This window comes from Oppia nitens, unplaced genomic scaffold (genome assembly GCF_028296485.1).
Source record: "Oppia nitens isolate AA-2021 unplaced genomic scaffold, nextdenovo-longstitch-racon4-pilon3 scaffold4_pilon_pilon_pilon, whole genome shotgun sequence".
NCBI classification, from domain to species: Eukaryota; Metazoa; Arthropoda; class Arachnida; order Sarcoptiformes; family Oppiidae; genus Oppia; species Oppia nitens.
The window spans coordinates 5463115-5585010 of NW_026533232.1; the positions used below are offsets into that span (position 1 = coordinate 5463115).

Sequence of the window (121896 nt, forward strand, 5' to 3'; positions counted from 1 at the left end):
AAAACCTGTGGACACGAGAGCGCGTGAAATGCAAATTGAAAAGAAAATGCGGGAAAATAACCGATCGGCCGGAAAGAAATCTTACAATAGACGGCCTAATAGTGATTCAACACATCTTAGGACCGATTCATCACCCGATCGACAGAGACATGACTCTGGATTTATGTCACCTATTTCTCAATCTTCACATTTTGACGACAATATTGTCAAATAAAATGAACATTAGATTCCAACAAATGCTAAAAAAATAGCAATTCTTCAATTGAATTGCAAGTTTCAAGTGATTAATGTTAAAGATAATGACATTTATTATTATAATTTTAATATTTTTTCGGCAAAACTTGGTTATCCTGCATTCCATCGGTTTTCACGCGCGTTTTGAAACATGCATTACATGTGTGGGGGTGTGTGGTGTGGGAAAAGGTTATACCGTAAGATAGTTTTTAATTACCGGTAATTGTATTGTTTTAATATCGCTTAAACTATGAAAAACCCGATCAAACTATAAAAACAGATAACTGTATAAGAGTTGCATTTTTCTTAATAGCCATTTTGTAATAATTTGTATAGATTTGCTTAAACGATATCATTATTATGAATTTGAATTAATTAGACTATAATATACTGGTAATACTTTAAGTGATTTCAATCAAAGATAATTTGTTATTTATTTTTAAAATATTACAGTTAGTAGATCTCAATTTGATTAATTTTTTATAATAATAATGTTTTCAAAAAAAATAATATTCTAAACTAATATAAATATTTAACATACTTAAAAAATAATAATAATAGTTTAAATATAAGTTACATTTTATATTTTGATTATCGTATAATATTACACTAATGTACTGTACATTGGATTTGTTTAAATATGCCTTTTAATGTCATTTATTATAGAGTATTGCATTTATTTAGTGTTTATTTATATTTAATGGATTTCATTGATTGACAACTTTTCCATTTGGAAAGTAAAGTAGTCTTTCATTTTTTTAAGAGAAATCTTGTATTTGTGATAACTGTTGAAATACAAAGAATGCATTGATATGTCATAAATCACACAACAGTTGATGGCTTGAAGTTATTTCTGCCATCCATTGAGTGGCAATCCATCAAATAATTGCTTTTATGTGTAACTCTATTGTTAATAACCCCTTCTTTAAGACAAATCTTGTTATCGAAACATTGTTTAATATATCAATAATTGTATCGCTCTTTAACCCAAATAAAAGTTCTTACATTAACTTTTGCAATACTTTAATATGTTTGTTGTTTAGTGTAATACAATAGTTAATTATAAAAATTTAATTACTTTGTTTAAAAAAATGTAACATAAAATTATTGAAACTATGTTTTATATTTGATGTAATTTGCTTTTCATGTTATTAATTTTGAATAAACTTTTTCAAGTTATTACGAATAAAATTATTTTAAATCTCAATGATATATAATGTACTTAATGTGAATTTTGAACAGGTTTTACAATTCATGTTTAGTAATATATTTTGTTGAAAATTGAAGAAAATGTTGACTAAAATTGCCAAAAATATAGTGATCTATAGTTTGATACATTATTTTAGTTATTTCAGTCAATTAGATTTTATATTTTCAGTTTTCATTTGTAATTTTTGGAAATGTTATACATTTTGACATACAGTGTATTATACTTATATAACGAGAGTAGGCATTCACTCAAATATACAGCAATCGCTTATTGACTGTTATTTCCACTATTTTTTTAGTCTTTCATAAAATACATAAACTTCTAAAATCAGTATTTTATATTTCTTGAGATTCAAACTGTTAAGTCATAGCGATATGTATTTCAAAATAAATTTATTTTTTATTTATTTTTTGGACCAAAATCATAAAAACTTTGATCACTTTTAGTGAAAAACATGTAAGACATTGAAATACTAGTGTATTACAAATCAAAAGTCGAAATATATATATATATATATATATATATAAAGATGTGTTATATTAAACCAAATCTGAAACCAATTCAATTGCATTGACTTTGCTATCATTGAGATTCCAGTTCAGCGCTCAGACATCTCTCGACATATTTTTCCACAATTTTTATGTTTACTTTGTCTCCAACGACATGACTTTTTTTGCTGTTTTTAAAGAATTTTTTGTTATTATGTTTTTAATATCAAGTTTTTTTACCGATACTAATATTTTTTGGTACAGAATATATGATATATAATACATTTCAACAATAACAACAACAAACCATTATCAGCAACACATTTACAGTACAAGAAAAATATAAGCAAATAATTTTTACTTAAAATTTTTATAAAAGTTGTTTTGTCAAGAATTTATTTTTTATTGCAAATTCTTTAAGGAATTCATATATATTTTATCCATAGGTATAAACTTTTAAAATGTTATTTTTTAAGAGCAAAGAAAACACTTAAACATTGAATTTTATAAATATTTATTCAATTATAGTTAATATTTTTTAAACTGAACTTTGAAGTTTTTTTCATAACTTTTTTTTTAAAAAAGCTAAATATCAAAATCAACAACAAATCTGTTACAAAAATAATAGTTTTGTATTTTAAATACAATAACAAAATACTTATTAAATTTACAAAATTTTAGGAAAAAACAAAGTATTTTAAAATCTTAGGCAAAGTTTTAGTTTAAAAATAAAAAATACAACTTTTATTACTAATTTATTAAACTTTAGGATATTTATAATATTTTAAAGATTTAACATTATTTTTGTTGTCAGTGTTTTCAAACTAAGAAATTAATTATCAGTTGAAAAGATTTTTGCAATTAATATTTTGCTGAGTATTAAAAAAATACTATATTTATATTAATAGCAATAATTATTAATATTTTACATTTTAAGAGTTAATATTAAATGATTTTTTGTTGAAAAAACAATACGTAAAATTAGATTAAAATCTATACTTAATATAACATATTTTGCAATTATTTTATTACTAAAGAATTAATAAAAAACATTTTTCAATTACATGAATAATTGTTCAAAATAACAAAATTATAAAATATAAATATATGATTGTTAATAAAAGTGATATAATTAATATTACAAATTAATCATTAAATAATGTCAAAATTGTTTAGTGAAAGCGTTATTAATAATAACTATTTGTTTGAAAGTTGTATTTCTTGGCTAACAAAGTGTCAATAATAGCCGATTTATGTACGACTCGTTTGAATCTTCATATGAGGCGATCATTGGTATTGATTTGTTGTCTAAAGTGATAACCACTGCCAATAGGACAACAATACTTAAATTGTTGGATACAACCGGTCAGTAAAGGTTTAGTTGTCTCATTCATATCACTGATTTATTGTAACAATTTATATAATAAAAATAGTTTAAAACATTTAGAAATAATATTTAAAGATTTAATATTGTTTTTCCTAAAGAATGTTTCACTCGTATAAAACCAATAGTTTTTTTTGTTATAAATTTTTTAATAGGATTGAATTGATTTGAGATATTTTAGTGAGATTTTGATAATAAAATTTAAATCATTTCTAAATCTATAATAAATAATAATAAATATATATATAAATATATATATAAATAATAAATAATAAATAATGTAATTTAATGTACGTATAACCAATTAAAACTATATTTTTATAAATAAAAAATACTATAATTTATAAAATGTTATAAATATCTTTTAGTTACAAATATGTATTTAAGAAAATATCATAGTTTTCATCGTCCGATCGTTCAAATTGAAAACTGGTTTACGACCGCAGATCTCGTACCGCAGTTTACCATTGCTGACCACAGTTAAGGCATTACCGAAGAATATATAGAAGATATGAGATACTGATTGTAATGATTGTCAATAAGACTTACCTCAATGACAAACCTCAAGTCTATACCAACGATGGTCTGAAAAACTCAACAATTATTGTATTATATATACCTTTTGCTTAGTTATGATATAATATTAAAAGTTATAACTTATATGTAATTATAATTAAGATTATAAACTCATTTACATTATATTTAATCATTACATCGTATTATTAGTTATTTGGTTAATATTATTCTCTATAATTATAATATTAAATATTAATTATGATTGTGTTTAATATGTTAATTAATTAATTGTATTAAATATTATTAAATACTATTAAATACTTTATGTTAACAATACTTATGTATTATATTCAATAAAATTGAGCTATTAATGAGTCTAAACATAAACACATGAATAATATCTACATTAATAGCGTAACATATAATAAGTGCATTGATTTTGAGCTATAATTGCATTCATACGGATGTCTCTCTGAGATCCGGTAAATATGTTGCCATAAACTTAATACCCAGTGGTAAGTGAACCCCGAGAGGGTCACACAGAAATTAAGTGACACCCGGAATGTGTCCTATTAAGCAAACCTTTCATAAATTGCACGTTAAACTGGCTTAAGTGGTATCCATTAAATTGACGTCACCTTATTATCGGATTGTGTTAACGGGACACCACTAGTCTATTAATCCCATTTCAATTTTTTCAATTTTTTCAATTTTTTCAATAATCAATATATTAATTTCTATATAAATTTATTAATATATAAAAAATATTATTTCGTTTAAATATTATTAAATAATTAAACGATAAATATTTTTTTTAATATTAACGTTAACCAGTTGAGAATGCTAGAAAGCATTACCATTCGAACTCCCAATCATAATTAAAAATTAAATTCAGTATGATAAAATAAAATCAACTATAGTCATGTGGGGTATCAAATGATTCATTATTACAAAATAAACTACTATTTTCTACATTTTCCTGAAAAATGAACTTAAAAAAGAAAAAAATTTTAAAAAATAAAAAAAAATCAAATTTTTTATTACTTTTTAGACACCATTTTCTTCAATTTCCTAAAAAATAAACTTTAAAAAATAACAAAAAAATGTGTTGCTGAGCGTGGATTCGAACCTATGTCCTCGTGGGACAGACAGACCGACTTATAGAATGCATATACATATTTCCTTTCAGGTGTGCGTTGCACAAAACATCGTACGCACACTTTCGTACGCTGCGATAAAATATGCATTTCACAACAAGTCGTAAATGCATTTCGCAACTTACGGTTACGACAACCGTAAGTAATGTTATTGTTATAAATGCGCATGTGTACGACTTTTTCACGTCAAACACATTTCACGTACAATAACATTACATATCGTACGCTTAAAATTTACACCTTATAGATGATAGGCGTAAGTATTATTATTAAAATTATTATTAAAATTATTATTAAAATTATTACGACAGAACCAAACATATGACATGTCTTGGTACATAACACTACAAGACCAATCCTCACCATCAAGAAGACATATCCAAGACCGAAGTAATCCATTAGAAGGCTTAAACACCATTGAATGTGTTCAGCGCTTGCGATTGGATCACTCCGGCATTTTGGATATCTGTCGCCTCATCGATGAAGATATAAGGCGCCCGACAAAAAGAAGTAATGCGGTATCAACACTTTTACAAGTTTGTGCCGCATTACGATTTTTTGCACAAGGCGCCTTTTATCGGGTCACCGGAGACACTCTTGACATAAGTACAGCAACTATGTCAAGAGTTGTTCATAGAGTGGCCTGAGCTCTCACTAAAAATGTCCGGAGATATGTACTGTTTCCGGATAGTGAGAGGGAAATCGCTTCAACTAAAGAAGACTTCTATAAGTTGAAGCGATTTCCTAATGTTATTGGCGCTATTGATGGCACGCACGTCGAAATATTAGCGCCGCCACAAAACATTGAAGCTGATAATGTTAACCGAAAATTTCGGCACACAATCAACGTTCAAGCTGTGGCTAACGCACGCTTGGAGTTTATCGACATCGTTGCCAAATATCCTGGACGGACACACGATGCCTTTATATGGCTAAACTCTGGTCTTCGACGGCAACTACAACAACGGCCAAATATTGGTTGGCTCTTAGGCGACTCCGGTTACCCTTTAGAGTCACAATTGATGACCCCACTCTCAGAGCCTCGAACACCCGCTCAAATACGTTACAATACGGCACATATGTCCACATTAACGTAGTTGAGCGGGCGTTCGGTGTTCTGAAAATGAGGTTCAGATGTCTTGACCAGACCGCGGGCAAACTTATGTTTAGCCCAGAGCGCTCATTTTATGTCATTATTGCTTGTTATATTGCATAACATAGCAAGAAGACATAACTGATCAAGACATCGAATCAATATGGATCCGATGTCAACTATGAGACGGCGGCATATAATAATGACCGCCAAGCTCTAAATATTAGAGCTCAGTTAATAATAAATTATTTCACTTAAATATAATTTATATTATTAATATTATTATTGTATTATTATTATTATTATTATTGTATTATTATTATTATTATTGTATTATTATTATTATTATTGTATTATTATTATTATTATTGTATTATTATTATTATTATTATTGTATTATTATTATTATTATTGTATTATTATTATTATTATTGTATTATTATTATTATTATTGTATTATTATTATTTTATTATTTGTATTTTTTAAAAATAAAACTTTTTTATAGATCAAAATGTTTTTATTTATTTTTTTATTATAATATAAATTTAATATTTAATTTGATTAAATTGTTCGGCTTCGGCCGAACAATCAATTCCTTGCGTCTCATATTTCTTGAGACGTAAGGCGATATCTAATCGCCGCAAAGTTACCATCGCCTCTATTGCCTTTAGTTTTCGGCGCTCGATGTTCAACAAATCATCGGCCACTGATACGTCGTCTTCCATTAGGCGACGTTTTAGAGGCAGTTTGAGTGACTTCGGCGTCGCAGATTGTGATTGAGGTGTTTTGAGAGGAGACTTTTGTTGCACCTCAATATCAATTGTTGCGGCAGATGTATCTCCGTCATCAATGATTCCATCAATTAATTGCGGATTCATTGATGATAATAGGAGATCTTCTGCTGCTGACAATGACACATTAAGAGGTGATCCACCACTTGTTGTTTCTCTATGCCTCTTCATTGCCGCCGTTTTTTTCTTAACTTTGGACTTCAAGTCAGAGATTTGTTTTTTGACTAGAGTCCATGTCCTTGTACCCGAGGCTCCAACTGCGTTGACAGACTCGGTCAACTCTCTGTATTTCTTGTTTTACTTCATTATTGATTTGAGGCTACAACTAAAAAGATAAGTTTAATGCTTTTATATTACACTTTAAAAACAATATAAAAAACGAAGCCCTCTAAGGTAAGTAATGTCATATATTGTTTTTAATATATGCACTTACCTTTGCCTCCAATATGTGACGGTGAGTGGTATATCCATTGACCACTGCTGTAATCTCAGCTTCTGTCCAATTCTGGGCTCGTTTATTGATATTAATATCAATTGTGTCCATAATTAAAGCGCTTTTTATTTTGAAAATAACTTTAATATACTCAACACTCATGCGCTATTTTGCGTTTATACAATACGTTTGCGATATAACATTGTTTTTGTGAAATGAAACATATCGTTCTTTACGAACTATCGTAAACGTAGTTACGATAGCGTATATTTACACATTATAGAGAAACGAGGCCCAGGAGTTCGTGAAAATTATATTATGTTTCATAGACTGACAAACATAAGGATAATGTTTATGTGATATATGAATGACAATCACTTGAATGTTGATTACTGATACTTAACAGTAATTTTGTTTAGTTTGACTGTAAATGTTATGTTACAGACATAGACCTAAAATGTTTGTCTCAATTGATTGATTGATATACCGTTTGAATCCATTAATTTGTATGAATAGTCTAAACATCACCAAAACATGATAATTGTTTTAGGGTTTGATTTAACATTAGTTGAATAAGTATTTATATTTAAGTAAATATCAAAACATGTCTTCACTTATAAATTAAAGTAAAGTAAAAAAAGTAACAAAATTTTAAATTTATTTATTTTTTTAAATTTTAGTTTAGTTATTCACATTGAGTATATTAAATTATAATAAATTGCATAATTAATTTTAATTGTTTAATTATTCACAAATTATGTAATCGACTGTATTTGTTAATAAATAATTAACAAGATAATTTTTAATTTTATACTGTATTTAATAATCTTAATTAAAATCTAGATTACGTTAATATTATTTATATCTAACTTACTTATTTACTTAATGTAAATTACATTATATAATCGGCATTTATAAAGTTGAATATACTGTATTTAGTTAAATCTATATTTGTTGATTTCATAATTAGAGAAAAATAGTTAATTTAAAAATGTGTGAATTAGACTACTATTATAATTATGAATTAATATTGTATAATTAAACTTAATTCAATTTATTAATTTAATTTTTTCAATGTTAAGGTATATACATTATTGTAATTTAAAATTTGAGTGTCAATATAATATAATAATGTATAATATATTAATACAGTAATGTTTTGTAGCAGTAATAAATATTTAGCTATAATTAACGACAGTAGAAATATATAAATATTATAAAATTATAAAAATAATGATAGATTTAGCCAAACAGTAATGAATTTGAAAGCAAGCAATCAATCTTATGACTGAATTATAACAATCAAACATAAAAAGGAAAACAAACATTGAATACATTGAAATGTAGAGTTACTCCTGGGATGGACTCAATCGATACCAAACAACATAAAAGATATAACAAAAAATCAAAAGAAAAGAAAGTTAAGTAAAAAAAGGTTACAAAAAAAGAGTAACGAATAAGAAAACATTAATGCAATTCACTAACTATTGCCTCTTAATGTTAAATATATAAACTTTTTATATTATAAACTAATAGAATAAAGAAAAATTGCTAATGAAATGCATGACTTGAGAAAGAGAGCACTGGTAGCATCAATAGCAGCACTGGTAGCATCAATTGTATTGACAATACTATGGTTGTACTGCTGTAGCAATAAAATATTAGTACCGTTCCCTCTATTATTATACTTTAGGTCTCATCTCTCAAGTCTGAAAACAATTGCCTTTTAGTGATTCATCTCTCAAGAGTTTTACTGATTAAAAGCTTTACTCTAATAAAAGTATCCAAAGATACCAATGGATAACAATTGTGTGCAATGAATGAGATCGAGTTGTGATGAATTCAAACAAAATGCTGATTATTTCACAAACATTAGTTACCTTTTATATTATATTAATACAGTTTAATACAATCATATTATTAGCCATATCTCATAAATTCACTGTTTTTCTAAATAAAAGAGTATGATTTTTCTATCTATACATTATATTCTACTATATTTGAGTTGTTATATAATTTGATTATAAGTTTAAATAAATAACAGTATTTATAAGTTGAAAAATTATATCAATTAAGTAAACTAATAACAATTTTTGGCTATTATTTTTTTGTATAAAATAGATAAAAATCATTAATACAGTAGTTTTACTAAAGTTATTACATATAATATATAAACTGTATTATATAGTATAGTTGATAATAATATATGATAGTATTATTTATTCACTACTAGTTTCTCATTACAACATTTAGACATTAAATAAAAGTCAGAAGTTTTCTACTAATTCATTATTGGACTGCAAATAAAATAATGGATTGTTTTGGACCACAAAAAAGCAAACGAGAAAATTGCAGATTTGATCAAACATTAAGAGAAAAACTACAGTAAATTATCGTTGTTTAGGAACTGTTTGCTTAATATTATCATTTGATTCATCATTTCTATTCAATTTCTTGTAACACAATTACCTTAACTTTCAGTAAAAGCAATTATTTTTAGTAAAAATTAATTTTATTTAGATTAATGTATTAGAAAATTAAATAATATTATCACTTGTAATATTAATAAATACTTTTCAGTATAAATCTTAGATGATTATCAATTATTAAATGTAAACTTAATCATTAGTTATAAACATAATTCATGTGTTTTATCATATTATTTAATCTTTTAATTACTTTTAATAATACAATCAATTTATGAAACATTTATTGTTTTGTGTGAAGCAAACAAAAAAAATGGTATACAGTTGTTGCTGTTATTGTTATAAGTGTTGGCACTTATAAGTAATTTAGTTGTTGTCACAAAACAAACTAAACTCAATAAATCAAAGCTTACTATAAGATTACATGATATGAGTGTTGAATAGAGTGGAAAAACAGCGGCAAAAGTGGTAAAAATCAAAACAAATCTCTCGATCACTGTCTTAGTAAATGTATGGCTAAGTGTATAGCATGTTGTCGTTAGTGTTAGTGATTGTGATGCTTATGGAGCTCATGGATGGTATTCAACATTATATCCATAAGTTAAGAATATCTATAATATAATATATTGTAGACTATAAACAATGCAAACATATTTTTATGAATTATCATAAAACAAAAGCTTTTAGTAAAATTACTACTAATTTTATATACATTAAGAAAAAAACGAACCATTCATTAAAATTATTATATCAAATATTTTTATTTTATTGCATTATATAAAAGATTATTAAAATAGTGTCAACAAAAATCATTAAATAGTTTAAATTGTCATATAATATATATATATATATATTTAATTATCAAATAGTTTTTTATTTAATCCTTTGATTTTAAATAGTGTGAAATTTAAACCAAAGAGGCGTAAGTTGTTTTGGAGTAATAGTCTCGGGTTCGAGCCCTGAACATAACGACTCTTGTGATTTCTTATGATTAAATAATTGAATTGTTAATAATTTAATACTAAACTAATTTATGTAAAACCTATATATTAATTATAATAAATCTAACTTTGACTCAAGATTGAACAAACCATTTAACTTAATCACTTAATCAAACAATCAAATGTTTTCAACCAAAAATAATAACAATATTTTTAAATACAGATATTAAATATAAATTATATTTATTATAAAATAAATTAATCTAAAATTATCGACTGAATTGTATCAATAAATCCATGCATTGTTACGATTTGAAAACATTTGACAATTTTAAATCAAAGACAATAAATATGACCAAAAATTTTGGGATTATTTTTTTTGTCTCAACTAAAGACATAAAATTACATTTTAATACTTTCTGTAAAGTTTCAGTATTTTTAATACTTTAACGTATTATTCAATAGAAAAATTATTTCTCTTTTAAAAAATATAATTTTTCTCTTTTTGTTTGGCATTAAATTTGCTGATCTTTTGATATAAAATTAAGACTTTAAATAATGTTTTTAAGTAAAAAAAGACTTTCTTTACTACTACTACTATATATATATATATATATCAAACAAAAGCTCCAAATATATTGCATTTCTTTAGTGGTGTTATACGTGTCACAACATTTGTCTTTTGATATATTAAAAGATAAAACTGAAAAATAAAACTTTTTCTACATTTGTCAGCAAAAAAATGAGTGCAGATATTTTCTTGAATCACATTTTATTATTATATTTAAGATAATATTTATGCTATTTATTAGAAAATTGATTAAGTGTTTATAAAATAAAAATATTCTAATGATTTAATTTAGAAATATCGATATAAAAAATAAATAAATAAACATTTATTTATCAATTTGTGATGAAAATAGAGAAAATTTCATCATTTCATACAATATATGTTTGTGTGGTCAGTGTTAGAGTTAAGAAAAATCAGGAAAACTTTTTAAAGTAACCAAACCTGGAAACTAAAACCTAAACTATAATTTAATTGTTAAAACCCAAATCTAACCGTTACATACTTTAATCAGTGTAACACTAATTACTGTACAATATATTGAATATTATAAAATTAAACTTAACCAATTAATTACACTCTATATGTTACCTACAAACTATATAACAAACTATTAATAATATTTAATAATTATTCAACATAGGTATAGAAAATATTGCACAATATAAAAATTATTATTACTAACAAATAAATTAATAAGTAATCAAATAATTAAAATTATTTATTATATTATTACTGTTATTATAAATTAATCTATTAAATAGCTTCAAATACTGTTTATTTGGTGATTAATGATAACCTAATTAAACGAAAACATTGATTATACAGTAGTATTGAATATAAGGCTAAAGTATAAAAGTAACAATTAGTGATTCATCTAATAGTTATTCACATTAATATAGAAAAACAATAACTTCTAGTCATTTAAAAATTGCTAATTTTATATATAAATATTATTTTATATCACACCTGTATTACTATACAGTATTACCCGCTATTAAAACAATATAAATGTATTACAAATACCCCCTCATTTTATTATCCCTACTCCCTGAAAATTCCCAAGGAATCAATTTCCATGTGCCTATTGAACCAATAGAACCCCTATTGAAACAAATTTGATATCAAACTGGATATTGAGTGGTATTGTTAAATAATATAATCAATTTTTAAATATTTCACTGAAATTTTATGCAAAATATTAAGTTTTAGTATTATTTTTTTGTTATAATATAAAATTATTTTCCTGAAAAATTGGAGGAATTTATTAGGGAACTCTGGGAATTCTATCCCTTGGGAAGTTACCCGAACTCTAGTTAAAGTAAAGTCATTATATTAATACTATATTTATTAATATTATAGGTTATGATATAATGTGAACAGAGTTGCCATCAAATGGACATTTAACCAAAAATAAGTGATAATATTAAAACATTATATAAATAATAAATATGTGATATTTTGTATATTTGTTAACTTTGAGTACATTATATAATATAATTAACTCAAATAAGTAGTCAATTAATTATTTATTGTTTGGGTATAATCTTTACGACAACTGATAAGTCCTAATCATAATAAATATGTATAACCTATGGATAACTTATAGGCCATCACTTGATAGCTGTTAACTGAGACATCATTTGTTGTGTCGTCTACTGTATGACAATATATACTGTAATAACACATGACTTGAATGTATTAATAGTTTTACATTACTTTTTGAATACAAATAATAGTATTTTTGATATTTATTCAAAACTTATTCAGTATTTAAAAGGTATGACTCATTGGTTTTGTCTATTGATATGATATTTATATATATCTATTGTGTTGTCTATTATTGTGACTTTAGTTAAGTGTTTGGCATTTGTTTATTAAGTAATAGACTGAGTGTCGACACAATTGAGTGATGAATGAAAGTGACAGACAAAACATTGAGGACAACATCGATGTCCTCACAGACCTATTGGATCTCAACTCAAACCTATTGAATCAATTGATAAACAAAAACATATTCACTCAATACATGATCAATGATATCATGGTTTGTATGACTTTATTACTAATTACTAATATTAATGAATCCAATCATTGATGACCAATGTTATCAATATATGATATATTAATTAATAGTTATTATATTGCAATATATAGTTGTATTAACAATATTTTAATGATAATTAATACTAAAATTTGATAATAATTGTCATAAATGTTAAGTCATTGCTTAAGAGTCAGTGACCGTTGAGATGATTGTCGCCTATAAATGAAGTGCTATTCAAGTGACGATTGCATCATCTCTTAGACATTAATGTTATAACAATTTATATGTAAAGCAATGTTGAAGTTTAATGACTATTAAATACATTGTTTTATTATTACTAGTGATCACTAATAAAACTTTGAAATATTTAATCAATTACTGTATAATAATTTGTATATTCAGTAAATACATTGACAACATAGGTTACCATAGCTTTTATATCATAGATAATAACATTTGACTAATTAATCAAACTTTAAAAGTAAACTTAATATTAATAGTTAACTAAATAGTCAATTAATGACAAATATGACATTGATTTTTTTGGTTAATTAAATAATCCATGAAATTAGTAAAATTGATGACATATTACAAATAAACAAATAGTTAATGAATAAAACAACTATTTTATGATAAGATAATATTGTTAGGCATTAATAATAACTAATAGACTATTTAAACACACGATTATTGATATCACAAAACCAGTTGTTTTTAATCACTGTTTTTTGATGACTTAAATCTATAGCGAGTTGAGAGCGAAAGTGATCGCAAAAAGAGGTTTTTAATGGATTTGTGTCGTCGCGGACCTGAAGCTTGCGATACGTTTGTTGAAGTACTGTATGGCGTGGATCAGATGGATGTGGCAAAAAAACTCAGACCTAACTCTTTCAAAACAGCCCTAACACAGGATGAGGTGATCGAGAATATAACATCTTCTCCGGCAGAATCGGCATCAACTCTTGGATTTACAAATTTAGGACTCAATGATGGCAGTGGTGGTGACCCTTCAGCCACTGATGGACTCATTGAACACAATGAATACCTGTCAACAGTGCAGAAGTGTAAAAAGCCAATGATTGGCAAAAACATATATCCAATGAATCGCAATCCACGAGGATTTTGTATTATTTTTAATTTCGATAAATTCGTTAATTATCCCCAAAGACTGGGCTCTGAAACGGAAACGAAACGTTTGAATGATGTTTTCAGTCAACTTCAGTTCAAAGTCATTGTCGAGACTAACCTTACGAGAGAAAGAATGCAAGAAAAACTTCACGAGTTGTCACGTAATGCTGATCTAAGAGATCACGACTCTCTTGTCATTGTTATTCTGTCACACGGACAGAGCGGGTTTGTCATCAGTAAGTCATCACTAAATTATATTTTATTAATGTTTATAATTACCGGTAAATTATAATTATTTAACTATTATGATAATAGCATCCGATGGATATGGGTTTCAATTTGAGTCCATTATAGAGACGTTCAACAATGAAAAATGTCCGCAACTAATAAATAAACCGAAACTTTTCTTTTTTAACTGTTGTCGCGGAGGTATTCAATGCTTTAAGGATTTCAATTCATTAAATTGTATTAAATTTTTTATAATCAGATAATCACGACTCTGGACCAAAGCATGTATTTGAAGGCATGGAAGCGGCCGTCAGTGATGCCAAACCATTTACTTCCACTAAAGTTCCACTCAATGGAGATATTATGATCTGCTATTCAACTATTGATGGTATACTAATGATAAATGTATGAAAATAATTGCTAATAATTGTATGCTATGAATAGGTTTTGTGTCTTGGAGGAATGAAGGTACTGGATCATGGTTTGGAACAGCTCTAAGTCAAGCACTCATGAAATATGCCCATTCCTTTGATTTACATCAAATACTTACAATGGTTTGCTTTTATCATTAACGCTAATTATATAAAGTAATATTTTTTTCAATTACCGAAAGGCATCGGAGTTTATCGACAATAAGATTACAGAGAACGGAGAGAAACAAGTGATGGAACACATATCAAGAGGTTGGAAGAAATTGTTTTACTTTAATCCGGGCTATACTTGCCATTCAAACGACAACTCAATTCATTGATTGCATCCATAATCTAATCAAATGTCTTATTTGACAATTTTATTAATAGTTTGCTCAAACAATAATGTATTTATACTGTCATTAGTTCATTATTTTTATCAAATATTCAAAACCTTAAGTGCCATTACCGTACTTACTATATATTCCATAATTTAAACAGTGATATCAACAAAATCATTAAGTGATAGCCATATATTTTTACTAAACGCTACAAATTGTTTTATATCAAATTTCGCAAAAAAATAGTTTATATTTGTTAAGTTTTAAATATTGCCATATTTTGTCTAAAACTTGCATTAAATTATAATAATTTGTTAATGAGATTATTTATCAGGAATTTTTCAACAAAATATTCTTAAAATTTATATAAATGATATATACAAACATTTTTTAATTAATTTTTGCAGTTATGAGTATTTTTTATTGATTTATATTTGATTTCCATAAATAAAACTCTTTAAAGTTCATCTCTAATATCTTGTAATATATTTGGCACGTCTTTCAATATATTGACAATTAATTGATTTGGTATATCTTTGTATTGTTTAAATATAATATCAAAACTGGGAATAAAATCAGTGAATTTACTCGAAAAGACTGCTTTCTTAAAGTGAATCAATTGAGTGGTTCGGTCCCAATCGGCAACAACCGAGATATCCATCAGCGGATGACTGGCGTTCATAGTTTCCGAGCCTTTATTTTTACCGAAATTAAATATTTGTCTTAACTGTGTGTTTGCCATCTGCCAGACTTGAGATGACATACTTATATTGATTGCCATTTGAGACGAATCGGTTTGCGGGTCACACACTTCGGTGACATTTGACGAGAAGTATAGCAATGATTCGGGAGATGTGGTCAGATTGTGGTGTAATGTTATCTCTGGACAAGTGGTCCGCTTGAATAAAGTGCACTCATATGTGGCGCTCATGTTATTGATATTGTCTTTAAGTGATATATTAGTCAAAACAAGTGTCTCGGTATCCGATTGTCTGGTAATTGATACATGACTTCTGGTGTTTAGATGAGGCAATGTATTACTCGATAAACTTATGTCAAACTTTTTATCCATAGATTGGTCACTAGTTATGACTTTTACATCACCCGATAATTGCAATTCAATGGGTTTATCAACTTTTATGTTAATCTTGTAATTATCATCACTTAGACTGATATTACTTTCAGTACTGATATTAAGTGAAGGAATCAATAGATTTGCAAAATACTGGCCAAAAGAGTCATCCCTTTCATAGACATTAAAGGATATAATAGGTGTGTCCTTACAATCAGTAATAGTAATGAAGAAATAAGTGATAATAATAATAATACTTATTATTGAAAACAAATGTTTAATCATTTTTGACAACTTTTTTGACATAAATATCAAAATATAATGTATTTATGATATGTATTGTTATACTGTATGAAAGCACATGCAATGTATTGCATAATGTTTTGCATATTTTTATTAATAATACCAAATCTAATACTTTTGAGGGACTTTCACTATATTATCAATTATTTGTTTATAAATTATTGTTAATAAAACAAATTGAAATATTTGACATAAACTTTAATGATTTACAATATTATTATTATATGATTAACAGTAATACACACAATATTTATTGATTATTTCAAATATGCAATAAGTTTTACAATTGAATTAAATATAAATTAGTGATCAAAAGTGTCGAAATGTTTGAATACATTGAATGATTTAATTATGAAAGTAATCCCTAAAAGACAACAATGTTGTCATCAAATGTATTGAATCGGTCTTTGAATGTCTTGATTGGCGATAAATATCATACCATTAATGGTCTTAAGGTTTGTTTGTCAACAATTGATGGTTAAAGTCATTGATTTGTCAATTGATTTCATTGATAGCTCACTACAAGTGTATGTCGTTATAAAAGTAGACCATTTGGTGACAATCACTTAAAATTGTTGGCCTTAAGACACAACTATTTAATGAAATATTTTAGCAGAGATTTGTCTTCACAAGAAGACAAACTAAAAAGTAGTGATGTGTTGAATAAGACATTACCGACTAAACAGACGTCTGTAGCTTACAATCTAAATGACAGCCAGAAATCAGATGATCAGAGCTCAGGATTGGTTGGTATTCAGCGGTGGAAAACTGGATCACATCAGGAAGTTAAGCAATGGATCACTATTTATCAGTTCCCATACATCTATCAGTTGAGATCATATCAAAGAGTAAAGTTATGGATGAGTGTATTGAGTGTAATATTAGTTCCGACAACTTATGTCTTTTACGCCATTGATTTGATACCATTAGACGCTTGCAATACATACACAATTATGGGCTTCTTCTCGGTGTCGATGCTGTATGTCATCGGATATATGTTTCGCCATTTTGTTGGTCGTATATATATCTCAAATGATAATCAATTGGTACGATTGGGTCACTTGACATTCTTCGGCAATCGAAAAGACATTGAAATCCAATTGTCAGATGTGGTGCCACTCATTGATAGTAACAACCAATTAGACGACTGGTTTTGTCGTATTGAACAATATAGTTGTAATAATCAATGGTTTATATCATTAAAATTTGGAGGAATTAAAGATCAACACAACTTTGACAAAGTTTTCGGTAAAAAGTAGCGTAAAAATCATTAAAAAGATTTATTAGTCATTTGTTTTTAATTATTTTATTTTAATATTCAACAATTAGTACTGTAATTAAAAAATTATAAATTTTCATCAATTTAAATATTAAATTAAAGTACTGTAATATTAAAATAAAATTATTATTGTTATTATACAGTAAATATACCGTAATTCTAATAATGAATTACTTTTGAATTATATATTTACAAACAATTTAATGATCAAATTTACTATCAATTGTGTTTCGCTAATCATTTATTAAACTTTCAATATTTCAAATAAAATTAATATAATTTTCAATATATTTACAAAAACTATAAATACATAATGCGTTTGTCTTTTGCATGAAAATTAAATCTTAATAAATATTTAATAAAAACTATTATTATATTATATTATATTATATTTTTGAAAAGTTATTTATTATTGCGAGTAAATATTATTAATTTTAATTAATTTAATTATTAAATCTAATCATTTATTAATATATTAATTATTTATTGATAACTATTTCAAATGAAGCGCTAAACAAGTATTGAATGCAATAAACAATAGATGTCTGCATTGAAGTCATTAGTTATTTCAATGCAAACAAACACCAAATGTTTTGTTAATTTGTTTATAAAAATAGTATTGAAATAAATATCAATTGATTTAATAATAATTGGTTTCAATTAACTATAAGATGTACGACAAAGAAGTGGAGCCCTTCTCTAATCCATTGGCGCCGCCGTCACAGCAAGTGATGGACAGAAAAGAGGCCTTTAAAGAGCCGACGCCAATGAGTGACAGTCATCCGCTGACCAACGCTGACTTCCGTAAACTAATGATGACACCGAGGGCTACAATGACCTCAGGAAGTGGTAGTATTGGAAGTGCTTCGGTTAGAGAGTCAGTGCGCGGACAAAGACCATCGCTTAAAGCGGAAGCCAATGAAAACAGAAAGAAGAAAAAGAAGTTTTACGCGACTCTTAAGCGACAAGAAGAAGACACACTTTCCGATTTGGCCAAAAGATATCGGGACAGAGCACGGGAGCGCAGGGATGACTCTAATCCAGATTATAATCAGGACAACGAGTCTATGGCCACAACTGCTGCCTATAGAGCCGTAGCGCCTGACCTTAAGTCGGGACTGGACGCAGCCGAGAGACGCAAACAAGTGATACAGGAGTCGAAGTTCTTGGGAGGAGATATGGAACACACACATCTGGTCAAGGGATTAGATTATGCACTTCTTCATAAAGTTAAGGCTGAAATCAATAATAAAGAAAAGGATGAAAAAGACACACAAAAAGAAAGACAACTCATCGATGAAGAAGAAGAGGAAGAAGAAGAAGAAAAACCAAAGAGCGATAAAAATAATAAAAAGACGAATTCTTTGGTGACCGACAAACCATTACAAGCGGACGATCCAAATGCGGTTAAGTCGAGTCTCGCCAAGAATATAGTGAATGTATTAATTAACAGACAATTACCAGAAAGAAATGAACTGTTTCTCGCAGGAAGAATGGCTTATGTCGTAGATCTCGGTATGTCTTTTGATATTATTTGTCGTTTTATGTTTTATTAAAATTTCAATTACCGGTAATTTCATTATTTTAGAGGAAGAATTTGCCGAAAGTGATATCCCGACGACTTTAATCCGTAGTAAAGCCGATTGTCCTAACATTGAATCGATGACCACATTAAGCACTAATGACATTGTGTTAAACAAATTAACACAAATATTATCATATTTAAGACAAGGAGGTGTTAACAAAAAGACTAAAAAAATTAAAGAGAAAAATTCACTTATTAGTGATGATAATGATAAAAGTGATAACAAAACAAAACAAATTAAAGATTCAAAAGGTGACAGTATTTATGAGGACATTGAAGACTATGTACCGGATCTCAAAAGACGGGAGTCTAAAAATGATCGCGAAAGGGATAGGGATTATAGAGATCATAAGGTTCGTGACTATAGGAACAGGGAAAGGGAACGGGAAAGGGATCGATCTAATCGTGATAAACGTTCGCGAAATTACTTTGATAAAAGTGGTCGCCAAGAGAATGACTCACGAAAACCTGAAACAAGAGATGCCAGAAATATTGTATTGTCTGGTATTACGGGCACCGGTAGTAATAATATATCAAATATTCAAATAAGAAATAAATCATCGAATAGATTGGATAATGATGTGCCCGATAGTTATGCCGAGTGCTATCCGGGTGCTCCAGAGAATGACGACGCCATACTTGATAGTGACGATGAAGTCGACTACTCTAAGATGGATTTAGGTAACAAAAAGGGTGTCGTTGGCCGTTGGGATTTCGATACGGCCGAAGAGTATGGCGATTATATGAGCAATAAGGAGGCGCTACCGAAGGCTGCCTTTCAATACGGCCTGAAAATGGCCGACGGAAGGAAAACCCGACGCGTGACCGGCAAGAAGGAGGAACGGGTCAAACTGGATCGTGACCTCCAAAAGATTAACGCTATTCTCGCCCGACGTAAGGCTACAACAGGAGAATCGTTTGGCGCGACACCAGTGGAGCCAAAGAAACAGAAAACACATTGAAATTATGTAATGGATTATCGATTGGTTTTTATACTCAAAGAAGCGCTCATTTATTAAACCAATGGTTTCAATGAATACTTATGTGACACTCAATGGCACTTCATTTTAGGACCGATGAATCACATCTATGTATAATTAATAATAAACGTTATATTATTAATATTTATAAATTAATTTATAATAAATCATTTATTAAGAGGTGTCACTTAAGATGATTGTCATATTATATTCACTTAGATCCACATAAAACATATACCGTTTTTAACCACTTAATTAGACATATCAATTTTAAAAATTATTTAAAAGTATCAAAAAGGTATGGAACTAATTACCACTAAACCTGCCATACAGTGGCAGATAATGCGATAACTAAAATAATCGAATGGCAGTAAATGTGATAACTGGTATCTACACTATTATAAGTGTTTTAAATATCTAAATTTAGTTATAATTAATTAAATAAATGATCGATCGATAAATAAATAAATAATTTCATATCCTAAGATCGATCTATAATTAATAAATGATCGATCAATACTAATTTAATGTAAATCTAATGTAAAATAATCAAATAAATAATTAATTTATTTTTATTTACCCGAAAAATAATTTTTAATACATTTATAATGAAATAAATATCAAAATAAACAATTTAAGAAATGGAAATATAATTATAATTAATAGTTAGGATCATTAAAGTTAAATAAAATACAAGAAGTTTTCAAATCGATGGTAGCTTTGTCTGCCTCATAGAAGGTGTATACATCGGGTCACGCAGTCTTCACTAAATTCTTATAAATAGGTCGGACAACACCGGCACTGATCATATCCTCGGCGGTGCGAAACGCAGTCTTATTTGCCAAACGATTATTCTTGAAATTGATGACATAAGTCCATTGCAGAGATGGCTAAATAGATCGATCTCTTCATGTTATCGTTGGCTTCGGTGAACGCAAACTGTATGCCGTAATGCATAAGATATGGCCAATAATTGGGTGCTTTTGTGGTCATTATAATATTGCTGTATAAATACAGTATAATAGCATTGCCAGATCCGCCTTTAAATAGTTCTAGATATCGTTGACCCACATATGCGGCAAATTTATTGAATGTCATCCGATTGTTACAATTGTCTCCTCTCTGGATATCTATAAACATATTGTTAGGTAATCGATACCGACGTGAATCACTATATCCATCAAAAAATAGTGTTTTACTATTTTTAATGCCAAACAAAGTATGAGATATAAGACATATCTCATCGTCGGTTACGCCAACAAAAAACGGGTCCAATATCTTATTAATCGATGACATTGTCCAGTAATTTGATCGATCAGATCGATCCATGGTTTGATCGCTCTCTAGATTACCGGTATTGACAGTCTGTTCCAAAGGGTGATTGTCTTTCAAACTCGTGAACTGATTGTTAAGCGAATGACTCAATTGATCCTTCAAGAGTTTAATTTAATATCAAGAATCGGTAGATCGATCAGTACTTCGGAGTTATCCGTCATTACCACGGATTGATCGATCAATTCTTCTGAGTTATCTGTCATTACCACGGATTGATCGATCAATTCTTCTGAGTTATCTGTCATTACCACGGATTGATCGATCAGTACGGAGTTAGCTTTCATTACTATATCATTGATAGGTTGGCCAATAGGTGTGTTAGAGATGACTTTCTTTGAATCATCGGAACCGTCGTATGGTATTGGAGTGATAGTAGTTGTTAATCGTTTCAAACTTTTGGTATTATCAATAGGTTTACCATTACTTTCTTGATTTGATCTCTTTTTTATTGTGAGATCAAGAGGTAAATCATTTGAATATTCAACGCTAATTTGATCACACATTTTATAAAATTTATTACTCAATCATCGGTAATAAAACAAAGAAATTGTTGTTTAATATTAAAGCTTTAAAAAACACATTTTTTATATAACTTCAAAACTTTATTTTACATTGTATTACAGTTTAAATAGTTTTAAATATTTGATCGATCGATCGATCAAAAACACTATGTATGGATCGATCATACATTACAGTACTAAAGGGTGGCATTAATTAAATAATGAGAAAAAATTATGAGTGGCATGAATTTGATACATAATAAAAACTTGTAACATGGCTGGTATTTTGTGCCCCTAAATCTAACAAATTCCAGGGGAACCAATTACCACAAAAGCTGCCACTTATCGCATTATCTGCCATGGAAAGGCGTGTGCGCAACAACGGTAATTAAATGATAAATAATTATATAATTTAATTATAAATAATTGTTGACTCAAATAACATTTTTATTATTTGCTGACAATTTAGTTTCATTAAATTTTTTATTGTTATTTTAGTTTATAAAACATTTTGAATATACTGTAAATTAGTATATAATATAAATTTGTTGGAAGTAATCAATGACTTAAAACGAAAAAAAGTGATTTACTTTTAATTCAATAATAGGATGTGATTCCCATTAATGTTTCATTTAGTTGTAAATCAATCTATCTTTCTTTACTATATATAAAGTAATATAATCTATTTTATATACAGAATTACATTATTATTAGTATATATAATATATATATATATATAAACATACATGAAATAATAAATAGGATATATTTATTGGCAAATATTGTATAAAACCTTTTGAAAGTTAGTTATATTTATTAAATAAAAATTTATTGAAGAGATAGTGTATTGCTTTTTGGTGTTAAACTAATTTTGACAGTCAGAGCAAAGTAATTGACTCGAGTAGTGACCAATTAAAGTACAAAGTTATAAGTTATAACATAGTCTTAACTATTATTACATGAAATATTCTGTATATTTATATATATTGTATACATTACTAACTTCTATCAAATACTGTATATTATAATGTTATAAATATCTCTTATATTTATTGTTCATATAAAAAAATTTTAGTATATGCAACATATCGACCCATTTCTTTCTCAACTTTATATAACACTGTGAAAATAAAATGTATTTATTTTTGTTGTCGATTATGAGGACTTAATATTAGTGATGCAGAGAAATAGTCTCTCTCTCTCTCTCTCTCTCTCTCTCTCTCTCTCTCTCTCTCTCACTCACTCACTCACTCACTCACTCACAAAATAGCTTTCACTTTGCTGTTGACTTCAAATGCAAACATACTTTACTTCAAAATATATCCGATATTATTGTTTGTTAAAGTATTGCAAATGTTTTCTTCAATTCAATGCAAATGGCAAAATATATACATATTAAACATAATACATAAAACCCTTATATAGTTATATTAAATATATTATTATATATACAGTGTATATGTGTCTAATATTTATACTTTATAGAGGTTTTGATACAATCTTATAGATGTAGAACTCTTTTGAATTAATATCCAAAGTCATCAAAACAGTGGCTTTAGTTTGCATATAATAGAAGAGAGAAGTGGATGAATGCCATCAGCGATGCGGTCATGTCTTCGTATATTTTTTACAGTCATATCTCTAATCATATGAATGTATGAATAGCTATAAAAATGTTTTGTCTTATATTTTTTATTTTATTTAATACATCATTGGATGTCTAGGCATCACATCTCATAACATATTTGGGACTCCAGTATCTAAAAGAGTTGTATATGTTTTATACCAATTATATCGATCGTTACATTAGTGCCGTTGAATACATATATATTCAGCGTTTGCTTATTATTGTTAAACAGTTGACGACTCAAATGTATATTTCGTTGAACACCAAAAAACACCAAAAAGTCGATAAAATGCAGTCAAAAAACTACAAACTCTTTTACTTAGATATTCCTTAACCATTACACACACAGAATATAGTTAGTACTGTATATAGATTTAGTGTATATTACGGTATATATATATATATACTGTATATAATTTATATATACAGTACTATTGGTCTGATTGGTGTTTTTTATATGTTGACACTATTTCTATTAAACAATTTTGCCTCAATCTTCAATAACACCAATTGGTTACTTTCTAACACTATTGATATTTACTATTAGTTCAATGATATATATATATATATATATATATATATATATATATATATATATATATAGAGAGAGAGAGAGAGAGAGAGAGAGAGAGAGAGAGAGAGAGATGAATAGATAATTATGAAAATTATTTTCAATACAATAAATACAATTGCATTGCATTTTATTCATATATTGAATTAATTTTAATTCATAATTTATATTTATTGTAATATTTTTATAAAACTCAATTGCAAATTGCAATACTTATTTTATAAATTTTAAGGTTTATTATTATAGACTATAATAGCAATATAATATGAAATAACTTTTGCTACTATATATTATAAAATATATAATTCAAAATTTTAATAGCTTTATATTATAAAAATAATACTTGAAATAGTTTTTATTTAATTAATACACTATATAATAAACAGAATATTTGAGAAAATATTATTTTAAAAATTTAACTTATTATTTTACAGCTATTAAATTAAATGTTAAATATTTGAGCAAAAAATAATAGTTAAAAAGATATTCAAAATGTTTATGTAAGTGATAATAATTATTATTTTTGTTTCTAAATATAAAACATATTTCTAGAAAATATTTTTAAAATTACATACTTTATTTATTTTGCTTGATTTTTATGTAATTTTATAAATAAAATAATAACGATATATAATGTCTACATTCAAAATGCAAAATAGTGAAAAATATTTTTGTTTCAATTATTTTGATAAAATGATAAGCATTTAACAGATTTAAAGTAAAATACATTTAAGTTATGTAATAAATTTCTATAATAAAATTTATGTTTTTTGTGTTAATACAAATATTGTAAACGATAGTAAATATAATAATGGGATTATAACTGGAAACAAGTAATTGAATTTTTTTTACAGATTTCAGGTGATGTCAGTTATAAATGACATTTTATTATCGTTTTTATGTGTCTCTAAAAATTCACTCAAATTTAACCAAACTATAGACACAGTATTACTGTATATTCAGTCAAAGATGTTTTGCCATTTGTTAGGTTTTCATTTTTTATACATATTTTCATTGCTTTTTATCCATTGGTTAACAGTTAGAGTTCATATGTTTGTTGATAAAATAAATTCGTAAAATTACAAAATTGAAAGTTTAGTTTAAGTGTCTGTATATAACAAAATACTGTATATTAATGTTGAGAAAATATTATAATATATCGTATTTTTGGAGGACTTACATATAATAATTTTTATTATATATTGAATAATGCATTGTATATAAAATCTGATTTAATGTTTGATAATAAAGGAAACTACAATATCATAATCATACAAAATGTTATAATAATAAAGTGTTTAGCCGACTAATATAAATTATAGTATTATATAATTTTAGTAAAATTTGTTTTTTTTTGTAAATTTACTATATAAAGCTTAAAATAGTTAGTGTTTATATTTTAATAGATTTTATAATTTTTTAGTGAATATATACTATACAATAATATACAAATATAATATACAAATATATACTATAAATACTTCCAATGATACTTTTACTATAAATACATATATTATATTTATAAAAGTGTAAGATACTAAAAAATAAATATTCATAATTTTATAATACAATAATGAAAATTAAAAATTTGTTTATTTTTATCCAAAAGTTTTTTTATAATGATTTTATAATATATATAATTTACAATAATTGTACAAATAATTAAAATAATTAAAAAATATTGTATTTTCATTACTTATATCAAATGATCAATTTTAATGCTAATAGAAAAATAAATTAATAAAATGAAATAATTAAATTTAATGTTAGAATATACTAAAAATTATAAAAGATTCAAATATAAATTAGGATATTATAATATACTGTATTACTATTAATGCAAATTATATATTGCCTTAGAAAATGGCAAATATTGAGTTATAATTTATAGCTAATAACTTAAAAACAATTTAAATATTATATTTTTCTCTTTATATTCTAATTTATGCAATAATATTCAAATGTATGATTGAAAATGCATTATAATATTATAATAATTTATTAAATACAAAAATACAATTTTAATTATAAAAATTTAAAAATAATGTTAATATACAAAATATATATATATATATATATTTGAAACATAATAACTGTAAATATAGGGATTAGAGGTTAATCCAAAATCAATTGTTGTTTCTCTATTGACTACAACTATTTAATGCCAAAACTATCGGTAAATCACAATAAATGATACCAAAAAAGTAATTTATTTTTATTTGTTTTATACTATATATGATAGATAAAAATACTGTATAATACATTACATATAATATAAGTTTTATAATACAATATAAATGTATATACTGTACATAAATATACTAAAAGAGAACAATATTTTTGAGACAACAAAACATAAAAACTATTATTTGGTAACAATTTTATTATATTTGAAAAAATTAAACACTTTTTCGGTAAATATAATATTATACTACAATTTATCTTTAATACAACTCAACTATTTTTATATAAAATATGTGCTTTAATTGCTATTATAATAATAACATTATATTGTATAAAACATTATTATTATTATTTAATTCAAATTAAAATATCATTTTAATATTTACACAAACAGTACGTTTATATTAATATTTGAAATAATGTTATGAGGATTAGGAATAAAATTAATATATAATATAATATAAAAATTCTATAGATTTAAACATAAGTTATTTTACAACATAAGACTACTACAGAAACTAAATTAATTAATTCAGTAAAATTATTTTGATGTAAATTATAATATTAACTAAATTTAGTATTTATATTATTTTTTGTCTATACATAGATCTAAATTTATGTGCATTTATTTTATTTTGACTGCATGAAATAATGTTAATGATAAATTATAAATATAATTTGATTGTATAATAATAATATGATTGTACAGTAATATATAAAATATCAATAATATAGTGACAGTTGAAAAAACAATTTCTTTAAAAATAATTTACTTAATACTATTGAATTTTGAATTTTGAAATTCTAAATTTGTTATTTAATTGTATTTATTTAAATATAAATATTTTTTTGCACAATAATAGCTTACATATATTAACTTTTATATCTAAATTTAATTTAAAAATAATAAAATAAATGTTTAAAAGAAATCATAGAAACAAATGATTGTTATAATTAAATGAGAAATTATTTAAAGCCGTGGAAAATGTCGGCACACGAGTTGAGTGCTAAGTAAATATATGGCAATGAATGCACCGGTAGATTGGATGCTTATGTAGTCTATATGTTTTATGTTTGTGTGAATATAACAATAAATTGTAGACAAGTGTTAAGCAATGCAAACTATTGGCATACATGAGTGCAAGTGTCTCATCAATAAATTAGAAAAGTTGTTTAATTTCATTTTGTTTTTACATTTATTACTAAACATTTATAAATATTTATCTTTTACGATACTCTTTATTATTAATGGACTGTTAACTAATTGACAACAAATAATTATTGATATTATTATGAGTAAAAATTGTTTAAAAATATTTTTATTACTATTAAAAACATTAATATAAGTACAATTGATACAAATTGTAATTACATAAAGAGTATTAATATAACATTTATTTGACAAATTAATTTAATTAAAATTCTTTATATTAATAATTGGTTTAAATTGATTATAATATAGTGTGAAATTATGAAAATAATTTCAATTAAAAAATGCATAATTTCTATGTTTATGAATTGATTGGAATATATATTTTGATTGAATTAATGCTTCAAATATGCAAAATTGGTAACTATTATTTAATGAAATTATATTTTTATTTTTGTAAAAATTAATAATTAATGTGAAAACATAAATAATATAATACAGTAAATAATAAGTATTATATGATATTATATATACTTATGCAATTGATAATATAGTACAGTACAATACAATGTATGTAAAATATTGTAAATGTCTTATCAAAATATATATTATAGCATAGTTTATAAAATGCATACATAACTGCTATATTCAATAGCATCACTGATGAGATATGTATTAGTTAGTGGTGATGGTATATATATATATGCTATTATCCATGCTCTCTCTCTCTCTCTCTCTCTCTCTCTCTCTTTATTTATTTGTGTCAGCTCTCGGTGCTCTCAATGGCAGTGCTCGTGTATTACCAATGTTGGTGTTGTGTGACGACTACTGCATAACTCAATCGGTGGTGAGTCTGCTTAGGATCACCTCTTTATGTGTATGTTGTATGTATGCTCTCATTGAATGTATGTATGTATATATGTGTATGTATGTGTGTATGTATGTGTGTATGTATGTTTGTATGTATGTGTGTATGTATGTGTGTGTGTGTGTGTGTGTGTGTGTGTGTGTGTGTGTGTGTGTGTATGTGTGTGTGTGTGTGTGTATGTGTTGTAATGCATAGTCTCTCACAAAGAGCACATTCAGTCTGAGCTCACAGTTTCAGCACATCTTTGACTTTATCTCACTCTCTATCACTTAACTCTGCCATTCATTTGGTCTCATCATTTCAATGTGTCTTTCTGTGTAATATCTCTGTGCTTTCAGTGAAGTCACACATCAAGTCTCTGCTGATATATATATATATATATATATACAGTATATTAGTCACAATTCATATGCAATATGTGACTGACGGTCGGCATCGATAGCTTACAATCAACTGTCTTAAGAAATTTGTACTTTAATTGACATCATTAGCTCATAATATTATATCATATAATCTATTATTTTTCTCTGGTCAACAAAATTTTGCATTTAATAAGTTACTCATAACTTTAGGGCTTATTTTAACTAAATTAATAAAAATAATAAAATATTTTTGACGTCTTTTAATTTGTTTATCATACCATTTAAACATTATTTTTGACTTTTTGAGTATAAGTTGAACATATAAATACACTAAATAGTGATAACTATTTATGTTATTATATAAGTGATGCAAAAATTAAAAAATGCTAATTATATTCAAATCAATTACATATTTTCTCAACTTTAAAAATTTAATTACTTCTTATCTCTGAATCTTCTTTTTTTTAAATTAAAACCAATAAAATTGTAAAAATAAAAATCTGTACTAAATTTTGAAATTTATATATTAATTGTGCATTTAATTGATTTTCCAAAAACTTAATATTAAAATCAATAATTAAATAAAATTGTGTCATTTGTGTCAATTGTAACGACCATTTAGTGGTCGCTTTAAGAAAAGATCCAAATGAGTAAAATGAGTGTTCGTCGTGGGGTCAGAGGTTCGTTCAGAGGGTCGCTCAGGAGGTATGGATCGGCTGAGTCCTCAAGAAAAGTGGTCAGACATCACAACTGGATCTATAGAAATGGCGAGTGGAGGATAGCATTTGGTATGTCTTATGTTTTATTATGTTTTAACTATTTTCAATAATATTAATAATATCTGTAACAATAAACAATAATTACTTTTATAACTCTAATTATTATGTCTTAAACATTTCTGGATCAGTCATTTATACCAAACACGTGACAAATTAGTTTAGTTTTGTTTTTCTATATTAACTCTTATTTTCGTCATCTTTTCAAATGATATGTTTTGTGTCACTTAACGTACGACTGGATTCATCCTAAGTTATGATAGTTTATTGTCAATGTTGTTGATGTAGTGCACAGTTATATCTGAAACTAAAGGTTTTCTCATTAGTTTTTTCTCATATGAAGCACAACTTAATTCAATGATTGAGAGACACAAAACTGACTCCCAATCTCTGGTCAATACATAAGTTTAACTGCAAATTGCAAATATCATAATAGCTGTAATGATAACAATTATATTGATTAAAAGACAGTCAGACACATATACAAACTATTATATAATTAATTATATATTTTTTTGCTTCATTGATGATAAATTATAATTTATATTATTGATAAACAAATGAATAAAATTCTTATATATTTAATATAAAGATTTATCTTATATCCCAGTAATGATAATATTTTATTTTTAAACAGTTTCTAATTTACCAAAAATTTTGTTATTATAGTATAATATATTATATCTAAAATATTGTTGATTATGCAGGTATTTAAACTAATAGTCATACTTATAATATTAATTGTAATGAATTTGCAATTAAACGAAACGACTTTATTAAATATTAAAATTATGTAAAGAAAATACATTTATTTAACAGAAAAAACTTTAATAAATTAAATTGTAAACAATGTAATCTTTAAAAATAATTTATATTTTTGTGTTTGTATTGTCACAATCAATTGATTGATGTGTTGATAAAAATAAATGTTTTATCAAAATTTATTGATTTTATTCACCACTTCTTTCTGAACGACATTATTTGATTCACATCTTTCAAAGCATTGTTATTAACATTTATTTCAGACACTAATTAATATTTTAATTAAATTAAATATGAGAATTACTGTATTAAGTAATAAACTACTGTATATATATATATATAAATTTACTGTATATGAATAAATTAGATTTTATTTACTTGTATATTAAATTATATTTTTTTATATTTGTTATATGATACAGTATTAATATTCAGTAAGTGATGAGTATATACTGTATATATTATGTTTTAGTGCATAAATATTCAAATAAAGAGTTCATACGTTTAACATAAAGGAAATGAATTTTTCACACGTAAAACATAATTATTTAAACCCAACAAATGATAAATGTTAAAATAAATGATAAGTGTTTTATTTTAAACTCATTAGTTATTAATAATAATAACATATTTTAATAATTGATATTTTAATTTTTTAAAATTAAATATGTATATAGTAGTATTATTTAATAAATAAAAGTTTAAATGGCAGTCATTATAGTTAATATAATTACATTAATGTTAAGATTATTTAGTTATTTTTCAGTAAATCTATAATAATTTATTTTTTGCCAAATTAACTGGTAATTTATTAAGTAGTTAACTTAATTTGTATTAAATAAAATAATAATTTTTGTTTTTTTATTTCATATGTTTAGTCATTATTTACTGGTAAATGAATTAAAACATAATTTATAAATAGAAAATATCTCTACAATTGAGAGTATGTGCCGTTAAAATTGAAGTTTGTTTGTATTAATCAAAATTGTATATAAAATCCAAATAATGTTTTGACAAATTTTACAAATTTAATATTTTGTGATAAAACATCGTTTTTTGCTCCTGTGGTCAAAAACCAGAGACAAATTTCCGGCAACTGTTATAACAATTTTTATTGATTGCATTGCTTTCATATGCTTGCAAACAATCCTAATTTTATAACAATATTTTAAAAATACTATTTTATAGATAAAGTATTAGAATATTAGAGACATTAGAATAATATTCATTTTGTTATTAAATTTTTTTAATAATATAATCATTTTATAAGTATAAACATAATTATATTAAATAATATATATATTATTTATAATGATTTGTAAAATAATTATTGCTTAAATTAGATAAAACATGCTATTTTTATTTGAGATAAAAATCAAACTTATAAAAACATTGAAAAATATAACACTTGATAAATCTAACATTAATTAAAAATTTAGTACTTTATTTAATTAGTAACCAATAGCTTTGAGGCATTGGATGTTATGTTATTATGTGAAAGACATTTATAACATAATAGTAGTCTATAAGTGAAACCAAAAAATAAAGTCTAAATAAACAATAAAAGACAAGAATTTTATTTAGAAGTTAATTACATTTTTTGTTCAAAACATTTCCATAATTTCCTATTTTTTATTTTGGCTTAAATTTTCTCATTACATTTACTAACTTTCACTCATTTACACACAACACACATGTTTTAAGGTATAAATAAATAATTTATTTTTGTAATATCACATCATAGCTTTACTATATAGTAACTCATATTAGCTCATAATTTACTAACTATAGTATTGCCAAATATATATTGGGTTCAGTTATTAAAATGTGATTTTTAAAAATTAATAATGATATACTGTATATTAGTTCAATTTTAATAATTGCAATATACAGTAAATATTAGAAATGCTAAGTCTATTATTGCCATACAACTCATGATCGTTGTCTCAAATTTATTATAAAATTTAATTTTGTATATAATTTTTGCTTTTTTACTATAAATTGACTGTTTATTTGTGGTTAAAGACAACAAGGGATTCAAAGGGGGTTCAAATGATCCAATATATTAAAGTGATGGATGAATACTAAATTAATATATTTGTAAATATCATCAATTTTTTCATAAATTAGTATTATATATTCTAATACTTATATTTTAACAATTGACAAATAAAAACATAATATTTTATTCTTATATAATTTATACTCTATTTAAATTAAATTAGTAAAAATTCAATAATTAACAATAATGAGATTATTAAAATATTAATAAGTAAAATTTTATCAGTAACAGTACAGTATATGTAATTATACTGTATATTTTAAATATATTATTCTAACTTACATTATATATTTAATTTATTGTAATTTCATTAATATTTTAAGATAATATATAAAATTGAAATCTATAAAAATATATATAATTTAAGTAAATATTTCAAAATTTATGTTAAAATTTAATATAAATTTTAATATTTGTAAATATACATATATAGCATAAGATTATTAATGTAAATCTAAATCAATATTTTTAAACAATGTCTGAGCAGTAAACCATGTGATGTATAATTTAGGATCCATTGGAAAAATACATAATAAGTTTGCTTACATCTCATGTATACGATATGTACGCAAACATAACCGTATTATACAGTGTATATACAGTATGATAGATGAAATGTATTCATAAAATTTATGTTATAATATTATTACAGAAAAAATTATATAAAAAACAATAATAATTGATTATTGTAATTATTAGAAAATTTAGTAATAGATGCAAGTGTTTTATGTATGCAAACAATGTGATGCACTTAAACCTCATTTGTATTATTATCAATATATCACACGATTTGCTAAATATTGAGACTTTTGTTAAACACTTGTTCGCTGCGATAGAAAAACATAGCAATATTGCATACAATTTACTGTATTATACGTATTATATAATAGTTTCAACAAACCTTATAAAACATTTTATAGTGAATCGACATATTGTTTGAATCTCATACTATATTATTATTACAGTATTTGCTATACATTTGGCATATATAGCGGTCGTTTGGTATTCAAAATTATTTTGCTGTAAACTTAAGAGTTAACTACAAATTTATATAAGATTTTTCTTTTTCTTTTTGCAATACAAACACTTAATTGACATAAAAAATGCAATTTATTATTTTTAATGACTGCAAGCGTAGCTAAACTACTATTAATATAAACACTTAATTAGGTATTTCTCATTTGAGAAATACTTATAGTATTTATATAAAATTTTATTATTTAACCAATAATTTAATTTTTGCAATTTTAAGATTTAGAAAATTATTAATTACTTTTATAGATAATATTTGGCATTTTATTTGATTAATAATTTTAATAAATTATTGTAAAAAGTTAAATTGTATTAAAATATAAAATGCATTAATAGTATGGGTATTTTGAATGTATTTATAAAATAATGAAATGTCTATTGTAGTCACGAGAATATTTTATTTGGATTTAATTAATATTTGGATAAGAAATTGAGTTTATAGTAAACTAATTGAAATTAAATGAAAGCCATAATAAAAGTCATGCTTTTATAAGACGTCCACAACAGAGGGTTGACCTAAATTGTAGATCAATTTGACTTAAAAGATAATATATAATGAATTGTTATTAATTGGTATTATATGACATAATTTTCAAATATCATTAAAATAGCTTTCAAATAGTATTCAATTTTTTTTAATAAAACAAAACTAACAAATAATAATATCATAGAATTTTATTAAAATAATTATCATATTTATATGTTTTTCAATGTTATCATTGCTTTCATTCTATTATAAATTAAAAGTTTATATTATATTCTACTTTTTTAGTGATTTTTATACATAATATTTTGTTTATTTTAACAATTTTTATCATTACACAAAATAAAAGTAGCATGGTTCTTATTTTTATTATAAACATTTAAATACTTAAAATGGTTAAAAAATTATTCAAAATAAGGAACAGCTGACTATAAATATTATAATTTTATTTATTTAATATTTATTAACAAACATTGTGTTTAATTCTATAAACAATTTATTAAATTATATATATATTGAATATATCTAAATATATAGAATATAACGGAATAAATAAGATCTCGAATATTGACTAATCATTTGATAAGAAAAATTGCATCAAAAAATTCATGGCTTTGTTGACAAATGTATGTCTCAATTGTTGTCGGAGCAAAAAAAGTGCCTCAAATACTACAGTATATGTGATATAAATAGTAGAAATAGCTTTATATTGACCTCCATTTGCTTTCTATTGTAACTTCAATATAAAAGTAATGTTATATATATTTCTACTGTAAGTAGTATTTCTATAAATAAACGAATCAATTCCTATCAAAACTGCTTACTATAGTCAACAATCAACTATATGTCCATTAAATTAGTATATGTTTGTATATGTTTGTCATTTTTAAAAATATATTTATTTTCTATAAACATTAATCATATAATTTATCTATACTTTTACAACTTATATTACAATTGCTAAAGTAGTAGTAATATTGGATTAATATAATAATAACAATAATTCATGATTTAAGTTGTAGAAAATAAAAGAAAATGAGTGATAATATTATATTTATAACGTGATAACTACTGACCTAATAATTGATTAGATTGTGTCAAACAATTAGTATTTTTCTATTTAAATGACATTTTTATGTCTATACGTCTATTTCAATGACAATTAGTGGATATTTAATAGCCTAAGTTTAGTACTGTTTTATAATTTATTGGAGATATTTCACTATTTGATGTTTGGTTTGATATTTTATGACTTATATAAATTTTGTTTTATTTCCATTAAATTAAGTTATTTTCGTATTATTTCAATGAAACAAATACAAAACACACGTTTTTATTTAATTGACAAAAAGTCAACAAAAAATTAAACGTCTAAACTATTTTGAACAAAATATAAAATTTAATAAAACTATATAAATTTCTAACATAACTATTATATTTAAGATTAAAGTGTCAAAAAATAAATTTTATATAAATATCAAAAACAATTTTCGCTTACATTACTGTAATAACATTTAAAAGGATAATAATTATATTACACTATTTTTAAAATTATATTTTGATAATATTGTTAATTTAATTTAAGTAAACTTTTATTTATCAAAATTATAAATAAAATTTATTTATTCTTTGTTTATTTCTATATAAAATAGTTCTTAAGTATTGTATTAATTAATAAATTGTTACAAATCATTAATTAATATTATAGTATTTAAGTGAAATTATAATATTTAAAAATAAAATTATAAAAATATAATATTTTTTGTTTGACTTTTTTATTTTGTTTTATAAATAATTTTTGTCTAAAAAATCTAAAGCTTCTTATGTATAATAATAATATTTGTCTTTTTGAAACATTCAAAATATTACACAAAATATGATTTGATTTTCAAATGTAATGTTTTTAAAATAATTGTGTTTTATATAAGTAGGGTTCGGGCAAATTCTTTCCCTCGTTTTATTATCAATAGATTCCTGTGTTTTCGGCTCACTTGGAATTCCCAGGGAATCTATTTCCTTGTGCTACACCTATTCAACTATAGACAACAAATTTTGTTATAAAATTTGAATAACATATTTTGCACTAAACTGTATTTTGAGTCTAATTGTTAAATAGTATTCATTGTATTGAAATAGTATTGAATTCAAATTTATTTTTAAATATTTTAATGAAATTTTATGTAAAATTTTTTTTTTTTGTATTATTTATTTTAGAAATATAAAATATATTTTCTTTTCTAACAGGCTAGGGAAGGAAAATAAAATATTTTCCAAAAAAAATTGAAGGATTATTAGAGAACTTCCCTAACTGGGAAAGTTCCCCGAACTCTATATATAAGAGATCTATAATATGTAACAAAATATATGCATAAGAGATACTAATGCTTTAGTCAGTATTAAATGTTGGGTAGGAGGTTATGGCCAGTTTACCCCCCCCCCCCCACCCCATGGGAAATTTTGAAGATTTACACTCCCAGATCAAACTTTAAAAATAATGTCATTAAAAACGATGAAAAACTGAAATTCCTTAAAATTTTCGGTACTAAAGGCGCAGAATTTTTTAAAAATTTATAAAATTTATAATTTTAATTATTTTTTTATTAACTAATATTAAGTTTTTATAACTTATTAAAATTAAATTAGTAAGTAAAATAGTTATAACTAATCTAAATATATCATTGTTTTATTAAAACTATGTAACTAAAATCTTAAAATGAACTAGGTTTAAAAATAATTATTTATAGATAGAATATTATTTAAGATAATTAATATAATGAATATAAATTATACTGTAAATATTTATGTTTTTCATATATTAAAAAACTAAACAGTTAAATTTAATGTTAATTAATTTTTATCTTAATATTATAACTTAATCAAGTTTGATTTTTTAATTTGAGATGAGATTTTTCGAAATTTTTGTCAGTTGACCCCCTAGTACTCCCCCTTAGACTAAAAACATGCTTAACCCTGGTTTTAGTGTTTGAATTACTCGATAGCAAAGTGAGCATAAAATACCTGAAACCCACTCAACATAACATAACATTACATTACTGTAACAAATATTTTGTTGACTTGTTATTTGAAACTATTTATATAAAAACCACAACAATTTAATACAGTATATGTTTGTATTACAAACTATTCAATTATTTACATTATATAATATACAGTACTTACTTATATATTAAATAATAAACAATATATATATTATAAAATTTTTAATAATTTTAAATTATATGATTTAATTATTTATTTTTGTTTATTTTATTTATCAATTAATTCTTTTTTTATATTTCTATTAGAATAGTATTTTTATTTCTTTTGATAAATAATTAAAATGTATATAAAATAAAATTCAAATTAACTATTAATTAATTACATAATTTTTTTTAATTTGATCATATTTTATATTATTAATTATAAAATATGAAAATATTTTATGAATATTAATTTATTAAGCTATTTATTATTAATTTATTCTATCTATTATAAATAAATTTTTAAAACTTAAATGATTTATTTTATTTTAATTTTTTGAATTTTATTTTTGAGAAAATTCTTTTAAAATAAATTAACAGTTTTGAACTAATAATATAATTAGTTTTAAGTTACAATTATTATAAAAAGTAAATTTTGAACAACAATATAGAAATTTGTTAAATAATTAATGTCTATTAATCAATAATACTGTTTAAATTATTATACACAATATTTAAATTAATTTATTTTTTACTTTTAAGTTATAACTAAAGATATTATATTAATATATAAATAATGGTTAATAATTTAATTGTCTAACATGTAAATTATAAATATTTATTAATTGTTTGCTATTTATGTAATCCTATATTATGTGAACAAAGATTAATTTACAATTAAGTTACTGTTGTTTTGTTTTAATTTAATAGTTAATTATTTACTGTACAAAAAAAATATTTTTATTACTTAATTATTTATATATAATCTTCATTTAAATCTATGATATCTTTTCATTTGAATTTCATTGGCAAACCATTCCTCTGGTATTAATAATTTTAATTAATTTAATAAATATTAATCGTTACTAATTAAAAAGTATAAAATTATTTTATTTTTGTAAAAATTTGTTATATTTAATAACTTGTTTAAATTTACTCATAAATTATCAATTTTTATATCATAAATATAGAATTATCGATATTTAAAAAAATGACAAATTGTATAAATATAAATTTCTATATTCTATTTAAATAAATGTGAAAATAACAATACTGTGAAATAAATACTACTATAATTTAATGTATTTGTCATATTTATTAATAGTAAAAAATCATATAATTTTGTGACACTTCTATTAATACATTAAAATGTTTGAAACACTAATAGAGTGAAGTATTGGTTAAATCCAACAAAATTTTTAATATTATCTAAAAACTAAATGACAATTAAAATTATAAGAAAAATATAAAATAATATATAATGTATAATTTTTATCATAATTACATGTTTATTTAACATTTTATTAATATATTAACTAATTATTGTTGATTTAAAAATTTAATTTAAAAAACAAGATATAAATATAATTTAAATAATAAACATGCTAATTCAAATAGATAACAAAAGTAAATATAAAAATAATAAAATGCTACAATTATTTAACTAAAATGCATATCAAAGTTAATAATTGACTGTTTGTTTTAGAAAATCAAAATCAGTTTCATATTCTTATGTCAGGAATTAAGTGAAACACATATTGTGTTTACATTAGTTTTATGAACAATAGTCAGTATATAATTATTTGTGTTATAACAGGAAACAAAAATTACTCTTAAATATCATACATAAAAGTAAACAATAATTTTCGAGTTAACAGTAAATTGCTATTTGATTATAGAAATAGTTTTTTGTATATATATTTCTCTAATCTTATGTCACATTTTGGTGAATGGCTTTGTATTTAGATTAAAGATATACTTTACTTTGGAGACTATATTATTATATCGTATTGTATAACACATGAAATATGGTATCTATATATTTATATTAATATTTTATCATTATGTAGCAATAATAAAATATAAATATATTTATAATTAAATGTATATATATATATATAATATTATATTATTTATACGGTACAAACTATATCTGTTTAATTTTATCAAGTAAATTAAATTCTAATGAAATATAATTTTTTATGTATTTATGTATATAATTGCATGTATATAGTATATACTATATATATAATTTTGCAAATAAACATAAAATAAATCAAACAAAAATTCATGTGTTATCATAAAATACTAAAATTAATGTTTGTTTAAAAATGGTTTGAAATATTTGTAAGAAATCAATAAATAGAGATTTATTATAAAAATATAACACAAAATCAAATAAATCAAAGCATTATTTAGACATAAATCAAAATTCTAGAAAAAATCCAAACAAAATACAGTATTTTGAGTTTAGAAAGATATCATAACAAAGCCATTGCTGTGAGATATAGTGGTTGCAAACAATTCACAAGCAATGGAAATGGATGTGAGTTTTACACTAATATAGTCCACAAAATATTAGTTTCAATGGATGCCAAACACTTGGCACACATACACATACACATACACATACACATACACATACACATACACATACACATACACATACACATACACATACACATACACATACACATACACATACACATACACATACACATACACATACACATACACATACACATACACATACACATACACATACACATACACATACACATACACATACACATAATGTTTTGTTGAAAGTCTATGTTTTTGGCATTGATTTTCTGTTGGCTTGTGATGTAATGTCTCAAATCAATAGCAATGCCTTTAATACAATTAGTCTCCAAATGATATTAAACTAAATGATTTTCTTCACTCTATTTTTATTTCTTTATTAAACCAATACTCATAACAATCATCTCTAACTTACAGTACATATAATCAACAATAGCTGTCTTTTCAATTAATAAAAGTTACACTCAATTAAAACTTTTCAATTTTTATATTATTTTAAATTAGGTTTTGTCTCATCATGAAATATATTGCTTAAGTATTGTTAATAATAAAGTGTAACAAAAAAATAATTATAGCTTTTATTTTACTAATATTATTAGTGTTGCTTATTGTTATAACAATTATTGGAAATATTTAGCAATAGATGTGTTAACTTTTAATCTGCATATCGTATTAAAAGTAAAGCTAACACAGAAAAAATTGAAGACTAATGATATGGAGTTATATTATAAACACATGACTATACAAATTTGAATATTAATTAATAATATATATATATAATTAATGTCTTCAAATAGTATTATATAAAATATTAAGATATATTTAATTATTAAGTAATATAATCAATTGTTAAAATAAAATATTTCTAATGTACACTTTTATTTGTTAAATATTATATTACACCGCATGCTATAATTTATGCTAATTTCAGTTTTATATTTGAAATATACATACTTTAAACTATCAGAAACTGCATAAAAATAGTAAATTAAAGTAAAATTGGAAATTGAAAAAAGTGTAAAACTTTTGCTTTTGTTGTATTTAAAAACTAAATTTTTGTTATAAATACATATTTAAAGCAAAAGTATTGTATGAGATTTACAGAGAAATGTGCGACAAATCGATAAATAAGTTATTTCTATGCTTTTTCTGTTACTATCGTATATAATATATGTTATTTTATATACAGTATAATGTGTTATATATGTGGCAAACAAATGGAAAAATTCAGAAAACAAAACACAATATAAATAATAATAATAATTGCAAATATATATATATATATATAACTTTCAAATATACACATTTGTATTGTGTTTTATTTTATTGTTTTTTGTGATTCAAATTCAAACTCTTTTAACTTCGTAACGCTTTATATAAAATAATATTCAATCAGTTATACATTATTCAACAATAAACTGATAAATGGTATCAAAAGTTTAAGAAGACGTCAGAAAATAACTTTAGAAAAAATATTTTTTAATTTTTATAAAAAATTTTTAAATATGCATAAAATGTGAAATAAACAAAGTTGAATACAAATATATTAAAATCAATAATTCAATAATATTTTTGATAAAATGTACGAATTTTTAAACTATTTATGAAATCATTTTTCGTATGATTGAAGAACAATAAGTTATTATAATCTTTTGAACATTAAATAACATTATAATAAATGATTGAATTCGTTATAAATGCCAAATGAAATATTTCTAAAATTAAAGCAATTAATAAAAAATATAATATTAATAAAATGAAATTTATTACTTAAAAATAGATTTGCAAATTAATACAAAATTGAAATTAAAATCTATTAATATGTTAAACTGAATTTGATGTATATACTATATAGTATATTTAAATAATCAATTGAAATAATTTTCAATAAGGGGATGATCACATATTACGTTCGCACTTGAGGGGAGGGGAGATGGCCAAAGCGAACTTTTGCGAACAAGGGGAGGGGAGGGGTAGAGACATTAAGAACGTTCGCAATTAGATAATATTTTATTTATTGTGGTGGGGGTAGCGGTTAAGGACAAGAGAACGTAATTTTTTTAAATGACTACATGCGAACAATTGCGAACATAGGGGAGGGAAGGGGTCTAGATTTTTTAAAAAGTGCGAACGTAATATGTGAACAACGCCTTATATTAATTTCATTTATTATAATTAAATTCATGTTATTTTTTATATTTAAAATTTACAATATTCAAAGTATACTTAATTAAATTTTTTACATTAATAAAAAATAGTTTTTATTTTTAAAATAAATGTAAGTTTAGAAAAAAGCAAAAAATCGCAGAAAACTTTTGATACTACTCTAAACAATTGAACCATTGGTTTACCATTTAGACAAAAAAAATCCATAAGCCTTAAGCATTAAAAAAATTGTGTGTTTAATGAAAAAAATAAATTATTGTTTTCCGATATAAATTTATCACATTATCTTATAATAAAACCAATAAAAATTAGTCAAAATAAGTAAATTACATGCTTTTTTGGATAGTTATCTCAAAACACTTATAGGTTGTTATCATTGAAAATGTTATCTTTAAAAGAAATCCAAACTAAAATGTGATTATATAATACAATTTAATAACTTTTTTTTTACTTATACTTCAACTTTCAATCCATTATTAAACAAAAAAAAAAGTTTATCCGAAGGCTACTATAAATAGTGATAAAATGCTGTAAAAAAATATTTGATGACATTTTGTGATTTAATACTCAGAAAACTTATATTTCAAAACATAAGTCCATAAAAATTGAATAATATTGTCGTTAAGAAAGTCAAAGAAATTTGAGAACTAAAGTGTCATTTATTGTCAAAATAATCGACAAATGTATCCAAAATATTTCATAAGAAAACAATAATTTTGAAATTTGTGTCCTATAAATCAAATAACTTACTGTAATTAAAACTTAGATTAGTTAGAAATTATATTAATGACATAAGTATTACAAAAATTTATTTCATTTTATAAAATATATTTACGGTTCTCTTAATTAATTTATTACTACATAATATAAAAATACTGTATCTAAATGACTTCTCAACAATTAAATATAATAACATAACAATTTTTTTTAAATCATAGCAGATATGTATTATAATTTATATGCAATTTTTATGTATCATGTTTATAATTTAATATTATGATTTTAAAAAATATTTTAGAGATAATTTGGTCAAAAATGTTGTTACAATAAAATAAAACATTTTACTAATTATTTTGAATTACAAAGCAAACTACTATACTTTACATATTTATTATTATTAATAATTTAACTAATACAATATATATTAAAAATTAAGCTTATATTTAAATATTTATATAAATATAAAGTTAGATAAATAATAAAATTGAAAATTAAATAGAAATTCAAGTTAAAAACAAATATTCATCAGTGTTAAATATATTAAGTATATCTGTGTGTATAATAATAAATTTAATTTGTATATATTTATATATTATTATTTTTTAAATTACATAAATATTGTGTATTACAAGTTGTATAACAAAAAATTTATTTATTCTGTATTATAACATATATAAAATTTAAATATTATGTTTTATTTTAGTATAAAATTTTATAAAAGGGATGTAATTTAACACATTGAGGTTTAGTTACTGACAAATAACATTGATATTTTATCTGTAAATGAGTGTAAGCTAAAAATGTAGACTATTTTAGATAAAATAAAAATCAATAATAATTACTTTTTTTTGTCATTAATTAAATTAGTTAATAATAAAAATTAATATTAATTAAATAATTAAAATAATATTCAATTCCACGTTTTAGTTGTATTGTACGTTATTTTTTATTTAATATTTAAATTTAATTAATTACTCTTAATTATTGTAAACAAGATGTTAAATAAATGTTAAAAGATTAATGTTAAATGTGAATTTATGAAAAATCTTCAATATTTTATATTTTATAACTTACAGTACATATGATATCATTTAATTATTTATAATATATATTATATATAAATTCATTATCATATTTTAAAAACGATCAAACTGAGTCAATTAATTGTTAACAACTAATTAAAAACATATAACAATCTAATCTAAAATGTAAATATTATCAAATTGGACATTAAATTATATAAAATACTGATAAGATCTCAAAAATATATAATAAAATTTGTGATTGAAATTAATTGAATGAGTTATCATAAAATTGCATTTAAACATTACAAACATTATAATCAATTAATTGTTTTTAATTGATAGGTATTTACTGCTTAAATGATTATTTTATAAATTTAAATAGTATTAATTTTTCAAGAAATTTTGTTAATAATTAATTTAATAAAGTATTTTTATAAACTATATAAATTAAAAAAACAAATGAAATATTTGTTAATAAATATTATTTCAAAATTTAGATTATTAATACATTTTTTTTAATTATTAATCGACAATAAAAGATTGGACGTTGATATCTAATTATAAAATAATGAAAATTATATGAAATTTTTGTTTTAATTTATAAATATTTGCATTAATTGAGAGAATAATTGTTTATTGTTGAATAAACATCAAATTATAGTAATTTATCTATTGTTTCACAATCGTTATGATTAAAACACTGGTTTATGTCATTTAATGCATTTCTATGCTAAATGTATGTTACATCTAATTTATCAATATTATATATATATATATATAATATATCATTATAATTTATTGATATGTTATTGAAATAATATATATGTCTACCATAACTACTAGTTATATACATTTGTCACTGTTTTTAATATTATCGATAAATATCAGTAGAAAGCTATTCAAATCTGAGGGGAATTTATTATTCATTGAGTCCTTCCCTCTCATTGTATTCAACTAATGTCTGCAATAATACAAATAATAAGATTGTATTGCAAAGCATTAAACAACAATTTGAATCAAACATTATTTAACGTAATGATGGAAAAAATGGATAAAAATCACAATTTACGATATTTTTATTTTATTCAATCATTTCTTTTTAAATTTTTATTTTTATTTATTATATTAAATACTAAAAAATAATAATATAATCACTCAATAATGTAATATAATGGCTATATTTTAAAAATATATTAAATGATGAATACAAATAAATTTTGAATCATTTTAATTTTTTGTTGTTGCTATAAACAATGATTTATATAATTATAAATTATTTTTTTTATATATTAATTTAAGGATTACTAGTATAAGTAATATACAAAGTTTATCTTATTTGTTTTTCCAACTATTTATAGCAACACTGACAACTAGTATATAAAGTATTTATATTGATATGTATTCTACACATTAAATAATTTTTCTTTTTATTATTATTGATGTATTTAAGATAGGATTGAGTGGGTATGACTGAGTGGGTGAGAGTGTCATTATATAAAACTTTGATTAAGTTATTACATTCAAAGTCTTTTTGTTTTAACACATTAGACGATTTAAAAATAATAAATCAATCATTTTTTGTTGACAATCTATAACAATATTTTTATGTGTATTTTTCAAATAGTAAAAAACAACTAATTTGATAAACATTCAAATTAAATAAAACAATAGTTTAAGTTTTACTAAGATTCATTTTTATAAAATTCAATACATTAATACTAATTTTATATTTAATGATTATTTTATTTAAATATAAATTTCATTACAATTTTAACAATTTATATTTGCTTCAATTCATCAAAAAATAAATAAATCTATATAATAGATTTATTGAACATTAAGTGTGTTTTTATCTAATGTCTACATTTAAAATATATAAATTTTTAATTTTATAACAATTTATGAATAAAAGTAAATAATAAAAATTATAATACTGTAAAAATAATAATTATGTCAGTTTTATTATTAGAATTAAAATAATATATAAAATTTAAAGTTATTAAATCTTTTCATGAATTTTATTGTATTATTAATAAATCTATGTATTATATTATACTATCTAAAATATTTTATTTTTGCCAATTTATTTAAAATATTTGCAAATCAAACATTTCCAAAATCATTATTTATCTTAACTTTTGTTTATAATTTGACATAAAAAATACAATTTCAACATTTATAAAGAGATAGTTTATATTACATGAGAAAAGTAATGTATGAAAATATAAGAAACAATTTACTCTAATGTTTCCTTTTTTTCTTTATTTTTTATCTAATTTTCTGTTATCTCTTCGATTGTTATCTCAAATAACAAATAAAAATATGTTTAATGTCTGTCCATTAAAGTGAATGCAATTCATAATTGTATAAATAAATTAAACTCCACTTATGATTAAACTTTTATTTTGCTCTTTAATTGCAACGTTTATAAATCATTTTTCATGTATTAACTTTATCTTTTAATAAACATAATAAACAAATTACTTTTTTAAAATTTAATTTACATTGACTTAAAAATTATTTTATATGAGTATATTACAAAATTAGTGACTAAAATAAAACTTATTGCTATTAAAATATGTAAAATAAAATATAAAAATATTTTTTTAAACTTATTAAAGTTATATATAATTTATAGAATAAAAAATTTGAAAATTTGTATTTTAGAAACAATATTATATGATAAATTAAATATTTTTGAAAATATTAACGTAAATTAAACTAAATAAAAATAATATGTAAAATGTATTTTACAATTTCTCTGTCGTATCGTATGCTAATTGATTTGGAAAGTATTTTTAATTATTTTGTTTTTTAAAAAATAAACGTAAAACTGTATAGAAATAAACAGCTAAGATAAAAAAATTAGATATAAATGTAAAATAATTACATTTAAGTTATAAATCACATTTTAAAATACTATAAAAATAAATATATTATTTAATATTAATTTTGTTTTATTGATTAATTTTGTAATTATATTTAATATTGTTTATAGTGAGTATTGTAGAAATTTTAAAAACACTTATTTGTAAAGTTTTGTACTAAAATATTATACTTTGATTGGAAATATTAATACAGGTATATCTTATAAATAAAAAACTGTTAATACTGTGAAACTATTTTTTGTTGCTTTTTTACATTTCACTGACTTTCACTCATTAATCAGATTAGTTGTTTAATTGATTTATTTATGTAAAAAATTTAATTATAATAAAAAAATAATTATAGATTAAATAACGATTAATAAAATTGTATTGTATTTTATTTCAAACATTACACTATTAGAAAATTATAATGAACTAATAAAGTAAATAAAAATAATATAATTTATCGATAAAGTATAAAATATATACTAATTTTATTTATTTAAAAGTACACTGTTTTATAATGTTGTTTTGTATGTATTATTTATCTAATGTCTGTTCAAATTAAAAGTGATACGAGAAATGTTAAGATTTATTAAAGTGAACCCAAAAGAGTAATGTATTGTTTGATTGAGATGTTGTTCCCATTGTATTAGTAATCCAGAGCTGTCACTGTCTTAAAGTTATTTTAAGGAAATACCGGAGAGATTCGTCAATTTTATCACAATATTTATATTATTAAAAGTTACTTAAAAGTCATTATTTAAGATTAATTGTATTTTGTTTGTTATTAACAACAACAAAATTTTGATGTCTAGTAGTTTTTCATATACACAAAACATAAAGTTTAATTAATAATCATAACATATTTATAACTAAAAACTTAAGCTATAATAGTTATAAATACGGTATACTGTATCATAAATAAACTAAATATTTAAAAAAAATAATTATCAGAAATTGCTTTAAACTATAAGATAAATTATTTTTTGAATTTTATTTAATTTATACTGTATGTATTTAATATATAATAATCTAACCATAATTATGAATAACATATTGTTAATTGTAAATAATGTGTTATTTCGATAAAATTTTAACATTTTTTCAATATTTGAGACTATATTCTTCTCAAAAATATTCATTATTTAGTTTATATCGCAACTAATATGGACGCCTTTTATGGATGACATCTAAAATAATATGTGTCCTAATATAAATAATATTTTTATTATATTATAACTTATAACTAGTTTCATATATCATTATTTTATATATCTATCATGTAATTTAGATATGTTTTTAAACAAATCGCTAAAACTTTAATATATATAACAACAACAATATTTTAAAATCGTATTGTATTTCATGAAATAAAGTGTATTATAAAATAAAATGAACACAATTTTTTCATCAATGATAATCCATAACATTCATACACTTCTGATCTTTAAAATATAAAAATAAGTATTGATTTTTGTTATATTGAGTAACATTAAAAACCACTCAATATATACTTATATTATGTTTTATATTACAATTGAATCTCAAACATGTTTTTCGTTGTTTTGTGAAAAAAATTTATCGTTTGAAATCGTAATTCAGAAATCGTAGATTTATCTTAAAATAATATCAATATATCACAAATAAATCAAAATAAATAACAATATATCTAATAATAAGTTGATTTTTCTCAACAAAATAACTGACTACCCATTCATTTATTTGTAAAATACAAAATCATGAGAAATCTGCTATTAAATTGAAGGTTATTTGCAATAAACTAAAAATTGACATAATATTATACAGGTTTAAAGATATAAACTATATATAAATAGCAACAATATATATAAACAATTCAATTAGTGAATTAAAACATTAGTTGATCTAATAAACTTTAAAATAAAACTTTAATTTCTAAAAATTTAAAATAAATCATATAATAATCAATATTATAAACAAAGATTAATTTGTATTATTATTAAATAAAATAATTTTTTATATAATAGATATTAATTGCAAATATTGACTCAAATCTTCTTTCTTATAATTAATGATTTATTTGTGACATCACACATATCAGCGATACTATATATAATTAATATTAATCTTTATGCAATTAATAATCATATAAAACATTAAATATAATGTAAGATAAAATAAATTGTTATGATGAATTACACATATAAATAACAACTATTATTGTTAAATTATTATTAATAATAAAATAGATTTTAATTATTTGTAGATATTTTTCCAATAAGATATCATTTTAATTGTATAGACTCTATTTATAAAATGTTATATTTGTTATTTATCGTTAAAGTTGTTTTTGTATTTATAAATAAAAGTAAAATTAAATTTGAGGCTTTCTGTCATAAAAATTAATATTTTAAAATTATTTTAAATTAATTATAAAAAATACTGTAATCTTGTTAAAGGAAACATTACTATTAAATAATAGAATTTTAAAACAATTTAAATTAATTAATAAATAAACAAAAAGAAAAAATCTAATAAAATTAGACTAAAATAGTTTTTTACTTTTATTATAGAAACTCATTTCATTTATCCAATTTTATTATTAAAAAATAAAATTACATTTTCAGTATATATTTATTATTTTATATTTACAATATAGCAGTTATTTTTATTAATTTTTTTCGACAATAAACTTAATGGCGTTAACTATATTTTTTAAATGTATTAACAAATGGTTTACTTCAAGTTTTCGTAAATCTTTAATACAATTGAGTACTAATTTAACTATAAATAGATATCATATGACAAATAGTGGTCATATATTGATTGGATTACCCGTTGTGTTGTTTTAACATAAGAGACTTAACACTTGTTTTTAGGCAAATGTTAGTAAAAATGTTAGATAAACTATGAATACTATGTATAGTATATTATATTAGTAAACTCTTATAAATTATAAGTTATAATGCATTGAAAACAGTATTGTGTTTCACTTTTGGCTGATTTATGAGATCTTTCTCTCTCCAGATGTCATATAATTACAATAAATATAGTTTTCTTTTTACTCATTATTGCTTATCATTTCCTATATATTACATCTTTAGTTATTTTGACTAAATATCTATAATAAATTGAGATAATAATAATAATTTAAAATAATAATGTTTTTTCGTATTATTTCAAATACTTTATGAGCGCTTAATAAAGCATTGGATTAAATAAAAATTAATGTTTTATATATAGTAGTTTTCAAAATAAATAAAATATAAATATATTAATATAATGTAACATTTTTTCAAATTTTCATTTATTACAAATAGTGATCTTATATTTATTTTATAAAAAGATATACTTTAAGTTAATTTGAGTTTTATTTAAACATCTAAAATCCGTCAATATTAGTAATTAATTACATTTTTACAAATATAATAATCAAAATTAAATTAAAATACAAACTATTTGTAAATAACAAATATATAATTTATTATATTAATACAAAAAATAAATTATTTTTAACTACAAAGCTGTTATTATAAATAATTTTTAGTTACCCTGCTGCTAATTTAATTTATATTTTTAAATCTATTTAAAATAGGAATATGTCAAAACATATATAGCATATACTGTATATTTGTTATTATAAAATAATCATTAGAGTTATACTGTATAAATTTTATATTGTATTATATTGTATTTACCAGGGTTGGAAAAATACAAGGTTTTTAATTTTGGCTTTTTAAATTACAGTAAAATACAATGTACTGGATGTATTTTACAATTATAGAAAAATTACATTAACAATGATAGAATATTTATTTTTTTATTAAAATTATTATTATTACATAATTTCAATATCGTTATTAGAATCGTTGTTTTCTAAAACTATTAAAAATTAATATTAATTATTTTATTAATATATTTCAATACCAGAATTAAATTGAATAGTAAATTTCAATTTTTTTAAAATAAAAAAATAATTATTATTACAAAACATATGTTTGTTTGTGAATTTTTGTATTTTTGTTAATAGGTGACGCTAAAATTTTTTTGTAAGCCAAAATTGTCATGTAATTTACATTGTATTATAGTATTATACTGTATAATACGCTTTGTATTTTACATACACTTTGTCTCTGCCAACACTGGTATTTACAATATACAGTTTAGTACCTAAATATAAATTATAGATAATATAATAAAAATTTGTTTCATATATATATATATATATATATATTATTTGCAGTATATTTAAAAGTAAATATTTATTCATAAAATAAACAACTAAAATCAATATTAAATTTTGAATTATAAAATAAAAATATTGCTGAATTAAATAACAATATTTACTAATTGCTATAAAAATATATATTTTAATAATTTATTATAATATGTCGATTTATAATATATATATATATCAGGGTTAAGTAAGGGGGGGGGGGTAGGGGGGGTAAGGCCAAAATACCCCCCCCCTAAGATCGAGAAATTGGGATTTTACCCCCCCCCCCCAGACTTTTTGACCAAATGGGAAAAATTGTCGCTTAAAAACGAGGAGAAATGACCCCCCCCCTAAAATTTCGGCGCCGAAGGCGCCGAAAATTTTTTTGAGATTTATAAAAATTTTAATTTTAGTTAATACTATTTTAGTAAGTGTTTTTATGTTTTTAAAATTTATATGATTCTAATTATTGATTAAAAATAAGTAAAAAAGTTAAAATAACGTTAAAACTCATCAAAAAATAACATAATTTTACTTAAAATATTAAACTAAAAAGTTAAAAAATACCAATTTGTTGAAAAGAATAATCATATTACAATATAAATAGAAGTTTGAGATAGTTTAAGAAGTTAATAAAAAAATAAATACTTATATTACAAGGTTTTTATTAATAATTTTTAAAATTTTAACTAAAAAATTTAAAATATTTTTAATTTTATAATTAGTATTCAATCAGTATTTACATAAAAATAACATTAAAAAATAAAAATATATATCTATAAACTATAAGCATTAAGTATTATTTAAAAAATTATTTTAAAAGTTAAAAATTACTAAAATACTAAAAAACTCAGTGTATCATTAATGCCTTTATCACCTATTTTTAAGTATTTAATACATTATTATTTTATTTTTTGCTAAAATTTAAGTTTTTATTAATTTTTAAAATTTTTTTTTAAAAATATTTATTTTTGTTAAAATTTAACTTTTTTTTATTTTTGTTAAAGTTTTTTTTAGTATTTTTGTAAATTTTACCTATTTTCCTGGGAATTTATACGGGAACTTATGGGAATTTTATCGAATTTACATGGGAATATTCGGGAATTTAAGGGAATATTAGGGAATTTTCTCTTGACCCCCCCTTGATTTTGGATTTTTGAAAAAATTGCCGTTTAAAAATGCAATAAAAATCTTACCCCACCCAATACCCCCCCCCCCAAGATTTTTCGAGAATTTTGTAAATTTTACCCCGGTCTACCCCCCCTAAAATCCAAAACCTTGCTTAACCCTGATATATATATATATATAACATTTTCTCAGATAATATAAAACACTATAATAAACTATTATTAATATTATAAGATTTAATTATTATTATTTAATTGCTTTATATCATGAATGGATTATAAAAATATAGTTAAATGATTGTAAAACATATTTTTTATATTTTGTAATCATTATTTATTTTGAATATATTTTATATAACAAAACTGTTTGTTTTAATCAATATATAAGAATAAGTTAACTAATTTATAGTTCATATAAAACGCAAATTTATTAGTTTATAGAAAAGTAGTTTAGAGAGAGTTTGATAGTATAGTCATAGAAATGTTTATTTTTCAAACACTTTTTAGCCATAAGTTGTGTCATCTTTTTTGATGTCAATTGCCGTCATATATATAAAGTGTGTCAATCTTTTTGACAATTTATTGCAGAATTGTGTAAACATTGAGTCCGTTTGGGTAAACATTTTACAAATAAAACTTTGTTTGACTAAAGAATTCTTTAAAAAATAAACTCTTTTTTATGCTTTCATTGTAAACAAAAATCTTTGTTTATTATTAATAATAACTTAATATTAGTTTAGTTTTCATTCAGTTATTAATTATACAAAAGTACTGTATTTATAAAATAACTCTAAAGCATGCGTTAACTGTTTCAGTAAAAATAAGTTATTATTATTATATACATCCAGTTAAATATAATATTAATCAAATGTCTATACAAACATCATGTAAAATTATATTACGAATTGCTGAGACGACAACAATGTAATAGAAGTCCTATTCATTAACTAAGTTATCATATTTAATGCTTACAATGACTGTAAAGCTTAGACTCTAATTGTAAATATGATAACTTAGTTAATGAATAGGACTTTAAAATTAACATGTATTATTATACATTGTTGTCGTCTCAGGATATTGTAAAAAAATTTTATAACACAAACAAATTATTACTAAAGTATAAGTTATAATACAATACTAATTAATATTAAATAATTTATAACACTATTAATTTTTAAAATGTTTATAATCTTTTCGTTTAGGCGTTGTTCACATATTACGTTCGCACTTGAGGGGAGGGGGGTTAGCCAAAGCGAACTTTTGCGAACGAGGGGGAGGGGTATAGACTTTAAGAACGTTCGCATTTAGATAATATCTTATTTCTTGTGATGGGGGGGGGTAGCGGTTAGGGATAAGCGAACGTATTTTTTTAAATGACTACACGCGAACAATTGCGAACATAGGGGAGGGAGGGGGTCTAGATTTCTTAAAAAGTGCGAACGTAATATGTGAACCACGCCTTAACTATAAAATAATATTTAGATGTCTGCTCTTAAAACTATCGTTTAATTGCAGAAATTTGGTAAAAATTATAGATTGAAAACAGTATTTGACTATTAAATAAATTGTTTTATTATTTATTAGTTTTATGTAAAAAGTAGATTTAAAAATTAATTAAAAGTATTTTTACTCATATATAACTTAAATAATACTAAATTTTTTAATTTAATAAATTTAATGATTAATTAATAATTTGTATGTAAACAGTAGTTATGGTTTGTGTTTAATGTCCGTAAAATGAATCGCTAAATTTTTTTTTTATTAATAATTGTTGATATTTTTTAAAAATTATTAAAAAATACATTAATTTAAAATACATGTTATATTAAATTTCTTTAATAAATAAAAATGATTAGCATATGAAAAATATTAAATTTTAAGTGATGAAATATTTTCTGTAAAAATTATTGAAAATTAATAATTTTTTTAGTAAAGTTGTAAAAAATTTTGTAAATTAATTGTATAAATTTATGTCCTGTATTTAATTGCATTATCAAAATAAACAATAGTATTATATTGTGTTCAAACATAGCTTTCAATCATTATTTTAGCTATAATTTTATAATCATTTATTTACTTTAACTAATTTTAGTGCATTTATATCCTTATATTCCTTATTTGTTATTATTACTGACCGTCTGTTAGGACATCCATTTTCTCAATAGATATCTTCCTCTTAAACAATCCACAAAAAATTGTCAACAATCGACAGTTGACTATTGAATGTCTTAACCATAACAATATATAATAGATTATAATTTATAGTATTTTTCAAAAATATAATTATTATTTTAGACTACTACCCAATTAGTTATTGTAATAATATTGTATTAAAACAGTTTGATGTTTGTATTTTCCAATAAATCAATATGTGATGTAATTTTTATAATTAATAATTAAAAATGTATGAATAGTAATGTCAACTAAAATATATAAGTCATTAAATTTTATAATAATAATAATAATAATAATTGATGACTAGTTTAACGATAATTGCAAACACTTGTATTGCTTATAAGTGTCTAATAGGAAGGCACTGATAGCCGTCGGCGGGCATTGCATTGCATATCACTTATGGTATTAACGTTAACAGCATTTCATTGCTTTACTATTATATCAAATGTAGGTTCAATCAAATTCCCCTCTTTTTATTATTCAAATGTTCCCTGCTCACTGGGAATTCCCGTTAGATAGAGATTGCTTGTAACGTTTAGCACTAAATATTATAGCAATACATTGCATTCACATGTTTGGTATGTATGTATTGCTATAATATTTAGTGCTAAACGTTACAATCAAACTATTACAAGCAATATCTGTTTAATGTCCAGGGAATATATTTCCTTGTGGTACCACCTATTCAACTCTAAACAACATATTTTATTATGATGTTTGAAAAATAAATATTATATTAAACTGTATTTTGAGTGGTATTGATAAATAGTATCATTAAATTTATTAAATTGAAATTAATTTTTAAATATTTAAATAACATTTTTTAAAATAGATTTTAATTTTTTTAAGATGAAGTGAAAGAAATAAAATATATTTTTCGCGAAAATTGGAGGGATTTTATTAGAGAAGTACCGGTACTTTCCCTGAGAATTGCTCGAACTCTAAGCAAATAAAAATATAATAGAAAAGCAATTAAGAGTCAAATAAATTGACTTCAATTGCATTCAAACTAACCATTCATGTTATCCGACGACCGGTTCAGTCAACCCTCTAAATGGCCAACACTTACATCATTAGGCAATACTACACATATACTACACTCACTCAACTGATTATCATTAGTTGATTTACCACTACTTAAAATACTGTACAATGAAATGTTTTTTTTATTATAAATATATTTATTTGTGACCACAAATTTGTTGTTTATTTAAATTTAGTTATTTTTGTTATATAAAAAAATCCTAATAATATATACTGCATATAACAATGTATTACTTTAAACACAAAAATAAATTTATGATTTATTAATTGTAAATTTTATATTCATTAGTATTAATTAGTTTAATATTTTATATATACAATACAGTAAAATACAGATTCTTAATACTAAATCCTAAATTATACTGTCTTTTCCATAACAGTACAGTCAGTATAAAACACGTCTATATATTGCAATACCAAAGAATTTGTTTATTTCTAAATCTAAACATTTAATTAAATAAATGAATGATTTGATTATAAATTACAATTTTATTATGTTTTTGGTAACTTTAAGCTTTAATTTATAATAACTGTACTAATCTTAAATTTATTACATAAAATTAACTTAAAATGTATTTACAGATAATAGAAATTTGCAAATTAATTAAAATACATAAATAGATATTTTTTAATTAATCTTATTATCTTTTATTGATATATTTTCAAAATTAGTACTTTAACTATATAAGTAATAGTTAATTTTTAAACAATAGATAAATAATGTAAAATAATGTTTATGATATATGAATTATATAAATTAATATGTTATAACAAAAACCGTAAATATAAGTTAATTAAAATATTCAATCAAACCTAATATTTAATCAAAATGTGTTTTTAATGCAAATTCTTTATAATGTACAGTCAAGGGGTTAAACAAGTTTTTTGGGTCTAGAAGGGGTTAGTGATGGGTTAGTGATGGGTTAGTGATGGGTTAGTGATGGGTTAGTGATGGGTTAGTGATGGGTTAGTGATGGGCTAGTGATGGGTTAGTAATGGGTTAGTGATGGGTTAGTGATGAACTAGTGATGGGTTAGTGATAAAATAATTTAGAGAATAATTTATAAATACATTAACTAATCTAGTATTTTCATTATTATTATTATTCTAAAATCATATTCTACTTGTAATATAATTAATTATTCTAACAAATAGTTTATTTTTAGTTTTAAAGTTAAATATTTTTCATAAAATATAAATATTTAAAAATAAATATTTATAAAATTAAAATTTTGACTTATTTTTTATTTAATAACTTAACTTGATTAATATATTAAGATAAAAATTAATTAACATTAAATTTATTAAAATTTTATTTATTATTATTTTGAAAAACATTAATATTTACAGTAAAATTTATTATTATGTTGTGGTATGGGATTAGTTAATCAATCAAATGGCAATTATCTTAAAATAATATTTTTCCATAACATAATTATTATATTAACATTTAGTTTATTTTTAAGATTTTACTTACACACTTTTATTAAAATAATGTTATATTTAGATTAATTTTAACGTTATTTTTACTTATTTTTTACTATTACTTATATACTATTATAAATTATTTAATGTAAATAAATTATAAAATATAATAATTGTTGATTAAAAAATATTAATAAAAATACTAATAAAAATTTCTGCGCCAAAATTTTAAGGGAGGGGTCAGTATCTTATCGTTTTTAATGACAATTTTTTATTTTCGCAAAAAAGTCTGGAGGGGTAAAAAATCCCTACCCCTGCGTTTAACCCCTGATACAGACATTTATACAGAATACAGACTTTACAGAAATTAATTATCGATAAAATGACAATTGTTTTGCTTTAAACAATTTATTACTCAAAAAACCTTATTATTGGACTCCAACAGAGTCAGTGAATTATATGACTTAAAACAATTTAATTATATTGTTTATTATATCATATAATAAAAATATTTACAATTAAATATAATCTATATTTAGTAATATATTAAAAACATTTTTTAAACAATAGTATTGTTAGACATATTGTAAAATACTTTAATTATTTGATATTTTCCACATGATTTTGAAAGATCCTAACAATTATTATAAATCTGTAAATAATGCTATAATAAGCCCACATTTAATGTGAAGTCATTTGCATTTATTATGATTTTTATGAATTATCATATTATTTAGTGATTGCATTTATAAAGCCTTTAAACATTATATCATTGTTTTATAATAGTGAAGACTATGGTTAAGTGTCTTATTATAAAGCTTTTCATGTATTAAATCTCCTGTTTTTCAATTAATTGCTATCAAATAATGGTTACATATATTTACAATACATTATTGTATTGTATGGTAAATACACCGTACAGTAGATAATATAGTATAATAAATTATTAATAATCATCACTGCAATAATAAGCTTGAATTCATCTATCAAAAGTCTATATTAAATATAATTTTATATTAGTTTGTAGACACATATAAAATATGGAAGCATTGGATTGAAAATTTCAGTGCCATTGGCTATAAATTTATATTACAATTAATAAATAAATCTATAGTTATTAATACCAGTACTATATTATAGCAACATAGATACTAAAAATTATAGTGTTTTATCATGCTTATTTTATATAAAAGAGATAATAAGATCAATAAACAATAACTGTAATATATTCATTAATCATTAATCATATGCAAAATATTTTGATATTTATGGTATATATTATGGTATATTATATATAAATATAACAAAATGTGTAATTTAATGACTTTAACCTGAGGCTTGTTTTGCAAACTTTGTATTAATTGTATAGAATTTAATTTTATTTAAAAGTGTTTATTATGATAAAGTTTTATATAAATATAAATAATAAATGTTAATAAAAAAAAATTATCTCTAAATAGAATCATAATAGTAAAAATTATATTGTTAACCTTTTATAGAAATAATATATTCAATATAAATTTATATTTATTTATAAAGAATTATTAAATAAATTTGTGAATATGTTAAAGTAAACATAATTAAGACATTATTGTTACAATTAAATGCTAATATTGTAATAAAAAACGAAAGAGAGAGAGAATGCAATATTATTTTGATTAGACGACAGGGATTATAGACTAATACATACAGTAAATAAATTGTACCAAAAATAGTGAACACAATAATATAGTGAATATTATTTTTGTTAAAAATCTGTTGGGAATCGCAAAGAAATACATGAAATGTTATCTCATTGTTGAACTATATTTCCATTACCAACACATTTACAATAATGTCTGATATATAAAACAGTCGTCAAAATTAAACTTACATATAATTTTTAACTTAATATATTAATTATATTAATTAAGTTTTTAATTTATATTATTTATAAAACATATACAGTATATATATATTATAAACAAATATATAATTTTTCTATTATTTTTATAAGATCTGAACGAATCATTGTTTTGACAAACTAAATCATTACAATTTTATATAATGTATTTTATATAAATTTATAAAATTATTATATAAACTAAAACATTTTTTAAAGTTTAAAAGTTTAATCAATTTTTAGGATACAAAATTTTTAAAAATATGATAATAACCATTCATTTTAAAAATAAACATTAACAATTTAATTTTATAATTATTTTTATAATTTAGTTTCAAACTCAATGCTATTTATTGTTATATTAATGTAGCAAATAATGAATTTAATGTTTAAGTATGACTGTCATCGTATTATTTAACATTTTATCATTAAATATATCACTATTACTGTAAACATTGACGCATTTCATATGAATATAATTAAATTAAAAATATCTTTTTATAAATATGTTTAATAATATATTAATATATATATGTATTATATATTGTATATATATATATATACTCAATCTTAATTAATTGATAATATTATATATGATATATTCATAAATCTAATATATATAATCCAATTAATATAATTCAAAAATTTATTGTTACTTTATATATATTTTTCTATTTCATAACAATAATATAGAAAATATGATTTGAAATGATATGATATAAATACTAATTTATATTTATATTGAAAACATAAACTGATTTAAAATGTAAATTTTATATAATTTTTAATTTAATTATTTTTATTTTTACAATAATTAATTATAGTATTTTAGTTTAAAATAAATAATTTTTAAATACATAACATATAGAAATATATTATATTATATTTAGGATTATTTTGGAAACTTTTTGTTAATATAAATTAAATAAATCATTTTAATCATTATTTGTTAAATAAAGTTACTATAAATTAAATAAATTATTTTAATCAATAGATTTTAACTGTGAGTAATTTATGTATAATGACATAATTTGTGAAAAATTCAAAAATATTAAATATATTAATATTAATTTGATATATTAGTGAAATTAATGAGTGATTACATTATACTGCATTATAATTATAATTAAGCAAAATGTGCTTAAAGTATAAAAATAGAAATAAAAATAACTGGGAAAACAAAAAATGTGATAATAGTTTATTTGTACATGGTTAAATTGTATTTTATAACAGTAATAAAAGCTATGTAGAATATTTCAAAATATATATCATTATATACATACATGTTATTTTTATTTTTAACCTGTATTATATACTGTACATATTTGTTGTATAATTAAATAATGCAAAAATCCAAATCAATACTTAATGCAAATATATTACTTAATATTGATTATACTGTATGTTCATAAAAGCTAACTTATGGTGTGATATAGGAGTTGAACCCCAGGGCTCCGGTCGATCCCTTAACCCGATTCGCTATTGGGATCAGACCTTCATAGCAAATGTTTGCAAATAATATATTATCAATTATTTATACTTTAATAAAAATTACCATGATCAATGTATATAAACACATTATATATTAAGTGCGGTATTGTCTAATTTTCTATAAAATATTTTATCAAGATTATATTTAACATCTTATATAATTATTAATCTAAAATAATTAATTATATTTTTAAAGTGTGCTAATATGCTATTAGTTCAGTATATAAATTGTGATATACTGTATATATAGCTATTTTACTTTATCAAATGAGACATAAAGTTAACACTGTATCACAATATTTTTATCAAACATATAGTTATATTAAATAATTTGTTTATGTTGAATATAAAATTAAATTAATATAATTTTGTTGTTTTATATACGGAATATTCAGTATATATCCAGTAATATAACATATTATGATTAAAATGAAATAAATTGGTCTTTTACTAGTCTATGCAATAAACTTATTATTTGATTCGTTTATATTTTATACTATGATATAATATATAAGCAATAGATAATCGATTTTTATAGACAAACTATACATCAAATAAACATACAGTGCTCTGACTGTTGGCCTAATTTTAGTTAAATCAATGGCTACAGTATCTGCTATTATATTTGTCATATTATGATTAGCGCTGAAAGCTTTTACAATATCAATACTTAGTTTAAATATGTGTTTTTAAAATTAGACATATTTTATAAAATATAGCAAACAAAAAATAAAATATTTATAAAAAAATGACCAAAAGTTAAATCAATTTTAAAAATCATGGCTCATCTCAACCAATAGTATTTCAATATTTTGAGAATTTTTTTAACCTTAAAAATAAATCAAAAGCTAAGATTGATTGCCTTGTTTTTGATCCTATTTATTATGCATTAAAGCAGAGCAGCACTTAAATCATACAACTTTTCTTACGAAATCATTGAGTCTCTTATAAACACTTTTTTGTACTAAAATCCATGACTACTATAATTTTTCTAATATTGATACTAATATTGTTGCTATTATATCAAAAAAGTTGGTAATTTAATTTCAAATTATTAATTTTATAAATAAAATTATAACTTAATTACAAAATAATAACAAAATTAACCTAAAATATACAGTATGTTGTTAACAAAAATAGATAGCAACATTTTTTTGTTAAAAATATTTATCTAATTATAATTTTGCTAATATTTGACAATTTGTTATTAACAATTTGATTAACAATTTTACTTTATGAAATACATTTATAATATACAATAATTGTCATTATAAATTTAAAAAAAATTTATTATTCCATTATCTAATAGATTTGTGATTTAATTAATTTTTTATTTGTTTATCTAATATTTATTTTAAATATTTGATATAACTATAAATGTATTGAAAATACAATTTTAGGAAATAGTATTTACAATGGATTTAATATTTGAAGAGATTGTGTCACTCATTGTCTGACAGACTGATTGTCTCCTATTTTTAGTTATTGAGAAATAAAATCATTTTATGACAATTCAGACTAACATTCAATATATTTGAAGACACAACTGACAAATACATTATATATTGTATAATATTATATATATAAATCAATTATTGATATATTGTATATTGTTATACTGATATATAAGAATTTAATAATATATATAAAATCAAATATAATTTATTGTAATTATTATTTATATAATTAATATATATATATAGAAAAGTGTGTTTATATATATTTTTTCTACATTTAATATATATAACAAATAAACAAAATTACAATAAATATAATAAAAATTATAATTAGCAATAATCTATATTTTAATATTTTATGTTATTTTGTTAATAAAAAATTCTATTTTATTGATTGAAATATTTTACTTTTGTTCATTTAAAATGAACTAATGATAAATATATAATTTATATAAATATATAAAAAATTCATATATATATTATAATTTTAAATAAGTTTCTCCATTTTATATTTCTCAAACTGTAAAACAATAATTTATTTTTAATATATAATAATAGTGTTTAATTATTAAAATTTATATTTATAATGGCACTTAAAATTAATGAAATTAAAAAAAATTATTAGTCATATACAGTATGTTTTGTTTAAAAATACAAATTACAAAATTGCAATAATAATAATATGATTTTATAAAACATGATAACAAAAAACATTATGATATGAACAGAGAGATTGATGACCAAAGGGTATCATTTGTTTCAATAATTGTCTCATAAATTGAATTCAAGTTTTACTATAAAATCAACAAATATTTATAAAAATGTGAACAAAGCTATCCTCAAAATATCTAATTTTTTCAATCATTGAATCAATTTTAATGAAAATAATTATATTACAAAAGTATAGGTGACGCTTAGTGTATCACTATTGATGTCAACTTATTTAATGTAAAATAGAAAAATACAGTTTGCTTTAAATGGCAATTAATTTTAATGACATTTTATAAATTGTACTACAATTAGTTATATTTATTTTATTAATTAAATTATTTATATAAGCAAATAAACAAATAAATTAAGAAAATAGACTTATATTTATTATATTTTTGTTTTAAATAAATTAAATATTTTAATTTTTTGTCAAAGATATTTAGTACAGTTTATCTGCAACTTAATTGAATTTCTAATAATATTCTAATACTATAGAATATTAACAGTCGTTTAAATTTTGTTAAATTTTTAATTAAAAGTGAATTATTTTCAATAAGTACTGTACAAGCAATTGAATTGTTATAATGATTGTCATAATCAACCTCTTTAGTCGTTTAAGGCTAGTTCACGATCGAAGGGTTGTGAGTTCGATTCTCGCCCGGAGGTAGTATTTATTGAGAGATAATAAACTTTAAATGCTATATATATACAGTACATGAACCCAAAGAGTACAAGTGGGAAGAACTCTGAAAAGTGACACTTGAATCTATAAATATCTGAATTATTATTATTATTATTATTATTATTATTATTATTATTATTATTATTATTATTATTATTATTATTATTATTATTATTATTATTATTATTATTATTTTCTAAATTTTCAATCGACAAAAATAAATTCTGATATTATATCCTAATAAAAGATATTAAATAATTTAAAACTATTTATCATATTTAGTATATTTCAGTAAAAATTAATGTATTTTAAATAAAAATTCTGATTATATACCGGTATATTATATAAAATATTTTATATAAAGTACAGTATATATCAATTATATTTCATGAATTCTCAACAAAAGATAGCAGTCATGACTTGATTGACTGTAATATTCAATATATGGTTAATAATGAATGTTAAGCTAACATCTCATATATGATCCAAACGGTGGCACTCCTTAACTGCTTAACTCCTTAAACCAGTTATTCATCACAACTGATGATCCATTAAATCAAAGAATTTCCAATAATTCTTTTGCTTTAATCCATTAAATTGTGTGCCAAACACATACACACATACACTACACATAAACTATATGTATAAGACATATATAAGGCATACACACAAAAAACACTATATTTTATAGTCATCTAAAAAACTCGAATTTTTTGTTCTGAATTTGAAAACTTTGAGATCAATAGTTATGATATTAGCAAAAAATAAATGTTTTCTGTGTGTTTCACATAACAAATCCTACTAATGTGATGAAACAAACATAAAATACAATTTTTTTAGGTTAATAAACAAAAATTGAATTAAAATACATTGCATTATATTGTTTGAAAATATTTTCTTGCAAATGGGATATATTTATTATTTATATTAATTTTAAAAATATTTTGATAGCAAAACAAACAAATGAATGTATGATTTGATGAACTAAATAACAATATATAGGATTTGTATTATTTTTGTTGAGTTCATTAAATCAGTCGTCCATTTGTTTCTCTGATCTTAATTGTGATCTCACGTCGGCTTTAATGACTCTCACATAGAGTTCACTGAATTTCACTTATTTATTACAAATATAATAATATTAATTCATTTTTTAAATCAAATTTTGATTTATCAATCAATTTATTATATATTAGTTTATTTATTTATTCTTTGTGTTTTAATCGTATAAATATTTACTATAAATAAATAATTACATTCATATAGTGTACACAATAACTATTATAATGTATATTAATTAATTTAATGAAATATCTATCTTTTATATCTAACTTATTTGCATTACGTTAGTAGTGATCAAACATATCTTATGGCCAAATATTCACAGCAAACAAATACATTGAATTTTATTATATTATTTTTTATATATTATGGATATACTGTAATAAACTTCTTGATAAACAGTATTTATTAATCAAATTTATTTTTACAGGTAAATAAAATAATGTTAGCTGTCAATTTATATGATATATAAATATAAATATAAAAACATTAAAAAAATAAAGTAAACCAATGGATAAAAATGAAATTTATTAAATATATCAATAGGTCTCTTAGTGACCATCAATATTGCATTTCTATCTTTGTTTTATAAACTTTTGATTGTGATTTTGAAGTCGTTTTTATTTTTTGTTAGAGACGTACAATTAGAGATGATTTTCTAATAAATTTCACTAAGAAAATTTCTAGAAAGTTTCTCAGCAATAAATTTCTATATAAATTTAACTTTATCATTATACTATGTGATACCCATATCTATAACTATTGTAATACTGTACTAATGATACATAATATTCACTACACTACTATACTAATGGAAATCTTATTTATAAAGTTAATTTTTGTAAAATTTTAATTATAATTGAATTATATTTTTAGTTTAATGTAGTTAAGTCCAATGAATTATTTTGTTACTTCGAATATTACTTAAAATACTAATTATTATATTTAGTTTAACAATAATATTTCATAGTTATAATTAATTGTTTAAATATAACAAATATATAGAGAACAATATTAAGATGGGATCCCGTAGATAGAAATTTATCTTTTTTTGTCAACTCTACATACAATCGGTTAGTATATAAAGTGCAACATATATTATGTGGTTTTATCGGACTCATACAAAACCATTTGCATTTTGAACGGTTATCTATCCATTTATTTTCTAAATACTGTGTTAAGTATGACTGATATATGAGATAAGGATTTTCTCAATAAATCCTATTTTGACTGCCGTTCCGATTAAATCACTGATTATGATATTAAATTTATGTGACACCACCTGAATCATTGGTTTGATTAGTAATAGTTAGAGTTATTTGTGAACTATTGAAAACATTTTGTTATAAATCATTTATTTTTATTTTAAAAAACAACAATAAACCCAAAAAATAGTCACACAATCATCAATTTGTATTTTGCGTGTGTATTAGAGAATTAAAAAAATATTTACCATAAAATGTGACATAAATTCAATATTATTGACAATAGTCTATTGTAATACTATATACTTGTTAATGTTCATAAATATTCCCAATCACTTTTGTATATAATTTTAAAATTATTTTTTATACATAAATTTTTCCTGATATAAAAATACTCAAAATCTTTATAAATTATAATATAATAATGTGAATAAATAATTTCTTATAATTTTGAAAAAATAAATATATTTTTAGTTTATAATGTTAGAAATTTACTTTATTTTTTAAACAAATTAACATAAGTAGAGATGAGAAATTTAAAAATGTTAATCAAATCATATTAATTTAAAAGTCATAAATGCTTATAAACTCAAATGTTTTCAAATCTTTCTAATTATAATTATTTAATAAATTAGTAGAAAATGATAGTATAATGGATGAGATTGGATAATGGGTCCAAATTGTCGTATAGCACAATAAAATCAATTTTTGTCGTTCAACTCTATATATGTCTTATAATAATAATTGTAATTATCTTTTGATTATAGATGATGGAGACGAAGTGACCCTAATGTACGCCAAACTAGAGGTAAGTCCCGAAAAAAGTCATATTTTTATAAATTTTTGTTTCATAGACAAGTATACTATTGTAATATCTAAACTATTTTGACAAATGATTTATTTGTTTATCCGTAAATGTCACCAAAAAGTGATACATTTTGTATGCCATATAATGCAAGATCTTTTAAATTTTTAAAGAGTGATATCACTTCACAACTTTTATTTAATTGAAACCATCGATGCCTGCAAAACACCATTCATGCCATTTATTGTCAAACTTTTATCTCAAATTATTTTTTATTTTGTAATATTTCATGTGTCATAAACTAATATTATATAATAATTTTCCTAATATAATATTGATCAAAAATTTAACAAATTTATTTTACAATTTATTGTATTTAATACAATATTATATGAATTAAATAAAATAAATTTTATATGAAAAACTGTATAATATTATATTTAATATTTTTCAAAAATTATGAATTATTTTTGTAAATAACAACAAAATGTAATAATGATATTTAAAATAAGTGAGAAATTTCTATAAATTGTAATCTTTATGTACTTTAATATACTTTGATATATTTTTATTAACTCAATTCCCTTGATGAATATTATTAAGTCAACATTAAATGCTATTATCATTGAAAATATGTATTAATATAAATTTATATCACATTTATATTATATATTCTAAACATTATATTTGCACATTTTTGTGTTGATATTCATATCATATAAATCATATGGTTTTATTAATTTTAATTTATAACTTATTTCATAAAATATTATATAATGTTTTATGATGTTTTAGATGTTTTATGAATGACTTTTGGCGACATTAACTTAATGTCATTATGTTTAAAAAATAAAAACATTATAGTACTATATTATTATGTATTTGCGGAAACTGCAAATGAAATTGGGAACGGATGCTAAATGGGTGGATAGATAGATAGATAGATAGATAAATAAAAGGACTGAAATAGAGAGAGAGAGAAAGAGAGAGAGAAAGAAAGAGAGAGAGAGAGAGAGAGAGAAAGAAAGAAAGAAAGAGAAAGAGAGAGAGAGAGAGGAAGTAGTGATGTGTAGAATATGTTGCGATCATTAAAATGAGTGCATTTAGATTACATTTGAAGTTTAATTCATTAAACTAAAAGGTAGTCCAGAAAAATCAGATAATTAGAGACCAAATTGTTTGTCAACGGGATTCTTGAGTCGTGTCATTGGTTTGTCATTTAATGTTTTATCGAAACATAGAAAATCACTCAACTGTTTAACAATTTTTTTTGGCCATATCTTATAACTATTCAATCAACCCTTGATTGCCAAAAAACATTGAAATAATTAAAAGTAAATAATAATGTAGTAAAATGAGTTACCAGTGCTATCTGTAACTGTCCCTCAATTGCTAGTGTTTATCACAATCAATGACCAAACTTTGCGTTTATCATTCATTCAATCAGTCACTCATTCATTTACTTTTAACACAATCTCGTGTCCTATTATAAGTTAAACATATCTATCTATATATATAATGTTTTTATGTATGAATGAAATGCAATTATGAGATGAAGACCTAAATAAATGAATAAACGAAAAAATGAAGAAAAAAATTAAGTCAAAGCCAAACCACACTCTCAACAAAAAAATGTTTTAATTATTTTCATCCAACAAAAGGAGTGACTATTTTTTGTCGTCAAATGAATGAATGCAACGAATAGATAGTAATTGAGATAAGATTGCCATCACATGTGTGTGTCTTTCAAAGCATAACATCTATTATTAATTAATTACAATTGAAAAACATTTTTATGAATTCATTTTCATTCTTGCATTCATTTGTTTCCTTATTTTTAGTTAAACTCTCTATTCTTTACAATCAAATTCACTTTTCTATACAAATAAATCTATTTTTATTTCTGTCTTTTTCTTTAATTCTTTCAATTATTAATTAATTCATTTATTACCAAAACATTTAATGATTTTTCCCTCTTTTTCTCTCTTATCTGGCAAAACAAAACATTAAGAAATAATTAAAGTCTATTAAGTGTACAATAAATTAATAGTTAACTACAGTTAGTAAACAAAATCTTATTTGAATTGCTATTAATTGTAAAGAAAAGATATGTTTTTTTTCGCTACAATAGGTTTGCTGGACGTCCTATCAAACATTGAATATCCAAAATGAATATCAGTCATGTCTTATTTGCTATTATATGTTACTTTAATGTATAATTTATTTTAATATAAACAAATATCCATTTATTTTTATATTTTAAAATAATAATTTTAAAAATTTATTAATTCATTACTAATCTATATTTATAATAATTAATTAACTTTTTATTTTAATTTAATACCTATTTTTTAATTATTTAGTTGCACTTCAATGTTAAACTATTAAGCTTGACTAATAAATGTTAAACTAAATTAATAAATTAAATTTAGTAATGCACTTTTTAATTTTATAATTTTTAACCAATTTAAGTATATATATATACATATTAGATATTGTATTGATCATGAATAAATAGGACATGGTGAAAATGTATTTTATAATTATTTTATTTCAATAAACTTACTATTATTGTAATTTTATTTAATCCTTTTTTATATTTATCGCTACAAAACAGTAAAAAATGCAAAAATAGTTGAATGCAATATTGCTTTATATAAATCAATCATAAAATTAATACAAAAGATTTTTATAATATAATGCTTTTAAAAAAAGAATTGATTTTCATTTTACTTTATTCGCAATTTTTATTTGACCTCTTTTTGTACCAAAAAAAGTCATTTTCTCTAAAATTTTCTGTTTTTTCTGTCTTTTTCTCTCTGATGATCACAATTGTCAGCTTTTTGTGTATGTAATTGTCATCCGAAGTGATGGTCAGTAATAATAAACTGTTTTCGATCCGTTGGTTGGTTTGGATTTCAAGACATACCGCTTATGACTTTGCGTTTCTTTTATATAAAAAGCTCTTTTATCGATAACAATACAATTTATTTATTGTAATTTTATTATAAAATTTCATTATAATATAAAGTAATTGAATTTATCTTTTAAAAATATGATTTTTTTATTATGAAACAATGAAAATATATAATATCTATTATTTCTGCATTTAATATCTGTTCAACAGCTAAATATTTGGATCATCTGTTGACAGATAAGATAATAAATCATAAAAATACATATATTTTATCTTCAAAAAATAGCTTAAACATAAAATATGTATTTAAAAGCAAAACTGCTATAAAATCTCTAAAATATAAAAAAATTTAGGAGACAATAAATTATTAATAGATATAAACTCTAAGGCATTGCACATATTATTTATCATAATGTCTGTTAAAACATAATTTATATAAATAACAAATACATTTAAATAATTTTTGTAGATATTTATATCGATTACAAAAATTTCATTTGTTTGCTAAAAAATCAAATCATTTTTCTTATAAATTTTAAAAACATTTTTTATTTTATTATAAATTACAAGAAATATTTTCAAGTTTATCAGATAATAATGTCAAACAATTTTGAGATATTACTGTTTAAGATAATATAATGTGTATGTGTTTGCGTTTCAACAATATATAGTTCAATATATAGTCAATACACATAAAATATAAATTGTTATATCAATATACCTATACTTTTATAAATATTCACAATACAGTAATTGTAATTATTACAAAATATTAGCGCACATTAATTTCGGGCAATTTTTTACAATAAAATTGTTATTAAAATACATTTTTAAAAATTATACTTTATAACTATAAAAATTTGTTAATCATTATTTGTTGTAAAAAATCGTTTTTTCCCACTGTGTTATAACTTATAATATATAAATATTCAGTAATTATTCAGTATATTACTGTATATGATTTGCATACGTGTTAATACATTTAAAAATATTATTTTCCATAAAAAGTAAAACAATATAATTATGTCACGACTTATTAAAGCATTACTTTAAAAATAAAAATATGCTAAATATTTAACAACAATTAATATGATTGCAATTTTTACCTCCAATAATTTTAGATTAACAAAATATGTATATTTAAAAAATAATTTTATTTAAATCATTTGTGATTTGACTCAATATAATTTTTACTTTATATGAATCATTAGTATGAATAACTAAATTAAATGCATTAAAACTTGTATTCCCTGTCTAGCATTTATGACACTCACATTATAACTTATTTGTAAAAGTAAATGAATTTTCAATAATTATAATTTTTAAAAAAAATAAAATTACTGTCAAACATAATTTATGAGAATGTAATTTATAAATGATAGTAACAAATAAAATATTGCTTTTATTGTAACGCTCTATAGTTTGAAATGTTTTGCCACACATATTAAAACATAAAAACTGTTTGATTTTATGCTTCAAAATCAAATGAGAATTGTAATGCTTTAAACAAATCATTATAAATACAATTTACAGAATATTCTCTATTCTCTATAGGCATACCTTTAAGGCATAAATTGGAAGTTAAATCAAAAACTAGTTCTAATATTATATACATATGTTTGTTATAATATATTTGGATTATATTTTTCAATAATTCATGTTTTATTGAGTTTACTATATATTATAAAACAAGTGATATAAAGATTGGAAATACTGGTATTATAGAAAAAAAGTATATCATTGTATTTGTAAACATTTAGTCTATAGATCACAGTATCAAATGGCATTGAATTTAAAGGTTAGGGGTTAGGCTATAATGTTTATATTACGGTTATACATACTTATTGGCACACAATATGCAGTAGTAATACTTAGTAGTATTACATTTGATATATACCAAAAACATAGACAGTTGCGATAAATTTATATATATGCTGTCTATTTGTTTCACATATATAGAGAAAACGATCCGAAATGACAGATAGTCTATCGTTGAATAATGACATAAACCATTAGCACAAACTCATTGCCATAAAATACATTTTATGATACAACCATAGAAGAGAGAGAGAGAGAGAGAGAGAGAGAGAAAGGTTTAATAAGTATTTTTCTATTAAGATATTACACAACATCTAATGTTTAAAAATATGAGTTTTTTAGTCAATATTTTATATGAAAATATGAAATTTAATTTAACAATAATTAAGATAAATATTGGATGGAAAATATTTTGATAAATAGTGGGTAATAAATATATAAATTAAGATTTTGAAAAGAAAAAAATCATAATTGATTGAATTAGTTAATGTATTTCTTGCTTCTAATATGATTTCACATCTCTTAAGACATCATTTTTTACTTCAATGATATTATAATCTTATGTTAAAAACGTTGGATTTATAGTTATGAGCATAAAATATATTTCAAAATAGTGTACTTTTTATAAACTAAAATTATTTAATAAATAAAATATATATTGTATAATGAGTTTTACTAGCAATAATTTATTTGACAGTTTCTATTGTAATATACTGTATTACTACTATATATTTTATTTAATCACTTTATTTTCACTAATGCAGTATTACTTATAATATTCAATAGTTAGACTTTTTATTACACAAAATATTCTTATGTTAGATCAATGTTTATTTTTATACATATAATAAAATATATATGTATGTACAAAATGAATGATATTATTGAAGTGAAAATACAATATTACTGAAAGAGAGATATGATATACATTGTTATTAAACAGTATATTGTATACTATATGAATATATGTGTGTTTATAGAAAAAGAGAGATAGATTTGATTATTCAATAAAAGTCAAAATAGACTTATTATTTGTTATATATAAATAGCTTACAAAACATTATTCTTAATATTGCATTCTTATAAAATAGACAATACTTTCTTATACAATATAATTATAATTTTATGTTTGATTTTAATTATTTTGAACCGGAAATAACTAGTATAACTAAATAACTAGTTTTATAAAACTTTAAAAATTTTTAACTTATGTTAATAATTTATTTTTTTATAAATAAATATATTTTTGTACTTTATTTTATGATACAATACTTACTTATACCATACTATACCATACAATACTTATTGTAGATATTATTGAATTATAGATTTCTTATTATTCAATTCAATCTCTCTTATTATTCGTGTTTATGATTATAATAAAAAAAACATTTCGAATAACATTAACTTTATCTTAGATGATAACATCAAACAGTGAACTCATTGAACAATAACTAACACAAAATAATGATTGCATATCCTTTTAATAACATGTTTGTTATGTTCAAAGAGAAAGCCATAAATACCATTAAATTTATATTATTTATTAATACTTTATTTTTCAACAATAGAAATCCATTTTTAATTATATTTACATAAATTAGTATTTAATTTTAAATTAATTATATAAATTATGTCAAACAACGACAAAAAAAATTAATGTAAGTTTATATAAACTGTAAGGAATTTTTATTTATAATCTGAAATGTGTTAGAAATGATAACAAAATAAAAGATGCGATAAAAATTCAAACAAAAAAAAAGTTTTTTTTTAAATAAAATGATTTAATATAAATAAATACCTTTTATTTTAGAAATGGCTAAAAAGTGTTTGATATTTATTTAGTGATAAAGATTTTGATTTATTTTATTTTTTGTATATATTTTGCAAATGATATACTGTATAAATTTCTATTATAATATAAAAATAATATACAATATATTTAAATAAAATTGTTATATAAAACTTCAGGAAAAGATTGGGTCGCAAGAGATTGTCATTTGTTTTAATGTTTGCGTTGAGAGCACACATAAAAAGCGATTAAAACACAACTGTTTTGTCTATCTATTGATGTCATTATTGTATAGTAAATACTGTGAATAAATTTGACACAAAAGAGTTGGCAATAAATACTATAAAGAAATTCTTAAACATAAAGTAAGTTTTGCACTAAAATACATACAATTATTGGAATTTTTTAACCAAAAAACATTTTGTACTTGAATTTAAATAATTGGTTTTATTAATGCAAACATAACAATAACAATAATAAATATTGTAATTCGTTTTTTATTAACAGTTCATTAAATTTATTAAAACATTTTATGAGTTTATATAATGTTAAAAGAGGGTAATGATCAACAATTTACTTATTCCTGTATTAATTTATATCAAAATGTTTTGTATTTTTTTCTAATGAGAGACGGAAAGTGAAAATGTTATTACATTTTTGTTATAAAAATAAATATTGAATACAATTTTTTTTAAAGAAAACCACGTATATATAAAATATATATTTTATTAATGGTAATAATTTACATACAATATATATTATTTTTGTGTATAAATATAAATTTTAACATTTTAAACTTTCAAATTAAAAATAATTTCATTTTAATAATGATAATAACAACCTATTAAAAATATATAAGTATGAAGTTGAAATCAATTAATATACAGTAGTAATAAATAATTGCATTATATGAAAATAATGCCATTTTTCACTGTATTACTAAAAATATCAATTTTTAATTAAAATTAGTTATTTATACATAAAATAAATAAATAAAAAAATAAGTCTTTTTGTATAATATTGTTAAATTAAACAAAATTATTATATATTTATTGACTATAATTTTAGAAATATATCTGAAATTCAGATTTTGAATTTAAATATTTATGTTGTAATTGTTGTACTTTTTATATTATAAATTTTATAATATGCCATCAGAAAAAATAGCATTATTTTGAAAATATTTGTTTTATATACTGTATTATTTATTTTATAATTTAGCTATAATAAATTTAATTTAAAGTTATTAAGATTAAATATGTTTATGAAATTATATATTTTTTTGTTATGTCATAATATAATTTATTTTTAATTCTGACAAATCCTTTAAATAAGAATCACTTAAATTTAGTTAGCTCTTCGGGAATATAGAAAAAATGCCGACCAAAGTAAAAAAATTAGGTAAAAATTTAACCTTAAATATTGTATAAAGCATAAAAAATAAGATATAATATTGTATTGTATTTTCTAAGATTTGTTTTTAAATCTGTATTTATAAATTTTAATACTGAATTATTATATGCTTTACATGACTTTATTTGAGTTAGTTTTGTTATACTGAGTCATTCGATACCCCACATGACTAAAGTTGTGTTTATTATACTGAATTATTTGATTTTAATTTAATTTTTAATTCGGATTAGGAGTTCGTATGGAAATGCTTTCTAGTATTCTCAACTGGTTTTATTTAAATTTACGTTAACAATATTTTAGATAAAAGATTTTCTAAGTAACTAAAATAAATAATTTAAATAAAATTCATGATTAATAATATAATGATTATTTAATTTATAGCAATAATTTTAAATATTATATGTATTGATACTTAACAAATTCATATTTTATTATAATTAAATGGGGTTTTATAGATTGTATAAAAACTATTAGAAAAAATGTTTTTTAAAGATTTTTTAATTTTAAGAATACATTTTATTTACGTAACAAAAATACAATGCTATACAAAAACATTATTTTTTAAACATTAGTTTATTTTTGAGTATTTTGTAAAAAAGAAAGTGAAAAGAAAAAAATGCTTAGAAAGAAAAATTAGTCATTCAATAAATTCAGTTTTTAGACAACATTTTTTTTGGTCAAATTTAAAGTAAAGCCCACACATTGAAGCCATGAAAGACCACAAAACTCATTGTTTGCAAATAAAAATTGTGCTCACTTTTAGACATACTATAAGTGCTTCAATAATATCTCTCTCTCTCTCTCTCTCTCTCTCTCTCTCTCTCTCTCTCTCTCTCTTTCTTTCTTTCTCTTTACAATTTTGACTGATATGTGACTAATAATGACATATAAAGAAACTGTGTTTTCTAACAATAACTTTATTTGAATGAAAGTAGTGAAAGTCATCATAAATATAAAGATAATAAACAGAGACGACTTGACTTTATTAGCTATAATGAGAAATAGTGATAACCAGCTTTCTTGTAATTCAATACATATTATATAAAATGTTTAAATTAAACTTAATTATTTTTTGAGATTAGCAAGCTTATTTAGTATCATATAATTTATTTATTTACATCAATTAAAATATATATATAAATATTTTAATAAAGTAAAAGATGAAATAATTATAAGTATTTGTCAAAAGCATTGGTTACATCTGTTAAATCTCTGGCTTATAGTCTCAATGGACTAATAAATGCAATTATAGACACAAATGACAAAACATTATACTCCAGACCTTCATTTCTAGTCATCACAAATGATATGTTATGCTGTATATCATAAATTGTGACACATTTCGTATAATTAATTATATTATATATACTTTATATATAATGAAATCAATTAAAAATAATTTATTTAGTATTTATTTAAGTTTTTTGATTAATTTTTATGTCCTTTAATAATTTATCATATTGTATTACAGTATCAAATGATAAAATATTAAGATTTATCTTTTATTATAAAGTTATCAAATTGAATAAACTTGTTTAAAGTCTAATAAAGTTTACGGTAAGTTTAAAATTTATATACTGTATATTTAGTAAATATTGTATTTACTGTACTTTATTTACAATATGCATATAATACTAAAGTATATAAAATAATTTTTTTTGGTCGATCTTCACAATTATATACTTTAAACATATATTTGGTGTGTATTTTGAGTGTGTTTTGTCTAATTTGCATTTTTATTGATTTTATATGTTGTTAACACTCTAAACCATATATTATTATTAACACTTTTGAAACTTTATTTTTAATTAGAATTAGAATATTTTATTTAAATAATAATAATTTAAATTATATTTAGCAATTGTTATAACTAAATACTAATTAAGTTTAACATAACTTAATAATTTTTTTACATTTTAGTGTATTCTATAGTTTATTATTTTTACATTTTACTTTAATTAATTTAATTAAATACTATTTAATATATCTTTATTAAAAACATTTACTTTTAAAAATAAATTGTTTTAAATTTCAAATTATTTAATTAAGTTATCGATAATTTTATTTAATTGAAAAGTCTTATAAACTTTAAAACTATTTTATTTTACTGTTAAATGTGATAACTGTTATAAAATAATATACACTAATGGGAAAATGGTTTTGACTGAAAGGACAGCAAAACACCATAAGCTATAAAGTTGTCGTCCAATGGATTGTTGTGATACTGTGTGAGCACATGGAGTGTGGTCTGTGAACCCCATTGACCTAAACACAGCTTTCAGTGGTTGTGTCAATCAGTTTCGTCTCCAATATCTAAATCCAAAGCCAATGTTTAGTGTAGTAATCGATACAAACTGATCACCACTTCTTCTCAACATTTTTCTCATTTATATTGTCTTCAACTCCTATATAAAGGATAGTATATAAAGAACTGTCCTCTTATTGAATCCATAGACACACTAAACAATTATATACATTATGTTGAGTATTGATTGCAAAATTGATTTTATTTTTATCAAAAAAGGCTAAAAATGACAATCAATTTAATAAGAAAATGGCGGACATACACATACACATACACATACACATACACATACACATACACATACACATACACATACACATACACATACACATACACATACACATACACATACACATACACATACACATACACATACACATACACATACACATACACATACACATACACATACACATACACATACACATACACATACACATACACATACACATACATTAAATATATACACAGAAATTCTTAATTTTTAATAAATATAAAAAATAAAAATACATTCATCTAATACCAATGGTTGCACACTAATAGTTAGTTTTTTTGATGCAATTATATTTCAAAACATGAGTTATTAGTTTTGTTATTTTCAAATATACTTATTACATATATCTAAAGCAAATTTTTAATGTCCATTAATCTTACACTATTTGTTATTTTGTTAAATTGCATGTAATGATAAATAAATTACTTGAAATCCCAGTCAATGTTCAATATGTTATTTTTTATTTCTAATATATAATTTGTAAGATTACTGTAATTTATAAATCTGTAACTAATAATAGAATATCAGTTGTGTAAATCTAAACTAAACTTTTAAGATATTAACTAATAAAATCAAAAAACTAATAAATAGTTAATTTTTACAAACATTAATTAGTTAAATATAAGTTAGAAAAATATATTAATTTAATGAGTTAATGGCTAAAAATTACAACTTTTACTGATTTAATTTATATTAACTTTTTAATTACGGTTTTAATTTTTATGCATATAATCTTAATCCGTATATAATATATTTTTATTTGATAAATTAAAAATAGAAATTTAATTCATAATTATTGACAAATTTAAGTAAAAGAAAAAATTTAGAGACGCTATATATATATATACTGTATATAGTGTACATAATGTTTATATTGTATATAATAAGATATAAATTAACTTATGCAACAATAATAAAAATATATATTATTATAAATAAGTTGTATATATAAATAAAACTCATTACTTGTCTGAAAATATTAGTTTAGTTGATGAGATATACTGTACATTTGGTTTAGATATAACAGTACTGATTATAACTTATTTATCTAACTGAGCACTTGAATAAAAAAGACAATATAATATTACTGTATTTATATTAATATATTTAGTCCAAATATAATAGTATCTGTAAATTATATATTTATTTGATTTACTACTCATTATATAAATTTTTAAACAAACAAAATTATCAAAAATCATACCATTAATTATATTATTTCTAATAAATATTGATAAATTGTAAACTTTATTGTGACTCTTGATTTTTTTGAATATTAATAATTTATTTCAAAACATTAACGTATAAACACTCAAAAAACTAACTAACATTCAAATTTTTATTACTTAAACAACTTATTAGTCGCTTATTAGACAGTTTCCTAATGTTATGTTAGAGATGTGTGTGATATGTGATATTTTTTACAACTAAACACACACACAATTACAGTAAATTTTTTGTAAAACAAATAATATATATTAGTAATACCACACACGATATGAATAATTTGCAATTTACTTAAACATCAATATATTTAAAAAATAGTCAGTAAAGAGCATTAGAAAACAATATTGATGTACAATAATAATAACCATTTATAATAAGTTATTAATTAATTAATTATTTGTTAAAAATAATAATTATATCAAGATCATAGATTTATGACTAAATATTTGTATCTAAAATATCTGTAAAATTTTCAATTTTAAGACACAAAATGGCATATTGTTAGAGTTTTCAAATATTGGTGCTTTTAAAAAATCAGATATAAACTAACATACCTTATTATTCGGTTTATTAATTAATTATACTTTATCTTTTTATATACAACTTATATATCTAACGTGAATATAATTAAAATATATTTATAAATTAGTAAATAAATTTTTAATGCTTATTATAATATATCATATATATATAATTGAAATGTTTACTGTTATTATATTAAAATTAAAGCTTATATAATATAAAAGTTATGTTAGTTTATAAGATAATAAAATAATTTTATATGTTATATTGTAATTTGTTAGTGTTGATCTATTAAATCAATGAATTAATTTTATATATTGAAAGCTCTAGACTAGTGTTGACAAAAAAGAAATTTATATAAAGTTTAAAGTTTCTAAAAGAAAATTCTGTTTATGGGATCTTAATGTTAATATTTTTATTCACATATTTGTAATCTTATTACAATACATTATAATTAAAAGGAATAATAAAATGTTATTATTAGTATTTAAATTAACAATTAAAATTAAAAAAAAACAATCTATTTAATTATATTTAACTTAAATTATAATTAAATAATGAATAAAACTTTTACAAAAAACTATGATTATAATTATTTTATATATAAGGATCCCATTTGTGTAGTAGAGTAGTGTATAGTATTTAATATATGCATTATGTATTATGGCTATAGATATGGGGATCCCATAGTATAATACTAAAGTAGAATCTATAGAAATTTATTCTTGAAAAATTTACTAGAAATTTTCTCAGTGAAGTTTATTAGAAATTTTCATTTGGCAATCTATACTTATCATAAAATTATATTTAAAAAATTCTTTTCTTATTTTTAACGCACATTATATCATACTAAATAAAAAACATTTAAATGTTTGTAAAAATTATTCAATTATTGATTGAATCATTTATCCATTGATAAAAAATAGTATATATTTTGTAAAATAGAAGAAAAATAAGTGACAATTTTTTTGGTAAAATTGCTTAAATTATGTATAAAAAAGAAAATGAGACACAAATTCTTATCGCTTATTATAAAATATAAAAGCGGACTAAAAAGTATTTTATGACAAAATACTAACAAAAAAATTGTAAAAATATATAAAGAGATAAATGGTTTAGAAATAGAGTGATTGAAATAAAAGATACAAAATAACTAAAGTTATAGAGAAAAGAATAGTCAAATATAGCTAAGTTTGTTGTTGTTATTGTTGTTGTATTAGTTCAATAAAATGTAGAAAAAAATTGTGTCTCAAAACACTACGAATTTTTACTACGATTTGTAAGACAGACATTCATACAGCAAGAATCGGCTCTTTAGTCGGTCAGTTGTGTAACATATATACACACTGTTTATATGTATTGTAAGCGCAGGCGTTTTGGATGCTTAGATCGGATACCATAGAGTGAGTAACAGTACAGTGATGTAGGAAAGCACTTACAGTGTCGTAGAAAATACAGAATATTCTGCAAATGCATGAAATGCAACAAAAATTCAATGAAAGACAGACAATATGAGAGACAATCGAGAATTGCTCGGAGAGTCGTCTGTACTCTCGATGACTGAAAATCAGTGAAAAAGTGTTGTAAAGGAAGAGAGAAAGAGAGAGAGAGAGGAAGAGAGAGGGAGATATATATATATATATATATAGAGAGAGAGAGAGAGAGAGGGAGAGAGAGACATAAAGACAAGAAATGTAGTGATAGATCACAAACAACCACTTGTGCTGACAGTCGACGCTTCAAACACTACAAACATATATATATATATGTTGTGCTCAACATTTTTTTAGTTATAAATATATATATATTATATAATATTTGTTTTTGTACTAATACTGGACACACCATTCACTCTTTATTTTTCCCATCATATCCTCTATACTCTACTCTTTTCAATTTACTTCTCAACTGTCACTCAAAACTACACGACTAAATGTGTGCTGATATACATACTAATAGTGTATATTTTTTGTTAAAAGTCTACATATATATTGTATAAAACATAAAGACAACATTTTATTTATATTGACTTTTTAAGTATTAATAAATATATATATACAAACACAGTATTATATACTGTATAAAGTTATATTTATTAACTTAAATCTTTATGTCTGTCTATTACTTTATAAGAGTGTTTGAAAAACTATAATTTTATTACATATGCTTTTGTTGTTTAAGTATTTGTTTGTTATAGAGTGGACTATAAGTTGTGCTCAAAAAAATATATCTGAAAATCTGAAAATACAATTCGTATGGTTGACTCCATTATATAAATATTGTTAACTATGGAAATGTTATGACTATTATTTAAATTTTATTGTCTGTCTATATAATAAATATAAAAAAATATTTATTAATGCATTCAAATTATCTCAAAATTGTTGTATTGAATGATTGTTAATGACATTAAAATATTTCATAATAAATGTGTTGTAATTTTGCTGAACCTAATATACTGTATATTACTAAACGATATATCGTTTGCTGATGTCGTGAAAAAGTAATATTTTTTATATTTCAAAGAGTAATGTGTTTAGTCGTCAATAAATGAAATCGATTTAAAATCTTATTTTTGTGTAAATTTCTATTATTGTTATTACTTTGTATTTTAGACGCGATTTACAAGCAATCGATAAATTAATTATTGAATGATTATATAATTTAATGATTGTATGACTGTTAGTGCCTGAGAGTCGGGTCCCAAATCTTTAGACCCGTTTGTGTGTCTCTATGACTCTTACATGTGTGGAGACGACCTCTTTTGCTAACAGTGTTAAGTCAATGGAGTCGAAATCACCGGTCAATTCCCTTCATTCACTAGCACTGGCAGCCCTCGACTCCTCCGCACATAAACACCAAACCATTAGTAATGATGAGACAGATCCTAAAGCAACGGTAACTACTTCTCTAATTAGTGCCACTTCTTCACGTCTAAGTGTTAATAACGACACATCTGTGTCGAGTACAGAACCAATCAGTTATCAGCCGACCGGAGAAACTCCGGTTAGAATTAATATACAAAGAGCGCCACAATCTATAAGTTCGTCCACTAGTTCTATGGTATCAGTGATGCCCTCTCAGACAACTAACCGACGCCGAGCTTCGTCTAACACGGGCTTAGGTCGTCGTAAATCATGGGACCAGCGGTTTGCGGGACCAATACGTCGGGCATCACAAGTGTTGATAAGTTTGACAAATGCAGGCATCGATGGCTCTTCACTTTATGGCGAATGCAGTCGTCGTGATTCTCGGATTATTCCCGAAATAATGTTAATGCACTCATCTTTCCAGAGATTACCGATGAAGGACTTCGGGGCTGAAGTGAGAGCATCGATGGACGTGGATCAGTTCCTACAACAGGCTGTCCTATTACTCGACGTCACCGAGACTTCACTCGACGGCATTGTCGACAAAATGCTCCGAAAGGTTTGTACTTTAGTTTGATTTCAATTGTTATGCATTAAGAAAAACTTTTTATCTTCAATAAAAACTAATAGTTATTATAATAAAATTTTATTAAATTAATATCATATTATTCATTAAATCTAAATCTTTAATATTTTATACTATTTTAATGTTTATTTCAACAAAAATTAAATCAATATTTATAATATAAAAGCCTATGCTATGAAATAAACAACTTTTGATATTTTTATTTTAGACTTTTAGTAGTCATGACTTTGTAATCCATTTTCAAATAAAGACATTATATATTATTAAAGATTTATTTTCATTCAGTATTTTAGTTTAATGCTTATATTTTCACTGAAGCGCTCAATAAGAAATTTTAACGATTTGCTAGTTTTATTGCTTACAGAGATTTCAATAAATATATTGAAAATATTTATAATTTAAAAAATAAAAAAAAAATTAAATTTTGTTTATTTTATTATAAATATTTATCAAGACATGATTCGGTTAAATATTACAATTAAATAATATAAATAATTACAAAATATATACAATTTAATAAACACATGTAAAAATTATTACTATAAATATATATATATTTGTATTATATAGTTAAATTTATATATATACAATATTTTTATTGATATCATCTATATTTTATTTTATAACAATGAACAAAAATTAATTATATAATTATACATAAAAATACTAAATTAAAATAATTTATTCTATTATTTCTTATTTTCTTAAGTTATTTTTACTAATTATTTGATTAATGTTAGCTAAATATCTGTTTAAATATATGTAGAATATTATTTTAATATTATTTATGAAATTAAAATTAAAAAATATTTGAAAACCGAGATAAAAAAAATCAAATAAATTTAAATATATTGATTTCAATTTTGAAGTAAAGTTTTATTAATATATGATTCAAAAAATAATTCACTCGTAAAATATTTTCACTTATTTTGTTTATAGAAAAAAATAAAAGCAAAATTTAAAACTATGAATATTAAATTAAAATTTTATTTTATTGAAATAACTAAAAATGAATTATTAAAAACAATATTTTTATTTTTTAACAAATTTATCATTTTGTGACAAATACTATTGATGTTTAAGTAAACTATTTAGTTACAAAAATTTCAACATTTTTAAGAGTAATATCGGAATTACTTTGATATTATTTTTGATGCATTACGAGATGTAATGTAATAAATAGGATATAATAAAAGTGATATCTAAACAAAGTATAGATAGATTGACAAATAATAATATTTTATATACAATATCTATAAAAATAGAGAAATTTTTGAAAATAATTCTAATAAAATCGTTTAATACTAATAAATATGGGAATTATACTAATCTCATGTAAAATTAATTGGAATTAATATTAATTACTATATTTCTATGACTAACCAATTTTTAAAAAATAGAAAATTATTTAAAATATAAGTTACTTATGATTTCATTAAGTTTTAATTTTTATTTTATGATTATTTATGTGTTTTCTCCCTCTAAAAAAATAAAATCCACTTTTTTCTCGATACAATTTTCTAGATCTTTGAGATAATTGCAAACCAATAAAATAATGTTAAAAAATTAACGCATAAAACAGCTATTATTTTAACTGACTTTTGTTTAAGACAATAGATAACACATGTTATAATTATAAGTCTTAATAAAATAGGAAACTCTTACTTTTCTAGCCATATATTTAATTATATAGAAAAAGTAATAATAAAAATTTTTAATTTAAACATTAAACTCATTTTATAGATCATAATTAATTTGTTTTATATGTTTTTATATATCATATTTAGAATTTATAGAAAACTGTTAATCTTAATAATATAAAATTTTAAATTATTAAATTATTAAATTATTAAATTATTAAATATTAATACAAATGACTTTACTAAATTGAAATTTACTAAATTAATAGCGTCAAACAAAATTTAATTGAGTTTTAAATATAATTTATTAATTTATATATATCTGTATACTCTGATGAAATAATTTATTAAAATATAATGAACTTTAAATATATTGTATTTTTATCATTAATTATATTTGTTTTATTTTATTCAGGTTAAAAATTATTATTTTTTATATCAAACTTTATTGAATTCTTAATATTTATATAGATTATATTTATAATTAATATTTAAATAAATAATTTCTCATAAATTTCTGAAATTTTTCTAAAAAATGAACATTTTTACACATTTTGTTAAATTAAAATTGTATTTCTAAATCCTATTTTATAGAGTAACTGGTTATGATTATTAATATTATATAAGAAATGTTTGATGTGATAATTTCCAGACATTTGAAACATGTATTTCACAGAAATACTAAAGAGTTATAAAAGATATAATATAATGGATTCATAAATAATATATATATATATATATATATATATATATATATATATATATATATATATAGATTATATTGTAGATCGATATCAAAATTCATAGAAATTTTGTTTTGAGAATTATATATTGTATTAATTGTTAGCAATACTTGTAAGATTATATATTTTTAAAAAGAAAATTAATGTAATTATAGTTATTTATTAATATAATTTATATTAGTATATCTTTAGCAATCATAACATATAAACAAAGAGTGGAGGTATAACTTATAAAGTATTATGGATCAGAAAATTCCTAGAAATATATAGAAAAGTAAAAATAATGAAAATCAATGTCATTATAATTAATAGGCAAGAGTTTAGTTAATGAAAACACAATATTACTATATTTGATATAATTTTCAATAAATTTATTTATTATTAAATATAATTTCTTATTATTTTTTATGTAGCTATAGCAGCAAATAATTAATTAAATTAAGTATTTAATAATAATTAAAATTTGAGCCAAAGATATGATTTTTGTATATTAATGACAAATCATTGTATTTTTTATCTGTAATTCAAGTAATTCATATTTCTAGGAAAAAAATTATTTAATATTTTTTAATTTAATTTTTTAACATAAATCACTTTAAACAATGACCACAAGTTATGTTATTTCATATTTAATTATCATAAATTTTTATATAAATCTATATACAGTAGATTATACTAAATATAGTTATATTATATTCTATAATACTTTTGATAAATAGATTTTTATGATAATAAAATTCACTTAGTATATAAAAAATTGTGAATCAAAAATTATAATATAAGTTTTATTTTCGAGAAAATTTTAATTTTTAATAATTATATTATTCTAATATTATGTTTACTTAATATAAAGTATACAAAGTAATTACTAATTGAATAAAATTGCATAAATTTATCAAATTATTTGTATTATATTATTATTGTTTTAGTTTAATTAAGTATCACTTAATAAAAAAGAAATTTTTAGTTTTCAAATATTTTTAATTGATTTCTAATTTTATTTATTTAACAAAATACAGATTAAATTAATTGTTTTATTAAATATTAACTGTATCGACATTTACTTCTCAATATAGACATATTTTATGAAAATTAATTTTGTTAACTTAAATAGCAGTCCTTATCAAAAAATTGTCCTTAATTTTAAAAACGTATTTTGTGATTAAAATTAAAATTAACAAATTAATAATACACTTATAATATAACCAAAGTTAGCAGACTTAATGTCTATAATCATAATAGTTGAACTAAAAATATTGATGTCCAATTGTACAAATTAAAACTAAAATTTTATGAAAACTACAAATTATAAAATATATAATAAATTCCAAATAACTTATTAATGTATACTTATAATATTTAGTTCAATATTATCTTACAAACAAATATTCATTTTAATAAATTATCTTTTTTAGAAATTAGATGCCATATATTACTTAAGAATTTGAAATTTATTTTATAATTTTATCATTTTTAATTTTTATAGAAATACATTTTTAAAATGTGACATTTTGCTTACATTGTGATTAAAAATATTTATATTATTATTTTATATTAATTATAGTTTAGTAGTCATTTTTGCAATATTTATAAATTATTACTTATAATAAGTGAATTTGATGATATATTTGAATGATATAAATATATATCAAATTGGTATACAATTTGATAATCAAAATGGTATTGGTATACAAACAAAATTTTTCTTAAAAGACGCAATTTTAGTAAAAATATTATTTCAATATATTTGTTTGTAATACATATTAAATTAATTATATTTTTTGTATTGTTTTTAAAATAAAATATAATTTATCCCTCTCTTACACAACACAATTAACTCCGAATATAACAAAATACTAATAATTAAATATTTATATTAAGGAATCAGAAAATATTAAATAGTAACAGTTTATTTGAGCTTGATCAAATTAAGTATATTATAGCACACAATAAGCTTAGTAATGCATTTTTATCAAAAATTATTTTTTTTTGTCTAATTGATAACCAGTGTTATATAGATTTAGACTAATAGAAACATTTTTAGTAAGTTTTTAATAGTTAGATACTATATATTGAATATATATATATATATATATATATATATATTAATTAAACATTAATAATATGTTTATTAGGATTTTTAAAGTGATGCACACATTATATTAATGCAAATACATAGTGTTTCGGTAATCACTGACATTGTTAGTACTTTCATCCGCATAAATTGCATTCATAGACATACCAGTGCTTTAAGCCGTACAAAAAGTCGGTGTTTGGGTTAGACATTTGATATATTACTAAATAGTTTATGATATTTATTTGAACAACATTAAAAAATTAATTAATTTTACATATATCACGTAACTAGATTTATTAATATTTAATAAAATATTTTTTGTAATTATCATATAATATCGATTACTAACATGTACTATTACATCTACATCATATATATATTGATAATATTTATTTATATTTAACAATTATCAATGTTATATTTCAAGTCAATATTAAATTATTTTTATTAGTTTTTATATGATTCACAAATAAATATATAACTTAAATAATAAGATTATCAAAATGAGACATAACTTATTTTTATTGTACAACTAATGAGATGTACTATATATGAATTGTGTTGTAGTTATATAATATATTTTGTGGATTTTTAAAAAAATGTTTAACAAATAATCAGTTTATTACTTATTTTACAAATCAATGTCAATATAGACTTAATCAAAACATTAAGAGTTTTAATATAAAGTAATAGTAAAAAGATAGAGAAAAATGTTAATCCATTAAGAAATCAATTTTTCTGTTGAATTCACTATTTATATATATATATCTATTTTGTAGTAAAACTCTATTATTTTTTGAATACAAAATAGAAATTTTGAAGTTTAGATATTTCTTATATTCACTCAAACGACTAATAAATACCGTTTTCCAGTAAAATCTTCTCCTTTTAGTAAATATTAAGATTAAAAAATATTAAATGTTATTTTGTTGATTTTGTTACTTATAGAATATTTTGTTTATGATTACAATTTTGATTTTTATGACATTTAAATAAAACATATATAAAAAATTTTATATTTAACAAAATGATATAATTTTTATTAAGTTATATAAATTAAATAAATTTTTACTCAAAATATTTTAAAATTTTAAATAAAAAAATAATATTACATTCAAATCAAAATGATATCTACTTATGTACTCATATTTTGATGTAATATAGATTTATCCACTCAATTGTAAAGTAATTTTTAAGGCTTCGGGCATACATTAGGTTAACAAATAGTCTCATAAAATTACAACAAATTCTAATAGAAAATTAATAAATCTAAACATAAAAAGTATTCTTTAAAATTTATAAATAAAATTATTTTCAATTATTAAAAATAATAAAAATTGACAATTTTTGTCTCTAAAAAATATTTGTATAAAAAGTTGTTTTGGGAAAAATAATATAATTTCATTTTCATACCAAATATTCTGTTTGGTGTTTTCATAAGTCTAAACTTAATAACATCAAAAAAATATTATGTTTTTAAGGAGTATTTTTTAAGTTATAAATTTTTGTTATTTTAGTAATAAAATTTATATTTTTGTTTAGTAACTTTTGAACTATTAAGCTAATTAACAATTAGTTATTATGTGCTTTGTATAATAAACTAACTATCCATTAAAAGCATAACTCAAAAACTCAAATTAATTGTAAATTTTAAAATCAACATTAAAATTAAAAAATATAAATAAGTTAATGTTATTTTTAGTTATAATTATTTGTGAGGGTAAACGGTAAAACATTATTATTATTAGAGCCTATTAACTAAAATGCAAAATATATCATAAGACAGCGTTAACTATTAAAAGAATATAATAAAAGCATTTTAAAATACCTTATTTTTTAGCAACAAAGTAGTAGAAAAAATTTTGTTACAAATTATCAATTATTCACAAAATAGTAAATTTTGAAGACCTTGTACTCATTGAGCTCCAAATCTTATTATAACTGAATAAATATAGTAAAATATTTTATCTACAGTATATCCATTATACACAACAAATATTACATATAGTTATGTTTTTTTGTATATATAATATATTTTAAAGTTTTTAGATCTGTCTTTAACTTATTGCAAGAATAAATAGAAAATGGGTTTTTAAGTCGAGAATACAAAAAGTATTGATTACTTGAATATGTAATATAAAAAGTAAGTGAATGGCAAACGTATTCATCAAACTATACTGTATTATAAATTTAGGAAATACTTTAAATCAATACTTTAATGTAATGTATTTTGAGTCAAAGTCTTACATATTAATATATCGACTTAAAGATGAAAATGTTTTTAACTAAACTAACTTTTTTACAAATTAATAATTATTTTTACATTTATTTATTTATTCAATACAAAGATTACCCAAAGAAAAGTATTTTGTAAATTAAATAAGCTTTTAAAATATAATTGATTTTAATTTAGTCTTTAAATCCTTTTCTTAGATATAATGTATTCGTAGAATTATTAAGAAAATCATTATTATTATTAAAATTTTAATATAAGAATTTATGCATAAATAATATTATATAAAACTCATAAAAATAATCTTAATTAAAATCAATATTATAAGCATATAATAAATAAGTTGTATATTATAAATATACAAATAATGTCGTTTATTATGAAAAAAGATGACAAATGTCTTAAATATTGGAAGTTCTTTGGACTGAAAATTATAACAAATAGTATTAATTTATTTTAATTTATTTTCACCCCATCAAAGATGGAAAGTCATAACTATTAGCGGGTGAATGAGTGAAAGGCATTGATGACAATAATAAATATATTGTATTTACTTTAATCAATAAATAGTTGTCTATTGCAAGAAATGGTAACACTTCTGGTCGATTGACCGAAAAGTTTTCATTCAATGATCACTATTTTCTTATATACAGACATTATATTATTGAATGAAAAGTTTGTCAATACTTTTATTTTCACACTTTTGCTATATATATATATCATATAATATATGATACTTGAGTTATATATATCACATTTAAAGAACAGACTTTTAGGTTTCACTTTTATTATCTATCATTTGGTGATAAACTCACTTCTGGTCAAAGTTTCAAAGCCGTGACATTGTTTATCACACACTGTAAGTGACAAAGTGTATGACAAATAGATAAACTAGTGATCAGTGATCCTATTATTCAAAAAAATAAAATCTACTCAATATTTTCAAAATAAATATAAATTACAGTTAGACTTAGTAAGTCATTTGAGTTAGTTTTAAGTTTTTTCCGCTCTATAGATGTATTTTATATAATAATAAAAAAAGAAATAAAAAAGAGATATTGTTCTCAAAGTTAGCGAAAAAATAACAAAAACTAACAAACGTTGAAATGAGTCGTCAATAGTATATTGTTTTGCGAGTAAACGATTAACTAGTTTTTTTGCCAAAGGGGTCGATCCCTCAAACACTAGTCTCAAACCCAACTCATCTTTATTTGGTATTAACTATATATTTGTTTTTGTATTAAAAACTATAATAATATATTAATATTTCATTTAAAAAGTTTTTTTTTGATAAACTTCATAAAAAATGGATAATAAGTTTTATAATGTTTTTTTGTCAATTATACAGTAGATATAGGTTTTTATAATACACAAATTACTATTTTGTGTTTTATATAAAGAAATTGATAACATTTAAATAAGTTATACACTATAGTCATTATCATACAAAATGTATTCATTGTTTAATAGTGTGATAATAAACATCAATCTGAACCATACAAATAATACAATTGTGGCAAATTGATTCATAGGTGATATTCTAACATTAAATAAGCTAGTTAATTTTTTAATAAATATATTTTATATAGTGAACTTATCTAGCTTATTTAATGTTAACTTATATAATTTATCTATTAATCAATTTGACACAATTGTATGAGTTGTATGATCTAAATATAATAGCAATCATAAGCATCACTTATAATATATTATTTTTTGTTCAATAGTTTTTATATTTGTAAGTATTTACATAAATATATTTTCTATTGTAATCATTTTTGTTTGTTTTCTATAACTTGATTTAACTTTATAAAGCTATTGTGATTTATTGTATAGTAATGGACAACACTCGAGACCGCACAACAAATATTGTTTAATAAAATACTTATCTCTAGACTTGAAACACCATATTATTGACCGAAAGTTTGACATTTATAAGCACTTGTAGTACACAAAAAAATATTGAGACAAAAAATTAAATAAAATTTTGTATAAAATGTATGTGTCTTACTGTCTGTTGAAGAATGAATGAATAAGAGATACAAAACTACAAAATATTAGCGAAGAAAAAACTAAAGAGAAATACTATATAATAATAGAAAAATCAATATTGAATTTTATGAACAATTGTTATATTAATAAAAATAAATTTGTTGAGAACTTCTTAATATCGATTAGTAAGAGACGAGTTTTAATAAGAAAAATGAGAGCACAGGGAGGTTGAGAAGTGAGAGATTGTAGTAGAGAAGCGTTGGAAAGCAGTTTTTGATGTAAATGATTGATTCGACAATAGAAATAAAGGAAACGGCAATAAGTCTCAAATAGTCATGTATTGCATGTATTTTATATGATATTGAGATATTGATTGTGAAAAACGGCATAATTTATAGCAATAGTTCTTCAATCCATTTATTGAATGTAATGCTTAAGTCTTATTGCTTGACCTCTATATGTCAGGCAATAACATTCAGTATCTATCACTTGTCTAACATTACATTCAATGAATATCCCCATTATATACTGTCTAATATGTAATATTGTATATAATATATACTCCATTTTCTATAGTTTTGTTTGCAAACTACTATAACAACACTTATATATAATATTTTTCTATATATATGCAAAACACACTGAGATTTTTACTTTATCTCAATTTTTCTTTTATATAACTTCAACCTAATGTTCTCTCAGTTGGATATATTGATATCATTGATATCTATAATATTTATGAGATATTTGAAACATCAATCTCGTCATCAATCCTTATATTCTCTTAGAATCTCTCTATCATATCGTCAATAAGTCAGTCATCTCTATATTAAATGAATTTTCTATTAACAGTGTAAATAAAAAAATGATTCAACAATGGTTTTACCAATTAATTTATATACAAATTCATTTACAGTACATCATTTTTATGTAGAATTTAACAAAATTGTTTAATTAAAAATTTTATAATGAGTATATAGGGATTGTCGGCATATTAATTATATTATTATAAAATAAAATTAATTAAAGTAATATTTAAAATAAGATTAATATTTAGATATCGATATAAAAAATGATGTATGAATTATAATAACAATAATTATTATATTAAATACAATGTGTAACTCAGTAATTTAAATGTCTTTTATTGATATATTGATGGTATTATTAATTATCAGGTTATTGATGGACGCGAACCATTGGCCACACTTAAAGAGGCAAAGACAGCAATATTTACACACGACTCAGGTTTGTATAATTGATAACTATTTTAGTTATTTCAATGACATAATCATCACTTTAATCAAAAGTATGCATCAATTGTTGACTATTTATATGCATATATTATGCCATCAGTTCAATTGCTTGCGCGTACAATACAAGGCACGTATATCAGTGATGGCGGAGGATTTGATTACGACCAGTCATGGCTATGCGCAATGTAAGTCCAATTGTTACTATTTGTCTAATTTTTAAAAAAATTTAATCATAGTTTTGATAAAATTCAAATTTAGATGACAAACTAATAATTCAATATCATTAGTAATTTAATTATAACATATAAAGTTAAATTTTTAAAACAATTTCTAAAAGTTAATATTTTATAATTTTAGTAATAATTTTTCACATAATTTTCAAAAACATAATAATTATAAAATAAAGTTATTGCTGGCAAATGTTAAGATTTTTAATATAAATTATAGAAAAATTACCTATAGTTTAGTATAATATTATTAATATTGTCAGTGATTTTTAATATATTTATTAATTAAAATGTCTGAATAATTGTGTACATATTTATTATATTACTTAATATATCTTTTATAACAAAACTAAAGTTTTGCTATTACATCAAAAATTTATGTATTTTAGAAAATTTAAATATAGTTTAAATTAATAGTATTTATTCGTTTTAATAAAAAGTATGTATTTTTACTTTAAAATATTGACAAATTTTTGATACCAGATTTATTTACAACTAATTATAATTGTATTATAATTATATATAATTTATATAATACAGTATTTTTAATAAAAATGTTTACCAAGTATTTATAATTATATTATTATTATTACTTATTAACTTAATATTTACAATTTGATAAAGTTTTTATAAATGATTCAAAATTAGGTGTAGTTTGCCATCACTGGCTAAACGACACGTGGCAATAGCGCGACTCAAACACGCGGCAAATATGGGGCGAAACTCACATGAAGTCCGATTCTTTATACTAGTGGTCACCCCTAGCAAAGAGGTATGTTCTCAATCATAATATATATATATATATATTTATATATATTATTTGCTTATATATTAAATAATAAATGTGTAATTATTAATTACATTAATTATCATGAGTAATGTATATTTGTTAACAATTATTAAAGCATGTTTATTATATATTTGCTATATTTATTTTATTTTTACAATAATAATATTTTATTTAAAACTTGAATTTAAGTATTATTTTAATTTACAGCATATCATTATAATATTTACAATACAATATTTGTAATGTTTTAGTGATTCATTTCATATGAAAGAGTGAATATATAAATATTTATTTACTTGCCTTTAAAGTGAACTGTTATTTATTATATGTTTTGTATATAACTATATAATAATAGAGCAAATGAAAGACCTCTTTAGCTTTATATTTAAATCAAATATTTTAATACTCTATCGTATTATTATATTGACTATAATTTGATATATAATGAATATATCATTCATTTTCAAAAACATTTTCATATAAAGAGTGTATCCTTTAATTTTGTTAATATTTTTCAAGTTTACACATAAAAATCATTCAATAACATAGTGTGTGTATTCTGTTTAATACATGACAACCGTATCATCATTTAATATATCAATTTATACTATAAAAAATACTATAATATAATAAAATATAATAATACACTTCACTTGGCTATTATTAACGTCACAACTATTAGATATTAAATGACAGATTTTTCAGCGCTTTTTCTCTCACACTCATAGTATAAAATAGTCAAAAGTTTTTTTTTATAATTTGATAGAAAAAATAATAATAAAATATAATTTAGTAAAAATGCATTAACTATAGTATAGTGGATTCATTGATAAACTTTATTTAGTGAGTGTCGACAACAATATGACATCTGAACCATAAAAATGAGTGTTTGGTCTGCCGTTTTGCTCATGAGATTTATTTTATAAATATTTTTGTCTAAACTTTTTTCATTGCAGTTATTAATCGATTTTTTGTATTCAAACGACTTTTACTCAAAACATTGAAATCTAGTGTTTGATTGTTTTGTTATAGAAAATAAAACACTTTTATTGTTGTCATGTTTTATAGAAATTTTTGAGAGTAAAAAACAATTTACTTTTAGTTTTGGATTATTTATCAAAAAACTGGTCTCAGATGGCAATGTGAAGCCAAAGACTTCGACAATCAATAAATCAATGATTAGTTACCATTGCTTGTGTCAATGTTTATGCCCTGCGCTTAACATATATACTGTGTTACCCAATATATCAAAGCTGTCTATCATTTAGTTTATATGAATGACAATGATTTTAATTTAAATAGTTTTTTCAAAATAATAAATTTTCTTTTTATAAGTGACGTAAACAACCAAATAATATAGTAATAAACTTAAAATATAAAAAAGTGAACAAAGATTTTACGCATTGATAGGTTAGCAATGAATGGCCACAAATAACTATGACATCAATGACACCATCCATACCATCCTTACATACAATTGTTATGTTGTTTCCTCATACTCTTGAACTCCCTTTCCTTACACTCACATCTATATATCAACCAAGACTTACATTAATTCCTTATAACTCCTAATAACAAACCCAGAGATCTATTTCCTTAATATTGACTTTGATTTTTTTATCATTTCTTTTATCTTATTTAATGAGAAACTTGTTTTATCTATTTTTCATCACAAATTCAATCATATTATGAATTATTATTAGCACATTTAGAATAAACACAAAATATAATATTAAATTATGTGACATATTGTTCATTATTAAAATAATTAACAAATAATAATTATTAAATTAATTTATTATCGGAAATAATATATTAATGAAAGATAGGGGACAGAAAAAATCAGAGTAATATAATACTGTAATATAATATAGTATTATAAGAAATGCATATAAATTTTGTTTTTAAAAAAATGTAACTTTTTTTGGGTCAATTCATGTCGTTTGCTGTCACATCGTAACGAAATTAATTGATTGTGTAAATTGAATACAATTTCAATTTAATACTATACCGCAATGCATTACTTGAAACAATTTCACAAATTATTTTTATTACAATTTTATTACTTATTGTAACTTTTATTTTTTCATTAATGATAGTATGATGTACTATGTTTTTTATTTAGATATTATTTATATTGTATATAAGTATAATGTACAGTATATATAAATATTTATATAGATTAGTTTAACATTGAATAGGTACTGGCTTTTAATAAAAACAAAAATATATAAATTAATAAATAAATAGTAAAATAAAAATTTGAAAATACTATCAATTAATATATATATCTATATATTGACAGAAGGGAACAAAGAATGCATTAGAAACTGGTCGTACATTTGCCACCATATTTGCAGACATGGATTTCCGTCAGAGACTACTTGACGTTCACGGAGAGGTCGAGTTTAAGGGTATACTTCTAAAACACGCGCAGGACTTGGCTTCTGAACAAAGTAATCCAACCCGACGTCTAGGAAATCATGAACCGGACCCTGAATTTGAGGTAATCAACACTTTAGTACTATTAATATACACTATAATTGTTTAATAAACTAAACTATTATCAAATAATACTTCTGTACGCTTACAAGTCATTTGAATTAAATTCAATTAAAATGTAGTTTTAATAACTGATAAGAAAAATTAATATATATTTAATAGTTTATTTACTGAGTTTATTAATTTTAGTATTAATTAATAATTTTTACCAATTTTTATATTAATAATACAAAAAATTTAATAATGTAAAAATAATTTTCTGTACAATATTTAGCATTATTTATAAAATCATATGTACAGTATATATTTTATAAATAAAATGCAGTAGTTTATTCATATATTTTAATTAAGTAATAAAAGTTGGAAAAGTAAACAAAAATACCACTGTCCTGGACTTGGGGTAAACCATATACTGTAAAGTATTTATTTTACATAAACCGCAACCAATTTATGCAGTCATGCATTCATTGAGACTATAATTTTACATGAATTATATATTAATAAATTACAATGAAATAAATACTGTATTAAATAAAGATTATATTATAAAATAAAGAAATGTGGGTTAATATTAAAATTTAAATTACAAAAAGATAATACAATTATTTGTATCACTGACCCCACAAATCTAATAAATTTTTCAAAATAATTAATTTTAAGTAAATAGCATTTTTTAATTTTACAAGTAAATTTCTTATTATTGACTTTGAGTATATTTATACTATATTACATTAATGACTAAATAATGTTATAAGTATTTTTACAAAAATGCTATATAAATTTGTCCAATAAAATTTCCAGAAACTTTTTTTTACAATTTTTTATATTTTTATATTATCAATAATTTTTAAATAATATTATTTTTTTAGTACACTTAAACTATATTTTGTTTGTGTTTCTATGTTTACAAATATCTTTAATTAATTCATTTACTCTTAAAAATTACAGTAAAGTGATGTAAATATAGACTAAATTATATTATTTCTCTTGAGATTCACTTATATTTTTGTTGTTTAGTTTAAGAATTCTATGTAAATATACTACTTATTATAAACACTATGTGTACTTATATTTTACTTTTAAAGTCAATAAACTCATATAATGTTAAAACAAAGCTTATTTCAAAAAATTAACAAAAATTATATTCATAAATATTAGTATAAAGTTTATGTTATGTGTTGCACATACTGTGTATTGCAGTCATTAATTTGTTTGCATATTATTGTATTAATCCTATATCTCATTATAAATATCGAATTGATTTGTAAATAAAAAAAAAGTTATTCAAATAATGTTAAAATATTTCCAAAACTAAACTACTGTATTATATTTTCAGAAAAAAACTTACTGAAAATTTTAAGCTAAACAAAGATATTATTGATAAGCAAAAGGTTGTTATAATATATAATGAATGTATTTTTTGCAAACATGTCTTGGATTTCGTGCAAAACTCATACCAAAAGAGTTTTATGATTGAATGAATTGCCGCTCGCTTTCAATTACAATCAATATATGCAACATTGCATATACTATATGTACTCATATACTCATTGTATATACTATTTCTTTGTTAATAAAGGCATTACAAAAATGCTTTGGGATAGACATCAATGAAATACAAAAATATTTAATGAATCTTTAAATTGTAATTTATTTGATCTTCTCTTACGTTATGCAGTATGAGGTCAGTTGTATAACATTATTATAATTAAACAATAATAATAATAATACAATTATAGTATTTATATAATTATAATAGCATTTATTCTCTTAAAACATAAAATTATATCAAATTAAAAGCAATAATTGTTTCCTTTATTTTTGTATAAACTTCAAAACAAATGAATTGAATCATAAATAACAAATAAAATTTAAATAATTGTATTTAAAACAATAATTATTATAATGAAGATGTAAATTATATTAACATATTAATTAAAAGGTGATTTAAAGGTTATAAAATATATTATACAGGTATAACATATTTAAAAACAATTAATAAAAATATTTATGGCTATATTGTATCATTATTGAAATATGATAGCAAATAATAGCGTTACAGTCAAATGTTATAATCATTTGGTGGACACCAATGATTTATATAGACATAAATGATGTATTATATCATATATTAAAATAAGTCATGTATTAGATAAGTGACATCATATAATAGTAAAGTGTATACAAAGATATAGGTTATTGGACTGTGAATGCTTGTTAACAAATATATAAAATAATAATAATGTCATATTATGTGCCAATAGTGTCAATGAAAATATTTTATATACTTATTTTTAATGCCTAACAACTTAACAGATTGAAAATAGTTTGCGCTTATTGTATAAAATACCAGTTGTCTAATATACCATTGGTTTACGTATATAATATAAGCACTATCTTTGACACTCAAAGCACACATACAATGTTTGCGACAATTTGTTAGATAATGTGTGAATCAAATCTTTGTATAAGTGCTGAGACAAACACCAAATTTTGCCAAAAGTTGCAAATTTTATATTAAATCAATGAATGGCTATGACATTGATTATACACAAAATAAACAAATTATAATGTTTTTACATTTTATTTCTGTTATGTTTAAAATTATTTATTATGTATCTCAATAATTTATACATATAATTTGTACTATTATTTATGTAAACGTTTAATTATTTTGCTATTAAAATAAGATATTTAAGTTTTGTTTGTGGTTTACTTAAATGCAATGCTGTTAAGTATGCTTTTGGTTGCAATGAACTGCAAACTACTGTATATGAAGTTTACTTTTAAACGCTTTACCATTGTATAGGTAGTACCTATTATGTACAATACAATTGTATACTTTATACTTTTATTATACTATTAGCAAAATATATCGTATTTAACTTAACAATAAAAAGACAAATTAATATAACATTATATATAGTTATAATCGGATAGTTAATTGTAACACATAAATTGGCATAATGTTAATATTATTTATTTAACTAAATAATGACATATATTATACATTAGGTTTACAATAATTTTTTTATTAATAAAATATGGATTTTTATAAACAAAATGTTGTATTTATGGTCAAAACAGGAGCCAAGATGTCGATTTGCTCAGGGATTGTGTGAGGATCTCAAGAGACGAGTCTCACATTATATAAGCGATTATATTGACGGTATTTAGTGTTTTATAATAATTATTTAACAATAAAATTAATATTTTATATCAGATAAAATGATTTAATGATTGTTATAATTAAAATGTATATAATTGTGTCTATTGTTTATAGGTTTTGTGGGCCGTAAGACAATCCACAAGACTATATCAACCATTTTCTTTCTATACTTTGCCTGCATTTTACCCACAATTGCTTTTGGAGTCCTTAATGACAACAACACGTCGGGAAAAATCGGTATATAAAACAGTTTTATTCAAATTATTTATTAGTGTTTTCAAACAAAATGCTAATTCACTTATAATCTCTTATATGACACTTTCGTCTATCACTTCACCACTACTTATCAAACGTTTCTCAAAATGTGTTATAATAGGTGGTAAGCACTCAATTAATATACTCTTAATAATATGTTTTTGTTTTAATCTATTTATTGCATATGATTAACACGATTTCACAAATACAGTATAAATTTACTGTTAAGTTACTCACAGCTATTGAATTAATAAGAGTATTTAGTGTTATATCATAACTTTTATTATTATTATTAATTTATATAACTTTATGTATTATATTTAATATTTAAATGGATAGATATACGAAAGGCCATAATTGGTCAAACAATAGGAGGACTTTCATTTTCATTTTTAGGCGGTCAGCCGTTAGTCATAATTATGACCACTGCTCCCATTTGCTTATACATCAAAGGTATTTAAATAATAAATAATATTTTATATTTGTTTTGAATGCAATTATTTTTAATCATATTTATAGTGATATATAACATATGCGATGACTTTCAGCTGGACTTCTACGCGATGTATGCGTGCGTCGGGTTGTGGAACACATTCTTCCTTGTCTTGTATGCCGTGTTTGATGTCTCCCGACTGATGAAGTGGTGCACCCGATCTACGGAAGAAATATTCTCACTATTTATTTCAATAGCCTTTGTTGTGGATGCAGGTCGTGATGCCGTTAAAAGTAAGTCATTTAACAACATAAATGACACGTTTTATACAGAAGACATATTACACACTAATATTATCATTAAAATACATTACCTTATACTGTATACCGTATATACAAATATATTGTATAGTACTATATATACAGTACACTATTACATACACAAAAGTAGTTTCATTTACATGTATAGTCCACGACTACTACCACTACTTAAAACCCCGTTTTTCTGCTACTAAACCCTCAACATTGGCTTATCTAATGTGTTATTTTCAAACATTAAGCTCTCGGTTATATAATGTATTGATCAGTATAATATTTTTTTTCAACATAATTGAGTTAAGATTTAATATTCAATTTTAAAAAATAAATTATTTACTATAAAGTTAGTAAAATAAAATAAATATCACATAAATAATGAATTTAATATAAGTGCGACAAATGAGATCTAACTGTATATAATTTATTGAATACATTATTAATTCCTATGTTTGTGTGTGTGTTGTAAACTAATTATGTTATGATTTTGTTATGTTTTTGTTGAGTTGTGTACAGATAATATCCATCCAATTTAGGTAAACATTCAATTATATTATTAAACAATAGACTAAAACAAGAAACTCATAACAATTATAATTTATTTCAATTGTATATTTACTGTATTTTTATATATTCAAACAATTTGCCATTTGATTAATTGCTATTTAAAGTATTCTATAGTTTCATTAAGTTTGATGTTTGCATAAATTAAATCATTGCTTATTAAACTAGCTTTAATATACATTTATATATTTAAAAAATAATAAATAATTAAAAATAATAATATATATTATAAATTAATATTGATTGATAATTGTGACTGTTCAAATAAATCGTGAATTTTGAAATCCCACATTTTGGGACTGACGTGGGATTCCCACATTTCCCATTTCACGTTTTTGTTGATCATTTAAAAATTTTAAAAATATAAACATGAAAATTCAACATTTATTTACTTAATATCATAAAATCTCATCTCACAAATTTTTACAAATATAATTTTAGTAAATTATTTTAGGTAAAAGCAATCATATTGATTAATTTAAATGTTTTCAGTTTTGTTAGGAAATTGGAGTATTATACAAATATTAATTGATTTAATTTTTAACAATTTATTTCATGCATAAAATTGTAAGTTTGACTCAAAGTCAGCAAAATATACACTTAATTACAATTATACTAACAGTACTATCAGTAGTATTATTTTATATAACTACTAAAGGCAAAGATTTTTTTTAATTATAGCAAAAATGAGTTTCTAAACTAATTAATTGAATGTCTGTGTTGTGGAAAATAAACCAAATTTTGTTTTTGCAAATATTAACAAAAAAATAGCTGTAAGTACTTATATTCGGTACATAATATATAAAATATTTTTTTTTGATAAATTGTTAGTAAATATTTGCCAACAAGTAATCCTCAATATTTATCTCACACCTAAAAAAATTATACAAAATTTAATCTTTTTATGTTTTATTTTCAAATGATTTACTTTATATTGATATTATGTTTTTGTAATGCGGGTATTACTCAAAACAGACTAAATATAATATAATAATAAATTATTTAGCATATAGATAATAATTTATTATTTTTAAATATACCAGTAATTTTATAAATTGAACAATTTATGTTAAGTGTATTATAAAATAAGTTGAATGATATAAAAAATGTGATGAATTAAAGTATAAAATTTATTACATTTATGAAGTCCAGTCATGTACTGATGTTTTGATCTAATTATCGATAAAATAAGACAATACTAATTATATGCTTTTTTATTTTATTATTACATTAAATTAACAGAAATTTAGTTTTAAAATATAATTTTGACGACAAAATTTTTATGAAAAAATTGTACAATGATTAATTAAATGATTAATTAAAAATATTATATAATAATAATAATGTAAAATTATAAATGTTTTAAAATTCACAATTATATTTTTAAATATTATTTATTAGTAATTAATATTTTGTATTAATGTTATTTAGGTTTTATTTATTTTCTTTGTTATGTTATTCTTATATAAATAATAATAATAAATATTATTTTTTAATAGGACATAAAAACATAACTAATAAAAATCGTAAATGTAATTTCTAACCATCTAAAAATGATTATTATAAATTACAGAAATATGCTTTTATTTGTTAGACTCAATTAAAATTTAAAATTAACAATTTAAAGACAGATTAGATTAAATTTTTGGTTGATTTCATTATTGATTTTTATTTATTGATGTTTAGTAAAAAGTATTGATGTATTTTAAAAATATTGTGAAGCAAACTATAATTGAGATCATTAAGAGGGATGAGATAAAGATTGCCTATAATTTTGTTGTTTTTTAGGAGATTTATATTTCTATAAAAGTTAATGAAAGTCTAGTCATAACTCAAATCATTAATCCATTTCTTTTTCATCTTTGATTGCAGATATATATATATATTATATAGTATATATAATAATAATAATATATGTATTAGTAATTATATAAATTTATATATATATATTAAAGATAATTTGTAGATTCAAGGGTTAAACTTATTATGAATATCAAATACATAAAGATATATAATATATTTAATTATTACTAATTAGTAAAGTTTAAAAAATTAAAATTTGCTAAACTATTAATTTATTAGTAAAAATGTTTTCTAAATTATTAGATTTATTGAATTCTAATAATTTTTTATAAAATTATATAAAAATTATTATAAAATATATAATTTTCTCTATAAACATGCAAACAATTAATTTTCAAATCTAAAATCATTGTTTTATGATATTTAGTTTTATTACAATATTTTAATGAAATTTCTTTCTTCTGTCTTATTTATATCAATTAATAAAAGTATTATAATTTACTATATATTAAGTGTAACAAAAAAACTAAAAAAAATTAATGTTAACTAATGTTAGTTATCAATATTAAGTTATAATTTTTTATAAATAAAGCAAATATTTTTAGTAAAGCAGTTTAGTATTTTAATTAATGATGAGTTTAAGTATTTGCTGTTTTATATGACACTAACATTTGTTTTAATTTTGTCTTTCCTATAGATTTCCAAACACATTATTATTCCCCGATTTGCACTGATATGCAATACAACGCCAGTGTTGCGGTCGAGTCATATATAGTGACCCAAAATAATATTTCATTGTTTACTAATGTCACCAACAGTACTGACAATATGACAATGTTTGACGACATAGTCATAGCTCAGGAGCCTATCTGCCGGAGGGAAAGTAGTCTACTCTTCCTATTGCTCATGTTAGGCACCGTTTGGATGGCCGTCTCTCTCTTCAATTTTAACAAAACGTATGGATCAACCATTTTTATCATATATTATATATATATATATATATATCACTCATTCTCTCTCTTTCTCTCTCTCTTATCTTAAAAAATAAGACTACTTTTGTGCTAAACTTTTTTATTTTATGAAAATTTATGTCTAATGAATACTAATTCTTGAGTGTTTCGTTTTTCTCTCGTTCTCTGATTGTGTTTTATGTCTACCATTTGCAAAGTCTAACCATTTAAACCACTTTCACATATAATGTATACAGAATAGTAAAGTAGTAAACAGTATAACATTAAAAGCAATGTAATATTTATCACATTTGATTGCATGTAAATCAATGTCAACAACAATTCAATTCAATATTAAAGGCAATGATTTGCAATGTTTTCTAATACATTATTTATCTCTGACCTATTGCTTACAAAAAATCACTCCTTTTTTTGTTATATTATCTGAATTGTAAGCATAACTTCTAAATTCATGTTTTACTATTGATTTGATATTCACGTGAATAGACTTTTCAAGTAAAACTTATTACAATATAAAAAATTATGTTTTTTCTAAACATTACCTAAATTGATTTAAGCTCAAAAATATTTTTTATATCTACTAATATATATTTTATTTTATATAAATATTTAATAATTTCTAATATAATATTAGAGAAATTTTTTATAAATTTCAAATAATTAAATTCTGTTAGTTATTATATTTTTTATAAACAATTTCCATATTTATAATGAAATAATGATTGTATCAAAATTAGCTATACTAACAATTTAAATTTAAAAACAGATTAGATAATCAATGAAACCTCTAATATACATATACTGTATATATATATATTAGAAATAAAACAATATTTTCTTTATGCAATAAAATTCAAATCAATTTAGAAAAATGAAATAAATTTAAAAAATAATAAGATTTTCTACAAAAATTATTGCATTATAAAATCACAATGTTGTCTATGTTACAATAGATGTATTGTATTGTATATATATGCAGTTCAAAACACTATACATATAAACTATAAACCAATAAAACAAATATTCATGGATTTGACTCACGATTTATTATGAAATAAAAAAATAGAAAAATATTTTATGTATTAAATAATGTTTGAATTTTGTATTCATGTATAAAATTTCTAATGTTTTTTCATAAATATTAAATATCATGTTATTTTGTTTTATAAATTGTTTTATATACTTATATATCAATATTTAACTGTTTGTTTTGTCAATTTGCATGTCATATACAGTCCATACTTACAGGCGAGCAAACGGGAACTGTTAGCTGATTATGCGCTTCCCTGTGCTGTCCTATTGCTCAGCTTCATTGGATCGTTTGTTTTTAAGGATATTCCAGGTATGGCACCAATAAATATCACATTTATATAATATATATATAATAAGTCCAATTTCTATTAAAGCAAAATTTTTGAATACTAAAATAATTTTCAATTAATTTTATTATAGTATAAAATAGTTTATATTATTTAAATCAATGGACTCATTAGTCATTTTTGGGATGTGTAAAATATTTATGTATTGAATTAAATTAATATTATAAATTAATTATAAGATATTACTAGGTATTTAATATATAAATATATTTATAATTAACCAACAATTTATTATATATTATTAGTAATTCATTCATTACTGTACATAAAAGACACAATTTATATACTAAAATACTACTGTGTATTATTATATAAATTTTATGTCATATTTTATTTTCTGCATTATATACTTTTAGTAAATATAAAACCAATTGAAAAGACAGATTTACTCAATTTTGAAAGCATTTACACATAAATACTAAACTAAATGACACTTTTATGAATGAATGAATGAGAAACACTTGATGTGAATGCCTTTAAAATACGTTAAAGCATTGATTGATTATAAGAAATAAATTCAAAATTTAATAGTTTTGCTGATTCAACACCTTATCATTCATATGCCAACTACTGTACTAAATGTTTGAAATATGTGTTATGTAAATAAAAATCACTATTTATTTTGAGTTTTAAAAGATTTTGATAAAAGTAGTAATTTTGTTATTTTGTATATTATATCATATATTTTGTTTTATATTTATAATAATTATAGCGTTAAATATTTAATACACAACTGAAATGATCCTCAAATGACATATTAAGTGATTTATAACAAGAATAATAACTGATATAATGATGTTTTTAATTGATTTGATTTAATTTATATATAATTTTGATGATTAGTGGAGCACTTTCGCTATAGCAATACATTTGAGTTCAGTCGGGCCCGTCTTGAGTACCTGCCGTGGACCGCATATTTCGGGTGTATGGGACTGGGATTCTCTCTGTCGCTCCTGTTTTTTATGGACCAAAATATTTCAGCCGCTATGGTTAACAATCCATGCAATAAGTAATTTGCAATTTTTATAATTATTATTAAATTTATTAATAATTAACTTATCGATTGACTGAATACAGTAAATTATATTTAAAATTTATTTTATAAATACGTTTTATAAACAATTGTAATATTCTTAGATTAAAGAAAGGATGTGCCTATCATTTGGACCTATTTGTTGTCGGCATTTTGAATGGTTTCCTATCAATGTATGGCCTTCCCTGGATGCACGGTGTACTGCCTCACTCACCACTACATGTACGAAGTTTGGCTGATGTAGAGGAAAGGGTCGATCAGGGACATGTCTATGAAATGTATGATATCATATATAATGACAACAAAATTAATATTTAATATTTAATATTTAATATAAGCCAATATCAAAATAAGAGCATTTATTTGTAATTTTGACAATTAACTGATCACATTATTAATGGTTTATATAATTCATTAAATGCCAGACAATCTGATATAATGATTAGTAACATATTAGTAGTATTTTTCATTTATTACATTTGTTATATTTAATATATTTATTTATTTGATTAAAATAGTATCGTTAAAGTGAGGGAAACTCGGTTGACAGGAATAGTGTCTCACATATTGATAGGACTGTCGGTGTTTTTGCTTCCCTATCCATTGGCATACATTCCTACTGCAGTATTAAACGGCTTATTCTTATATATGGCAATAACATCATTAAATAGTAATCAGATGTTTGAGAGGATCACCCTATTGTTTATGGAACAAGTATGTGTTCAAATAGATAATCATGACTTAGATATACATTATTATAAAACATATGTTTGTGTGTATAACTAATAGGCCGCATACCCGCCTAATCATTACATACGTCGATGTCCTCAACGTAAGATCCATATGTTCACACTGTGCCAAATGGTACAGTTGGGTATAATGTGCTTCTTTGGGTTCAGTCCCTGGCCATACGTCAAAATGGTCTTCCCAGTCATTATTCTATTACTACTGCCATTTAGGTAAGTGCTTAATACAGTATATAAAATATATTTATTGAAATACATTGCATGTCTGTTACTTTTCCCAAACTTAAACTAAATTCATAAACAATTATAAATGTAATAATAATACTTAGTATGAATTATAGATTATAGCAAATTGATTAATAAAATTAATTGTATTCAATAATACTAATAAATAATTAATATAATATTTTCAGACATAAGATCGTTCCGGTTGTCATCGATAATAAATATCTCGAAGCACTTGACGGCGAAAATCAATAATAACGGCTTATTTCATAACCAAATTAATACAGTTGTATAATAATAGTTATAAATAATGGCCTAAAAAGTGGATTATTAATTAGATATAATGAAAATTGAATATTATTTTTACGATATAATTTACACATTCATTTACATTACAAATGCATAGTATTTATATCCAATATAAAAAAATTAATAATGATGTGATAAATATTATATCTAATTAAAACATATAACAGTTTTCATTGGATAATTGATAAATATATCTATATATTAATATAATTAAATGGAATAAAACCATCGATTCAGCCATTTATTAGGGATAAGACAAAAATCAAGTTATCGGCCATTAATGATGTGATAGAGACCATCGATATTGAAAATAATTAATAATATAATAAAACAAAATCATAATAAATATATTTCCCTCAATGACTGCCACTTTATAATAGCCTAACATTATAAATTCACGAGTGAAACATTAATTAACGAAAAAATCATAAATAACTTTTAAACACATTTAAAATCTAAAAAAAAATCTATAACTAATGTATAATGAAACATGGATCTTTATATTAACAAAATATAAAAGATAAATATCTATATATTTCAACATTTAATTATTTAATCTATTTTTATTCATTGTTTTTTTCTGTTTTATGCATAAAGAGTAAGTCAAATATACAGTATATATATGACGATAACTATAATAAGATATCACACAGACTACAGTCAGACAATTACTCGTTAACAACTTTTAATTATAATAATACTATTACGTAAATAATAATAATCATAATAATAATAATTTTCAAAGTGATGCTTCAAATGTTGGTAATATGATATTTTACGCAAACATTTAAATTTCTATTACTGATATATATATATATATATATATATATATATATATATATTAAGATATGGTTTAAAAAGACACAATTTGTTGAATAAATTATGTATAATAATTAGTTGAAGACTTTAAGAAATTTCTCATAAATCTAATACATTGATTTTATATAACAATTATTGTACTTCAAGTGCATTGTTGGTACTTGACTTATGATAAATTATTTGATATTTTCATCTTTTTAATGGACTAATTGTTAAAAATAAATAATTTTAAATAATTACGGGTTTTATCCTTGATTTTAACGATAATTTCATTAATGATCTTAATTAAAACACAGAAAATATATTAAAAATGTAATAAACTAAGTTATTATATATAAATATATTTTATTCAACAAAACATTATTATTATTACTATTATTATTATTACAAAGGGGAAAACTCAGTAAAAGTATTGATATATTTCAAATAAAATGTATAAAATGTAAAATTATGTAAATATGTTAATTAACTGAAATAGATTTCAAAAATATATGCACAACAGACTTTTATCTATAAGATTTTTACATTAGAAAAATCACCATGGTAAAAATAATACATTTGAGCATAAATTTTGAATTTATTTACTAAAAAATATATAAATATTAAAAAATTCTCATCAGTTTCGTCGTCCAATATTTATTAAAAACATAATTAAATTTTAAACAAAACTATTATATAAACAAAATGTTTTAAATGTTAAGATGAAAAAGAGAATATAACTTATAGTAAGATTTAATTAATATTAATATTATTAGAGAAAATTTTTCAGTTAAAATTTTGAATATATAATAATATATAAAATAATGTAAAAATGTATTAAATATATGAAAATTATATATACAGTATATACAGTATATACATATTATTTAAAATCATTTTACTGCTAATCTTGTATTAAAATGATAAAATAAATTATATTAGTAAAATATTGCTCAAACATTATGTTGATGCTAATATATTTAATTTAATATAAATTACTTTCAAATCTATCTCAATAGTATTATTTAAAATTAAATTTTATATAAATTAATTAAATTTAATTATTGAAACTTTGAGCACAAAGTTATGATTTATTACTATTGATTAAATTATTTATAATAAACAATAAGTAATAAACAAAATAGAGAAATATAAACACAGAATGTTATCATAGAAATGATTTTATGGGAAGGGATGTGATAAATGTAAAATTAATTAATTATTTATTTATTTATGTTTATTAACGCTAACTTAGCTCAATATTTTTGTTGTGTATAATTTGTAAATATGTTATTATAAATAATAATGATTTTTTAAAACAATTGTTAAAATACACATTAAGATATTGTAAAATCAATTTTGAAGTTTTAATATTTGCGACAGACTTTGTGTTTATTTAGTTTTTGATTGCAATCAAAACTATAGACAACGATATAACTGCCGGACCATTAAATGTATTATTTTGATGTTTGTCTTCAAGTTTTAGTATTAGTCGTTGATTATTGTATTTTAAAAAACACAATTTAGAAATCGCTTTAAATTATTATTATTTGTTTTTTTATCAAATCGTTTTTATTATAAAGCAATATATGAAGTCTAGACTTAAGCACAAAAAATGATAGGCCGGGGCTTATAATCAAATAACTGTTTATTGCATATAATGAAAGGCATATTTAGGATATACACTGTCCTTCGGGTTGATAAACGAGTAATTTTTATTTTATTTTATAAAACGTGTAAATGTTTTCAAAAAATTGTAATAATTATATGAAAACAAATACTCAACGTTTGATGTCTTACATAATATATGGTATTGACATTTATTTAGTATAACAGCAAATAATTTTTTTGGTTGAAATTTTATATTTTGTCAAAACATATTAATAAACTTATAATTATTATCGTATAAAGTGAACAACTCTTTGAAAATGTGCCTTTAATGCAATTATTATATAAAGTTAATTTAAATATTATTTACTGTTGTTATTATAAATAATTTTAAAATTAAAATGTTAATCAATCCAAGGATTTTATTAAATATATATATAATTTGCATATAATTGCAAACAAATCATAAGATCTGTCAACTAATCAAACGTTATCTCTTAACATAATATATACTGTATATTATCCAAAATGATTACAATTAAATATAAAAATCTATTTATAAAGCAAAAATGTATATTTATGCTAAAAATCATTTTTAAACAAAATCACTTTAAATGCAAATACCGTATAAGCGCTGGAAAGATAATAATAAGTTAAACTTAAGTTATTTTATAATAAATATACCGATAATATTACATAAGAATTTGTTATCGATTGCATGTCTGACTTAATTTTTATCTCAATTATGTTATATAAATACACAAAATTACACAAACAAACAAAATTTATTATAATTATTATATAACATATTTAGTATAAATATATATATATATATATTTAAAGTTTAAAAGTTAAATTGTAAACATAAAACTATATATCGTATATTATGTTTAATAATTTATAGATTTAATAGAATTATTATTTTTTAATATTACTATAACTATAATTAATATATCAGCGCTATTGTTGATTAATAAAATGATTTATAAAAATGATATTTATATTTAATTTATTTTTATGTAAACATTGCTTATTTCATTTTTACTATTTTAACAATATACAGTAATTATACATGTATTATGCTGTATATTGTATTAATGATAATACAGTAATTATATAACTAAATTATTTTCATTTGTCATTCATATTGGATTTAATTACTATTTACTAAAATTTATAATAGTTTTTAATATGATATAAATAAATCGGTATTAATGTGATTAGATATACTATAAATATAGACATAATTACAGGTAGTTGTATCCAAAAATATTAAATCATTTAGTATTTACAGTATGTTTCGCAGCAAAATATTTAGAACTAATAAAAAAATTAATGTAATTAACGTAAATATAATAAATAATTTACCTGTATATTAGATTTAATAAATTAAAACTATAATACGATTATGGTAGGGTAGAAAATATATAATTAATTGTAAAATTTAATATATCAATAATTTATTGTCATCTAACTATAACATCATTTACAGCAAAATTGAATATTTTTACATTAATTGTTTATTTTGCGAGAATAATTTGAGTAAAAACCATGTTAAAAATATATAAATATGTTAATAAAATTTAAAATTGACAACTTGTAACATTTAAATCACAATATAATATTTAATTGACTTTAATTGACTGCTAATGTTAGACGAGTTGATTCATTTCATAATTAGTATTATCATTAGTGTCAAGCAATGGTTGACAACTTTTATCAATTTTAATGATAGCTTTGGATGAGACGGGCATCATATTCAACACTTTACTTAAATTATCACTAATTATTGATCCCTTGGGCTCCGGAATATTTGTATCGTCTAGTCCTCGATGAATGGAAATATTGTCAAAATCTGAATCACTTTTATAATATCGAGATTTTCTCTCATATTCCAGATATTCTGGTGTTTGCAATGTTTCTCGAGTAGGCTTTCGATACAATTTAAGCAACAGTGAAGAGGCCACCACTGATACCGATGATAAAGCCATTGCTGCCGATCCCATCCATGGCTTAAGTACAATACCCCAGGGAAGGAAAACACCGGCAGCCATAGGAATACCTAAAACATTGTAAACACTGGCAAACATAAAATTCAGACGAATTCTCTGTACTGTCCGTCGGGACAAATCAATAGCTCCGTAGACATCGAGTAAATCATTCTGTAATTTAAATATATTTAATACTGAAAATCGTATATCGATTATATCATGACTTACTCTGACGAGTACGACATCGGCAGCTTCGATGGCCACATCGGTTCCATTAGCGATAGCAATGCCAATGTTTGCCTGAGCTAATGCAGGCGAGTCATTGACACCATCGCCAACCATCGCTACTTTGATCCCTTTTGACTGCAGTTGTCTTATTTTCTTAACTTTATGTGAGGGCAACACTTCAGCGAACACACGATTTATGCCAACCTGTTTAGCAATGGCTGCCGCAGTCTTTTTGTTGTCTCCGGTAAGTAATACAACGTCCAGTCCTAACATTTTAAGTGAATAAACGGCTAAATGTGCCTCAGGTTTCACTGTATCCGCCACTGATATTATACATCTAAGACTTCCATTGACAGCACAAAGAATTGCCGTTTGTCCACAAATCTCGTATTGCATAAGCAATTCATTGATCTCTTGAGTTACATTCAATTCATTCCGTGTCATCCATTCTCTATTACCAACTAAAACACGAAACTTATTATTTGAGTTTAAATCGTAGGCTTTATCAGTGTCTGAAGTGTCAATTATTTTGATATTTGTTTTATGAAATTCTATATCAATTTCATTAAATTGTATTACTTCTGCGTCGGGATTTAATTTTGAGTATGACTTCAATTCATTCATCAAATTCTTATTATCAGAATTAACAATTGAGTCATCAATATTAGATACAAGACATTGGAGACCAAATCCAGGAACTGAGACAAAGTCATCACACGTCCCAAAGACATCAATTTCAAGAGCTTTTTTAATGTAATTACAAATAGCGTTAGCAATTGGATGTTCAGAGCTGTTTTCAGCTGTTCCCACAATTGCCAATAATGTCTTCAAATATCGTAAACAAGAAGTCGGTTCATCTTTAATGACATCAAATAAGATAATTTTGGTGACAACAGGAGTGCCGTAAGTTATTGTTCCAGTTTTATCAAAGACAACACATTTGACTTTATGAGCCGATTCCAGCGGTTCGGCGCCTTTTATAAGTATTCCATTGAGAGCTCCGACACCCGTTCCAACCATGACTGCTGTTGGTGTAGCCAAACCCAGAGAACAGGGACAGGCTATAGACAGTACAGTTAAAGCACATTGAAAGGCAAATTGAATGATAATTTCATGTTTTGAAAAGCCATCTTCAGTATCGTGTAAATGATATGCTGTTATGATCTCAGGATAGTTATAGCCGACAACAATCCATGAGATGAGTGTCGTAATAGACACGAGAAGCACTCCGGGAACAAAATAGCCGGCAATCTTATCGGCCAACTGTTGTATCGGTGCTTTCGATGTTTGCGCCTCTTCAATGAGTTTTACAATTTGCGAGAGAGCTGTATCTTTTCCTACATGTGTGGCACAAATAACAATCATACCGTTTTGATTGATTGATCCACCGATAACTTGAGAGCCGACCCGTTTAGCAACTGGTAGTGATTCACCTGTTATTAGACTCTCGTCAGCCATTGAATGTCCGTATACGACACGTCCATCAACTGGTATCTTCGCTCCGGGAATTACCTTAAGATAGTCTCCTCTTTGGACGAGTTCGACATCAATGGACTTCTCTGTTATAGTTCTATTGAGATTATGATCCCATTCGACTAGAATAGCTTCGGTGGCCTGAAGTGACATGAGTTTGGCCAACGCTTCAGATGTTTTGCCTTTAGCTATGTGTTCCAACCAACGACCTAATGATATGAACACCAAAAGCATAGGTGGCGTCTCAAAGAAAGTGCGCGGACTATGTTCCGCACCGACAGATATGAAGTATATGAGTATTGAAACGCTATAAAAGTAGGCTATATTTGTGGCTAACATTATGAGTACATCCATGTTTGCCATCCGATGCTTCAGTGCCTTAAATGCTTGAATATAAAAATAACGGCCACCGATGAACTGAACCGGAGTGGCCAACAAAAAAAGAAAAAAGTTTTCAGCCGATAGTCCGGGCAATAGGTTGTATTGAGTAGACATGCTTTCATGATGTTCACCACTGGCAGGCATTTGATGCATAAAATACATCATAACTATCATCGACGGGACGCCAAACAACAGCGAAAAGAAGAAAGAGTTTCGCCATTTCTTCACTTCACAGATTTGAGACAAATACGAGGCATTACTCATAGATAGCGATGTTATTGGATAGCAATCAAAGCCCATATCACTGACTGCATCGGCTATAGTTCGCGGACCCGTCACTTCTGAATCAAACACAAAGCGACCGACATTTGTGGACAACGACACCACAGCGCTCTTAATACCGGGAAGTTTGCCGATATTGGTCTCAATTGTGTTGACACACGACGAACAGGTCATGCCATGTATCCGGAGTTCGAGTTCGCCATCGTTGGCCTCATAGCCGTCGGCCACAACGGCCGGGTATCCCATTTCGGTGATGATGTTAGCGATCTGTTGTGGCATCAGATACGCCGCGTCGTACTTGACTTCAGCTTTTTGACTGAGAAGTGCCACCAAAACGCCGTGAATACCGTCCACTCGGTTCAGATGCCGCTCAATGTTGGCCACACACGAAGCACACGTCATTCCCGACACCCGAATCACACATCTGTCCACTTCATTGTCACTCATTTGGACATTCATTGAACCCATCATTGATTTACTCGACATTTGTTTGCTTTGACTTCAAGTGTTAGTCAATAATATCAACACATTTAACGGTTCACTCATATTATGATTATATCATATCATTCATACAATCGTTTTGTGCATTCATTCAATTAATTTACAGTTAATTAGCAGTAAATGCACTCTAAAACTAATTATACTCTTTTCGAACAGCAATTAACTCATACCAAAAAACTATAGATAATATTCTATATATATATACTGTACTGTAGTATACCTATACATACACTAAAAATACATATCACAAGTATAAACAACTACTGTTTGATATAAGCCCCGCCTATTTATAGCTTTACGTGCGGTAACGTTCAACTCATGTATGAAATTAAATGTCAATATTTAAACATTTTTTTGGCTACCATTACGTCACATATGGTACTAATATAATAGTTTAGTTCATTACTATTAGACGGCAATACTAATTCAAATATTATATTTTGTTATAAATTGTGTATAAATTATAATATTATTTAATCATTATATAAAAATTTATATTAAATATACAACATATATTAATTGTTTTTTAAAATTAATTTTTAATAAATAATTTTTTAAAGTTGATAAATACAGATGAAATGAAAATGAAATACAGTATTATGTATGAAATAATTTATTAAATAAGTGAAATAACAAAATTTGTAATTTAATAGTAACCAATAAAATGATGTTGCTTATAAATAAAATAAATAAATTTGAAAATTTATATTCATATATTCATAATATATATCAATAATTTGTATAATATGACACACAGTATGTATTTAAAAAATAAAATTTTGAAACTTTTTTTTATGTTTATATACAATAAACTGTATTTAAATATATAATTTTTTAAATAATAAATATTATTTAGCATTTAAATATTATAATAGATATAATCATTGTGTTGATAAAAATAATATATAAAATAATTTGATTAAATTTTCTGTACTATTGTTCAGATTATATATAAATATATTGCAGAGCTATTAATCTTTCGAATAATGAATTTTTGACGCAAAAGTAAAGTTTCTAAAATTTTTATTAAAATACATTTTTATTACTACTATTTTATATAGAAAATAATGAGAACAAAAAAGCATTTAAAAATTTATACCATTATAGCAAAACCTAAATTATTGAATAAACGGATATTTCTTTAAAATATATAAAACAAAATAAAGTATTGTTTTCTTATTTTCAGATAAAAAAAAGTAAATTTTTTAAAGTTTGCTATTATTTTTTATATCAGAATATGAAGTATAAGTGTAAGTGAATGTTATAAATATTGTTTAGATATACAATATATTGATACACCATTAAGAGATTTTATGTATTATATATGCCATAATGGGACCTAACTTATACACCACTCGCTGTATATATAATATAAAAGTAAATATAAATCCATCGATCAAATGGTATTAAAGTCTTAACTCTAATATATAGTCACACTCTATAGGCTTTCTTTCAAATTCTTTAATAAATAGTAATGCATTTTAATATAACTATAAGTAATTGCATTCACTACTAATTTATTCAAATAATTTCTTGTCAGTTATTCATTTATTTTTTATAACATTTATGCAATATATATATATTTGTGTTATATTTTTTGTAATATTATTATATAGATAGTATAAAAAATAAATTAAACATAATACTAAAGACTATTAACAGTTATATATTCTTATTATTATTATTACAAAAATAACATAACATTAAATATAGTACAGTATATTACAATATAATAAAGCTATGTTAGACTTTATGTTTATTAATTATATAACATAAAAATTAGATGTCAAAACTCTGAGAAAATTAATTAATTAAAATAAGATTTTTACAAATAGTAAAGCTATGTATACAGATTTTACTAATATAATCTATTATAATATTTATATATTATAAATTCTATATATTATATTAAGTTATAATTAAAAAACTATACACATATTCTGTATTTTTTAATCAAAATTTTTAAAAACTGATTAAAATATTCTAAAAATTTCAAGTAAATTGTCTTATTAATGGTTATACTGCTTCAAAAATCGCATAACATTTAATTTTTAATAAAATATTTTAAAAATTAATTATAAAATCTTAAACATTTTATTTCATAAAGAGTTACAACAAATAACCAAAAAATAAAGCATTTTTAAAAGACGATTCATAAGTCATATTAAATTAAATTTGAAAGTTAATATTAATTTTTAAATATTTATTTTAAAAAATCACTTATTAGATTTAAATTATAAAATCATTAATATTTATTTAGAAATAATAACAATGTTCATATTTTGATATATTGTATTAATCTCACCAACAAAGTTTTTATATTAACTTTTATGTAAATAAAAATATAAATTAATGTTTTAATAGAGCATTAGTTAAATAAATATATCTATCTTTCGACTTAATGATTTAATTTATATAAATATTTTTATTACATTATTTAAAAACTAAAAATACATTTGGATATTTATACATATAATAAGTGTTTAATTTTTAGTTAATTAACTAAACTATTAGATTTAATATTATTATTTAATATTACATATTATATAAAAATTATTAAAAATGAATTAAATACAATTTTACTTATAAGTTATAATGTAAAATATTTTTAAATATTCTATTAGTAAGTATTATAGTAATAATTATTTATATTAATATAATTATACTTTTGTTAAAAATTATTTTCTTACAGTAATTAAAAACATTTTGCAATTAAATCAAGAATTGTGGGTTTAGTTATAAGTATAGTATGTTTAGAATATGTATTATTTCAAAACGATTAATCATTATTTTTATAGCTATGAATTGTATTTATTATACACTTTATATTTTGATTGTTTTAAATATTTAGATGTTATATATGATAACAAAATGAGTTTTACTAATAATTGTGATTCAATTTTTTAGAGATCATTTTCAAAATTTAAATTGTAAAAATTAAAATTTGTAATAAAACCAATGGTGAAGTATTGTTAAAATGTTATAAAACATATATACTGCCAATAATAGAGTATTCAAATAGTTTTTGGATACCAATTAAAACCCAATGTAATAAATTAGAAATGATTCAAAAAAGAGTTTCAAAATTAGTTTGTAATAAATTAGGATATTTTAATTGTAATTATATTGAAAGACTTAAAATTTTTAATTTATTTTCTTAAAGTAGTAAAAATAAAAGTAAAAAACGCAGAGAAATACAATCACTAACATTAAATTTGTTTATAACATTAAATTACATAATAAAACAACACCTCAACAATGGTTTGAATATTTTAATTTTTATAATACATCTTGAAATGGTGTATTTAAAAAAATTAAATGTATTGAGTTATTTGATAAATTTTATTTTAACTATTGTATAAATATATTTAATGATTTACCTGTTTTTATATGAAATACAAATGATTTTAATATTTTTGTAAAAAAAATTACTGAGATTTTATGATTACAACATGTTTTGTATTTCATTGCAATTTAATGATAAATAAAGATTAATTATTATTATTATTTTAATCCTCTATTAAAATAATTAGTTTTAAAATATAATAAAATTATTTCCAACTATTTTATATACAGTATTTAAATTATGTAACTTTTTTGTTGAGTTAATATTAACCATAAATTAATCGTTTACTGAGAATATCTACAGTAGTGTATAGTATAGCCATAAATATAAGAGCAGTCAGAAAATGACAGTAAGAACTCAAATGTCAATCATATCTCCATCACATGTATATAAAAGACAAGTTTCAAAGTTTGTCAGTCTATGACTCTAAGAGTTATCATATTTTTTGAAAAAGCAATCGACAAAAATAATATTACAAACTTTTCTCGTTTAGCTAACACTTCATATCTCTATAATAGTAATAGTAATAATAATAATAATAATAATAATAATAAGTGAGAAAGAAAGAGAGATTTCAATATTTTTCACACAATATATCGTTTTGCTGTTATTGCTATCAATCACAGTTTGTCACTAACATATGTGACCATAATTTTGCTTTTATATTATCAAAAACTCCTAATGAAAACTGTTTGACTCTCTCATTGACTCTCTTTATAAGGTTTTATAAGTTATATGTAAGAAAATTGTTAGACAAAACACATCCACACGACTACTACTGTATATTAGTTATGCTATAATTTTTGTAATACATTGTAATTTATATAAATATGAGATTTTCATAGCCATTATCTTTTGGGAGCCAATAACAGACTGTCGTTGATGTATAGTATATGCAGTATATATACTATAATCATATGAACACATAAGAAATATAATATCTATGGCCATACCTCACAACAACAAATAAAAACATGAGATATCAGATAATTATCGGTAAAACTATTTGCACACAAAATGTCATTATGAATATAATTTGTTCTTAAAATGAGTAGACATTTAAATGAAATATTTTATGATTTTTATGTAATACTCTTATTATAAAATGACTTCTATGTTGACAGTAGTTGTGATACATTTTTATGTATTTTTTGATGAGGACTATCATTTAGTTTGCAAAATGTTCTCATTTTATATGTTTTTCTCAACATTTTTATGTTATCTTATATACTGTAGTAAATGACATGTTATATTATTTATGTGTTTGTGCATAAATGTATGTGTATTTGAAGCAAAAAAATTAAAATAATAAAAATTAAATGCTATCTAATTTAATGTTATGTCATAAGCAGCAAATATACTGTATGTTCACATACAGTATTATTAACTTAATTTCTGAAATTATAAGATATATATATATATATCTTATAGATTCAAATCAATCATCCATTTCTACGGTAAAGTTAATAACTGGAAAGCCTTTAGAAATTTCGATTGACTTTCCGCTCATTAACTTATAATACAACTGAAAAGTGTATGCAATTTAGCAAAATGTGTGTTAAAAATAGTATATACTTTATTATTTTTGATGAGAAAATTGTATGAAATTGTGTGGAAAATTATGTTAAGATGTTATGTAATTTTTATATTACTCTACCAGTATTTGATCAAAAATAAGTTTAACTTATTATATAAATTATAATACTGTATTCCAGTAGTGTATTTTAAATAAATTCAACAAATTTATAACAATTCAAACATTTATTACTATATTTGTACAAAGTGTGCAAATTTTATAAATAAATCATTTTAAACAAGATTTTTAAATTATAATTTAAAAAAATATTAAATGCATTATTGTTTCATATCTTTGACCAATAACTTATAATAAAAATTAATTTAATCTCATTTATACTACGCTATGGCACAGTACGCTTATACTAATTATTTTAAATTAAATTACATATAATTATTAAAGCTTAATTTAAAAATTTAATTAATATATATAAAATTTTATATTTTTACTAATTAATAAAATTTGCATTAAAATTATAGTCATAAGCATTAACTACTGTATCTTTATATAAAAATATAATTTAAATATATTATGTTAGATTTTAATTTGTAGTTATGAATTGTTTTTGATTAAAAATTTTAATGAAATTGATAAAATGTATTTTTCTATAAATAAATAATTATTTTTAAGTGTTATTGTCTTATTGTGTATTTTTAATCAACAGTAACTTTAATCTCAACAATAATCGTAATAGCATTTCAACCACTTATCTGATACTATTAATAAAAACATTTGTGATTAGTTAAACCTATAAATATAATTGTACTATACTTTAATAATACTAATATTTAGGTAATCTATACAATTATTTAATATTTAATATTATGGTTATTATTTATTAATAATATTTTAACTCACTTTTTCTAAAATAAACGTTATTTATAAAATTAAGATATTTTTATTAATAACAAAACTTAAATAATTAATATAATATAAAATACACTAAATAGTGCAAATGTGTAATGTATACTTATATTTAGGGTTAACTTAGGTTTTGGATTTTAGGTGGTATAGGAGGGGGTTAATTGATAAAAATCTCAAAGAATTTTGGAGGGATATAGAGTGGGTATAGATTTTTATTGCATTTTTAAACGACAATTATTTCAAAATCATGAGAGGGGTCAAGAAAAAATTCCTTAAAAATACCTTAAATCCCCGAAAATTCCTTAAAAATACCTTAAATCCCCGAAAATTCCTTAAAAATACCTTAAATCCCCGAAAATTCCTTAAAAATACCTTAAATCCCCGAAAATTCCTATCTATTATTCGGCTCCGAATTTTAGGGGTTATTTCTCTTCGTTTTTAAGCGAAATTTTTTTATTAGGTAAAAAAATCTTGGGTTTAAACTCCAAAATCTTAATCTTAGGGGGTATTTGGCCTAACCCCCCCCCCCGCCCTCTTGCTTAACCTTAACTAATATTATATACCATTAGAAAAATATTATTTTTTAATTTATTGCAAAAATGCATTATATTTTTTACATAACAAAATAAAATCAGTAAACTCATAAATGTTGAATATTTCATCAAAATGACTGTCAAAATTATTTTTGTACTATTATTAAATGAATTTTAATCATATTTATTATAAGAAATTTAAGCTGAGTTTTGAATTTGTAGTTATTAAATAACTACTTTATATTTATTATGTGTAACACAAGTTTTATGTATTTTTTTTGTTTATAACTTCAAAATATGCTAAAAATGCCAAAATAATGACATTTTACTTACAATTATAATTTATAGCTGATTCAAACCATTATATTTTTCTAAAACTTATTTTGTAAACATATTTTTAAAATAATTTGTCATAATTTAGAATTTAAATACTAAAATAAAATACTAATTCAATATTATTATAATATAAGTAAACTTATTTAGCTAATAAAATTGTATATTTTTAGCTATAAATGCAAATAAGTTGTATCAATTGCAATAAATTCAATAAATGACATGGTATATTTTTATCATTTTGTTATATAGCTTGAGGCTAATATAGGAATTGTTATGAGTTAGGCTTTAAAGTCGTACAAATAGTATACTTTATTTTATATCTCATATAAGTTATATGATATAACTATTAATAATAATAGTATATATAGTATAGTATAGTCAGTGACTCTTTTAGTGATGGCATTGGAGATCAATATATTAATACTTTATATTAAATATGTAGTTCTGTTAACTTAGAATCTAAACTGTATTTATTTTAAATGTAAAACTAGTAATTTTATTGCAAATTTATAAATTGATCATGATCAATTTATTATTTATAAAATTTTTAAATATATTATATAATTTAAGTTATTATTATAAACATTAAAATAAAATATTTTTAATATAATGTATTATACACCATTTTATCAAAATAAAATAATGTTAATAATATAATTAACAAAAAAATAATATTTTCAAATATAAATAATGGGTTTTATATGTAAATGATGTAAACATAAGTCATAAAATTGGATGGTTTAGTATAGTTATGGCCCCTAATTAGGGGTCAGTTAGCATTTTCTCTACTCTCACATTACATAATCAATATTGCATTTGTTTGATAGTAGTCAACCATTTATTTAATATTAAATAATATTATAATAGATAAAATAATGTTCAAAAATGTCCAAACATGTCATAAACAGTCTTAAACGTATAGCAACTTAACAATAGTTATTTAATCAAATATTACAATTTAATAATTTAATATAATATATAGTTAAATATAAATAATAGTTTTTAATTTATGATGTATTATTAATTTAATTTCATTTAAGATTATAAATATATTATAATTATATAATATACATTATAATTTTTACGGTGATATCTTTTACTTTATATAAATATTGAGATTAATTTAAGTAATAAAAATAAAATTTAATTTTAATTGATAAATTATTATTATATAATATATCAGTTTATATAAGGTATTTATTATATAACTTATATAATCAAAAAGAAAAATTTAATTTATTACAAAAAAGATATTACAATTTATATCAAAAATAAATTACAAAAATGTTATATATGTTTATCTTTATTAAAAGTTAGAGTAAAATGTAATTGCATTTTGAAAGCAATAACTATATGTTAGTTTGTCGGTCATTAAGACAAACATTTGTCACAAAATACTATTTATGACTGTTTTGGTCGCAAAACATTAATGATTGCATCATTGCATCACTTATGCATCTTTTTATCAATAATAATAATAATAATAATAATAATAATAATAATAATAATAATAATAATAATAATAATAATAATAATAATAATAATAATAATAATAATAATAATTATATACATACATACATACATACATACATACATACATACATACATACATACATACATACATACATACATACATACATACATACATACATACATACATACATACATACATACATACATA

At 22.0% G+C, this 121896-nt stretch overlaps 6 protein-coding genes and 1 pseudogene across 10 annotated transcripts in view; 6 read left to right on the plus strand and 1 right to left on the minus strand.

Annotated features, from left to right (window-relative positions):
* The window catches only part of LOC128959998 (uncharacterized), a 1225-nt gene extending 888 nt beyond the window's left edge, over window positions 1-337 (plus strand). For all 3 annotated transcript variants that reach the window (XM_054306054.1, XM_054306053.1, XM_054306055.1), the window contains one exon: window positions 1-337. This exon is cut by the window's left edge. In XM_054306054.1, the coding sequence (XP_054162029.1) occupies window positions 1-214 (214 nt within the window). In that variant the 3' untranslated portion in view covers window positions 215-337.
* A 4978-nt stretch (window positions 338-5315) lies between these two features.
* LOC128960309 (putative nuclease HARBI1) lies at window positions 5316-6086 on the plus strand (annotated as a pseudogene).
* Window positions 6087-12964: 6878 nt separating this feature from the next.
* LOC128959995 (caspase-3-like) lies at window positions 12965-15645 on the plus strand. Its single transcript, XM_054306049.1, has 7 exons — window positions 12965-13022; window positions 13098-13289; window positions 14038-14653; window positions 14733-14846; window positions 14905-15033; window positions 15090-15199; window positions 15259-15645. Exons 2-7 carry the CDS (start codon window positions 13155-13157, stop codon window positions 15394-15396), a joined length of 1242 nt encoding a protein of 413 aa, XP_054162024.1. The 5' UTR covers window positions 12965-13022; window positions 13098-13154; the 3' UTR covers window positions 15397-15645.
* A 1416-nt stretch (window positions 15646-17061) lies between these two features.
* LOC128960310 (transmembrane protein 186-like) lies at window positions 17062-18030 on the plus strand. Its single transcript, XM_054306382.1, has 2 exons — window positions 17062-17226; window positions 17287-18030. The coding sequence occupies exons 1-2, from the start codon at window positions 17149-17151 to the stop codon at window positions 18028-18030; spliced, it is 822 nt and encodes a 273-aa protein (XP_054162357.1). The 5' UTR covers window positions 17062-17148.
* A 603-nt stretch (window positions 18031-18633) lies between these two features.
* LOC128959990 (protein Red-like) lies at window positions 18634-20731 on the plus strand. Its single transcript, XM_054306043.1, has 2 exons — window positions 18634-19565; window positions 19639-20731. The coding sequence occupies exons 1-2, from the start codon at window positions 18722-18724 to the stop codon at window positions 20595-20597; spliced, it is 1803 nt and encodes a 600-aa protein (XP_054162018.1). The 5' UTR covers window positions 18634-18721; the 3' UTR covers window positions 20598-20731.
* A 9089-nt stretch (window positions 20732-29820) lies between these two features.
* Window positions 29821-106285, plus strand: LOC128959985 (solute carrier family 4 member 11-like). 2 transcript variants are annotated; one of them, XM_054306038.1, is made up of 18 exons: window positions 29821-30000; window positions 65876-65916; window positions 81476-81610; window positions 91501-91570; window positions 91679-91763; window positions 92454-92577; window positions 94901-95101; window positions 98185-98266; window positions 98381-98505; window positions 98860-98974; window positions 99041-99247; window positions 102333-102591; window positions 103842-103948; window positions 104829-104994; window positions 105123-105296; window positions 105537-105732; window positions 105808-105977; window positions 106178-106285. In XM_054306038.1, exons 1-18 carry the CDS (start codon window positions 29859-29861, stop codon window positions 106242-106244), a joined length of 2466 nt encoding a protein of 821 aa, XP_054162013.1. In that variant the 5' UTR covers window positions 29821-29858; the 3' UTR covers window positions 106245-106285. The 2 variants fall into 2 exon arrangements, with proteins under 2 accessions (XP_054162013.1, XP_054162011.1); XM_054306036.1 differs by lacking the exons at window positions 29821-30000; window positions 65876-65916 and having other exon boundaries at window positions 80721-81610.
* Window positions 106286-110254: 3969 nt separating this feature from the next.
* Window positions 110255-113835, minus strand: LOC128960618 (copper-transporting ATPase 1-like). 2 transcript variants are annotated; one of them, XM_054306741.1, is made up of 3 exons: window positions 112734-113835; window positions 110924-112658; window positions 110255-110866 (listed from the first exon to the last, which is right to left on the minus strand). In XM_054306741.1, exons 1-3 carry the CDS (start codon window positions 113543-113545, stop codon window positions 110357-110359), a joined length of 3057 nt encoding a protein of 1018 aa, XP_054162716.1. In that variant the 5' UTR covers window positions 113546-113835; the 3' UTR covers window positions 110255-110356. The 2 variants fall into 2 exon arrangements, with proteins under 2 accessions (XP_054162716.1, XP_054162715.1); XM_054306740.1 differs by having other exon boundaries at window positions 110924-113835.
* Between the last annotated feature and the right edge of the window lie 8061 nt (window positions 113836-121896).

What these genes read in the sequence shown, in the direction of transcription:
- LOC128959995 (XM_054306049.1), top strand. Translation starts at nt 13,155, where the DNA reads ATGAATGAAAGTGACAGACAAAACATTGAGGACAACATCGATGTCCTC. An exon ending in ACATGATCAATGATATCATG is followed by an intron (nt 13,290 to 14,037) that starts GTTTGTATGACT and finishes TTAAATCTATAG; the next exon opens with CGAGTTGAGAGCGAAAGTGA. An exon ending in TTTTAACTGTTGTCGCGGAG is followed by an intron (nt 14,847 to 14,904) that starts GTATTCAATGCT and finishes TTTTATAATCAG; the next exon opens with ATAATCACGACTCTGGACCA.
- LOC128960310 (XM_054306382.1), top strand. Translation starts at nt 17,149, where the DNA reads ATGTTGTCATCAAATGTATTGAATCGGTCTTTGAATGTCTTGATTGGC. An exon ending in ATACCATTAATGGTCTTAAG is followed by an intron (nt 17,227 to 17,286) that starts GTTTGTTTGTCA and finishes TTTCATTGATAG; the next exon opens with CTCACTACAAGTGTATGTCG.
- LOC128959990 (XM_054306043.1), top strand. Translation starts at nt 18,722, where the DNA reads ATGTACGACAAAGAAGTGGAGCCCTTCTCTAATCCATTGGCGCCGCCG. An exon ending in GGCTTATGTCGTAGATCTCG is followed by an intron (nt 19,566 to 19,638) that starts GTATGTCTTTTG and finishes TCATTATTTTAG; the next exon opens with AGGAAGAATTTGCCGAAAGT.
- LOC128959985 (XM_054306036.1), top strand. Translation starts at nt 80,915, where the DNA reads ATGACTCTTACATGTGTGGAGACGACCTCTTTTGCTAACAGTGTTAAG. An exon ending in TCGACAAAATGCTCCGAAAG is followed by an intron (nt 81,611 to 91,500) that starts GTTTGTACTTTA and finishes ATTAATTATCAG; the next exon opens with GTTATTGATGGACGCGAACC. An exon ending in AACCGGACCCTGAATTTGAG is followed by an intron (nt 95,102 to 98,184) that starts GTAATCAACACT and finishes TGGTCAAAACAG; the next exon opens with GAGCCAAGATGTCGATTTGC.
- LOC128960618 (XM_054306740.1), bottom strand. Translation starts at nt 113,545, where the DNA reads ATGTCGAGTAAATCAATGATGGGTTCAATGAATGTCCAAATGAGTGAC. An exon ending in CCGATGTCGTACTCGTCAGA is followed by an intron (nt 110,867 to 110,923) that starts GTAAGTCATGAT and finishes TTTAAATTACAG; the next exon opens with AATGATTTACTCGATGTCTA.